Here is a 144,179-nt window from a genome sequence, read left to right as displayed (position 1 = left end):
TATGAAGTTGACGACAAGGCTTACCTTCGGGTTACCCCTTTGAAGGGTACCCATCATTTCGGTATCAAGGGCAAGTTGGCTCCTCGTTACATTGGTCCCTTTTGCATTCTCGCTAAACGAGGAGAGGTTGCCTACCAGTTGGAACTACCCCCACATCTTTCTCGAGTACATGATGTCTTCCACGTCTCTCAACTCAGGCGTTGCTTCTCGGATCCCATCCGCAGAGTGGACCACGAAACGCTTGATCTCCAAGATAATCTCACTTATCGAGAGTACCTCATCCGCATTCTGGATCAACCAGAGCGTGTCACTCGACGTCATAACATCAAGTTTCTCAAGGTACAGTGGTCTCATCATTCCGAGAGAGAATCTACCTGGGAGCGTGAAGATTGTCTTCGACTTGTGTACCCCGCTTTCTTTCCGCCAACTCCTGAATCTCGGGACAAGATTCTTCCAAGTGGGGGCTAGTTGTCACATCCCTAGTTCTGGTATGACCTAGGCTAGCCCTTCATGTTTGCATCATGCTTAAATTCCATTTAAATTTGAAATGGGGATTTGTGAAACCTCAGAATCATTTCTGAAAATGACCCAAGTAAAAATTGCTCCAAAAGGGTCCAAAAAAATGCTCATGTTGCTCTCTGAAAATATTGGACAGAGATAAAAATCAAACCAATATTTTAAAGAGCTCATAAGTAATTATTTTGGGCATTTGGAATTAATCCAGTATTTATTTGCGTTGGATAAATATTTTTATATATACAAAATATTGTCCAATAATTCTGAATTTTGGTGAGGGGCTTTGGATTAATTCCTTAGGTCCCTGCAAAATTTGACAGAATTAAAAAAATGGATTAGTATTATTACTAAGTCCAAACAAAATGCAGAAAATAGAAAACATTAATAAATAGAAAACTAGGGAGAGGGAGATACTTACCTGGCGCCTCTGGCCGGCCTGTTCCTGTTCAGGCCCAGCCCAACAGGGGTAGAGCCGTCTTCGTCCTCTTGCCCGTAGGCAGAGGGGAAGCGGTGCCCGACGCCGTGCACACCGGCACGCAGCTGCCTGCCTGGCTCCTTCTCCTCATGCTAGACGTCGCCACGCGCCCCCCAAGCTTCTCTCGCTCTCTCCGGTGCCATTCTCTCCTCCCCCTCGCTCCCTCTCTCGCGGCCGAAATCGCCGTCGCCGCCGTCCACAGCCACCGTGGCCTCGGCCACTACCGCACCTCCCCGACACGCTCCCCAGCTCCGCCGCGACCCCCTCTCCCTCCTCACCGAGCAAGCAACCCGGGCGAGCTCCGCTTTTTCCTCACCACCGTCTTCTTCATCACCGGCCGCCGGAGATCGCCGTCGCCATTCCGCCGCGTTGGACCTTCCCTGAGCCCGCTGACGCCTCCGCAGGATCCGTTGTGAGCCCCGCTGTCGAACATCCCTCTCCCCTGCTCTTCTGGCACCCTCTAGCCCCGTTTGCCACCATGGCCGTAGCACCTCGCCGCCGTCCATGGCGCCACCATGGCCAGAGGCCGAGCCATCCACTCCCGCGCGCGTCACCATGCTCCTGGTGACGCCAGGAGGCCGTAGAGGCCCTCCGCAGCCTCTGCCGTGCCCTGCAGCCACTTTCCGCCTGGAGCCGTGCTCCGGCCGCCGCCGCGAGCTCCGCTCTGGCAAGCTCCGGCCACCCCGCGTCCTCCCGTCGCCTCCCCTAGATGCGCGAGAGCCCGGGCTACGCCCCGGTGCCCTTAGTCGCCGCCCCCGTGGCCTGAATCGCAGACACCGCCGCGTCTAGAGGTCGCCGACGACGACCTCGCCGGCCTGACGTGCGGGCCCGACCTGCCAGGTGATTAGCTTAAGGCTAATCACCGTTTAACTAATCCCTGACGCTGACAGTGGGCCCAGGCGCCCTAATCCTTTAATTAGATTAGTATAATAACCCCCTGTTAACTAACCGGTCACTGACGTGTGGACCCCACACGTCAGGTTTGACCTGGTCAGCTCCGTTGACCTGCTGACGTAGGCATGACGCCATGCTGACGCTGTTATTCATTTTCTGGTTTAAAATTAAATCAGGAAATTCCAGAATATATTCAAAACTTCAAAAATTCATAGAAATTCAACCGTAGCTCAAATTGAAATAATTTATATATGAAAAATGATCAAAAAAATTCAATCTATCCATTTGTACCATTTTCATGCATGACAAACCAACTTATACTTTCTGTATAGGTGAAAACATATAAATGGCATTTATAAAGATTTAATTTAGAGTTGCATTTGAACCTTTTGTTCAAATGGACCTCTTCCAAATAGAATGCTAAATGCATTAGCTCAAAGCACATCACATACTCATGCCATGATCATGCATCATATTGTTTCATATGCTTGTGTTTGATTATCGACACCATTCCTTCTCGATAGGTCCTGCTCCGGAGACCGATCCAGAGTACCTATCTGAGGAGCAGTGCCTTCCTTGTTGATCTACCAGGCAAGCAACCCCCCTTGTTCATTCCGATACAATCCTACTCGCTCGCTCCTGCTCTTATTTATTGCATTAGGACAACAACGATTCAACTGCTACTTTATGCTGCAGTAGTTGAACCCATTCCTCTGCATGACCTATCATTGCCACAGTAAATAGTTAAAACCCACTAGCATGTGTAGGAGTTGCTTGGGCCATGTTGTCTTCTTGCCATGCCATGCCTGCTATTGCTTAGAGTATGTCAGGTCTGATTCATTGGGAATGAATTAGAGTACAGTGCTATGTTTTGATGTTGAGAGTTAAGCGTGTGAACACGATTTGGTAAAGGTAGCGGTGAGAGGCCATGTAGGAGTACATGGTGGGTTGTCTCACTAGAACCGTCCCTAAGAACTGAGTTCTGTGTATGTTGTCCAAGGACTAGCTACTACCACACATTGGGTTCTGGTAACTTGACCCCTCTCGACTTATTAGCCAACTTGATCTCTATCCAGGAGTTGCAAATAATTTCTGGTGTTTATAGGTAGTGCTATTTTTCTACCGAGTGGCACCCGGCAGGGTGGACTTGGGAAAGACTAGGCACACATGGCCCGGTGTACCGAGTGGCCCCGGATGGTGGGCTCGGGAACCCTGTACACATCGTTTGGGGCCATGAGCGAAACCCCGGCCGGATTTCCTTGCGGATGGAACCCGAATAGGCGATAAACCTGGACTAGAGTCTTGTTTGGTTAGTCAGGTCATGGCCGACACCCTCGCCAGGCTTCCGCTTGAAGGTTGCCGAGATACATGACGTGTATATGGTGATAAGTGGTGAGAGCATGTGTGAAGAAGTACACCCCTGCAGGGTTATCATGATCTATTCGAATAGTCGTGTCCTCGGTTATGGACTTCTTGGATGCTTACGTGGTACATACACAACTTTAAGTGGGTACTCTAAAATGCTCAAGACAAGTGTGAGTGCTATGGATGGCCTTCTCGTAAGGAGACGAGGATGAATCCATAGTAGTGTATTGATGTGGTGATTAGTGGACTCGTGTGCGCTGCCTCATCTCAAAGAAGTTTCTTGTTGTCGTAGAACAGGATAGCCACTGAGTCAAAGCTGACTTTCTGCAACTAAACCCCACATTACCTTCTTGATACAAATGCATGTATGATAGGATCTGATGTAAGTCTTGCTGAGAACCTTTGTACTCACGTTTGCTTTATTTATGTTTTGCAGGTGAGACATCTGTCTCACTAGTAGTGCCGCTTGGACTTCGACGAGTAGCTTGTTACCTCAGCTACGATCTCATACCCTTGGGAGGGACTTGTAGATAGTCACGCTTCTTAGCCTTTTTCTTTTGTAGTTGTCTGTACTCAGACATGTAATGCTTCCGTTGCTTGTATGCTCTGAATGATGGGTCATGTGACCCCTGTTTGTATTAATGCTATGTGGCTCTTCTGAGCCTTTATCTATATGAGTTTGCGTTATGTTATGATGCCATGTTGTACAGCACATACTTGCATGTTATGCGTACGTGTGACGTGTATTGCTATGTGTGGGATCCGACAATCTAGTTGTTTATCCTTGGCAGCCTCTCTTATGGGGAAATGTAGTCTAGTGCTTCCTTGAGCCATAGTAGTCCGCTATAGCCCGGTTCACCGGAGTCCTGCTAGGCCAGCACTACTGCTCAAAACACTTGACTGGTCGGCATGTGTTCCACTTCGTTCCTATGTTTGTCCCTTCGGCGAAATGTCACGCGGTGACTTCCGGATTCCTGTTAGCCCAGTGCTACAGCCCGGATTCATACGCTGTTGACCGACATGCTCGATGTGATTCATGTATGCCTGTCCCCATAGGTTAGTACCACTTTGGGTTCACGACTAGCCATGTCGGCCTGGGCTCTCCGTCATATGGATGCTAGCGATACTATCATATATGTGAGCCAAAAGGCGCAAACGGTCCCGGGCCATGGTAAGGCGACACCCGTGGGAATACCGTGCGTGAGGCCGCAAAGTGATATGAGGTGTTACATGCTAGATCGGTGTGACTTGGAATCGGGGTCCCGACAGGGTCCGAGCTGACAGCAGGGGGAACGTTTTTTTCGCGAAATACGGTGGCCCATCGGGTGGCTCCCAGCAGTCAGGGGCAAACGCTTTTTCATGATATACTGGTGGGCGTCCGGTGGGTCCCTGTTGTGAGGTGGAGGAATAATTATTTTCCACGTAATAAGGAGGCACTTCCTTGCAGCTGCCATGGACCCAGCTGTCAGCCTCTCCGCGTACAGTATTCTTCCGATGGAATTCGGTCGTTGACCACATTGACCACGCCGCGCCGACAGCACCACGGCGGTGGACGACGGCGAGGCCTAGGAAGGGGACGACGCGGAGCCGGGGAAGACGCGGCAGTGGATGCCCACGCGGAGAGGAGTATGAGGGTTCACTGGTTCGGCTGCGCTGCCGTCGCCGCAGAATAATAGGGGGTGAGTGGAGTGGAGGGATGGCCTGGCCGGCGGTGGGAGTAGTATGGGGGCAGTGAGGCCTCCGCAGCAGCACAGCCGGCCACGGGAGGCAGGAGCAGGCGGCACGACCGGCGCTGCTTTGGGCGGCTGTAGCAAGAAGACCAGAGGTTGAAGAAGCACAACGGCCGTTGGATGGACATCGTACGGTCAGTCGAGCTAGAATCGTGCATATTGACTAAGTTGACAAAGCCCTTTGTCCCCGTCAACTTAGTAGGCCCACTATACTGGGTCCCAGCTAGCAGGGGGAGTATTCATTTTTTGTGCGTAATAAGGAGGCACTTCCTTGCGTGCGAACATATAGCTGGTGGGTCCGAGCTGTCAGCGGCGGTAACATTTTTTTCGTGAAATACAGAGGCCGTTTCGGTGGGTCCCAGATGTCAGGTGGAGGAAATCATTATTTTGCGCGTAATAAGGAGGCATTTCCTTGCGTGCAGCCGTGCACCCAGCTGTCGGCCTCTCCACGTACAGTCCACTTCAGATGCATGTCGGTCGTTGACCATGCTGACCATGCCACGCAGAGAGCACTAGGGCGGTGGACGACGGCGAGGCCTAGGAAGGGAACGACACGGAGGCAGGGAAGACTTGGCCATTGTTTTTGTTTCCCACGCAGAGGGGAGTACGACTGTACGAGGGTTTATTGGTTCGTCTGCCGTCGCCGGAGAATAACAGCAGGTGTGGGTGAGTAGAGGGATGGCTAGGCCAGCGATGGGAGTACGGTCGGCCGGTGAGGCCTGCGCGGCAGCACAGCCAGCCGCGGGGAGGAGGGAGCAGGCAGTCCCATCGGCGCTTGTTTGAGCGGCTAGAGCAGGAAGAGCAGAGATTGAAGAAGCACGACGGCCGTTGGATGGACATCCAACATTATACATGCCATCTGTGGAAAACAGCATACAACCCATCTGCCATTATTTCAAATAATTTACAGCCCATTTGCTAATTCTTACGGGTTTTTTGGAGCACATATTATTTATATTAGTATTACAGCCCATATTGTGGCCACGGTTAAAAAATTATACGAAATTTTGCATATGTCGGTGGGGTCTGAACTATTTTTAATCCCGAAATTTCGAGTCACATTCATACTAATTTTAAAAATAAATATATATCAATATAAAATCCAATAAATTTTCCATGCATAAAAATCAATGCAATTTAAAATATCGAAATGAAAAAAAGATATTTGAAAATAATTGTCGGTTCGATGTGTTTTAAAAATGTATAGCCCATTTCTCATTACTGATAGGCCATTTTCTCGGCCAGCCGAATGAAGCTCTCCTCGTCTTGAAAGATTTGCAGCCCAGCAGGTCTGATAAAGCGACTTAGTTGACCAATCACAAAAGAACTAGGCTAGCCATTTTCAGAAAGGAAAAAGAACTACTGGGCTGGTCTGTGGTAAACATAAAAGAAAAGGCTGTCTAGATAGGCCAGAGTGTCCCGCACAGCCCAGTTGACACCGTGCTTCCGTCTCAAAAACAAATTAGATAAATGCCACTCCAATTATGGAGATTCAAAAAAATGCCACTGCAATTTCCAAACTTTGAAAAATGCCACTGATATTTTTGCAAACTTTGAAAAACGCCACTGCAGTTTGCAAACTTTGAAAAATGCTACTCCAGACTTCGAAAAATGCCACTAGAAATGGCATGAAATGGCATTTTTCAAAGTTTGGAAATTGCAGTGGCATTTCTCGGATACACCTGATTTGGAGTGGCATTTATCAAATTAACTCAAAACAAAAATAACTGGGCGAGCTACTGGGTCCCTGGTGTCAGCCGCTCGTTGTGCAATTCTCTCGTTTATTGACTACGTTGACAATGGCATGGGACCTAGATGCCTAGGAGGAGCCATTTTTTTATTGGCTTGAAATAAGGAGGCACTTGCTTGCGTACTGCCATGACCTTAGCGGGTCCCTGCTGTCATCCTCTCCACGTACAGTACCAGTTAGTCGTGCTTCAAAACTGATCGGCACGCCGTTAAAAAAATATAGGTCGATAACTAATGCGGCACCTCGGGCCAACGCGGCCAGATCGCATTTTGCACGAGAAATTACACACCATGTTTCATTGAAATGTGGTCCCATTCCAACATATCAGTGAGACGACGGCGAGTAGTAGGAGTATTTCCAAACGGACGTGTAGGCCGGGGCGCCTCTTCGTGAACCGTGGCAAACTCGCAACCGTCCACCGACTGTTCGCCTTTCCCTCTCGATTTGGAACTGCTGTCGCACACTCTTCCTCTCCCTCCTCCATTTTCCTTCAGCCCTTCACCCTTTCTTCTACCATTGTTCGATCGTCTTCTCCATGGAGGGAACAGGCCGGAAACGACCCCGTTATTCTTGCCCCGATCTGAAAGATGACGTGGTGGAGGAACTCATTGATCGGTGCGACGTCATAACCTCGGCTAGCATGGCAGGTTCGTTCAAGCCCATTCTCAACTCAACTAATAACATCATTACAAAGAACCCAAGAGTCAAGGAGCGGTTTGATCTCCCCTATCTTCTTCGCTTGACCCTGATGACTGGCGCCGACACGACGGAGGCCTCGCCCTGTGCCAGTTGATGCCACTTGATAATGATACATATGATGTTAAGATGCCATCACTTGAGGGCAAGGCTTGGGCGGGCACAAATGGAGATTGGGTTGTTTACATTGGGTCCAACTGCCAGTGGGAACTTGTGAATGTGTACACTCGTCACCGGGTTCCACTTCCAAAAATCTCAGCACACTGCCCAGAGGTTGAGAAAACCGGTAATGTACGCTCTTTCAAATACGATCATGGTGACTGTCTTCTACGGAAGATAGCAATTTGTCGAGTTCCCAACCGCTCTTGGAATTACAACAACTATGAAGTTGTTGCTATCTTCGACAAGCTTGTTGCCATCCTTAGTGGTTTGACTCGATGGACATTGCTCAAAAATCAGTTTCTGTGCATGAATGAGTATTGTGATGCAATTCAATACGAGGGCCTTGTGTTTGCTGCCACCACTCGTGGCACTCTTTTTGCATGGTATCCTCGTAGTTTCGGTACGTTTGTCTTCCACCGTAATTATAATTGTTTCATCCACATCCATGCGGGCTAGCAAGTTTCCCTTTACTAATTAACCTTCTTCTTGTGTTTCCAAGGTCATGTGAACATCCCACCACCTATACTTGAAAATCTTTATAACCAAGGGGGAGCTGCCGATGGTGATGATCACGAGCAGCGCCCATATACTCTGTGGCGCCTGGCAACTAATTCCGATGGATCACCTCTTCTTGTGTGTATACAGCCCACTGATGATGTTACTGCTAAGGAAGCAGGTGTCTCCCATGGTCGCACTCTCCGGACCTATTCCAACACCCGTTGCATGGTATTCAGGATGGATACTAGTGTGCTAGCACTAACTCCTTCTCCCTGGCACAGAATTGATAGTCTTGGAGAAAACTCTCTCTTCCTTGGACAAAACTATCCGATGATGGTGAAAGGCGATCCAACTGCTGTTGACACATTTATGAGAAGCAACTGTGTCTATACCTCGGACATTTGGGTGGTTCCCTACCCTGGTACTGATATAGTAGGCCGCTTCAGCCTGGATGATCAGTCCTGCGTTGGTCTCCAGATCGACAACGGATGGCCCGTCCCAGAGAATCACTTGTGGTTCAAAGCAAGCGTTTCCAACGCCGCGGAATGGTTGAGTTGAAGTTCATTTCATGGCTTATTATTTGTTGTGTGGTGAAAACTTTAGTATTTATAATGTATCCTCATTGTCGATGTGGGTTGATGACCTGTTGTATGTAATAAAATGATATGCCTGTGATAAACTTACTAAATTTATGAATGGCTTTCGAGTCGCTTCTCTGATTGAGTGGTGCGACGAGGCAAAAAAATATTTTCCGAATACATAATTGTACGTGCATTGCAACAGGTTATCGGATGAGGCCAATCAACAATAGTAGTACACTATTTGTACTAGCTTCACATGCTTCGCGCGTCGGGTGGGTGTTTTTACTGTAGCCATATGTTAATGTGTTCGTTGTATGTAACCAGCACCTCGAATCCTCAATACTAGTACTATATAGTAGGAGTAAGTAGTAGGAGTAGTAGGGTGACATGGGCCAGAACAAGCATTCACGTCCAGGAGTACGGCACATGCCACCACCACGACATCCATCTGACACCATATTATTTCTTGGAGTCCATGCTAGAGCAATCTCTTCAACCTGCTTCAGAAGGCGGCGCACATGTCCGCCACGACGCTGCTTCAGAAGGCGGCGCAGATGGGCGCCACCTCGTCGAGCTCCTCGTTCCTGCGTGGGATGGGCCTGGACATCTCATCGTCGTCGCTAGCGTTGACATCGTCAGGTCAGCATCAACAGCAGGAGCACCACCACCAGGAGCCCATGCAAATGCAGTTCCTGGAGGGGTCGCTATAGCAATGGCCGCTGCAGTTGAAGCCCGAGCCAGCTCCGATGATGCCGGCCGGGCTGGGCCTCGGGTTACCATACGACTCTACCGGCGGTCCGATGGGGTTGCCGGAGCTCATGATGGGCCAGTCATCACTGTTCAGCGCCAAGCCGGCCACGCTGGACTTCCTAGGGCTCAGGATTAGCCCCACCGGCGCAACGACGAGCAGGGGCCTCCCCGTGTTGATGCAGCCCATGGGCGGCGTGGTCGGCATGGCCCGGACCGGCAGCGGCGCGGCGGAGACGTTCGGCTCTGGCCCGAGCGCTCAGGGCAAGCCCTGGGAGAGGAACCCGTGCAGCTCGCCGATCCTGTGAAAGGACTGCTGGGCAGTATCAACACGTAGCACAACAACTATAAAATGCTGCTTGTGTCTAATTAGCAGCAGCTAGTCGTCAGTTCTTCGCCGTTCTTTTGTTTCTTAGGTTACAATCAAGTACATAAGTTACTTTTGTTCCTTTAGGCTTCAGCTTAGTATTCCTGCCCTGTCCTGCCCTGCCATGAAGCAAAGTTTCTTTTCAAGTTCATTCACAGATCAGTCGGTGTTTCCTGCAGTTAACTTGTAGCGACCAGACCTCAAATGGTCCAATCTCTATGCTCAGGTGCCATCCCTGGATCAGTAATGCTAACACCACACAGTACTTGAAGGATTTATAACAGAGTAGCAATCACACACTTATTACATCGAGTGTCAGAAAAGAGAACTTATTACAATAAATATGACTTAAGGCCATCTAATAACGATAACATCGGAAGGCTTGGAAGATAAGTGAGTCCATCAACTCCAACGGAATCACTGAGTATAGAACCACGACCTAAAAACACCTTAATCATCGTCTGAGAAGTCTGCAACATGAACATTGCAGCCCGAAACGGGTCAGCACATGGAATTTGCTGGCAATGTAACACATAGAGACAAATGAAAGCATAAGGCTATACTATATGCATATTTGGCTGGTGGAAAGCTCTATGGTTACAGTTTTGCGTAAAGCCAATTTTTCCCTACTACAAAGGAATAAATTTTATTTAACTATCATGGTAGTTGTTAAACATTGAGAATGGTTGACAGCATTCTCAATCCCATTTAGGCATCATCATTAAACAAAACCCAACAAAATTAATTTTAGAGTAACATGATGAGATTCACATGATAATCCAGGTACTAGATACTCAAGTTGTCCATAACCGGGGACACGGCTAACCATGATTAGTTTATACACTCTGCAAAGGTTTGCACACTTTTCCCCACAAGACTCGATCGCCTCCGTTTGATTTCTCGCACTACATGGTGTTTGAGAAATGGATGCCCGAGACATAGTCTTTCAGAAGCGCTAGCACCTTACGATCGGGTAGACCGTTACACCTACTTTCCCCTACATCTGCTAGTCTACCACTGTAAGAGTTCACACGACTTAGTCAACTATGCTAGAGCCCATAGTAGCTTGTGGCTACACACGGAAGTTTCTAGCATGAATAATCTCATGATCCCTGTGAGCCTGGGTGGCGGTCCAAAAGAAAAACAGGCAATCGCTAGAATACCCAGGTGCCTCAGTCCACCTAGATGTGTATTTAAGTTTCCACCTTAGATAAACCATTAATTTATCAAACTCACATCTGTCATGGATTTCACTCACCCAATCCACGTCTACTAGCATAGCATGGCATATTAAGCAAACGTAGAAGTAACTCCCAAAGGTTTGATAGTAAACAGGTAATAGGTACTACCTCAACTACTTCCCAAACCCACAATTTAATTAGATCCAGACCATGCAATGTGTGAGGATTGATCTAATGCAATAAAACTGGGTAGTAGGAGGTATGATCAAAGTGTTACTTGCCTTGCTGATAATCCGGGAAACCTAGCGATTCGAAGTAGCAAGCGGCGCACTCCGGGTACTCTATCACAAACAAACAAGCATACAATAAGTACTCAACTAATGCACTGGTAAAACTCGAATAAGCGATCTAACCAGAAAGTTCAACTTAAGAACTTCGGTTGGCAAAAAGAATCGAATCGAACGAAGCAACGAAAGACAAACGGCAAAAGAAACAGGCTTCATTTACTATTATGGATCTAGGGAAAATTTTACAGATGCAAAAACTTGTTTGAGTTGGTTAAACGGAAAGAGGGTTTCGGGACGAAACTCCAGGCGCTTGAATCGCCTGATTCCGATAAACGAGCGAAAAGTTATACTAGAACGAAAAACGGATCAGGAATCGCGATCAGAAAAATCGCAGATTTAATCTGAGAAAAAGAAAACGATGAACAAATTAACGAACGGACGTTCGTTAACTGGATCTAAACGAAGAATGTGTTTGTTAAAACGAATGAACGAGCGAACGCTCGCTAAATAAATACACCGGAAAACCGATCTATTTAACAAAACGGAACTAAAAAAACTAAACAAAACTGACGAAAAACTGATTGGTTGTCGAGAAAAACCGGTGGTGGCCAGGTCAACCTCCGGCGGCGGCGGATCCGGCGGGCGGCGGCTCCGGCGTCGGCGTCGGTGGTGGTGGCGGGTGGCGGCGGCGGCGGGCTAGGGCGGCGGGGTTGGCGGCGGCTAGGGTTTGGGGGTTCGGCTGGGCCTCCCCGGCTATATAAAGCCGGCCGGGCCAAGTGTCCAGGTCGGACACGGCCCGGTAGGTCGGTTGCATTTTTTCTAAATAGTTACGCTCAGAAAAAACAAAAGGAATACTAAACGGACTCCAAAAATCCCGAAATAAATTTTCCCCGGCTTCTAAAATCAAGCCGCACAGGATGAACATTTATTTGGGGCCTAAATGCAATTTTGAAAAACCGTGCATTTTTCCTAAATTCAAATAAAATAGTAAATAAAACCAAAATAAAATCTTATTTGATTTTTTATTAAATCCTCAATATTTCTTTATTTCGGGAAAGTCATTTTATTCCCTCTCTCATATTTTTTGTTATAGAAATAATTGAAGATAAAATAAATAAAATCAAATGATCCTATTTTCAAAATTTGAGAAAACTCAAATATGAAAATAACGAAATCCCCAACTCTCTCCGAGGGTCCTTGAGTTGCGTAGAATTTCTAGGATCAACCAAAAATGCAATAAAATATGATATGCAATGATGATCTAGTGTATAACATTCCAAATTGAAAATTTGGGATGTTACAAACCTACCCCCCTTAAGATGAATCTCACCCTCGAGATTCGGGTTGGCTAGAAAATAGGTGAGGGTGTTCCTTTAGCAATTCTTCCTCTCGCTCCCAGGTGGCTTCATCCTCCGTGTGGTGGCTCCACTGAACTTTGCAGAACTTTATAACCTTGCTGCGGGTGACTCGGCTGGCATACTCAAGTATCTTGACTGGTTTCTCCTCCTCGGTCAAATCACTATCCAACTGAATCACTTCCAGCGGCACTGTATCTCTCAGCGGTATATCATCCATCTCTGCGTGGTACTTCTTCATCTGGGAAACGTGGAACACGTCATGAACTCCTGACAATCCTTCGGGCAACTCCAGCTTGTAGGCTACTTCTCCCATACGTTCCAAAACTTTGTATGGTCCTACAAAACGTGGCGCTAACTTTCCCTTAACTCCAAAGTGCTTAACTCCTCGAAGTGGAGATACTCGAAGATAAACTCGGTCTCCGACTTCGTAAACTGTCTCCTTGCGTTTAGAATCTGCATAGCTCTTCTGCTTGGATTGGGCTACCTTGAGCTTATTGCGAATCAATTGCACGTTCTGTTCAGAATCCTTAATCAGATCCGGTCCAAACAACTGGCGGTCTCCAACTTCATCCCACGACAATGGGGTCCTGCACCTCCTTCCGTACAAGGCTTCGAAAGGGGCCATCTTCAAACTAGATTGATAACTGTTGTTATAAGAGAACTCTGCATTTGGAAAATTCTCGTCCCAACTAGATCCGTAATCTAGCGCACAAGCTCTCAGCATATCCTCCAAAATCTGATTGACTCTCTCGGTCTGTCCATCTGTCTGCGAATGGAAAGCTATACTGAACTCTAGCCTGGTACCCAAAGTTTCATGCAACTGATTCCAGAACTTTGAGGTAAACTGGGTTCCTCTATCTGATACAATGCTCCTTGGAACTCCATGCAGACATACGATTCTGGTCATGTATATCTTGGCCAACTTTGCACTGGTATAGATAGTCTTCACTGGGATGAAATGAGTTACCTTTGTCAAACGATCGACTACAACCCAAATCGAGTCATAGCCTGACTGAGTTCTGGGTAAACCCGTAATAAAATCCATGCCTAACTTATCCCACTTCCATTCGGGTATCGACAATGGCTGTAGCAATCCTGCTGGCTTCTGATGCTCTGCCTTTACTCTCTAACATACATCACAAACTACTACATACTCCGCAATATCCTTCTTCATTCCGGTACACCAGAAAGTATCCTTCAAATCCAAATACATCTTGGTATTTCCTGGGTGAATCGAGTATGGTGAGTCATTGGCCTCTTACAGAATTAACTTCCTGATCTCCGGGTCATTAGGCACATAAACACGATCTTCAAACCATAAGGTATCGTGCTCATCTTCACGAAATCCTTTAGCTTTTCCTTTGCTCATTTTCTCCTTAATAGAAGCGATCTCCTTGTCAGTCTTCTGGGCTTCTCTGATCTTATCCATCAAAGTCGACTGAATCTCCAACGCTGCTACATAGCCTTCTCGGGACTATCTCCAAACATAGCTCACAAAGATTTTCGGCGAACTCCCTTGGTAAATCTCCCGTCATTAGTGTGTTGACATGGCTCTTATGACTCAACGCGTCAGCTACTATGTTAGCCTTTCCGGGATGATAATGCAGTCTCATATCATAATCCTTGATGAGCTCCAACCATCTCCTTTGCCTGAGATTCAACTCCTTCTATGTGAAAATATACTTCAAACTCTTGTGATCTGTGTACACCTCACAATGATTTCCAATGAGAAAGTGTCTCCAAGTCCTCAATGCATGCACTACGGCTGCTAACTCCAAATCATGTGTAGCACAATTCAACTCATGGGGCTTAAGCTGTCGTGAGGCATATGAAACAACTCTTCCTTCCTGCATAAGCACTGCTCCAAGTCCTCGACGTGAAGCGTCGCAATACACCTCATAATCCTTGGTCTGATCCGGCAAAATCAACACAAGTGATGTAACCAAACGTTTCTTCAGCTCCTGGAAACTGGCCTCACATTCCTCAATCCATATGAACTTGGTATCCTTCTTCAACAGCTCTGTCATAGGCTTCGCGATCTTCGAGAAATTTTCAATGAACCTCCGGTAGTATCCTGCGAGTCCAAGAAAACTCCGGATTTCTCCAACTGTTGTTGGGGCTTCCCAATTTTTCACAGTGTCAACCTTAGTGGGATCTACTGCTATACCTTCTCCGGATATATCGTGTCCGAGAAATCCAACTTCCTTCAACCAAAACTCACATTTGCTAAACTTGGCATATAACTGATGTTCTCTGAGCTTACCAAGTACCAAACGCAAATGCTCCTTATGCTCCTCTTCATTCTTTGAGTAAACCAGGATACCATCGATGAACACTACGACGAACTTATCAAAAAACTCCATAAACACTTTGTTCATCTTGTTCATAAAATATGCAGGTGCGTTAGTCAGACCAAATGACATAACGGTATACTCGTACAGCCCATACCTGGTGGTAAAAGCCGTCTTAGGTATATCCTATTCTCGAATCTTCAACTGGTGGTATCCTGATCGCAGATCGATCTTGGAAAATACCTTAGCTCCTTGCAATCGATCAAATAGATCATTGATCATCGGTAGTGGGTACTTGTTCTTGATGGTTACTTCATTCAATCCTCGATAATCAACAACCATCCTTAATGATCCATCCTTATTCTCCACTAGAAGTACTGGTGATCCCCAAGGCGAAGAACTTGGGCGAATATATCCTTTATCCAGTAATTCCTTAATTTGCTTCTTAATCTCCACCAAATCCTTTGTGGGCATCCTATGTGGTCTTTTAGATATTGGTCCTGTGCCTAGCAAAAGCTCAATCGAAAACTCAATATCTCTATCTGGTGGCATGCCTGGCAACTCTTCTGGAAATACATCAGGGAAATCCTTCACTACTGGTACTTCCTCCTACACAACTCCTATTAGACAATTTACTTGAGTCCTCTTCGGCACATGCCGGGATACATACTTGATCCTTCTCCCTTCTGGGGTGGTAAGCAAAATCGTCTTACTGGCGCAATCGATGTTTCCTCCATACATCGGCAGCCAATCCATACCCAGAATTACATCGAAACCTTGTAATTCCAAAATGATCAAATCCGAGGGAAACACATGCCTACCTATACTCAGTGGCACTTGAAAACATCCCTGGCTAGCCATATACTCCACTCCTGGTGAGCTTACTAACATAGGTGTTCTAAGAACTTTGGTGGGCAGGTTATACTTATCCACAAATCCCCGTGATATGTATGAATGCGATGCACCAGTATCGAAAAGAACGAGTGCAGTAAATGACTTAACCAAAAACTTACCGATTACTGCATCCGGCTGCTCTTCAACCTCCTCCATGTTAACGTGGTTCACCTGTCCCCTATTGAAAGGGTTCGGCTTCTTCCCAGAGCTTCCATTGCCATTTCCATTCTGGGATTCAGGACATTCATTGGCATAATGTCCGGTCTTCTGGCACTTAAAGCAAGTGACTTGGCTCAGGTCTCTCTTGGCTGGGGTTGATGGGTTGGTGCGGTTCTGGCCGTTGCTTCCTCCATTCCCATTACCATTCTTGGTGCCATTGTGATTGTGCGAGCTACCTCCTCCATGGGTATGCTGAAAATGTCCTCCTGGTCTAGGGGTAAAACGTGCCTTCTGCTGAGCTCCTGAATTGTACTTCCCTTGTCCATACTCCCTCTTGCGATTCTCAATCTGCTGCTGCTTCCCTTCAATCATAAGAGCACGATCTACCAACTCCTGGTAGTTGTTGAAGGTTGCTACCATCAACTGCATGCTCAACTCATCATTCAGTCCTTCTAGAAACTTCTCCTGCTTAGCTGCATCCGTAGCTACGTCATCTGGGGCATAACGTGCTAACTTACTAAAGTCCTCCATATACTGGCCAACTGTCCTTCCTCCTTGGCGCAAGTTGCGAAACTCTCGCTTCTTCATGGCCATAGCTCCTGCTGAAACATGGGCAGTACGGAAAACATGCCGAAACTGGTCCCACGTGACAGTGTCGACAGGGAAAGTGGTTGTGAAATTCTCCCACCATGATGTTGCGGGTCCTTCAAGCTGATGTGCGGCAAACTTCACCTTTTCCGCATTTGTGCATCCTGCGGTGGTCAACTCCCTTGCTGTCTTGCGAAGCCAATCATCTGCTACTGTTGGCTCGGTGCTACTGGAAAACACCGGCGGATTCAGCCTAAGAAAACGGGCTAAGTGATCATTAGGTGGTGGTGGTGGTGGTGGGTTGTTGTTGTTGTTCCCTTGATTCTGATTCTGGACTAGCAACTACATCAATGTGTTCTGCTGCTGGATCAACTGAGTGAGCTCCGGTGGGAAGGTAAATCCAGGGTCACGTCTCGGAGGCATCTGAGGGTCTAAAAAAGATGAGATTTAAGAATAGAGGGGGGTCTAGAGAGAAAACACTACCCATATGCACATGAGGCAAAAGCAAACAATTCACTCCATTCAATCAATCAAACAGGGCATACAATCGATCTAACTGTCGCAACAGTGCTCGGACTACTATACTTACATGGTGGACTACTACTACTGATGGGGTGGTCTACTAGAAATATTCTTCGGTTGCAAACTCCATGATATCTGCTCCTGCTTCATCAACATAGTCATCATCGCTATCATCTGGATCCGAGTTGGTGTCGTCGATGATGATGTAGTCTTATGGGCGGATCTCCTTGGGTTCTTCGTCTTCTTCTACTGGTGTAGGGCCTCCCATAAATATTCCAATCTTCTTGATCAGATCGTCATTCTTCTCCACTAATACTTTGATTTCCTCTTCATAATCTTCACGTGTAGCCTTGAGTTCTTCCTCCAGTTCCTTGATTCTTGTCCTTGCCTTCTTCAGATCTATCATGTCGGCGCACATCTGGTTCTCCTGAAGTCGAATGTGCTGGTTTAACTCCTGGATAAAAGCTGCAATTGATCTATCCTTCCTGGTGCTGATCATCTCCCAGTGCTCGTCTCGGAGCCCACAAATCTGGTAGATAGTATCCTTGAGATCATTGCGGTAAACTTCTCCAATGCGTCCCATGGCGATGTGAGCTGCCATGCTCTTTCCTAGACTCCAAGTTGGTGCATCAAAAGAAAACTCTATGGGTTCAGTGACTGGCATGAACGTCCTTCCTGGAACTTGATCTTGAATCATCCAGCGCTCTTCTTCAGGTAAAGTGGCGTTGTAGGTTCCGATGAAGCTTGGTACTCCTATGTTCAGGTATCTAGTGACTTCCTTCAAGTGACGTCCAAAGGGTGTATCTTCATCCGGTTGCGTGAACTTGTTCCTTGCATCCGCCATCCTAAAAGAGCAGAAAATATGAGAAGTCAGAATGAGAAGAGAGTGAGTAGTGATCTAGGGCTTTAGCTTAGTGGTCGTGTTCTACAGTCAGCGTGTGCTCTGATACCATCTTGTAGCGACCAAACCTCAAACGGTCCAATCTCTGTGCTCAGGTGTCATCAATGGATCAGTAATGCTGACACCACACAGTACTTGAAGGATTTATAACAGAGTAGCAATCACACACTTATTACATCGAGTGTCTCAAAAGAGAACTTATTATAATAAATATGGCTTAAGGCCATCTAATAATGATAACAGTGGAAGGCTTGGAAGATAAGTGAGTCCATCAACTCCAACGGCATCACTGAGTATAGAACCACGACCTAAAAACACCTTAATCGTCATTTGAAAAGTCTGCAACATGAACGTTGCAGCCCAAAACGGGTCAGCACATGGAATATGCTGGCAATGTAACACATAGAGAGCAATGGAAGAATAAGGCTATACTATATGCATATTTGGCTGGTGGAAAGCTCTATGGTTACAGTTTTGCGTAAAGCCAATTTTTCCTACTACAAAGGAATAAATTTTATTTAACTACCATGGTAGTTGTTAAAGATTGAGAATGGTTGACAGCATTCTCAATCCCATTTAAGCATCATCATTAAATAAAACCCAACAAAATTAATTTTAGAGTAACATGATGAGATTCACATGATAATCCAGGTACTAGATACTCAAGTTGTCCATAACCGGGGACACGGCTAACCATGATTAGTTTATACACTCTGCAAAGGTTTGCGCATTTTTCCCCACAAGACTCGATCGCCTCCGTTTGATTTCTCGCACTACATGGTGTTTGAGAAACAGATGACTAAGACATAGTCTTTCAGAAGCGCTAGCACCTTACGATCGGGTAGACCGTTACACCTACTTTCCCCTACATTTGGTAGTCTACCACTGTAAGAGTTCGCAGGACTTAGTCAACTATGCTAGAGCCCATAGTAGCTTGTGGCTGCACACGGAAGTTTCTAGCATGAATAATCTCATGATCCCTTTGAGCCTGGGTGGCAGTCTAGAAGAAAAACAGGCAATCGCTGGAATACCCAGGTGCCTCAATCCACCCAGATGTGTATTTAAGTTGCCACCTTAGATAAACCATTAATTTATCAAACTCACATCTGTCATGGATTTCACTCACCCAATCCACGTCTACTAACATAGCATGGCATATTAAGAAAACGTAGAAGTAACTCCCAAAGGTTTGATAGTAAACAGGTAATAGGTACTACCTCAACTACTTCCCAAACCCACAATTTAATTAGATCCTAACCATGCAATGTGTGAGGATTGATCTAATGCAATAAAACTGGGTAGTAGGAGGTATGATCAAAGTGTTACTTGCCTTGCTGATGATCCGGGAAACCTAGCGATTCGAGGTAGCAAGCGGCGCACTCCGGCTACTCTATCGCAAACAAACAAGCATACAATAAGTACTCGACTAATGCATAGGTAAAACTTGAATAAGAGATCTAACCAGAAAGTTCAACTTAAGAACTCCGGTTGGCAAAAGGAATCGAATCGAACGAAGCAACGAAAGACAAACGGCAAAAGAAACAGGCTTCATTTACTATTCTGGATCTAGGGCAAATTTTACAGATGCAAAAACTTGTTTGAGTTGGTTACACGGAAAGAGGGTTTCGAGACAAAACTCCAGGCGCTTGAATCGCCTGATTCCGATAAACGAGCGAAAAGTTATACTAGAACAAAAAACGGATCAGGAATCCCGATTTGAAAAATCATGGATTTAATCCGAGATAAAGAAAATGATGAACAGATTAACGAACATACGTTCGTTAACTGGATCTAAACGAAGAATGCGTTCGTTAAAACGAACGAACGAGCGAACGCTCGCTAAATAAATAAACCAGCAAACCAATCTATTTTAAAAAACGAAACTAAAAAAACCCGAACAAAACCGACGAAAAACCGATCGGTTGTCGAGAAAAACCAGTGGCAGCGTGGTCAACCTCCGGCGGCGCGGCGGGTGGCGGCGGCGGCGGGCTAGGGCGGCGGGGTTGGCGGCGGCTAGGGTTTGGGGGTCCGGCTGGGCCTCCCCGGCTATATAAAGCTGGCCGGGCCAAGTGTCCAGGTCGGACACGAGGCGGTAGGTCAGTTGCGTTTTTTTTAAATAGTTACGCTCAGAAAAAAAACAAAAGGAATACTAAACGGACTCGAAAAATCCCGAAATAAATTTTCCCCGGCTTCTAAAATCAAGCCGCACATGATGAACATTTATTTGGGGCCTAAATGCAATTTTGAAAAACGCACATTTTTCCTAAATTAAAATAAAATAGCAAATAAAACCAAAATAAAATCTTATTTGATTTTTTATTAAATCCTCAATATTTCTTTATTTTGGGAAAGTCATTTTATTCCCTCTCTCATATTTTTTGTAGTAGAAATAGTTGAAGATAAAATAAATAAAATTAAATGATCCTATTTTCAAAATTTGAGAAAACTCAAATATGAAAATAACGAAATCCCCAACTCTCTCCGAGGGTCCTTGAGTTGCGTAGAATTTCTAGGATCAGCCAGATTCAATAAAATATGATATGCAATGATGATCTAGTGTATAACATTCCAAATTGAAAATTTGAGATGTTACGTAACTGCACCTTAACATTCAGTACTGTGGGTTAATTAGAGAAGACGACAGTGTGTTTCCTACAAAAGTGTGGACGAAGACCGGTCAAGCCACCTGGCTGCCACTTGTTAAGCTGTGATAGGCTGGGGACTAAATCATCACATCTAGTGCAAGTTGGGGTATGATGTAGTTACATTTTGCAAGTTTGGGACTAAATCATCACATTCCATGCAAGTTAGGGTACTTGGGGTGCTTTTACCTCTAACTTCAGCCATCGCGCGGCGGGCGAGGTAGGGGTTTGCCGATAGTCGGTTTCCTTAACTGCGGTCCCACTTGTAAGGCCAACTCCAACGCACGACCCCAAACGAACCTCCGTTTTGCATGAACTCCAACGATAATTTTGACTAGAAAATCAAGACCAAAGAAAACAAGAACCACAAGAATGCATTTTACTACTCTTGTAAGTTGGATTAGTGCCTTCTCGATGCATTCATTGTTGATCTGCGGATGCTCAATTTTGCGTGCTTCTTTACTTTGCTTCCTCGCATCTAGTCTCATGTCTAGCCTCTATTCTAGTAGGAGTATCAACAAGTGCACAAATCTCATCCGAGAGCAGAACCGAAGATTTGGTCGGGTTCTTCCTCCTTTTGCCGACACGTGGGACATCCAGCATCCAGGTCGTGTCATGAAAGAAAATAGAGTGGTAGTTGAAGCCACGAGATGTGCATCTTGGGTTAAACTTTAAAAGAATCTTACTACTCTTGAGTAACTCCAAAAGCAGCCACCGAAGATCTTTATTGGATTTGTTTTTCATCACCAGCACGTCGAGGTGAAAGATGTGCAGGTTCAGTGGGTCCTCTTGCGTTTTCACTGACATGTGGGGCCGCATGTGAGCAAACAGACGATGGGCTCCGCGCGTCCGCTAGCTGGCTGAGAAGAGAGATAGAGGAGGGCTGAGCACGGACTGCAGGAAATTTGTTCTACGTACCTCGATATAGGCTCGATATAGTGGGGTGGCATGGGCCATAACTAGCATTAACGTCTAGCAGTGCAGCACGCGCCACCCACACGAGTCCCATCCGACACCAATTTTCTTGGAGTCCGTGCTACAACCATCTCTTCTCCCACCTGTTTTCTCAACCATCGCACGGTGGGCGGGGTGGGGGTTTGCCGATAGTCGGTTTGCTCAACTACGGTCCCACTTGTAAGTGAAAATACAACACCGCACGCATTCCCGCTTGAGCGGCGTGTTGGACCAACTGTGTGGGGGTGCAACGCGAACACGACAGGCTTTTCCTTTTGAACTTGTAACTTGTAAAATTTGGTTCTGCTCCATGGCGCGACCGATAGATAGAAAATAACGATTTTTCCTACAGTAATGAGAAGTTTGGTTCTGGCGCAGTTCATGCATGGAGTACGTACGAAAATTATGAAGTTGATGTAAAAGGTAAGATCATTACTGTAGTATCATATACTACTACATGGATTTGACGGAAAGATAAAAATACATACGGATCCATCAACGTTCAACGACATCCTCACGCCCTAGTGCGCCGGGTCACCAACAGACGTGTGAGGAGCAGCGGCGTTGGCGGCGAGCTCAATGTGCTTCTGAACAGTGCCGTCCAAGGTTGCCCTGCACTCCAAGAAGGCCAGCGTCCTATCGTCCTCCTCTTGCATGTAGTAGTCCTTGTGGACGATTTGCGCGTAGACGTGGGTGATTATGTCGATGGTGTCTTGCTGCGCCAGGCGCTGCGTGGTGAGCGCGACCTCGCGGTGGACATTTCCGGTGCGATGGCGGGCAGTCGCAGGGCCACCAGTGCATCGAAGAGATTGTTACCATAGTTGCCGTTGAGGGTGGCAGGCATCGCAGAGCCTGGGTGCGTCGGCTGGAGGCTTACGTCAAAGTCGTCCGCAAGCTTCTTGACGACGGTGAACTTGTCAAGGAAACCAACGAGGACCTCGTTGAACAAGGAGACGAAGCTGTCGTCCAAGCGGCCCCTCGCCCTGGCGGCCTCAAGCAATACTACCTGGAGACGTTCCTCAGTGCCGGGCCGCAGGCCGGCGTCGTGGACCATCTGGCATAGCCGGCTGATGCTCGCGCTCATCGCCTCCATGGGTCTAGCGTAGCTTCTAGTCAACTGATCTTGAGATTCGAGTGATCACTCAGCCCTTGGTTAGCGTGCGTAGGTGTGTAGGATTTTGTACTACTCCTCGGCCCTCTACTGCACCTGTCTTTGGCTGTATGATAGGTGGGCCAGCCACCCCCTGGGGCCACGTGTCATTCACCTAAAGGCAGTTGTCGTAAGTCAATGAAGCTACGTCCCCCTTCATGCCGGTGCAGTATAGTCATCTCACCAGACCTCTAGTTGGGGCCAAACAAGAGAAGTTTGATGTTTACTGGTTTATTGGTCCCCTTTGCATTTTGCGCCAAGGTTTGACCTTTGATTTAACTAATAAAATGTTAATGCATGTAAACAAAAATGTTGTGTAAGTCACCTTACGAAAACCAAATAATCCCAAAATACTTAGGCACGGTGCATTAACTCCCTCCTTGCTTCTTATTTCGTGACATATCAACCAATGTGAGATGTGGGCTGTGCATGCTTTCAACGACTTGAGACTACCAAACATGACATGCAATGTTTAGTTCATTGCATGTAATCCTATTAGTACTCTAGTTAGGAGTAGCAAAAAAACATTAAGTTCTCTCGCCGATAGGAATAAAACACCATGGATTTATTTACAGAGGGAGTAGTACATTTTTGGTGACATGCATTACTAGATATTGCTAGTCAAATAATAAAATCCAGATGGACGTGGTAGTACTCCTAAATCCATACGGTGGTGCTACTAGTACTAGTAGTAGTACTACCAATGTAGTAGTAGGAGTACTAGCACTGTACTACCCGTTGGTCAAATTATTATGTGCTGCTCCTCACAGTGAAGTGACAAGACCATGTGCCAGAGATGACACCTGAGTATAGGCGTCGTGTTCAGCATACCATAGTCAGCCTCACCATCTGCAGTCACTATCATCATGGCTGTTGAGCTAGCCTGCTTACAACTAGCCCTGTTCGACATAATTTCCCGTGCATTGATGCCCGTGCATTGCACGGAACACCAAGATTGGGGGTGGACAGCTCCGGCAGCGGCCATCGCGCCAGATTTTTCCATGGACTTCTACTCCTAGATGTGGTGGGGAGGAGATGAGGCTGATTGCGAGAGACAAGGAGTTGTTTGTAAATAGGGAACAAGTGCGGGCATCTTTTTGCAAAAATGGAGAAGCTTGGTTTATATACGTCAGATCTAGATCCGACGGCTATTGGTGAAAGATGGGAGGCACAACATCATCACCAACTCAGGACCTGTTTGATTCGTAGGATTTTGAAAACGCAGGAATAGGACACGGCAATATTACAAGTTTCAAACTGATATTACAAATGTTAGGAGTAATGCTGCACCTACGAAGAGGGAATTACTATGAAGTTTACGTAAGAACTTTTGTTACTTTAGGTGGATGCAGCATTATCGTACAAACTAAAATCCATCGCCCTGACAAGTCACTAATGGGCAAATAAGTTTTTGAGTCTCTGTCCACTTGATGTTTCAAAAACAAATTCAGCTTCTGCGGAGAAATGAGCTCCACCGTGTACCCGCGCGGGTGTGGCCGGGCACGAAGCGTGAGTACGTGCATGGTGCACCTATTCTCTTCTTGTATACATACACCACCTATGTGGGGTTGTGTGAGAGAGATATAAACCTAGAGAGATATAGTGTGTGGGTTCTTGAGAGTTTTTTTGGGGGGGGGGTCAATCAAAAAATTTAACATATGCAATGTGTGTGAAACAGAGTCCTGGATATAACATATATATAGAGGGGGCGATCCACGAGAAGAGAGTGGAGGTATCATCGGCTTGAGGTGTCCATAGAATCGAAGAGAGGGATGATGTGTGTGTGTGTGCGCGCGCGATTGATAAAGAGTGCCATCGAATTTTTGTGTGCCCGCGTCAAAGATATAGAGTGGCTGGCCTACTGGAACGTGAGGTGGGACATGTGCAGTTTGTCTCTGTGTCATGGATACCTACCTGAAGCGCTCGACTATCGGTGTGTGGTGGGGGAAGAGGGAGGCCCAATTAACTATAGAGGTACAATGGCTGGTATATGTGTGGAGGAGGAGAGAGGCCTACCTCATGTATTAAGGAGATCGATCTGCCTCATGTATTAAGGGAGATCGATCGGCATCCATGCATATGTGCAGGAGATGAATAAGGTTGGGAGAGAGACAGAGCTAGAGTGTTGGAGGGGGTGGTAGTGGAGTTGCTTCTAACAAATGGTGGGATAGGCTTGCTAGACAAACGGAGGGCACGCCTGCAATATCAATAAGAGAGGAGATGGCTGCTTGTTGTCTGTGCACGTGCGTGTGAGAGACGGGTCAGGAGGCATGCACGAATGATGAGGGGGGACGATGTGGCTGTGGTAAGCAGATGTAACTACATAGGAAGATCAATTGCCCTTTGTAAGAGAAAGGAGAGACATAACTTGTGAGGTACGTCGATCGATGGGGGGGTAGTTAAAGTCAATCTAGGTATATGTTGGGAGATCGATCAGTATACATGCATGTGTGTGTTAGAAGCAAATGAGGCATGAGGAGAAGGATAGAGAGAGAGGGATGCATGTAGGAGGTGGTACGAGAGGCATACTATATCGAGGGGGAGGAGTGTGCGAGTACGAGAATGATGAAAAGAGTGGTGGGAGTGAGGCATGGATGGTGACAAGAGAAGAGGAGAAGCTTGTGTTTGTGCTAGGCACACTTGGCTAGAGAGGCATATCGATCGATGTGTGCCGTAAAGAAGGAGCTGGGGGGCCTACACACACCGTGGGTGAACGACCTAAAGTGAAAAGACGAATTTGCGCGATGGAGCTAGAGAATGCTGAGGGAGGGTGAGAGGGATGCGGGCGTGTGCATGCACAAGAGAAAGTTAGCGCTAGCTACAAACATAAGAGGGTTGTATGGGTGTAAAAGACGAATAGAGATCATATATACTTCATTATAAAAAGCGAATTCGAATATTTGAAGAATTTATCATAGTGTTTCAAACCGATGGATGTGTGAATATATATAACGGTGATACACATGGTGTGGTTATGAACATGGTATACTACATTTAATATATTTTATGTCTACTCTTATAAAAAATGGAGTTGTTGATGATGGTGTGCCTACCATCCTGCATTATAGGCCGTCTGATTTATATCTGGCGGATAGCAAGGAAACTATGATGGTTGAAGTTGGCAACAATCATGATTGTAGATTCTTATTGAAATAGAGAAACGAATTCAAATTTAGTTCGAATTGCAGCGGTAGTATAGACATTTGGAATGCACTAAAATGTTCGTATGAGTAGGTTACATGCATTATACAGCAAGCGAAAACATTTAATCGGACATAACATGGATTCATACTCCCTCCTTCCATCTATATAGGGCGTAATGAGATTTTTAAGACCGCCTTTGACTATTGACAAGATTAATAGTACATGACATGCACAACGTGAAAATTATATCATTGAAAGAACCTTTCACAGACAAATTTAACGGTGTGCTTTGTGTAAGTTGCATGTCATATATCATTGCTCGAATATTTGGTCAAAGTTAGCATCGAAAAACCCATTAGGCCCTATATAGATGGAAGGAGGGAGTAGCTTTGAATAGCATTTGTATAGTAAAACGGGGCAAGACTCTCTCTTTGTGTGGTGTGAATAGTTTTATTTTTTTCGTTTTCTTTTTAGTTGAGGGAAGTGTGAATTGATTTGGTACGTACAAGTACAATCTTACTACACATTAGGCTTGTCCCTAAAATTCAACCCGCGTCTTGTTATATCCCGAAAATTCAGATATCGTGCTCCCAAAACTGGCGCCTTCACAACCCGCGCCTTGCTATCCCGAAATTACAATGCGCGCGAAAACTCCATCGAGCTACCAAATCCCGACACGCGAAATCCCCCTTCTAACCCTGAGCTGAAAGGGCCGCTAGTTCAAATCGGTGGGGGGTACTTTTGTAACACACCCTACATTTTGGACAAGCGTGTTCCTAAGTCATGCTTCACCCCCTCCCATCACCCACTTTACGTCATTCGAAATCCCAGGCCGCCATAACCTCTTCGCTCCAGCCGCGAAACCCCACCCTCCTCCATCCGCCACGTCACCACTGCCCAGCCGGAGCCTCTTCCCCGACGACGTCGTCCACCGCAATAGCTCGACGTCCCTCGTCCACCTCCCCGGATGAGGATCCGTCGTCCATCTCGTCGTCCCGCCGGTTCAGCCGCCCCGTTCTCCACCTCCAAGGATCTGCTCCGATGATCGCCTCGTCTATCGCGGCTGCTCCATCCCCACAACGCTGCCTTAACCTACTCCACCGGAACCGCAGCATCCTCACCGACTCCTCGGACGAAGTCGAGGCCTACTCGGCGCCACCAAAGAGGTTGTACACTCATTGCATCGCACCTTCTCCTTAAATCGACCTCCCAGCGCCGATGGTGCTGCATCCCGCACCCCCATGGAGCAGCTACCTTGAAGCTGGCGTCGCGGGCGACATCTCCACGGCGGCTCTCCCCCAGTGCGAGGCCCCTTCGGCGGCGGCGTCCATACCAGCCGGATCTGCTGATGCTGCTCCGGATCTCGCTCGATCGCTCGCTCGCCCAGTTGCTGCTGCTGCTCTCCCCCTCACCCATGCTGCTGCTCTGCTCGGATTAAGCCACACTTCAGTCGATTGAATCGACTTTTGGGTCAGTTGATTTTCAGGGGTTGGGGGGGCTCGCCGGAGTTAAGGAAGAACCACCCGCAGCGGGGACGGGGGCTTGCCGGAGAGGTACCCCACTATCTATCTTAGGGTTCAGGGTGGGGGGGGGGCTAGAGGGTTGGCGGCTTAGGGGGGTGCAAGTTGAAGATGAACTGCAGGCCCTCCCTAAACTACATCTCAAGTGCCTCTCTGCTACCATTGCATTCAGTTTCGATAGTAGCATTCATATTCCACAGTAAATTTCAGTTTCGACAGTTAAGTTCAGAGTCAACAGTTTTTACCTTATCTGTTGTAGTCAGGTGGTTTTTGGTGATGTTAATTTCACATTCATTTTACATCATCTATTGGAGATGTTATTAGAATCCCACTTGAGATTGACGATGTCTGTCTTGTGCTGCTTCAGCCTTGACGTCTTACAGCTCACCGGAGCTGCTCCAACGACAGAATGATCCATCACAACAGAGCAGTGCCCTGGACGCCGTTTATAGATTCCTCAGATCTTCCTCCACACCTCTGACAGCCACCTCGGCCTCAACTGCTTCAGCGACCAACCAATGATGTTGAGGTCGACACGGCTACGGCAAAGTGGTTGTACACTTGTTGCATCACTTATTACTATACATTCACGTCGATCCATTAGGGCTATTTTGCTTCAACGGCAAAACATCGATCCACTGGTTGTTACCATCACTCTAAATTTCTGCATGCTCTCCTTACATAATCTCACCATATTTTTTTCGTATGCATGTCAGATATTGTAGAGAAAAAGAGAAGAGTTTTGCGCGGCAATACAATGTCATGCAGACATCACTCCATGGTGGGTTCAATGGCAAACCCTCCCCACCCCTCTCCAGATTGTAATCCAGAGGAAGATATCTGTTCTGAGGCGGATTCGGACGCTGCTGACCACTCCTATTTACCCCCAAGGTGTTTGCTCTACCTTGGCATGATGATGTTAGTCATATCATGCATATGTTGCCTTGCAGTGCCTACTTTTGTCATCATATATGTCATCTGCTTAGTTTAGACATGTTCTGTAATGTCACATGTTTAGTTTCTATATCATATATGGGAATTATGCAGTCCCATGTCTTTTAGCCAGCCATAATATATGTGAAATGTGCAATGCCATCCTGTTTAACTAGGCATCATATATTTGAATGATATCTTGCCCATCCTTTTCTTCATTACATTTCCATTTGTCGACAATGTTTGTACATTAAACTACTCTTCCTGTGAATTAGCCATTTGGGTGGGAGATGGAAAAATCTAGAGTGAAAACAAGGCCTTCAGAGCAGACAGTGCTACCTGTCGAAGCAGATCTCTTGTTGGGTCCCGATAGCTCCTCAGAGATGGATTCAGAGACAGATGACCAGTCCTATTCCCCCACTGAGGTGTATGCACTAACTTGGCACGGTTATACTGCTCATATCATGCATACGGTGTCTTGCATTGCATGGTTTAGACATCATATACACAATATTCAACACCATGTTCTTAGTTCAGACATCATATCGAATGCCCTCTGTTTAGCATATAAATCACATGTGTGAATTAAATGATGCGATCCTGTTTACTTAGATAACATGTAGGTGAATTATGTCATGCGATCCTGTTTAGTTATTCATCATATCTTTGAATTATGTTATGCTATGCTATCCAGTTTAGATAGACATCATATATGTGAAATTATGTCATGCTATCCATTTTAGTTAAACAATATACATGTCAACTATTTCATGCCCTCTTTTTTCCACACTATCTATTGCATCTGTCTTTCATACAATGTCCGTACATTCAACTATGTTTCCTGTTTATCAGCCATTTTAATTGGAGCGGGTGATGCCAGTATCTAGTGGACTAAAAACACGGTCTTCAAATAAAACAGTGCTACCTCTTGGTGGAGATAGCACCCCAGTTGTACATGCACAAGAATCAGCCCTACCACACATAACCCAAACTCTCGCAGATTGTACCCCTACTACGATGGACAGAGAACCAACTTCACCCAATCTAACCCCAACCCCAGCCGATAGTAACCCAGTTCTTGTTGACACAACACCATCTCCACCATAGAGCTCCCAAACAAGAGCAGTTAGTAAGGCAGCTCCAGTGCCCAAAGGGCCAGTACTATCACGGCGAACCCCAACTCCACTAGTTAGTACACCTATTCCTGTGGAGGAAGCACAACCAGCTAGTCATAGTTTAGCATCTATCGCATTTGATGTTGTTAAATCGTATGTGCATATCTTCCCATCTTGGAAATATTATACTGAAGATGAAGGAAAATGCCAGTTGCAGGATTTTGTCCAGGAGTTATGTGTAAGTAATGTTATTCATGGCAATTACTTTGCTTCGTCCCATACATCCTACCTCCATGATGGTTATAATACAACAAATTTTCCCATTTTTCTCTATAGAGAAGGACCGATTTGGAAACTCGGGATGAGGTAACCTGTGCTAATACCTCTGCTATCTTCAAGAATGCTTGGTGGCAGTATCGAAATTACCTGAAGAAAACATACTTCACCGGCAAAGAAACTCATCAAATTCCCTTACGTTCTCCTGAGACACATTTACTGGACGATGACTGGGAACGCCTTGTTCTGTACTGGTCCCGAACCAAGAATGTAGTAAGGTTTATGAGCTCATTTTCTATTTTTAAGTATTATATTCTTGCGTCTTACTATACTCTGTTCATGTAGAACAAGTGCCTAAACCTGAAGAACAACTGTTCTGATTTAAGATTCCATTGCTACCATAGGACATAGATATATGTTTGTTTGATGCTTTTATTATGTACTAGTACTTGGCAATAGAAGACTTGGTAGTTTAATCCTGTCCACCTTACTAATGAACCGGTTCACCGAAATGAGTTTCATATACTAGTACATGCTAAACTTGTGATGTGTCTGCTTGTTTCTTCTTTTAGAATGCTGACAGAATATTGGGGAAGAGTGCCTTATTTACACCGGTAAGGGAATGAATGCAGATAAGGTTCAGGATAGTGACACATCCTGTCTTGGTTTAGTGTTGGAGTTACTGGCCACTACCGCTTGCACAAGCTATTCAAACTCACTGTCTGAATCAGTTCGGTTTCTTGAGTCTCAACTACAAGCTGAAAGACATTGATCAGTTGTGCTGCGACAAGAAGCGGAAGGACTGTGGAAGTCCCTGGAGCATTCAGATGCATACTTTCTGGTGCAACAGCAAGCGTTGGAGGATTTTAGCGCCAAACAGGGCAAAGCTAATCAGCTTGCTAAGCTTATTGCCAGCATGGTGGATACCCAGGATAATGTTTCTTGAGCTCCTCTGAAGTTGTTTCAGTTATTCTCTTGTTTTGCTGACGCGTTTATTTGCACTGGTGGCCAATTTTGACGGCCAGTGTATATGATATGCTGCTTTGTTCCCTATATTTGCACTGGTGGCAAACTTTGATGCACAGTGGATGTAATATGTGTAATAGCCATGATAGCCTAGCGTTAGTTGCTTGCTTATTTATTTCCTTGTTGTCTTGTTTATTTGTTTGCTTGTAGTCATTGCAGTTCTTTTTCCGCGGTTAACTAGTGGATGCAATAACCTATTTTTTAAAACTAGGCCATAATAACCATGGGCTAATATTTACTGTAGTGACACTGGGCCTCCTACGGGCCGTAGAAACAGTGGGCCTTCTACGGGCCGTAGAAATAGTAGGCCTTCTATGGGCCGTAGAAACAATGGGCCTTCTACGGGCCGTATCATCAATGGGCCTTATACGGGCCATATGATCGATTGGCCAAACATGGGCCAATAACAGGCCGCATTATGGCCGTAAACGGGCTAGAGTTGGAATCGTCCGTTCATGGGCCGACCGTAACGGGCCATTGTTAATAGGCCGTATTTGATGACGCTATGAAAACGGCCCAACGTATTAATGGACCACAAACTTGCCGACTGTAACCACGGGCTGAATTTGGCCCACAAGCAGAAAATGACAGTAACGGGTCGTAAGTAAACGAATGCTGGAAATGAGCCCAAGAATAAATGGGCTCTGAGAAGGCCAAAAGATAACATGGGCTGGAAACGGCCCAACGAAATAATGGGCTGTTAATGGGTATAAAGTGATACACTGTTCATTACGGGCCAGTTTCACCACAGGCCGTTAATGGGTGTAAAGTGATACACTGTTCATTACGGGCCAGTTTCACCATGGGTCGTTAATAGGCCAAGAGTTACATAGGGCCTCATATGGGCCGAAAGACGTCATGGGCCATACATGGGCCAGAAGTGAAAACGGGCTGGAATCATATTGGATGGTCCAGATGACGCTACTAGGCCTAATTCAAATAGGGCGTAATGGGCCTTGGGTTAGTGGGCTGTAAATGGGCTATATGCGAACAAGCCGTTAACAAGCTTTACATGGGCCGGCCCGCCACCTTTTGACCAAGTCAAACGGGCCGGCCTTTTCACAAGAATGGGCCTTTGTTGGGCCGTGCCACGTGTCGACGTATCATAGGCGCCTATCTGACCCACTGACGAGCTGACACGTGTTTTGTCCAGCCAATAAGAATTTTACACGTGGAAATTTCCCATTGGTCGGGGCTGTTAACGGGTTATCGGATCCAAAACCCGACCCGATAGCTTAACGGCGTTCCGTTACGGTGGATGCCATGTGTCGGTCACCCTTGACGAAAGCACTTCTGTGACGCGCGATTTATCGTCATGGAAGTGGACACTTCCGTGATGATAATTTTGGTAATATCATGGAACACTTCTACGACAGCACAGGTATGACTATCTTGATTGTGTCATAAATTTGTATGTACATGCATGACAAAAAACGTGACCAACTGTGACAAACATGTATCATCACGGAAGTGTATTTTTTTGTAGTGCTGGTTGTTGCCTGCTGAAGAGCGGGTGGACGAGCAGCCAACGGACATGGTTGCTGCGGCCAGAGCTTCTGATGCTAGGCAGAGTAAGTAGAGAAGAGGAGAAGCAAACGTTGGATATGTCAGTTTCATTACTTGTAGAGTAGCATAGCACCATATATAGTCATATTCTAGGTTTGGATTCGAACCAGCTACAGGAGCACGTCTTTCTTTTTTCTAAAACTCGGCAACGTCTCTTACTAGTACACTAGCTTGTTCTATACGCCTTCCCAAGTCTTTGATTTTCTTTCTATATATAAAAAAGTATGCTACTTGGTGTCCGCTTAGTCAACAAACGATTGTGCCAACCTTGACTGTTGGATTGACATTCAACGTCTGTCGCGTTTCTTCAGTCTCTTCTTCCTCGAGCCGCGAAAGCCAAACCAGCGCCGGCAGGACCGCCTGCTCCTGCCTCCCACGGCTGGCTCTGATCTTCCCCGGCTCCTGTTCATTCCCGTCCGAGGCCTCACCATCGTCCTCCGCCTTGGTTCGCTCGCAGTTATTTTGTTTTTTCGGGACGGAGAAGGGTATCAACTGGGTTGTGCAGGACCCGTGGCCCGTCTAGCCCAGGCTTTTATTTCATATGTTTAGCACATGACCAGCCCAGTTTGTTTTTTCCTTTCTGAAAATGGCTAGCCAGCTATTTTGTTTTTTGCACAATAACCAACGTAGGCCTACTTTCTTTTCTACGCCCTGCTGGGCTGGAAATCTTTCAAGACGAGGAGGGATGCATTTTGCCTAGAAAATGGGCTATACGTAATAAGAAATGGGCCATATGTACTAATAAATGGGCTGTAACATGAAAAAATACAGCAAACAGGCAATTAGTTCCAAAATACTGTTTTCTTTTGGATTTTGATATTTTAAATTTCATTGTTTTTGTGCGGGTAAAATTTCATTGAATTTAAATTAAGGTATATTTAGATTTAAAATTAATTCGAATCTGTCTAGAAATTTCGGGATGTATGCTGTTTGGGACAGATTTGGAGGCTGACTTGTGGGTCTACTAGGTTGACGTGTACTTTGGCTTTGTCAACTTAGTCCACAAATGATTCTAGCAGCAGTGACCGTTGGATGTTAATCCAACGGCCGTGCTGCTTCTTCAATATCTGATCTTCTTGCTCCAGCCGCCCAAACCAGCTCCGGTGGGACTGCCTGCTCCCGCCTCCCGTGGCCGGCTGTGCTGCCGCACAGGCCGTGCTACCTCTTGAGCTTGCGTTGGATTTCCCCGAAGAGGAAAGGATGATGCAGCAGAGTAGCGTAAGTATTTCCCTCAGTTTTTGAGAACCAAGGTATCAATCCAGTAGGAGGCCATGCTCAAGTCCTTCGTACCTGCACAAAACGATATCTACTCGCAACCAATGCGATTAGGGGTTGTCAATCCCTTCACGGTCACTTACGAGAGTGAGATATGATAGATATAATATTTTTGGTATTTTTGGTATAAAGATGCAAAGTGAAAAGTAAAAGGCAAAGTAAAAAAGCAAAGCCAGATTAAAATGATGGAGATTGATATAATGAGAATAGACCCGGGGGCCATACGTTTCACTAGTGGCTTCTCTCAAGAGCATAAGTATTCTACGATGGGTGAACAAATTACTGTTGAGCAATTGACAGAATTGAGCATAGTTATGAGAATATCTAGGCATGATCATGTATATAGGCATCACGTCCGTGACAAGTAGACCGAAACGATTCTGCATCTACTACTATTACTCCACTCATCGACCGCTATCCAGCATGCATCTAGAGTATTAAGTTAAAAACAGAGTAACGCTTTAAGTAAGATGACATGATTTAGAGAGATAAATTCATGCAATATGAAATAAACCCCATCTTTTTATCCTCGATGGCAACGATGCAATACGTGCCTTGCTGCCCCTTCTGTCACTGGGAAAGGACACCGCAAGATTGAACCCAAAGCTAAGCACTTCTCCCATGGCAAGAAAAACCAATCTAGTAGGCCAAACTAAACTGATAATTCGAAGAGACTTGCAAAGATAACTAATCATACATAAAAGAATTCAAAGAAGATTCAAATATTATTCATAGATAGACTTGATCATAAACCCACAATTCATCGGTCTCAACAAACACACCGCAAAAAAGAAGAAGATTACATCGAATAGATCTCCACGAGAGAGGGGGAGAACTTTGTATTGAGATCCAAAAGGATAGAAGAAGCCATCTAGCTAATAACTATGGACCCGAAGGTCTGAGGTAAACTACTCACACTTCATTGGAGAGGCTATGATGATGTAGAAGCCCTCCGTGATGACGACCCTCTCCGGCGGAGCTCCGAAACAGGCCCCAAGATGGGATCTCGTGGATACAGAAAGTTGCGGCGATGGAGTTAGGTTTTCGGCTCCGTATCTGTTCGTTTGGGGGTACGTAGGTATATATAGGAGGAAGAAGTACGTCAGTGGAGCTTCGGTGGGCCCACGAGGGTGGGGGCGCGCCTGGGGGTATAGGGCGCGCCCCCTACCTCGTGCCCACCTTGAAGCTTCCTTGGCGTATGGTCCAAGTCTCCTGGGTCATATTCGGGAAGAAAATCATGTTCCAGAAAGGTTTATTCTGTTTGGACTCTGTTTGATATTCCGTTTCTTCGAAACACCGAAATACGCAAAGAACAACAATTCTGGGCTGGGCCTCCGGTTAATAGATTAGTCCCAAAAATAATATAAAAGTGGAAAATAAATCCCAATATAGTCCAAAACAGTAGATCATATAGCATGGAGCAATAAAAAATTATAGATACGTTGGAGACGTATCAGGACGCACCGCCTGTCAGGACCCCGATTCCAAGTCACATCAATCTAGCCGGTAACACCTCATATCACTTTGCGACCTCACGCACGGTATTCCCACGGGTGTCGCCTTATCATGGCGCGGGACCGTTTGCGCCTTTTGGCTCACGTATATGATAGTGTCGCTAGCATCCATATGACACAGAACCCGGGCCGACATGACTAGTCGTGAACCCAAAGTGGCACTAACTTACGGAGACAGGCATACATGAATCAACATCGAGCATGTCAGTAAGTAGTGTGCGAATCCGGGCTGTAGCACTGGTCTAACAGGACTCCGGGAACCCGGGCTGTAGCAGGCTAGGCAGGACTCCGGATGTCACCGCGTGACATTTCCCCGAAGGGACAGACACAGGAACGAAGTGAAACACATGCCGGCCAGTCAAGTGTTCCGGAGCAGTAGTGCGGGCCTAGCAGGACTCCGGTAAACCGGGCTGTAGCGGACTACTATGGCTCATGGAAGCACAAGACTACATTTCCCCATAAGAGAGGCTACCAAGGATAAACAACTAGGTTGTCGGATCCCACACATACCAAGCATTTTAATCATACACACAATATGCTCGATATGTGTAAATCCAACATGGCATCACAATAAAACTCTATGACTCAAAGTATTTATTCATTAGGCTCCGAGGAGCGAGATATTACAAACATGGGTCTCATGACCCAACATACAGAGCATACAAGCAACAAGCACATGCGGAAGCTTAACTTGTCTGAGTACAGACAACTACAAATGAAGAAGGCTCAGAAGCCTGACTATCTACAAGACCCTCCCAAGGGTACAAGATCATAGCTGAGGTAACAAGATAAATGTCGAAGTCCACGTGGAACTACTAGAGAGACTGAAGTCTCTTTGAAAAAAACATAAATTAAGCAAACGTGAGTACAAATGTACCCAGGAAGACTTACATCAGAACTAACTACATATGCATCGGTATCAACAAAGGGGGTGGTGGAGTTTAACTGCAGCCTGCCAGCTTTGACTCAGTGGCTAACCTGAGCTACGACTGCAAGTAACTCTTTTGAGGTGGTGCACACGAGTCCACAAATTCACCATACCAATACACCACTATGGATCCGCTCCCGTCTCCCTGCGAGAACGCCATCCATAGCACTCACGCTTATCTTGCGAGTTTTAGAGTATCCACTTTCACTTGTCTATGAACTATGCAACGGGTCCAAGTTTCCATATCCGAGGAATCCGGCTATTCGAATAGATAATGATAACCCTGCAGGGGTATACTTCTTCACACACACTCTCGCCACTTATCGCCCTGTACACGTCATGTACCTCGGCAACCTTCAAGAGGAAGCCGGGCGAGGGTGTCAGCCACGACCTGACTAACCACACAAGTCTCTCATCCAGGTTTATCACCTATTCGGGTTCCATCCGCAAGGAGATCTGGTCGGGGTGTCGCTCACGGCCCCAAACGATGTGTGCAGGGTTCCCATCCCACCATCCGGGTGCCACTTGGTACACCGTGCCACTGTGCCTAGTCTGTCCCAAGCCCACCTGTACCGGGTGCCACTTGGTAGACTACTAACACTACCTACAAACACCAGAAACTAGTTGCAACTCCTGGACAGAGATCGAGTTGATTAATAAGCCGAGAGGGGCCGAGTTACCGGAACCCAATGTGTGCTATTAACTGTTCTTGGATCACAAACTCAGAACTCAGTTCCTGAGAACGGCTGCAATGATACAACCCACCATGTACTCCTACATGGCCTCTCACCGCTCCCTTTACCAAATCGTGTTCACACACTTAGCTCTCAACGGTAGGACATGTTCACCACGTTCTAATTCATTCCCTATGAATTAGACCTGACTCAACTCTAAGCAGTAGCAGGCATGACAACAAGCATGAATGAGTAGGCACATCAGGGCCCAAACAATTCCAACTCATGCTAGTGGGTTTCATCTATTTACTGTGGCAATGACAGGTCATGCAGAGGAAAGGGGTTCAGCTATCGCAGCATGTAACAGTTGAAACGTTGTTGTCCTAATGCAGTAAAAGAGAGCAGGAGTGAGAGAGTGGGATTGTTCATCGGTGTCATCGATCAAATCGTCGGAACGTCGTCTACTGAGAGGGGACAAACACCGGCAATAGAGAGGAAACACAATCAATGCAATGCAACAATATGATGCATGAATGTGACATGGCAATAATGTTATGATTTTCACTAATGCATCTAGCAACAATTTAAATGAAGTCCGTATGGGCTAAGGGTTCATATGCGAACTCCATACTTATCATTTAAAATGCCATTATCATGTTTTCACTTATATAGTGGGTATAAGTTGGTTGATCATTCATGAAAGTAGCATAAATGGATGGATTGGATTTTTCTGATAATTTTTCATATATAAAACTTTTCATTTGGAGTTACGGTTTAATTTCTATGAATTTTTGAAGTTTCGACAATTTTCTGGAATTTTCAGACATTTCTAAAATAGAAATAATCCAGAAAAGGGTTTATTGCATCAGCGCTGCGTCATGCCTGCGTCAGCAAGTCAACAACGCTGACCAGGGTCAAATCTGACTAGTGGGGCCCACCTGTTATTCACTCAGGGGGTGATTTACTGGGTGATTAGCACCTAAGCTAATCCTGCCACACCAGCATCGCCGGATTAAGCGTCGGCGACCTCACAGTGCGGTGGTGACTCATCGGGGTGGTACTAGGGGAAGCGGCTGGGCGCGCTGAGGGCACCAGGAGGGAGCCCTTGCTCGCCCGCATCCAGGGGGCATGCAGCTGGGCGGAAGGAGGCCGGGGTTGACAGCGGCAACCACTTGGGCGGCGGCCGGAGCTACGGCGTCGAGCGGGACGGGCTACAGAGCATGATAGGAGACGCGATTGGTGGCGTTGGGAAGCTGACGGCCGGCTGAGCACGTACCAGTGCTCGAACGTGAGCGAAACTCGCTCTAGCCACGGCGGCTTCATGGCCAGCGGGCGGAAGCTCTCGGCTCCGACGGAAAACGAGCTAGTGGAGAGGAACAGAGGGGGAGAGCATGGGGGAAGGAGCAGGAGCTCACAAGGAAGACGGAGAACGGCTCAGCGGGATTGGGGACGTCCTCGATGGCGCGAATCGACCGGCAGTGATCCACGGGTCCGAGGAGGAAGAAGATGACATCGCCGACGATGTAGAGATTCCCCGGTTGCTTGGCTCGGTGATGACGATGAGTACGCCGAGGCGGTTCTCCTGGACGAATCCGCGAGGCCAGGGAGGTGTTGTGGCGATGAGCTTCACGGAGGTGTGGCCAAGGCTGCTTCGGTCGTGAGCGAGAGAGAGCGAGGGATCAAGAGGGAGAGTGAGCGAGGGGTTCAGCAGGATCCAGGAGGCCACGGGGAGTGCGTATGCGTCGTTGTGCTGGAGAGGGAGGGCCAGGCAGGCAGCTGCGTGCCGGCGCGCGCGAGCGCCGTGCGTTGCTTCCCTTCTGCCTTCTGGCGAGAGGAGGAAGACAACTGGCAGGGGAGGTGGGCTGCTGGGCTGCACAGCAACGGCCGGCTAGGTGGGCTGCAGGTAAGTGGCCCAGGTACTCTCTCTCTCTCTCTCTTTTGCTTTCCTATTTATTTAGTTTCTTGTTATTTCATTTAGTTCATTTGCCACTGTTTTGAATTCAAACAAAATTCAAACGAGTGCCAAACTTCCTCTGAATTTATTTATGTTGCTTCATGGACTTTTCCAAGGCACATAAACTATTTCAGAAGCATTTGAAATATATTCTAGTTATATGAATATAAGTTCAAATTCAAATAGCTATTGATTTAAATTCAAAGTCCCTAAAATAATTCCTTAAAAATGTTCCTAAATTTTGGTTTGATATATAGCTCTTGCCAAAATTCTCAAACATTGCAAAAGGACATCTTGGAAACAAAGAATGAAATTTCCAGGGTTCTTTGCCCTTCTTTTATTTAAGTTTTTTGAGGCTTCCACTTTCCTCAATTCCAAGTTTCAGAAATTTAGACATGTTGCATGAGTGCTCTATGATGCAACTAATACAAGCAATAATCTCGGGCTGTGTCAACTCACCCCCACTAAACAAGAATCTCGTCCCGAGATTCAAGGCGCGAGGTAAGAAGACAGCGGGGACACAAAGCTAACATGATCTTCTCGACCCAACTGCCCTTCTCGGAGATGTTGATCTGCTACATCATATTCATTATGACATCCTTTCCTTCGAGAACTTCATCCAACATGGCGACAAGAGAGCAAGACAACCTCACAAGAATGGATCGCCGATCTTAATGAACACAAGATCAACTCACGGAATGAGGCGTAGAAACATCCCTTGAGCTGTGATGCAAAACACACATCAGAGATGATGGATGAGAAACATATGACAAAGGTTCAAATTGGTAGGCAACAATTCGATGCTTAAATAGATGGTGAGGGGGGTTTCAAAGTAGCGAGGAGTTAAGTTGCCCACGATACCATAACGGGACACCTCGGGGAAGGTGACTCGTAGAATTATTCCCTTAAGTGGCAAAAAGAATTACTTTTGATACAGAGATCATTGAAACTTTCTATACCAGCCTAAGGAAGATCACAAGTGATCATTTGAATAAATTCAAAAGAATGGCATACTCAGTTTGGAGAGGAAACAAGAGTTATAGGACAACTCGGCAACAGAAGGCACATCCAATTGATACCGAGGATATAACCCAATGACTGAGCGTGCTCTCAAGAACTTGAGCATTTCCGTATTCATCAAGGTTTTACCAACATCCATGCCGAGGATCCTGGCAACACATCATACTACCATGATGAACGGTGATGGAGGATGCAGATGCAATGAGGACATCACTTTCTCAGATTTTTCCTTAGCAATGCCAAAGAAGCAAATCTGGATGATTGACCGAGAGACATTTAGCACTCCGCTTCTAATGTTCTCCGTGATGTACTAGGTACCACAGTCAATGCTTAAATGCATCAACATGGCCATCAAGTAAAGGTCGGACTTCGGGAGCACAAAAATCCATAAGGAACAACTTGTGGAATAAGTCATACGAAATCCTCATGGAGAAGATGGTAGAATTGCTCATTCAAGATACTACATTAATAGATCTTCTGGCTAGGTGTGTCGGCCAGAACATGAACCTCGTCGGAACCTACATCATAGATCTTGGAAATGTTCTAGCCATCATATCTGCGTGAGATTCAAATCTGGCTGGTAACATGATTTTTCAGACAACATGTCTAGAAAAGAAAGGTTGCAACACAAGTCGACGAGATAATGTTGCGAGACTCTCGGGAGATGAACTACGATAGCAAGCTCCAAAACATGAGCTGGTCCTGCTACACACATGTGAACATGTTGTCCAAGACAAGCATGACCACAGAGTAGTCTTAAAATAAAACACTACCAAAGTTCAGGTGAGGAACCATCATCGAGGATATCGAAGTCCTTACACAAGTCCGTATTAGCTCTTAGGAAGGAACTTCTTCTCCTTGAACAAATCAATCAGTGGCTTGGTGTGCTAGGGAATACATATGGAGTGGAGGTAATTAATCTACCAAACCATAGAATACTTCGCACGTATGCATGACTGATTTGGGATGATTCCAGAGGAAACAAAACAAACCTTTCTCAAATTCATGGTAGCAACTTACACCTAATGCACGTGAACTTGGAGAAAGTCACTTCTTTCACCAAAACATATACCTCATGAGCGGAACATGAAGGCAATGCTTACAAAGTTTCCAACACTAGCTCAACGTTCAACGTGAATCATGGGAGAGACAAAATGCTGCCGATGGGCTCAACAACAACTCATCGGAATTTCCATATCACTGGACTTCCACCATCATGTGAACACGGTGATAGCATTGGTCAGACCCAAAAGATATAATGGTGTATGCTCGAGGGATCAACCACGAGTAAGACAACATTATGAATATCGTTGGTTCTAACTTGATTTGACGATAGCCCACACGCAATCAAGGTTTGGACAAGACGATAGATTCAACAACCGATCATGAGGAACAATCGTTGAAGATATCATCTTTCTTCAACACACACACACACACACAAAAGATATCCCTTAACACGAACTAAGTCAGACAAGCTTTTATCTTCCAACTTTCCAAGTTGTTGTTTAGCTTAACCAACTAGCTCAGGGGTATCCAACACAGATTCTTGGAGCGGGGGTGGTTACAAGGAACCAACTTGATCACGAACTCAATATAGCAGTCCGGTGACAACCTGGTAACACTTCCGAGAAGACATTCAAAAATCACAAACCACCGATATGTTACTAAGCTCGAGAACAATCTTGTTTTTCAAGGCAAGACGATATGATCAAAAGAGCGAGGGATTGACACAATCATAACTCATTGATCGAAGAGTGCACCTGAAATAAGGACTAGGCAGAAAGATCAATCTTAGGATGATGATTCAATAACCAGCACGCTAAGGATGAGAGTATTGTTCATTAACTACCAAGCAACGGAGTTGCTAGGAGTATTGATTTCGCACATCACAATACACTTGTCGGCATTCCGGTTACAATAACACGGAACCGAGGAAGGAACAATGATGGCAAGAAGTATTACTGCGTCAAGAATTCATAAGAGGTGGTGCAATTCTCATGACACTCCTGACATAAAGATGGTAACACTCCAAGGTAGAGCAGAGCAAAAGCTGGATTGGCATTTTGATCTGCGGAATACAATTGTTTTGACCCAATCCTAGATATGGATGAGGTTCTGGAGTTTGTTTCTCCTAGTCGTTCTGGAATAGGATGGCTTGATGGACCACAAGAATAATAAGCATCGATAACATAGACGCACAATTAGTCCTGACTATCAATTGATAGACAGAGGGCCAGAAAATAACTAAAGAGGGACAACTCAAAGGAAGATATAACTTTCTAAGTTGTGGGTGCATAGATCAGTATGCCGAGCAAAGTTCAACATAATTCTTCCGGATAACCCATGCAGAAAAGGAAGGACTGGTAGAGTCACAATATGAATGGAGTACTCCTCAAGAGAACCCTGGTTGTGATCTTTTGGTTCAAAAGAACTTCTGCCATGATGGTTGATGGTATTGGAAGAATGAGATACCATGGACCTCGAGGACTATCGCAACGGTTACTAATATCTTAAGGAAACTAGCAAATACTAACAACATGAAGTAAGTAGGGTGGATCTCGGGTTCAGAAACCCGGAAGTAGAATACCTACTAACTAATAACATCACGGGATGCTTTCGAGAATGATGGCCAAAATCATCACACTGGGAATATAAAGCATGGCTAGATTATGGGTGGTTCTCTAAGATGCCTAGGGTCATAATAATGGCTCCAACATATATGTCGAGGCAATAAAGTACCTCAACTCACCGGTTAGTGTGGTTGAACTGGCCCAAAGGGACATCAGGAACAAAAAGAAGGAATTTGCAAATGCATCAGACTATTTAGAAACCGGGGATGACTCGGACAACATAACGGCTGTAAATTCTCAAAAAGATTTGAGACATCCGGCAAAATGCTGGTATAACCACTCAACATCACAATATCAAGGTCCGAGACCCACTGACGATACACAGAAGTAGTAGGAACTGAACTGAGGCCTGAAACCATCAATCCTATAAGTCTATGGATTAGAAACTCGTCATCCTGATAGATAGATTAGAAGGCCTAGTTCTTAATCCCCGTAGAAAGGAAGAGGATGACAAAAATCAGAAGGTCATGAGGATAAGGAGTAAAAAGAGCCTTACGTTCCCTCCCACAATCAATTCCCTTATATAACTAAAGCATTTCTAGACTTGACTTCGACCAGTTTGGCATGGTAATCCTACAGGAAGTTGGGCTCTGATACCAAAGCTGTCAGGACCCCAATTCCAAGTCACATCGATCTAGCCGGTAACACCTCATATCACTTTGCGGCCTCACGCACGGAATTCCCACGGGTGTCGCCTTACCATGGCCCGGGACCGTTTGCGCCTTTTGGCTCACGTATATGATAGTGTCGCTAGCATCCATATGACAGAGAACCCGGCCGACATGACTAGTCGTGAACCCAAAGTGGAACTAACTTACGGGGACAGGCATACATGAATCAACATCGAGCATGTCAGTCAGCAGCGTGCGAATCCGGGCTGTAGCACTGGGCTAACAGGACTCCGGGAACCCGGGCTGTAGCAGGCTAGGCAGGACCCCGGATGTCACCGCGTGACATTTCCCCGAAGGGACAGACATAGGAACGAAGTGGAACACATGCCGACCAGTCAAGTGTTTTGAGCAGTAGTGCTGGCCTAGCAGGACTCTGGTGAACCGGGCTGTAGCGGACTACTATGGCTCATGGAAGCACAAGACTACATTTCCCCATAAGAGAGGCTACCAAGGATAAACAACTAGGTTGTCGGATCCCACACATACCAAGCATTTCAATCATACACACAATATGCTCGATATGTGTAAATACAACATGGCATCACAACAAAACTCTACGACTCAAAGTATTTATTCATTAGGCTCCGAGGAGAGAGATATTACAAACATGGGTCTCATGACCCAACATACAGAGCATACAAGCAACAAGCACATGCGGAAGCTTAACTTGTCTGAGTACAGACAACTACAAATGAAGAAGGCTCAGAAGCCTGACTATCTACAAGACCCTCCCAAGGGTACAAGATCGTAGCTGATGTAACAAGCTAAATGTCGAAGTCCACGTGGAACTACTAGCGAGACTAAAGTCTCTCTGAAAAAAACATAAATTAAGAAAACGTGAGTACAAATGTACCCAGCAAGACTTACATCAGAACTAACTACATATGCATCGGTATCAACAAAGGGGGTGGTGGAGTTTAACTGCAGCCTGCCAGCTTTGACTCAGTGGCTAACCTGAACTACGACTGCAAGTAACTCTTTTGAGGTGGTGCACACGAGTCCACAAATTCACCATACCAATACACCACTATGGATCCGCTCCCGTCTCCCTGCGAGAACGCCATCCATAGCACTCACGCTTATCTTGCGAGTTTTAGAGTATCCACTTTCACTTGTCTATGAACTATGCAAGGGGTCCAAGTTTCCATATCCGAGGAATCCGGCTATTCGAATAGATAATGATAACCCTGCAGGGGTGTACTTCTTCACACACGCTCTCGCCACTTATCGCCCTGTACACGTCATGTACCTTGGCAACCTTCAAGCGGAAGCCGGGCGAGGGTGTCGGCCACGACCTGACTAACCACACAAGTCTCTCGTCTAGGTTTATCGCCTATTCGGGTTCCATTCGCAAGGAGATCCGGCCAGGGTGTCGCTCACGACCCTAAACGATGTGTGCAGGGTTCCCAAGCCCACCATCCGGGTGCCACTTCGTACACCGTGCCACTGTGCCTAGTCTGTCCCAAGCCCACCTGTACCAGGTGCCACTTGGTAGACTACTAACACTACCTACAAACACCAGAAACTAGTTGCAACTCCTGGACAGAGATCGAGTTGATTAATAAGCCGAGAGGGGCCGAGTTACCGGAACCCAATGTGTGCTATTAACTGTTCGTGGATCAGAAACTCAGAACTTAGTTCCTGAGAACGGCTGCAATGATACAACCCACCATGTACTCCTACATGGCCTCTCACCGCTCCCTTTACCAAATCGTGTTCACACACTTAGCTCTCAACGGTAGGACATGTTCACCACGTTCTAATTCATTCCCGATGAATCAGACCTGACTCAACTCTAAGCAGTAGCAGGCATGACAACAAGCATGAATGAGTAGGCACATCAGGGCTCAAACAATTCCTACTCATGCTAGTGGGTTTCATCTATTTACTGTGGCAATGACAGGTCATGCAGAGGAAAGGGGTTCAGCTACCGCAGCATGTAACAGTTGAAACGTTGTTGTCCTAACGCAATAAAAGAGAGCAGGAGCGAGAGAGTGGGATTTTATCGGAATGACCAAGGGGGTTTTGCTTGCCTGGCACTTCTGAAGATAGTATAGTTCTTCATCGGTGTCATCGATCAAATTGTCGGAACGTCGTCTACTGAGAGGGGACAAACACCGGCAACAGGGAGGAAACACTATCAATGCAATGCAACAATATGATGCATGAATGTGACATGGCAATAATGTTATGATTTGCACTAATGCATCTAGCAACAATTTAAATGAAGTCCATATGGACCAAGGGTTCATATGCAAACTCCATACTTAGAATTTAAAATGCCATTATCATGTTTTCACTTATATAGTGGGTATAAGTTAGTTGATCATGCCTGAAAGTGGCATAAATGGATAGATTGGATTTTTCTGATAATTTTTCATATATAAAACTTTTTATTTGGAGTTACAGTTTAATTTCTATGAATTTTTGAAGTTTTGAATATTTTCTCGAATTTTCAGATATTTCTAAAATAGAAATAATCCAGAAAAGGGTTTATTGTGTCAGCACTGCGTCATGCCTGCGCCAGCAAGTCAATAGCGCTGACCAGGGTCAAATCTGATTGGTGGGGCCCACCTGTCATTGACTCGGGGGGTGATTTACTGGGTGATTAGCACCTAAGCTAATCCTGCCACGTCAGCATCGCTGGATTAAGCGCCGGCGACATCACAGTGCGGCGGCTGGGTGCGCTGAGGGCACCAGGAGGGAGCCCTCGCTCGCCCGCATCCAGGCGGCATGCAACTGGGCGCAAGGAGGCCGGGGTTATCGGCGGCGACCACTTGGGCGGTGGCCGGAGCTACGGCGTCGAGCGGGGCGGGCTACAGAGCACAACAAGAGACGCGATTGGTGGCGTTGGGCAGCTAACGGCCGGCTGAGCACGTACCAGTGCTCGGACGCGAGCGAGACGCACTCTAGCCACGGCGGCTTCATGGCCGGCAGGCGGAAGCTCTCGGCTCTGGCGGAAAACGAGCTAGTGGAGAGGAACTGAGGGGGAGAGCATGCGGGGAGGAGCAGGAGCTCACAAGGAAGACGGAGAATAGCTCAGCGGGCTTGGGGACGTCCTCGATGGCGCGAGTCGGCCAGCGGTGATCCACGGGTCCGAGGAGGAAGAAGATGACATCGTCGGCGATGTAGAGATTCCCCGGTTGCTTGGCTCGGTGATGATGATGAGTACGCCGAGGCGGTTCTCCTGGACGAATCCGCGAGGCCAGGGAGGTGTTGTGGCGATGAGCTTCATGGAGGTGTGGCCAAGGCTGCTTCGGTCGTGAGCGAGAGAGAGCGAGGGATCAAGAGGGAGAGTGAGCGAGGGGTTCAGCAGGATCCAGGAGGCCACGGGGAGTGCGTATGCGTCGTTGCGCTGGAGAGGGAGGGCCAGGCAGGCAGCTGCGTGCCGGCGCGCGCGAGCGCCGTGCGTTGCTTCCCTTCTGCCTTCTGGCGAGAGGAGGAAGACAACTGGCAGGGGAGGTGGGCTGCTGGGCTGCACAGCAATGGCCGGCTAGGTGGGCTGCAGGTAAGTGGCCCAGGTACTCTCTCTCTCTCTCTTTTGCTTTCCTATTTATTTAGTTTCTTGTTATTTCATTTAGTTCATTTGCCATTGTTTTGAATTCAAACAAAATTCAAACGAGTGCCAAACTTCCTCTGAATTTATTTATGTTGCTTCATGGACTTTTCCATGGCACATAAACTATTTCAGAAGCATTTGAAATATATTCTAGTTATATGAATATAAGTTCAAATTCAAATAGCTATTGATTTAAATTCAAAGTCCCAAAAATAATTCCTCAAAAATGTTCCTAAATTTTGGTTTGATATATAGCTCTTGCCAAAATTCTCAAACATTGCAAAAGGACATCTTGGAAACAAAGAATGAGATTTCCAGGGTTCTTTGCCCTTCTTTTATTTATGTTTTTTGAGGCTTCCACTTTCCTCAATTCCAAGTTTCAAAAATTTAGACATGATGCATGAGTGCTCTATGTTGCAACTAATACAAGCAATAATCTAGGGCTGTGAAACCGCCCCACCCTACTTCATTGCTGGCCAGGCCATTCCTCTACTCACCCACACCTCCTGTTATTTTCCAGCAACGGCAGCCGGACCAGCAAACCCTCGTACTCCCCACCGCGTGGGCAACCATTGCCGAGTCTTCCCCGGCTCCGTGTCGTTCCCTTCCTAGGCCTCACCGTCGTCCAACGCCATGGTGCTCTCGGCGCGCCCTGGTCAACGTGGTCAACGAACGACATCCATCGATCATGGACTGTACGAGCAAAATAATGATTCCTCCAGCTAACAGCTGGGACCCACCGGAAGGGCCTCCGTATTTCGCGAAATAAATGTTCCCCCCCGCTGACATGTCGGACCCACCGGCTATATCTTCACACGCAAGGAAGTGCCTCCTTATTACGCACAAAAAATGAATACCTCCTACTAGCTGGGACCCACCATTGTGGGAGGCTGACTTGTGGGCCTACTAAGTTGACGGGGACGGAGGGCTTTGTCAACTTAGTCAATATGAATGATTCTAGCTCTAGTGACCGTACGATGTCCATCCAACGGCCGTAGTGCTTCTTCAACCTCTGGTCTTCTTGCTCCAGCCGCCCAAAGCAGCACCGGTGGTGCCGCATGCTCCTGCCTCCCATGGCCGGCTGTGCTGCCGCGGAGGCCTCACCGCCCCTACTATTCCCACCGCTGGCCAGGCCCTGCGGCGACAGTAATTTCACACCGCAGCCGAACCAGTGAACCCTCGTACTCCTCTCCGCGTGGGCTTCCACTGCCCCGTCTTCCCCGACTCTGCGTTGTCCCCTTCCTAGGCCTCGTCGTCGTCCACCGCCGTGGTGCTCTCCGCATGGCGTGGTGAACGTGGTCAAGGAATGACTTCAATCGAAAGAGTACTGTACATGGAGATGCTGACAGCTGGGTCCACGGCCACAACCCAGTTTTTTTTGTGATTTGCCAAGTAAGTCGCTTTGTCAAGCCTATTGGGCTGCAAATCTTTCATGACGAGGAGAGCTTTCATTCGGCTGGCCGAGAAAATGGTCCATCAGTAATGAGAAATGGGCTGTATATTTTTAAAACACATCAAACCGGCAACTAGCTTCAAATATCTTTTTTTCATTTAGAGATTTTAAATTACATTAATTTTTATGCGTGGAGAATTTGTTGGATTTTATATTGATATACATTTATTTTTAAAATCAGTTTGAATGTGAGTCGAAATTTCGGGATTAAAAACAGTTCGAGCCGCACCGAAATATGCAAAATTTCATTTAATTTTTTAACTGTGGCCACAATATGTGCTGTAATGCTAACAAAAAGAATATGGGCTCCAAAAAAACCTTAAGAATTAGCAAATGGGCTGTAAATTATTAGAAATAATGGCAGATGGGTTGTATGCTGTTTTCCATAGATTTGAGGCTTTCCTAAAAAAAGGTTAACGCACAAGCAGTGACTGTTGGATGTCCATCGAACGGCCGTCGTGCTTCTTCAGTCTCTGCTCTTCCTACTCCAGCCGCTCAAACAAGCGTCAGCGGGACTGCCTGCTCCTTCCCGCGGCCCGCTGTGCTGCTGCGCAGGCCTCACCGCCCCACTGTACTCCCATCGCTGGCCTAGCCATCCCTCTACTCACCCACAGTTGCTGTTATTCTTTGGCGACGGCAGACGAACCAGTAAACCCTCGTACAGTCATACTCCTCTCCGCGTGGGAAACAACTATCGAGTCTTCCCTGCCTCCGTGTCGTTCCCTTCTAGGCCTCGCTGTCGTCCACCGCCCTGGTGCTCTCGGCGCGGCCTGGTCAACGTGGTCAACGACCGACATGCATCTGAAGTGGACTGTACGTGGAGAGGCCGACAGCTGGGTCCACGGCCGCACGCAAGGAAATGCCTCCTTATTACGTGCAAAATAATGATTCCTCCACCTGACATCAGGGACCCACCGAAAGGGCCTCTGTATTTCGTGAAAAAAACTTTACCGCCGCTGACAGCTCGGACCCACCAGCTATATCTTCGCACGCAAGGAAGTGCCTCCTTATTACGCACAAAAAAATGAATACTCCCCCTGTTAGCTGGGACCCAGTATAGTGGCAGGCTAACTTGTGGGCCTACTAAGTTGACGGGGATGGAGGGCTTTGTCAACTTAGTGAATATGCACGATTCTAGCTCCAGTGACCGTACGATGTCCATCCAACTGCCGTAGTGCTTCTTCAACCTCTGGTCTTCTTGCTCCAGCCGACCAAACCAGCGCCGGTCGTGCCTCGTGCTCCTGCCTCCCGTGGCCGGCTGCGATGCGGTGGAGGCCTCACCGCCCCCTACTACTCCCACCGCTGGCCAGGCCATCCCTCTACTCACCCACACCCCCTGTTATTCTGTGGCGATGGTAGCCTCACACCGCAGCGAACCAGTGAACCCTCGTACTCCTCTACGCGTGGGCATCCACTGCCGCGTCTTCCCCGGCTCCTCGTTGTCCCCTTCCTAGGCCTCGCCGTCGTCCACCGCCCTGCTGCTCTCGGCGCGGCGTGGTCAACGTGGTCAAGGAACGACTTCCATCGGACGTGGATTGTACGTGGAGAGGCTGACAGCTGGGTCCATGGCCATAGCAAGGAAGTGCCTCCTTATTACATGCAAAATAATTATTCCTCCACCTGACAGCGGGGACCCACCGGACAGGCCACCATATTTCACGAAAAAACGTGTGCCCCTGACTACTGGGACCCACCAGCTACATCTTCGCACGCAAGGAAGTGCGTCCGAAAAAAAACGATTCACCCCCCTGACTGCTGGGACCCAACAGCTACATCTTCATAGGCAAGGAAGTGCCTGACAGTCGGGACCCACCTGGTCGAAGCGTACGTAGCGTTGTCATTCTGGTCGCGAACGTGTACGTACATATATACTGGTGGATGTAGAGGCGCGAACGTGTCGTAGTAGAGGCGCGTACGTGTCGTAGTAGAGGCGCGCACGTAGCATGTACACGTACATACATCGGCCAGGGTGCAAGAAAGAAAATACAACCACGTATGTGTAGATACGGGCGGGGTCTCGAACGCCTACTCACGCATACGTACGACTAGGGCTCGTGTACATGGCTGGGTCGGAACGGAGAAACAGCGTCGTCGTCGTGTTCATGGGGGAGGCAACGGAATGCGTCGTGTTCATGGGGAGGCAACGGAATGCGTAGTGTTCATGGGGAGGCAACGGAACGCGTGGGAGCCAACTGGCTGGGTCGGAACGGAATGTGTGGTCGTGTTCATCGGGAGGGCTTGGATGGAACAGGCGATGGAAACGAGTCCTGGCGTACCGCACAACGGAGGAAATGGACCTCCTACGTTCGGAATGGGGTCCTGTTGATCGGCAGGGGTCTGGCGTACCGCAAAACGGAGGAAACAGACCTCCTATGGTCGAAACGGGGGTCCTGTTGATCGGGAGGGGTGTGGCGTGCCGCAAAACGGACGAAACAGACTTGTGTTGGAGCGCTACGGTCGAAACGGGGGTCCTGTTCATCGGGAGGGGTGTGGCATACCGGAAAACGGGACTCCACGGGATACTGTTCGTCTCCACCGTCGACCTCCTCCAGCCTCCACGGGCTACCGTCGACCTCCTCCAACCTCCACGGGCTACTGTTCATCCAGCCTCCATCGCACGCTACTCCACCGGCTACTGTTCAACCACCCTACCACGGGCACCCCTCCACCGTCTACTGTTCATCCAGCCCTCCACAGCACGGGGTCCTGTTCAACCACCCCTCCACGGGCACCCCTTCACCGTCTACTGTTCATCCAGCCCTCCACCACACCACGGGGTCCTGTTCATCCAGAGGCAACACCACCGCTCATTGTTCATCCAACCCCCCCCCCCCGCAACGCTCACTGTTCATCCCAGAGGCAGCATCGATCGGCTTCAGTTAGCAGCAGTAGCAAAGGAATCGCTCGATCGGGTTCAGTTAACAGCCATCGATCGATCGCTCGGGTTGAGTAACGTGTAGCCTGTAGTGCAATCGCTCGGGTTCAGTTAGAGCCCAACGCCTCGCTCGGGTTCAGTTGGAGCCAACGCCTCGCACACATGCGCGTACGTGTATGAGAGAAACGCGCATCGATCGGCCCCCGACCTCCCATCGTAACCGGGAACTCCCCGAAATTTTCCTCACCCTCGCTTCTACCATGGTTTTTTCCGTCATGGACGGCCCAAAGAATGTCATGCAGCTGCGTCTCCGGCCCGCCCAGGACGAAAAGCCCATTTTATGTCATGATTTTTTGTCATAGAAGTAGGAGCCCACCACATCTATGATGATACCGCGTTTTGTCACAATTATCGTCATAGAAGTGTCATATGTATGACAGAAATTTTTATCGTTCGGCCCAAAATGTCACGGATGTGTCTTTTTTTGTAGTGTATGAAAGAATTATGAATGGTGTCTTTGCCACAAATACGATGTCAACTACATGATCATGCAAAGCAATACGACAATGATGAAGCGTGTCATAATAAACAGAACGGTGGAAAGTTGCGTGGCAATATATCTCGGAATGGCTATGGAAGTGCCATAATAGGTAAGTATGGTGGCTGTTTTGAGGAAGGTAAATGGTGGGTTTATGGTATCGGCAAAAGTTGCGCGGTACTAGAGAGGCTCGCAATGGTGGAAGGGTGAGAGTTCGTATAATCCATGGACTCAACATTAGTCATAAAGAACTCACATACTTATTGCAAAAATCTATTAGTTATCGAAACAAAGTACTACGTGCATGCCCCTAGGGGGATAGATTGGTAGGAAAAGACCATCGCTTGTCCCCGACCGCCTCTCATAAGGAAGACAATCAATAAATAAATCATGCTCTGACTTCATCACATAACGGTTCACCATACGTGCATGCTACGGGAATCACAAACTTTAACACAAGTATCTCTCAGATTCACAACTACTCAACTAGGATGACTCTAATATCACCATCTTCATATCTCAAAACAATCGTCAAGTATCAAACTTCTCATAGTATTCAATGCACTTTATATGAAAGTTTTTATTATTCCCATCTTGGATGCCCATCATATTAGGACTAGATTCATAACCAAAGCAAACTACCATGTTGTTCCAAAGACTCTCAAAATAATATAAGTGAAGCACAAGAGTTCATCTCTTTCTTGAAAATAAAACCACCGCCATGCTCTAAAAGGATATAAGCAAAGCACTAGAGCAAACGACAAACTACTTGAAAAGATATAAGTGAAGATCAACGAGTAGTCGAATAATTATGCAACTATGTGAAGACTCTATAACATTTAAGAATTTAAGATCTTGGTATATTATTCAAGCAGCAAGCAAAACAAAAGAAAATAAAATGATGCTCCAAGCAAAACACATATCATGTGGTGAATAAAAATATAGCTCCAAGTAAAGTTATCGATGAACGAAGATGAAAGAGGAGATGCCATCCGGGGCATCCCCATGCTTAGGCTCTTGGTTGTCCTTGAATATTACCTTGGGGTGCCTTGGGAATCCTCAAGCTTAGGCTCTTGCCACTCCTTATTCCGTAGTCCATCGAATCTTTACCCAAAACTTGAAACCTTCACAACACAAAACTCAACAGAAAATCTCATGAGCTCCGTTAGTATAAGAAAATAAATAACCACTTAGTTACTGTTGTGAACTCATTCTAAATTCATATTGGTGTAATATATATTGTGTTCCAACTTCTCTATGGTTCATACCCTCCGATACTACTCATAGATTCATCAAAATAAGCAAACAACACAATGAAAACAGAATCTGTCAAAAACAGAACAGTCTGTAGTAATATGTATCATTCGAATACTTCTGTCACTCAAAAAATTCTGAAATAAATTGGTGGACCTGAGGAATTTGTCTATTAATCCTCTGCAAAAAGAATCAACCTAAACTCACTCTCCAGTAAAAAAATGGAAGCTAATCTCGTGGGCGCAAATGTTTATGTGTTTTTACAACAAGATCGCAAAGACCTCAGCCAAGTCTTCCCAAAGGTTCTACTTGACACAAACACTAATTAAAACATAAAACCACATATAAAAAAAGGCTAGATGAATTATTTATTACTAAACAGGAGCAAAAGGCAAGGAACAAAAATAAAATTGGGTTGCCTCCCAACAAGCGCTATCGTTTAACACCCCTAGCTAGGCATGATTATTTCAATGATGCTCACATAAAAGATAAGAATTGAAACATAAAGAGAGCATCATGAAGAATATGACTGGCACATTTAAGTCTAACCCACTTCCTATGCATTGGGATTTTGTGAGCAAACAATTTATTGGAACAAGAATCAACTTGTATAGGAGGGTAAAGCAAGCAAAACTTTAAATCTTTAAGCACACAGAGAGGAAACTTGATATTATTGCAATTCCTACAAGCATACATGCCTCCCTCATAATAATTTTCAGTAGCATCATGAATGAATTCAACAATATAACCATCACATAAAGCATTATCTTCATGATGCATAAGCATATAAATTTTATTACTCTCCACATAAGCAAATTTCTTCTCATGTATAGTAGTGGGAGAAAACTCAACAAAATAACTATCATGTGAAGCATAATCCAATTGAAAATTAAAATCATGATGACAAGTTTCATGGATATCATTATTATTTATAGCATACAAGTCATCACAATAATCATCATATATAGCAACTTTGTTCTCATAATCAATTGCAACCTCTTCCGAAATAGTGGATTCATCACTAAATAAAGTCATGACCTCTCCAAATCCACTTTCATAATTATCACAATAAGATTCAACACCCTCCAAAATAGTGGGATCATTACTTCCTAAAGTTGACACTCTTCCAAACCCACTTTCATCAATATAATCATCATAAATAGGAGGCATGCTATCATCAAAATAAATTTGCTCATCAAAACTTGGGGGACAAAAAATATCATCTTCATCAAACATAGCATCCCCAAGCTTGTGGCTTTGTATATCATTAGCATCATGGATATTCAAAAAATTCATATTAAAAACATTGCAATCATGCTCATCATCCAAAGATTTAGTGCCAAATTTTTTAATACATTCTTCTTCTAACACTTTGGCACAATTATCGAAATCCTTATTTTCACGAAAGACATTAAAAAGATGAAGCATATGAGGCAACCTTAATTCCCTTTTTTTGTAGTTTTCTTTTATAGACTAATATAGTGATAAAACAAGAAACTAAAAGATTTGATTGCAAGATCTAAAGATATACCTTCGAGCACTAACCTCCCCGGCAATGGCGCCAGAAAAGAGCTTGATGTCTACTACACAACCTTCTTCTTGTAGACGTTATTGGGCCTCCAAGTGCAAAGGTTTGTAGGACAATAGAAAATTTCCCTCAAGTGGATGACCTAAGGTTTATAAATCCATGGGAGGCATAGGATGAAGATGGTCTCTCTCAAACAACCTTGTAACCAAATAGCAAAGAGTCCCTTGTGTCCCCAACAAACCCAATACAATGGTAAATTGTATAGGTGCACTAGTTCGGCGAAGAGATGGTGATACAAGTGCAATATGGATAGTAGATAAAGGTTTTTGTAATCTAAAGATATAAAAACAGCAAAGTAACTAATGATAAAAGTGAGCACAAACGGTATCGCAATGCTAGGAAACAAGGCCTAGGGTTCATACTTTCACTAGTGCAAGTTCTCTCAACAATAATAACATAATTGGATCATATAACTATCCCTCAACATGCAACAAAGAGTCAGTCGAAAGTCACTAATATCGGAGAACAAACGAAGAGATTATTGTAGGGTACGAAACCACCTCAAAGTTATCCTTTCTGATCGATCTATTCAAGCGTCCGTAGTAAAATAACACGAAGCTATTCTTTCCATTCGATATATCCTAGAGTTCATACTAGAATAACACCTTAAGACACAAATCAACCAAAACCCTAATGTCACCTAGATACACCAATGTCAACTCAAGTATCCATCGGTATGATTATACGATATGCATCACACAATCTCAGACTCATCTATTCAACCAACACAAAGAACATCAAAGAGTGCCCCAAAGTTTCTACCGGAGAGTCAAGACGAAAACGTGTGCCAACACCTATGCATAAGTTCACGAGGTCACGGAACTCGCAGGTTGATCACCAAAACATACATCAAGTGGATCACGTGATATCCCATTGTCACCACAGATAAGCACATGCAAGACATACATAAAGTGTTCTCAAATCCTTAAAGACTCAATCCGATAAGATAACTTCAAAGGGAACACTCAATCCATTACAAGAGAATAGAGGGGGAGAAACATCATAAGATCCAACTATAATAGCAAAGCTCGCGATACATCAATGTCGTGCCAAATGAAGAACACGAGAGAGAGAGAGAGAGATCAAACACATAGCTACTGGTACATACCCTCAGCCCCGAGGGAGAACTACTCCCTCCTCATCATGGAGAGCGTTGGATGATGAAGATGGCCACCGGAGAGGGACTCCCCCCTCCGGAAAGGTGCTGGAATGGGTCTAGATTGGTTTTCAGTGGCTTCAGAGGCTTGCGGCGGTGGAACTCTCGATCTAGGTTTATTTCTGGGGGTTTGGGTACATATAAGAGGTTTTGGCGTCGGGAACAAGTCAGGAGGGTCCCCGAGGCGGCCACGAGATAGGGGGCGCGCCCAGGAGGGTAGGGCATGCCCCCATCCTCGTGGTGGCCTCGGGACTCTTCTGCCCATCTCCGATACTCCCTGGGCTTCTTCTGGTCCAAAAATGATCTCCGTGAAATTTCAGGTCAATTGGACTCTGTTTGGTTTTCCTTTTCTGCGATACTAAAAAATAAGGAAAAAACAGAAACTAGCACTAGGCTCTAGCTTAATAGGTTAGTCCCAAAAATCATATAAAATAGCATATAAGTGCATATAAAACATCCAAGGTTGATAATATAATAGCATGGGACAATCAAAAATTATAGATATGTGATGTCTAGTACACAACCTTCTTCTTGTAGAGGTTGTTGGGCCTCCAAGTGCAGAGGTTTGTAGGACATTAGCAAATTTCCCTCAAGTGGATGACATAAGGTTTATAAATCCGTGGGAGGTGCAGGATGAAGATGGTCTCTCTCAAGCAACCCTGCAACCAAATAACAAAGAGTCTCTTGTGTCCCCAACACACCCAATACAATGGTAAATTGTATAGGTGCACTAGTTCGGCGAAGAGATGGTGATACAAGTGCAATATGGATAGTAGATAAAGGTTTTTCGAATATGAAAATATAAAAACAGCAAGGTAACTAATGATAAAAGTGAGCACAAACGGTATTGCAATGCTAGGAAACAAGGCCTAGGGTTCATACTTTCACTAGTGCAAGTTCTCTCAACAATAATAACACAATTGGATCACATAACTATCCCTCAACAAGCAACAAAGAGTCACTGCAATGTCACTAATAGCGGAGAACAAACGAAGAGATTATTGTGGGGTACGAAACCACCTCAAAGTTATCCTTTCTGATCGATCTATTCAAGAGTCCGTAGTAAAATAACATGAAGCTATTCTTTCCGTTCAATCTATCATAGAGTTCGTACTAGAATAGCACCTTAAGACACAAATCAACCAAAACCCTACTGTCACCTAGAAACTCCAATGTCACCTCAAGTATCCGTGGGTATGATTATACGATATGCATCACATAATCTCAGATTCATCTATTCAACCAACACCAGAACTTCAAAGAGTGCCCCAGAGTTTCTACCGGAGAGTCAAGACGAAAACATGTGCCAACCCCTATACATAAGTTCATGAGGTCACGGAACTCGCAAGTTGATCACCAAAACATACATCAAGTGGATCACATGATATCCCATTGTCACCACAGATAAGCACGTGCAAGACATACATCAAGTGTTCTCAAATCCTTGGAGACTCAATCCGATAAGACAACTTCAAAGGGAAAACTCAATTCATCACAAGAGAGTAGAGGGGGAGAAACATCATAAGATCCAAATATAATAGCAAAGCTCGCGATACATCAAGATCGTGCCGACTCAAGAACACGAAGAGAGAGATCAAACACATATCTACTGGTACATACCCTCAGCCCCGAGGGTCTCCGGGCTGTCCACGAGGCAGGGGGCACGCCCAGGGGGGTGGGCGTGCCCCCACCCTCCTGGGCAGCCTGGCACTCTTCTGGCCCAACTCTTTTACTTCGTGTCCTTCTTCTGGTCCAAAAACAAGTTTTTTGAAGTTTTAGGTCAATTGGACTCCGTTTGGTTTTCCTTTTCTGTAATACTCAAAAACAAGGAAAAAACAAAAACTGGCACTGGCTCTAGGTTAATAGGTTTGTCCCGAAAATCTTCTAAAATAACATATAAATGCATATAAAACATCCTAGATGGATAATATAATAGCATGGAACAATCAAAAATTATAGATACGTTGGAGACGTATCACACACCCACTTAGTTTATTTTGTTGAGCTTTCATATATTTATAGCTCTAGTGCATCCGTTGGATGGCAATCCCTACTCCTTGCATTGATATCAATTGATGGGCATCTCCTTAGCCCGTTGATTAGCCACGTCAATGTGAGACTTTCTCCCTTTTTGTCTTCTCAGACAACCTCCATCATCATATTCTATTCAACCCATAGTGCTATGTCCATGGCTCGCGCTCATATATTGCGTGAAAGTTGAAAAAGTTTGAAAAGACTAAAGTATGAAACAATTTCTTGGCTTGTAATCGGGGTTGTGCATGATGGGAGCATTTTGTGTGACGAAAATGAAGCATGGCCAAACTATATGATTTTGTAGGGACAAGCTTTCTTTGGCTATGTTATTTTGATAAGACATGATTGCTTGGTTAGCATTGCTTGAAGTATTATTAGTTTTTATGTCAATACTAAACTTCCGTCTAGAGTCTTTCGGATCATAACATTCATGCCGCAATAAAGAGAAATACATTGAAAATTATGTTAGGTAGCATCCACATCAAAAATTCTGTTTTTATCATTTACCTACTCGAGGACGAGCAGGAATTAAGCTTGGGGATGCTTGATACAAAAATCATATAAAATAGCATATAAAACATCCAAGATTGATAATATAATAGCATGGAACAATCAAAAATCATACAAAATAGCATATAAAACATCCAAGGTTGATAATAGGTTAGTCCCAAAAATCATATCAACTAGCATATAAAACATCCAAGGTTGATAATATAATAGCATTGAACAATCAAAAATTATAGATACGTTGGAGATGTATCAAGCATCCCCAAACTTAATTCCTGCTCGTCCTCGAGTAGGTAAATGATAAAAACAGAATTTTTGATGTGGAATGCTACCTAACATATTTATTCGTGTAATTCTCTTTATTGTGGCAAGAATATTCAGATCCATAAGATTCAAGACAAAAGTTTAATATTGACATAAAAATAATAATACTTCAAGCATACTAACAAAGTAATAATGTCTTCTCAAAATAACATGGCCAAAGAAAGCTATCACTACAAAATCATATAGTCTGGCTATGCTCTATCTTGATCACACAAAATATTTAAATCATGCACAACCCCGATGACAAGCCAAGCAATTGTTTCATACTTTTGATGTTCTCAAACTTTTCCAATTTTCACGCAATACATGAGCGTGAGCCATGGACATAGCACTATAGGTGGAATAGAATGGTGGTTGTGGAGAAGACAAAAAGGAGAAGATAGTCTCACATCAACTAGGCGTATCACGGGCTATGGAGATGCCCATCAATAGATATCAATGTGAGTGAGTAGGGATTGCCATGCAATGGATGCACTAGAGGTATAAGTGTATGAAAGCTCAAAAAGAAACTAAGTGGGTGTGCATCGCTCACAAAGACCTTGGGCATTTGGAGGAAGCCCATCATTGGAATATACAAGCCAAGTTCTACAATGAAAGATTCCCACTAGTATATGAAAGTGACAACATAGGAGACTCTCTATCATGAAGATCATGGTGCTACTTTGAAGCACAAGTGTGGTAAAAGGATAGTAGCATTGCCCCTTCTCTCTTTTTCTCTCACTTTTTTGGGCCTTCTCTTTTTTTATGGCCTCTTTTTTTCGTCCGGAGTCTCATCCCGACTTGTGGGGGAATCATAGTGTCCATCATCCTTTCCTCACATGGGACAATGCTCTAAGAATGATGATCATCACACTTACTTACAACTCATGAATTCCAACTCGATACTTAGAACAAAATACGACTCTATATGAATGCCTTCGGGGGTGTACCGGGATGTGCAATGACTCATGAGTGACATGTATGAAAGAATTATGAACGGTGGCTTTGCCACAAATACGATGTCAACTACATGATCATGCAAAGAAATATGACAATGATGGAGCGTGTCATAATAAACGGAACGGTGGAAAGTTGCATGGCAATATATCTCGGAATGGCTATGGAAATGCCATAATAGGTAGGTATGGTGGCTGTTTTGCGGAAGATAAATGGTGGGTTTATGGTACCGACGAAAGTTGCGCGGTACTAGAGAGGCTAGCAATAGTGGAAGGGTGAGAGTTCGTATAATCAATGGACTCAACATTAGTCATAAAGAACTCACATACTTATTGCAAAAATCTATTAGTTATCAAAACAAAGTACTACGCGCATGCTCCTAGGGGGATAGATTGGTAGGAAAAGACCATCGCTCGTCCCCGACCACCACTCATAAGGTAAACAATCAATAAATAAATCATGCTCCGACTTCATCACATAACGGTTCACCATACGTGCATGATACGAGAATCACAAACTTTAACACAAGTATTTCTCAAATTCACAAGTACTCAACTAGCACAACTCTAATATTACCACATTTATATCTCAAAACTATTATCAAGTACTCCCTCCATTCCTAAATATTTGTCTTTCTAGACATTTCAAATGACTACTACATACGGATGTATGTAGACATATTTTAGAGTGTAGATTCACTCATTTTGCTCCGTATGTAGTCACTTGTTGAAATGACTAGAAAGACAAGTATTTAGGAACGGAGGGAGTATCAAACTTCTCATAGTATTCAATTCACTTTATGTGAAAGTTTTTATTATACCCATCTTGGATGCCAATGATATTAGGACTAGTTTCATAACCAAAGAAAATTACCATGCTGGTATAAAAGACACTAAAAATAATATAAGTGAAGCATGAGAGTTCATCTATTTCTTCAAAATAAAACCACCGTCGTGCTCTAAAAGGGTATAAGTGAAGCACTAGATCAAATGACAAACTACTCCGAAAGATGTAAGTGAAGATCAATGAGTAGTCGAATAATTATGAAACTATGTGAAGACTCTCTAACATTTAAGAATTTTAGATATTGGTATTTTATTCAAACAGAAAGCAAAACAAAATAAAGTAAAATTATGCTCCAAGCAAAACACATATCATGTGGTGAATAAAAATATAGCTCCAAGTAAAGTTACCGATGAACGAAGACGAAAGAGGGGATGCCATCCGGGGCATCCCCAAGATTAGGCTCTTGGTTGTCCTTGAATATTACCTTGGGGTGACTTGGGCATCCCCAATCTTAGGCTCTTTCCACTCCTTATTCCATAGTCCATCGAATCTTTACCCAAAACTTGAAAACTTCACAACACAAAACTCAACAGAAAACTTGCAAGCTCCGTTAGTATAAGAAAATAAATCACCACTTAGGTACTATTGTTAACTCATTCTAAATTCATATTGGTGTAATATATACTGTATTCCAACTTATCTATGGCTCATACCCTCCGATACTACTCATAGATTCATCAAAATAAGAAAACAACACATAGAAAACTGAATCTGTCAAAAACAGAACAATCTGTAGTAATCTGGATCAAACGTATACTTCTGGAACCCCAAAAATTCTAAAATAAATTTATGTACGTGAGGAATTTATATATTAGTCATCTTCAAAAAGAATCAACCTAATCACACTCTCCAGTAAAACATGGCAGCAAATCTCGTGAGCGCTAAAGTTTCTGTTTTTTACAGCAAGATCGCAAAGACTTCACCCAAGTCTTTCCAAAGGTTCTACTTGGCACAAACACTAATTAAAACATAAAACCACATCTAAACAGAGGCTGGATGAATTATTTATTAGTAAACAGGAGCAAAAATCAAGGGACAGAAATAAAATTGGGTTGCCTCCCAACAAGCGCTATCGTTTAACGCCCCTAGCTAGGCATGATGATTTCAATGATGCTCACATAAAAGATAAGAATTGAAACATAAAGAGAGCATCATAAAGAATATGACTAGCACATTTAAGTCTAACCCACTTCCTATGCATAGGGATTTTGTGAGAAAACAACTTGTGGGAACCATAATCAACTAGCATAGGAGGGCAAAACAAGCATAACTTCAAAACTTTAAGCACATAGAGAGGAAACTTGATATTATTGCAATTCCTACAAGCATATGTTCCTCCCTCATAGTAATTTTCAGTATAATCATGAATGAATTCAACAATATAACCAGCACCTAAAGCATTATTTCCATGATCTACAAGCATAGAAATTTTATTACTCTCCACATAAGCAAAATTCTTCTCATTCGGAATAGTGGGAGTATCATAAGAGACTCGAATACTATAAATTGTTTCCACATTAAAAGAGTAATGTTCAGATAAAGGGTAATCATAATCATGACAAGTTTTATAAATATAATCATCACTACTTTTTATAGCATAAGTGTCATCACAATAATCATCATAGGTAGCAACTTTGTTCTCATCATAACCAATTGAAACCTCTTCCAAGATAGTGGAATCATTACTAAAAAAGTCATGACCTCTCCAAATCCACTTTCATAATTATCAAAATAAGATTCAACATCCTCCAAAATAGTGGGATCATTACTTCCTGAAGTTGACACTCTTCCAAACCCACTTTCATCAATATAATCATCATAAGTAGGAGGCATGCTATCATCATTATAAATTTGCATATCAAAACTTGGGAGACTAAAAATATCATCTTCATTAAATGTAGCATCCCCAAGCTTTGGACAAACATTAATTGCAGAAAATATATTCTCAAAAACATCATCTTCATCAAACATAGCATCCCCAAGATTGGGCCTTTTCATATCATAAGCATAATCACTCTCATCATTAATAGTATGGATAGCACCAATAGTATAGCAATTACCATCATCACAATGAGTTATAGGAGCAACATCATTTGGGAGGGATACATTTTCACCTTTTCTCCTCCGTCTTTTCTTTTTCTTCTTCACATCATGTGTGGGTTTAATCCTCTTTTCGGAGCTCCTTATTAATGAGATTGGTTGAATAGGAGGCTCCTCCTCGTCACCTGATTCATCATAAGAAATAATAGGAGAATATTGGGAAGTCTCTTCCCTTTCATTAGTATTCTCTTCATCTTCTATTTGTTTTCTTGTCTTTATGTAATTGGCAATATAAGGATTTTCAATGCAATTCACCGCACAATACATAAAAATTTCATCTGGATCAAAATCAAGAAATCTGTCAAGATTAAATTCTGGAATACCCTTAGTTATACATTTCATTTCTTCATACCTCAAAAGAAGACTAAGCTCTTTATGATGCTCAAGGGTAATCTAGTTATCACAATTTTTGGACACGATTTGATCATGAAACAAATAGCATTGGAGCTTTAAATGACCATGTTCATTGCAAAGTTCACAAGGGTGGCGATAAATATTGAATCTTTCAGCACAATCATCTATCCTTTCTTGCAACCATCTAGTTTCCAAATACTTATGCCTCTTGCAAAATCTATCTTCCCTATTTAGTGTGTGCTTGCAATCTCTATGTATTCCACAAAAGTTGACATGCTTATAAGAGACATTTTCATCATGACTAGTGCAATCATCATTAGTAACATGGATATTCAAGGAATTCAGACTAACAACATTGGAATCATGCTCATCATTCAAAGATTTAGTGCCAAACATTCTAATGCATCCTTCTTCTAACACTTTGGCACAATTATCGGAATCCTTATTTTCATGAAAGGTATTAAAAATATGAAGCATATGAGGTACCCTCAATTCCATTTTTTGTAGTTTTCTTTTATAAAATAAACTAGTGATAAAACAAGAAAGAAAAAGATCTGATTACAAGATCTAAAGATATACCTTCAAGCGCTAACCTCCCCAGCAATGGCGCCAGAAAAGAGCTTGATGTCTACTACACAACCTTCTTCTTGTAGACGTTGTTGGGCCTCCAAGTGCAGAGGTTTGTAGGACAGTACCAAATTTCCCTCAAGTGGATGACCTAAGGTTTATCAATCTGCGGGAGGCGTAGGATGAAGATGGTCTCTCTCAAGCAACCCTGTAACCAAATAACAAAGAGTCTCTTGTGTCCCCAACACACCCAATAAATGGTAAATTGTATAGGTGTACTAGTTCGGCGAAGAGATGGTGATACAAGTTCAATATGGATAGTAGATAAAGGCTTTTGTAATCTGAAAATATAAAAACAGCTAGGCGACTAATGATAAAAGTGAGCACAAACGGTATTGCAATGCTAGTAAACAAGGCCTAGGGTTCATACTTTCACCAGTGCAAGTTCTCTCAACAATAATAACATAATTGGATCATATAACTATCCCTCAACATGCAACAAAGAGTCACCCCAAAGTCACTAATAGCGGAGAACAAATGAAGAGATTATTGTAGGGTACGAAACCACCTCAAAGTTATCCTTTCTGATCGATCTATTCAAGAGTCCGTAGTAAAATAACACGAAGCTTTTCTTTCCGTTCAATCTATCATAGAGTTCGTACTAGAATAACACCTTAAGAGACAAATCAACCAAAACCCTAATGTCACCTAGATACTCCAATGTCACCTCAAGTATCCGTGGGTATGATTATATGATATGCATCACATAATCTTAGATTCATCTATTCAACCAACACAAGTACTTCAAAGAGTGCCCCAAAGTTTCTACCGGAGAGTCAAGACGAAAACATGTGCCAACCCCTATCCATAAGTTCACGAGGTCACAGAACTCGCAAGTTGATCACCAAACCATACATCAAGTGGATCACATGATATCCCATTATCACCACAGATAAGCACGTGGAAGACATACATCAAGTGTTCTCAAATCCTTGAAGACTCAATACGATAAGACAACTTCAAAGGGAAAACTCAATTCATCACAAGAGAGTAGAGGGGGAGAAACATCATAAGATCCAAATATAATAGCAAAGCTCGTGATACATCAAGATCGTGCCGACTCAAGAACACAAGAGAGAGAGAGAGAGAGATCAAACACATAGCTACTGGTACATACCCTCAGCCCCGTGAACTACTCCCTCCTCGTCATGGAGAGTGCCGGGATGACGAAGATGGCCACCGGAGAGGGATTCCCCCCTCCGGCAGGGTGCCGGAACGGGTCTAGATTTTTTTTCGGTGGCTACGGAGGCTTCTGGCGGCGGAACTCCTGATCTAGGTTTCTTTCTGGAAGTTTTGGGTTATATAAGAGGTGTTGGAGTCGGGAACAAGGCTGGGGGGTCTCCGGGCTGTCCACGAGGCAGGGCGCACGCCCAGGGGGGTGGGCATGCCCCCCACCCTCGTGGGCAGCCTGGCACTCTTCTGGCCCAACTCTTTTACTTCGTGTCCTTCTTCTAGTCCAAAAACAAGTTTCGTGAAGTTTTAGGTCAATTGGACTCCGTTCGGTTTTCCTTTTCTGCGATACTCAAAAACAAGGAAAAAACAGAAACTGGCACTGGCTCTAGGTTAATAGGTTCGTCCCGAAAATCTTCTAAAATAACATATAAATGCATATAAAACATCCTAGATGGATAATATAATAGCATGGAACAATCAAAAATTATAGATACGTTGGAGACGTATCACACACCCACTTAGTTTATTTTGTTGAGCTTTCATATATTTATAGCTCTAGTGCATCCGTTGCATGGCAATCCCTACTCCTTGCATTGATATCAATTGATGGGAATCTCCTTAGCCCGTTGATTAGCCGCGTCAATGTGAGACTTTCTCCCTTTTTGTCTTCTCAGACAACCTCCATCATCATATTCTATTCAACCCATAGTACTATGTCCATGGCTCGCGCTCATATATTGCGTGAAAGTTGAAAAAGTTTGAAAAGACTAAAGTATGAAACAATTTCTTGGCTTGTAATTGGGGTTGTGCATGATGGGAGCATTTTGTGTGACGAAAATGAAGCATGGCCAAACTATATGATTTTGTAGGGATAAGCTTTCTTTGGCTATGTTATTTTGATAAGACATGATTGCTTGGTTAGCATTGCTTGAAGTATTATTAGTTTTTATGTCAATATTAAACTTCCGTCTAGAGTCTTTCGGATCATAACATTCATGCCGCAATAAAGAGAAATACATTGAAAATTATGTTAGGTAACATTCCACATCAAAAATTCTGTTTTTATCATTTACCTACTCGAGGACGAGCAGGAATTAAGCTTGGGGATGCTTGATACGTCTTTAACGTATCTATAACTTTTGATAGTTCCATGCTATTATATTATCTGTTTTGGATGTTTATGGGCTTTATTATGCACTTTTATATTATTTTTGGGACTAACCTATTAACCAAAGGCCCAGTGCAAATTGCTATTTTTTTTTCCTATTTCAGTGTTTCACAGAAAACGAATATCAAACGGAATCCAAACAGAATGAAACCTTCGCAAGGATCTTTTTTGGAACAAACGCAATCTAGGAGACTTGTAGTGGACGTCAAGGAAGCAACGAGGCGGCCACGAGGTAGGGCGGTGCGCCCAGGGGGGCCAGACGCGCCCCAACACTCGTGGGGCTCTCACAGCTCCACCGACCTACTTCTTTCGCCTATATATACTCTTATACCCTGAAAACATCAGGGGAGCCACGAAACCACTTTTCCACCGGCGCAACCTTTTGTACCCATGAGATCCCATCTGGGGACCTTTTCCGGCGATCTGCCGGAGGGGGATTCACTACTAGAAAAATGGCTATAGCTAATATGGACACTAATGGCGCACCATGTATGTGGTGCGCCACTGCTATATAGCAGTGGCGTACTAGATATAGGTGCACCATTAATGGCCATATTACTAATGGCGCACCTGGTATGTGGTGCGCCATTACTAGTTTTGTCCTGGCCCCACACCCCTCCCCAGACTTACCAGTGGCGCACCAGGGGATAGTGCGCCATTACTAGTTTTAACTAGTAATGGCGCACCACACCCTCGGTGCGCCACTACTAACAATTGTTTTTTTTCAAAACTAGCAATGGCGCACCACGCACCAGGTGCGCCATTAGTAACCCTGGTTACCAATGGCGCATTCTTAGGAGGTGCGCCATTGGTAACCTGAGAGCAGCTAGATATTTTTGGCAGCCACCTACCACACTCACTTTCCCCACTTCATTCTCTCCACCTCTACCAAGCTTGGTCTCGGTTGCCTCCTCCTCCTCACCTCATTTGCACCATAGATTCACCCAAATTAAGTGGCTAAATTTCCTTTTTTTGATAGGTAAGTAAGGGGAAAGCTTTCTTTATGTTCTAGATCTAGTTTTTTTCTCCCTCCAACAACGTACACACTTTTTATGGCCTAGATCTACGTATGTTTGTGGTGTTGCATATGTTTGTGTTTGCAGGTACCGGTTTTTGAAATGCGATAGTTGACGATATTTTGCCGGAATGTTGATTCATTTCCGTTTCGGCTAGACTTTGGCACTATGCATTCTTTTTGGTCCTATTTTTAGGCAAAGTCATGCCAAATTTTTTTTGGGTTCTAAAATATCGTTTTGCTCTACCCCGCAGGCGACCATGGTCTGCACGATGACCGAAGGCATCATGAATAGGTTTTTGAGCTCCGCGAAGGCCGAGATGCTTCAAAAGAATGAGACGGAGATAAGATGTCCGTGTCGAAGATGCAAGCTGAAGAGCCTTATGGACCCGGATTCCAAACAGGTGCGGGACCACCTGCTCGTGCGTGGTTTCATGGATGGCTATCGGTGGCAAGGTGATGAAGATGATTATGAAGTCGTCCATGGGGCCGGGCAAGAAATAAGGAAGGGCAGCAAGACAATAGCGGCGAGGGCGGGCGAGAAGACGAAGAATCTCCAGGACATGATCACGAAGTACATGCAGGACACAGTCATCATGTAAAAGATGCCGGACATGATGATGAGGAAGATCAAGACGAAGGGCATGATCATGAAGAGGAAGATGCCGGAGCAGACGACGATGGACCATCAATGGGCTGGGTGCAGGACCCTCGTATTCAAGAGCTGCTTCTCAAGTAGACGGGTAACGCAAGAGCTGCCGCCCGAGAGAAAGCCAAGCTAGATCAACTGGAGATAGACGCGGTTACTCCATTGTATGAAGGATGCAGGCCCGAGGATACCTGCCTAAAAGTAACGCTCATGGCTCTGGACATGAATGTAAAACACAAAATGACCGACGCATGCTTCGACGATAACATGTCATTCGGGCATGAACGTCTTCCCAAGGGGAACAAGTGCCCGACCAGTTTCGAGCAGGCGAAGAAAATCATGTGTCCTCTGGATTTACCGCACGTGAAATACCAAGTGTGCATGAATGATTGCATCATTTATTGGGACGAGCATGCAGAGTCTACCATATGTCCGGTGTGCGGTGTCACTCGATACAAGAACATGAAGAAAGCTCCTCGAAAAGTGGTGTGGTACTTTCCGATCACTCCTCGTCTGCAATGGTATTTCGCGGACCCTAAGCTAGCAAAGCTCCTGCGTTGGCACACGGATAGGGAGGAGAAGAAGCGAGAAGATGACGGAAATGATCCGGAGATAAATAAAAAAGACAAGATGCTGAGTGACCCTAAGGATGCGAGCCAGTGGCAAGCGTTGAAATTCGAACACCCAGAATTTGGGGACGATCCAAGGAACAGTGTGCTGGGCGCGATCACCGATGGAGTCAATCCGTTTGGCAGCCAGAGAAGCACACATAGAACCTAGCATGTGTTCGTGTGGATGTACAACCTTCCCCCCTGGTTGTGCATGAAGAGGAAGTACATTCACATCAGTATGCTAATTGAAGGGCCGAAACAACCAGGGAACGACATCAATCTGTATCTGGGGCTGCTGAAAGAGGAGCTAGACACACTGTGGAAAACACCAACCAATACGTGGGACGCCGTAGAGAAAGGATATTTTTCTATGAGAGCCGCACTGCTCACGACGGTGCACGACTATCTCGGTTACGGATATGTCGGGGGCAGGTGGTCCACGGATTTTGTGCATGCGTTAGGTGCATGGATGACACAATGTATCGCCGGCTAGATAGAGACCTAGGGTCTTCGAAAACCGTGTTCATGGGACATCGAAGGTGGCTTTGCGATGATGACTCATGGAGAAAACGCAAAGATCTGTTCGATGGTGAAACCGAACCCCGAAGATGCCCGCATAAGAGGAGCGGCGAGGAAATAGACGAGCTGTTGAAAAATTGGAAAGAGTGCCCACCGTCGGGAAAGAAGAGAAAGGCGCCAGAGCCACTGCTGAAGGTATGGAAAATGAGGTCTATTTTCTTGGACTTGTCGTACGGGAAGATCCTCCGTGTGCCTCACAGCCTTAATGTCATGCATATCACGAAGAACGTGTGCGAGAGTCTGTTTGGTACCCTGCTCAACATGCCAGAGAGGACCAAAGATGGGCCGAAAGCAAGGGCAGACTTGCAATCAATGGGCACCAGGGAGGAGCTTCATGCAAACCGCCCTAATGATGATGATGATGAGGCGAAGGACACATAAAGTCGTCGCAAAGGCAAAAAGGCCAAGAAGATCGAATATGACTGTCCTCCCGTGTGCTTCACTCTAAGTTAGGAGGAGATCGAGTAGTTTTTTACCTGCCTCATAGGAGTAAAACTTCCTTACGGTTACGGGGGGAAGATAAGCAGATACCTAGACTCAGCGAAGCAGAAGTTCAACGGGATGAAGTCTCACGACTGTCACGTGCTGATGACGCAGATACTTCCAGTTGCAATCCGTGGGATCATGGACGCGCACGTCCGTGAAATGCTATTTGGCCTATGCAACTTTTTCGATGTCATCTCTCGGAAATCGGTTGGCGTGAGGCAACTCAGAAGGCTACAGGAAGAGATCGTGGTGATACTATGCGAGCTTGAGATGTACTTCCCGCCCGCATTCTTCGATGTTATGGTGCATCTGTTGGTCCATATCGTGGAGGATATCATCCAACTCGGGCCGACGTTCCTGCACAACATGATGCCGTTCGAAAGGATGAATGGTGTCATCAAAGGATACGTTCACAACAGGGCACGTCCAGATGGAAGCATAGCCAAGGGCTTTCTGACCGAAGAGTGCATCTCCTTCTACATGAATTATATAGGCATCGAGAACCCCATTGGTCTGCCCGTCAACAGGCACCTCGGTAGGCTCACTGGATGGGGTCACCGTGAGGGTCGCCGTGAAATGCATGTCTACTTCAAGGGTCGACTCGCCGACTTTGAAAGAGCAAACCTAGTCGTGCTACAACACATAGACGTGGTCGATCCTTGGGTGGTAGAGCACAAAACCTTCATTGAGAAGATGTACAATGACCAGGCCAACAGAGGACGGACGGAGATATAATCAAAGAGCACAACTCATGTTTCACACGTTGGTTCAAGGACAAGCTTCTGTCGTACCCTTTACATGAGGATTCTTTCGCGGAAGAAAAACTCATATTCGCCTTGTCACAGGGCGTCGAGCACAACCTGATGACCTATGAGGCGTACGATATCAATGGCTACACATTCTAAACCGAGGAAAAGGACATGAAGAGCGATTATCAGAACTCCAGGGTAACGATGGAATCCTATGCCGGTAACAACAAGGACAGATACTACGGAAGGATCGAGGAGATTTGGGAGCTGAGCTGCGCTGGAGAGAAGGTCCCGATGTTCCGTGTCAGATGGGCCAAGAGTGTCCTAAAATAATACTGGTATTTCACCACCATGGTTATACCCGAAGCCAAATCCAAGACCGCGGGCGCAAACGTCACCGTGAAAAATGAGCCATGGGCACTGGCTTCCCAAGTAGACCAATGCGTCTTCATTACCGACCCGTCAAAGACCAGTCGTGTTGTCGTGAGGAGAGGCAAAAGGAACATCATCGGAATGGATGGAGTCGCCAATGAGCAAGACTTCGACAAGTACGGTGACCCGAAGATGGAAGATGACGACGACGATGAAGTACCATACACCACAAGAAGAAGCAGGACCACCCTACCTAAAGGACGTCCGTTCAAGAGAAGAGCTCCATTTGTGAAAAAGAAGGGCAAGAAGATTGTGAAAAGATAGCTAAGATCGAATCACGATGTGTCGGCCACGTGCGTGTGTGTCAGTGCAAGCTCAATTATTACATGCAACTAGATTATTACATGTATAACTTGATTTCAACCATGTCATCTAATTCTAAATCTTTGCACAATGGTTTAAATTGTAGTCTTCATTTCTCGATTGTATTTCGACATATGGAAATGAAATTTCTTCTGTTCTAGTCCTCTATCTAGTAACCTATTTTGTTCAAAATAGTGGGGATTAATGTTTTCTATACTTAACTTCCTTTTGTAACTTCTCCATCACCAAGTTGAAGTATCGACCACCTTCTTCTTCGATTTAGAATTTTTGTTCTTCTCCCTCTTGTTTTGTTGCAAATCATCATTTAGAGGAACCTTGGGCTTCTTTGTGTTTTCTTCTGGTAGTTTAATTGTTTTTATTTATGTTTATTCTGGTAAAGTAAAAAAAAGTTAGTAATGGCGTACCAGGAAAAGGTGCGCCATTGATATCACGGTGTTTATGGCGCACCCCTAGAAGGTGCGCCATTAATATACCAATTTTTTTATGTTTATTCTGGTATTTTATTTTCCAGTGTTCCTTTTCCTGCTTAAATTTGCAAACATTTTTTGAAAATGTGAACATTTTTCTAACTCACAAAAAGTATTGAATTTGTTAATATTTTTTGAACTCATGAATATTTTTAAATTTCATGGGCACTTTTTGAATTCATGAATATTTTTTCATATTCATAAATGTTTTACCTATTCACAAATGTTTTGCATTGCAAGTATTTGAAAATTACTAATAACTACTTATATCGTAACATTTTAAAATTTATGGTCATTTTCTAAAAAAATATTAGATGCAACTAAAAATCCAAAAAAAATAGTAATGGCGCACCAGGAGAAGGTGCGCCATTGCTATCACGGTGTTTATGGCGCACCCCTAAATGGTGCGCCATTGGTATACCAACTTTTATGGCGCACCCCTAAAAGGTGCGCTATTGCTAACCCTCCCCCACTAAAGTAACCCCATCCACTCCAACTTGCTCCCCTCTCCCTCTGGCCTCTCTCCCTCCCTCGCCAGATCCACCCGCCCGATCGCCTCCATCGCCGTTCGTCGCCCACCACCGCGGCGACCACCTTCCCCCGTGCTCCTCCGTGGCGACCACCTTCCCCCGTTCGTTGCCGTTCGTCGCCCACCATCGCGGCAACCACCTTCCCCCAGTGAGCTCTGCCTCCTCTCCCCTCTTCCTTCTCTACCTCTTCCGCCGCCGTCGCCTCCTCTCCCGACTCATATCTCTGGTGCTCTCCTCCGGCTCAGATCAGAGACCGCTAGGGCATAGTCGGCAAGGGAGCAGCGGTCATCTCCAACCCTTCTTGCTTCCCCTCGGAGGAGCAGTCCAAGAGGGGGCTTCGCCGGCGAGTCGTGGGCCTCATCGCCAACGGTGACCTCGGGCTCCTCTCGGCGGTTATTAAAGGTAAATTTCTTACCTTTGGACTGCTTCTTCAAACACTACACATCTAGCTGGAAAGTATTAGAAGAACGGAGGTGCAGACAAAATTTAATGATAAGGATAAGGCACATCTAGCTGATTGTTTCTTCAAACACTACACATCGACCAACCAGCGATCACACTTAGCCCATTTAGCTGTTTGGTGGACGGAGTTGAATTTTGTCCACTCGTCAAATTCTCTGCTTAACATCAAACAGAAGCATCCCTTGATACCGTTTTTCTGTTGTTGGCTTGTTGCACATACACTGATTTCTCAAATAGTCAGTGATAGAATGTGGGCAATTTGATGTGGTCAATTTGTTGCATGTTAGAATATGATTTTAAAAGAATTTTCCGACGATGACTTCTGCTGGGTAATGTGCATCTTCGTGTGCTCTCCATTTTAAGTTGCAAAATAGGACAAGTTCTTCAAATAATTAGACATCCTATGGTATGAGCTGCATGGCTGGATGATTGGATTTGCATTTAGTAACATTTTTTAGTCATGGTTGTCATACAAATTGTACTCGTATCTTATTTTCCATTATAGATGAAATTGTGCATCACGACTTCTGTATATATCCCAGATTTTAGTATAAGTTTCTTATGTCTTGTGTCATGTGGGATCTACTGTTTTGAAGGCGATTATAAGTGCATGGTTAGTTACTGTCATGTGGGATCTACTGAATTGTTAGTTACTATTGTCAATGGTGTGATTAACCCTCTGAAAAAAGCATGTCCTTTACTGCTACTGCCCAACAGTGACTGTGTCTCTGCATTGCTGTAGAGGCGACTCTGAATATGTTCTACATACATGCAAGTATGGACTGTTATTGTGTTCCCGGCCTGCTGCTTGAGCCGTCGCTGCTTTGCTGTTGCTGCCGCTACCTGTTGCTGTGGTTTGCAGGGAAAAATACCCCTTTCTCCTGAAATGTTGATTAATTTCCGTTTCGGTTGAGAATGGGGCACTCCTAGGTCAAGAAAATTAGCAAAGGTCATGCCCAATTTTCTTGACCTAGAAGGTGACCGATTCTCAACCAAAACAAAAATTAATCAGCATGAATGGCTTTTACCTGGGAGCATTGTTCAGCATTGCTTATATCTGCGCATATGGTCTATTTGTTATTACTGCAGCACCATGTATTTTTCTGATGATGGCAGTTTGGTGCTTGTCTGTAGTCAAATAGGAGTAAAGGATCACAACTTTGTATGTTATGTGTAATCACCTGTAAACTTTGACAGTTGTTATAAATTAAAGAAAATAAGTAACCGAGGCTTGCAATCCTCAACCAAATGCAAGTACTTGGCTGAACTTCAACACTAGGCATGCATGATTTCCACAACTTACAGCTAAGCAAGCAGCTAGCATTTCCCTTTGCTTTTGGCACTTGAGGTTGTTCAAGTAAAAGAAGAAAGAAATGTTGAACTAAAGGTACTAGTGGGGTGCCTAATGATCACCCAACCATTTCAAAGACTTCTTTCAATGTGCAATCTGTTTTAAACGCCCGACTACCACAAAGGTGTACACCACACATGTATGCAAATGCAAGCATGGCACCTTCCATTAGTGAAATACCACAATCTATGGCAAGCACATTGTTTTCATGGAGGTTTAAGCGAGAAAAAGTATGAACCCCAAATTAGTTCTCAAATAAAAGCAGGAACCTTATGGAACGTAGCATGAACCCCACTCACCCACTCAACTTTTAGGTTAGAGTGATCGATACAGTATAATCCAGTGAAAGACCTAAGGAGACTATTCTAGTGACCTCACACACATTCAGCTTAAGAACACAGCAACACTGTTGCATTATTCCACTGGTACTTGCTAAAGCTAGTATGAATGTGTGACCCTCCAGCTTTAGCAATAGTGCACTTAGTAGGATAGAAATAGTGCACTTGGAACAATCTTTTGGGTAAAGGGGAGTTTATAACCTGTAATGTGAAAATATATAGGATAGAAGAATGGATACTACCCTGATTTCATCCAATAACTCTAGTAGCCTTTTTTCCTATTTAGAGCGAACGTGTGATGTCTACTACACAACCTTCTTCTTGTAAACGTTGTTGGGCCTCAAAGTGCAGAGGTTTGTAGGACAGTAGCAAATTTCCCTCAAGTGGATGACCTAAGGTTTATCAATCTGTAGGAGGCGTAGGATGAAGATGGTCTCTCTCAAGCAACCCCGCAACCAAATAACAAAGAGTCTCTTGTGTCCCCAACACACCCAATACAAGGGTAAATTTTATAGGTGCACTAGTTTGGCGAAGAGATGATGATACAAGTGGTATATGGATGGTAGATAATAGTTTTTGCAATCTTACAATATAAAAATAGCAAGGTAAATGATGATAAAAGTGAGTATAAACGGTATTGCAATGCTAGGAAACAAGGCCTAGGGTTCATACTTTCACTAGTGCAAGTCCTCTCAACAATAATAACATAATTGGATCACATAACTATCCCTCAACATGCAACAAAGAGTCACTCCAAAGTCACTAATAGCGGAGAACAAACGAAGAGATTATGGTAGAGTACGAAACCACCTCAAAGTTATTCTTTGCAATCAATCCATTGAGCTATTCCTATAAGTGTCACAAACAGCCCGAGAGTTCGTACTAGAATAACACCTTCAGACACAAATCAACCAAAACCCTATTGTCACCTAGATACTCCAATGTCACCTCAAGTATCCGTGGGTATGATTATACGATATGCATCACACAATCTTAGATTCATCTATTCAACCAACACATAGAACCTCAAAGAGTGCCCCAAAGTTTCTACCGGAGAATCACGACGAAAACATGTGCCGACCCCTATGCATAGGTTCATGGGCGGAACCCGCAAGTTGATCACCAAAACATACATCAAGTGAATCGCCTGATATCCCATTGTCACCACAGATACACACGGCAAGACATACATCAAGTGTTCTCAAATCTTTAAAGACTCAATCCGATAAGATAACTTCAGAGGGCAAACTCAATCCATTACAAGAGAGTAGAGGGGGAGAAACATCATAAGATCCAACTATAATAGCAAAGATCGCGATACATCAAGAGCATACCACCTCAATAACACGAGAGAGAGAGAGAGAGATTAAACACATAGCTACTGGTACATACCCTCAGCCCCGAGGGAGAACTACTCCCTCCTCATCATGGAGAGCACCGGGATGATGAAGATGGCCAACGGAGAGGGATTCCCCCTCCGGCAGTGTGCCAGAACGGGTCTAGATTGGTTTTCGGTGGCTACGGAGGCTTCTGGCGGCGGAACTCCCGATCTATTGTGCTCCCTGATTGTTTTAGGGTATATGGATATATATAAGCGAAATAAATATGTCAGGGGAGCCACGAGGGGCCCACGAGGGTGGAGGGCGCGCCCAGGGGGGTGGGCGCGCCCCCCTGCCTCGTGGCTTCCTCGTTGCTTCCCTTACGTACACCCCAAGTCTTCTGGACTGCTTCCGTTCCAAAAATAAGTTCCGTGAAGTTTCAGGTCAATTGGACTCCGTTTGATTTTCCTTTTCTGCGATACTCTAAAACAAGGAAAAAACAAAAACTGGCTCTGGGCTCTCGGTTAATAGGTTAGTACCAAAAATAATATAAAAGTGCATATAAAACATCCAAGGTTGATAATATAATAGCATAGAACAATCAAAAATTATAGATACGTTGGAGACATATCAGCATCCCCAAGCTTAATTCCTGCTCGTCCTCGAGTAGGTAAATAATAAAAACAGAATTTTCGATGTGGAATGCTACCTAACATATTTCTTTATGTAATTCTCTATTGTGGCAAGATATTCAGATCCATAATATTCAAGACAAAATTTTAATATTGACATAAAAATAATAATACTTCAAGCATACTAACTAAGCAATCATGTCTTCTCAAAATAACATGGCCAAAGAAAGTTCATCCCTACAAAATCATATAGTTTAGTCATGCTCCATTTTCGTCACACAAGAATTCTCTCATCATTCACAACCCCGATGACAAGCCAAGCAATTGTTTCATACTCTAGTAATCTCAAACCTATAAACTTTCACGCAATATACGAGCGCGAGCCATGGACATAGCACTATGGGTGGAATAGAATATGACGATGGGGGTTATGTGGAGAAGACAAAAAAGGAGAAAGTCTCACATCAACGAGGCTAATCAATGGGCTATGGAGATGCCCATCGATTGATGTTAATGCAAGGAGTAGGAATTGCCATGCAACAGATGCACTAGAGCTATAAATGTATGAAAGCTCAACAAAAGAAACTAAGTGGGTGTGCATCCAACTTTCTTGCTCTCGTAGACCTAGGGCACTTGAGGAGGCCCATTGTTGGAATATACAAGCCAAGTTCTATAATGAAAAATTCCGACTAGTATATGAAAGTGACAAAACAAAAGATTCTCTATCATGAAGATTATGGTGTTACTTTGAAGCACAAGTGTGGCAAAGGATAGTAGCATTGTCCCTTCTCTCTTTTTCTCTCTCTCTCTCTCTTTGTGGCCTTCTCTTCTTTTTTTCTTTTTTTAATTGCTCACTTGGGACAATGCTCTAGAAAATGATGATCATCACACTTCTATTTATTTACAACTCAATGATTACAACTTGATGCTAGAACAAAAGATGACTCTATATGAATGCCTCCGGCGGTGTACCGGGATATGCAATGAACAAAGAGTGACATGTATGAAAGAATTATGAACGGTGACTTTGCCACAAATACGATGTCAACTACATGATCATGCTAAGCAATATGACAATGATGAATGTGTCATGATAAACAGAAAGGTGGAAAGTTGCATGGCAATATATCTCAGAATGGCTATGGAAATGCCATAATAGGTAGGTATGGTGGTTGTTTTGAGGAAGATATAAGGAGGTTTATGTGTGAAAGAGCGTATCATATCACGGGGTTAGGATGCACCCGCGAAGTTTGCACCAACTCTTAATGTGAGAAAAGGCAATGCACGGTACCGAAGAGGCTAGCAGTGATGGAAGGGTGAGAGTGTGTATAATCCATGGAATCAACGTTAGTCAAAAAGAACTCACATACTTATTGCAAAAAATCTACAATTCATCAAAAACCAAGCATTACGCGCATTCTCCTAGGGGGATATATTGGTAGGAAAGGACCATCGCTCGTCCCTGACCGCCACTGATAAGGAGGACAATCAAAGAACACCTCATATTTCAAATTTGTTAGATAACGGTTACCATACGTGCATGCTACGGGACTTGCAAACTTCAACACAAGCATTTCTCAAATTCACAACTACTCAACTAGCACGACTTTGATATTATTACCTCCATATCTCAAAACAATCATCAAGAATCAAACTTCTCTTAGTATTCAAAACACTCATAAGATTTTTTTACTAATCTTGAATACCTAGCATATTAGGATTATTTAAGAAAATTACCATGCTATTTAAGACTCTAAAAATAATCTAAGTGAATCATGAGAGTTCATCTATTTCTTCAAAATAAAACTACCACCATGCTCAAAAAGATATAAGTGAAGTACTAGAGCTAACAACAAACTACTCCGAAAGTTATAAGTGAAGATCAATGAGTAGTTGAATAATTATGCAACTATGTGAAGACTCTCTAACATTTTATAATTTCAGATATTGGTATTCTATTCAAACAGCAAGCAAAACAAAAGAAAATAAAATGACGCTCCAAGCAAAACACATATCACGTGGCGAATAAAAATATAGCTCCAAGTAAAGTTACCGATGAACGAAGACAAAAGAGGGGATGCCATCCGGGGCATCCCCAAGCTTAGGCTCTTGGTTATTCTTGAATATTACCTTGGGGTGCCTTGGGAATCCCCAAGCATAAGCTCTTACCACTCCTTATTCCATAGTCCATCGAATCTTTACCCAAAACTTGAAAACTTCACAACACAAAACTTAATAGAAAACTCGTAAGCCCCGTTAGTATAAGAAAGAAAATCACCATCATAAGGTACTGTAATGAACTCATTATAAATTCATATTGGTGTAATATATATTGTATTCCAACTTCTCTATGGTTCATACCCTCCGATACTACTCATAGATTCATCAAAATAAGCAAACAACACAGTGAAAACAAAATCTGTCAAAAACAGAACAGTCTGTAGTAATCTGTAGGTTTCGACCACTTCTGTAACTCATGCAATTCTCAAATAAATTGGTGGACCCGAGGAATTTATCTATTAATCATCTGCAAAAATAATTAACTAAATATTACTCTCAAATAAAAAATGGCAGAAAATCTCGTCAGCGCTAAAGTTTCTGTTTTTTTACAACAAGATCTCAAAGACTTTCCCCAAGTCTTCCCAAAGGTTCTACTTGGCACAAACACTAATTAAAAGCACAAAACCACATCTAAACAGAGGCTAGATGAATTTTTTTATTACTAAACAGGAACAAAAAGCAAGGGACTAAAATAAAATTGGGTTGCCTCCCAACAAGCGCTATCGTTTAACGCCTCTAGCTAGGCATGATGATTTCAATGATGCTGACATGAAAGATAAGAATTGAAAGATAAAGAGAGCATCATGAAGAATATGACTAGCACATTTAAGCCTAACCCACTTCCTGTGCATAGGGATTTTGTGAGCAAACAACTTGTGGGAACAAGAATCAACTTGCATGGGAAGGTAAAAACAAGCATAACTTCTAAACTTTAAGCACATAGAGAGGAAACTTGATATTATTGCAATTCCTACAAGCATAAGTTCCTCCCTCATAAGAATTTTCAGTAGCATCATGAATGAATTCAACAATATAACCAGCACCTAAAGCATTCTTTTCATGATCTACAAGCATAGGATTTTTATTACTCTCCACATAAGAAAAATTCTTCTAATTTAGAATAGTGGGAGTATCATAAAAGACTCGAATACTATAAATTGTTTCCACATTAAAAGAGTAATGTTCAGAAAAAGGGTAATCATAATCGTGACAAGTTTTATAAATATAATCATCACTACTTTTATAGCATATGTATCATCACAACAATTATCATAAGTAGCAACTTTGTTCTCATCATAATCGATTGAAACCTCTTCCAAGCTAGTGGAATCATTACTAAATAAAGTCATGACCTCTCCAAATCCACTTTCATAATTATCATAAGTAGGAGGCATGCTATCATCATAATAAATTTGCATATCAAAACTTGGGAGACTACAAATATCATCTTCATTAATCATAGCTTCCCCAAGCTTGGGACTAACATAGCATCCCCAAGCTTGGTACTTTTCATATCATAAGCATAATCACCCTCATCATTAATAGTATGGATACCACCAATAGTATAGCAATTATCATATTCTTCCAAGCAAGTGCCAAAAAGATTTTCAAGATCATAAGAAGTATCATTATCTTCCCAATCATAATCATCACAACAAGAAATAGGCATAACAAGATCATCATTAAGTGCATCATCTTCCACCATTATTTTTTATTTATTTTCATGAGGCACAACAATATTGGGAGCAACATTATTTGGGAGACATATCTTTTTACCTCTCTTCCTTTTTCTTTTCTTCTTCTTAACCTCATGTGTGGGTTCAATCCTCTTTTTGGAGCTCCTTATTAATGAGATTGGTTTAATAGAAGGCTCCTCCTCGTTACCTGATTCATCATAAGAAATAATAGGAGAATATTGGGAAGTCTCTTCCCTTTTGTTAGTATTCTCTTCATCCTCTATTTGTTTTCTTTTCTTTATGTAATTGGCAATATGAGGATTTTCAATGCAATTCACCGCACAATACATATAAATTTCCTCTAGATCAAAACCAAGAAGTTTATAACGGGCAAATTCTGGAAGATGCTTAGTTATACGTTTCATTTCTTTGTAACCCATAGGCAAACTGAGTTCATTATAATGTGCAAGGGAAATCAAGTCATCACAATTTTTGGACACGATTAGATCATGAAACAATTTGCATTGGATAGCTTAATGACCCTGTTCAGTGCAAAGTCCACAAGTACGGCCAAGAAAATTTAAATTTTCAGCACAATCATCTAGCCTTTCTTGCAACAGTTTAGTTTCTAAGTACTTATGCCTCTTGCAATATCTATCTTCCCTATATGGTGTGTACTTACAAACCCAATGCACTCCAAAAAAATTGACATATTATAGAAGACATTTTCATCATAACTAGTGCAATCATCATTAGTACCAAGGATATTCAATGAGTTCATACTAACAACATTCCAATCATGCTCATCATTCAATGATTTACTGCCAAACATTTTAATGCATTCTTCTTCTAACACTTCGGCACAATTTTCCTTTCCATCATACTCACAAAAGATATTAAAAAGATGAAGTGTATGAGGTAAACTTAATTCCATTTTTTTGTAATTTTCTTTTATAAACTAAACTAGTGATAAAACAAGAAACTAAAAGACTCGATTGCAAGATGTAAAGATATACCTTCAAGCGCTAACATCCCCGGCAACGGCGCCAGAAAAGAGCTTGATGTCTACTACAGAACCTTCTTCTTGTAGACGTTGTTGGGCCTCCAAGTGCAGAGGTTTGTAGGACAGTAGCAAATTTCCCTCAAGTGGATGACCTAAGGTTTATCAATCCGTAGGAGGCATAGGATTAAGATGGTCTCTCTCAAGCAACCCTGCAACCAAATAACAAAGAGTCTTTTGTGTCCCAACACACCCAATACAATGGTAAATTGTATAGGTGCACTAGTTCGGCGAAGAGATGATGATACAAGTGGTACATGGATGGTAGATAATAGTTTTTGTAATCTGAAAATATAAAAACAGCAAGGTAACTAATGATAAAAGTGAGCGTAAACGGTATTGCAATGCTAGGAAAAAAGGCCTAGGGTTCATACTTTCACTAGTGCAAGTCCTATAAACAATAATAACATAATTGGATCACATAACTATCCCTCAACATGCAACAAAGAGTCACTCCAAATTCACTAATAGCGGAGAACAGACGAAGAGATCATGGTAGGGTACGAAACCACCTCAAAGTTATTCTTTCCAATCTATCCGTTGGGCTATTCATATAAGTGTCACAAACAACCCTAGAGTTCGTACTAGAATAACACCTTAAGACACAAATCAACCAAAATCCTAATGTCACCTAGATACTCCAATGTCACCTCAAGTATCCGTGGGTATGATTATACGATATACATCACACAATCTCAGATTCATCTATTCAACCAACACATAGAACCTCAAAGAGTGCGCCAAAGTTTCTACCAGAGAATCACGACGAAAATGTGTGCCAACCCCTATGCATAGGTTCATGGGCGGAACCCGCAAGTTGATCACCAAAATATACATCAAGTGAATCACGTGATATCCCATTGTCACCACAGATATGCACGACAAGACATATATCAAGTGTTCTCAAATCTTTAAAGACTTAATCCGATAAGATAACTTCAAAGGGCAAACTCAATCCATTACAAGAGAGTAGAGGGGGAGAAACATCATAAGATCCAACTATAATAGCAAAGCTCGCGATACATCAAGATCGTACCACCTCAAGAACACGAGAGAGAGAGAGAGATCAAACACATAGCTACTGGTACATGCCCTCAGCCCCGAAGGAGAACTACTCCCTCCTCGTTATGGAGAGCACCTGGGTGATGAAGATGGCTATCGGAGAGGGATTCCCCCTCCGGAAGGGTGCCGGAACAGGTCTAGATTGGTTTTCGGTGGCTATGGAGGCTGCTGGCGGCGGAACTCCCGATCTATTGTGCTCCCTGATCGTTTTAGGGTATTTGGATATATATAGGCGGAAGAAATATGTTAGGGGAGCCACGAGGGGCCCACGAGGGTGGAGGGCGCGCCCAGGGGGGTGGGCGCGCCCCCTGCCTCGTGGCTTCCTCGTTGCTTCCCTTACGTACACCCCAAGTCTTCTGGATTGCTCCCGTTCCAAAAATAAGTTCCGTGAAGTTTCAGGTTAATTGGACTCCCTTTGATTTTCCTTTTCTACGATACTCTAAAACAATGAAAAAACAGAAACTGGCACTGGCACTGGGCTCTGGGTTAATAGGTTAGTCCCAAAAATAATATAAAAGTGCATATAAGTGCATATAAAACATCCAAGTTTGATAATATAATAGCATGGAACAATCAAAAATTATAGATACGTTGGAGACGTATTAGCATCCCCAAGCTTAATTCATGCTCGTCCTCAAGTAGATAAATGATAAAAACAGAATTTTTTATGTGGAATGCTACCTAACATATTTCTTTATGTAATTCTCTATTGTGGCAAGAATATCCAGATCCATAAGATTCAAGACAAAAGTTTAATATTGACATAAAAATATAATACTTCAAGCATACTAACTAAGCAATAATGTCTTCTCAAAATAACATGGCCAAAGAAAGTTCATCCTTACAAAATCATATAGTTTAGTCATGCTCCATTTTCGTCACACAAGAATGCTCTCATCATGCACAACCCCGATGACAAGCCAAGCAGTTGTTTCATACTTTAGTAATCTCAAACCTATAAACTTTCACGCAATATACGAGCGCGAGCCATGGACATAGCACTATGGGTGGAATAGAATATGATGATGGGGGTTATGTGGGGAAGACAAAAAAGGAGAATGTCTCACATCAATGAGGCTAATCAATGGGCTATGGAGATGCCCATCGATTGATGTTAATGCAAGGAGTAGGGATTGCCATGCAACGGATGCACTAGAGCTATAAATGTATGAAATGTCAACAAAAGAAACTAAGTGGGTGTGCATCCAACTTGCTTGCTCACGTAGACCTAGGACACTTGAGGAGGCCCATTGTTGGAATATACAAGCCGAGTTCTATAACGAAAAATTCCCACTAGTATATTGAAGTGACAAAACAAAAGACTCTCTATCATGAAGATTATGGTGCTACTTTGAAGCACAAGTGTGGCAAAGGATAGTAGCATTGTCCCTTCTCTCTTTTTCTCTCTCTCTCTTTGTGGCCTTCTCTTCTTTTTTTCTTTTTTTAATTTCTCACTTGGGACAATGCTCTAGAAAATGATGATCATCACACTTCTATTTATTTACAACTCAATGATTACAACTCGATGCTAGAACAAAAGATGACTCTATATGAATGCCTCCGGTGGTGTACCGGGATATGCAATGAACCAAGAGTGACATGTATGAACGAATTATGAATGGTGGCTTTGCCACAAATACTATGTCAACTACATGATCATGCTAAGCAATATGACAATGATGAATGTGTCATGATAAACGGAATGGTGGAAAGTTGCATGGCAATATATCTCGGAATGGCTATGGAAATGCCATAATAGGTAGGTATGGTGGTTGTTTTGAGGAAGATATAAGGAGGTTTATGTGTGAAAGAGCATATCATATCACGGGGTTTGGATGCACCAGCGAAGTTTGCGCCAACTCTCAATGTGAGAAAGGGCAATGCATGATACCGAAGAGGCTAGCAATGATGGAAGGGTGAGAGTGTGTATAATCCATGGACTCAACATTAGTCATAAAGAACTCACATACTTATTGCAAAAAAGCTACAAGTCATCAAAAACCAAGCATTACGCGCATTCTCCTAGGGGGATATATTGGTAGGAAAAGACCATTGCTCGTCCCCGACCGCCACTGATAAGGAGGACAACCAAAGAACACCTCATGTTTCAAATTTGTTACATAACGTTTACCATACGTGCATGCTACGGGACTTGCAAACTTCAGCACAAGCATTTCTCAAATTCACAACTACTCAACTAGCACGACTTTGATATTATTACCTCCATATCTCAAAACAATCATTAAGCATCAAACTTCTCTTAGTATTCAAAATACTCATAAGAATTTTTTTACTAATCTTGAATACCTAGCATATTAGGATTATTTAAGCAAATTACCAAGCTATTTAAGACTCTCAAAATAATCTAAGTGAAGCATGAGAGTTCATCTATTTCTTCAAAATAAAACTACCACCATGCTCTAAAAGATATAAGTGAAGTACTAGAGCTAACAACAAACTACTCCGAAAGTTATAAGTGAAGATCAATGAGATTGGTTGAATAGAAGGCTCCTCCTCGTTACCTGATTCATCATAAGAAATAATAGGAGAATATTGGGAAGTCTCTTCCCTTCGTTAGTATTCTCTTCATCCTCTATTTGTTTTCTTTTCTTTATGTAATTGGCAATATGAGGATTTTCAATGCAATTCACCGCACAATACATATAAATTTCCTCTTGATCAAAACCAAGAAGTTTATAGCAGGCAAATTCTGGAAGATGCTTAGTTATACGTTTCATTTCTTCGTAACCCATAGGCAAACTAAGTTCATTATAATTTGTAAGGGAAATCAAGTCATCACAATTTTTGGACACGATTAGATCATGAAACAATTTGCATCGGATAGCTAAATGAATCTGTTCATTGCAAAGTCCACAAGTACGGCCAAGAAAATTTAAATTTTCAGCACAATCATCTAGCCTTCTTGCAACAATTTAGTTTCTAAGTACTTATGCCTCTTGCAATATCTATCTTCCCTATTTGGTGTGTACTTACAAACCCAATGCACTCCGCAAAAATTGACATGTTTATAGGAGACATTTTCATCATAACTAGTGCAATCATCATTAGTACCATGGATATTCAATGAGTTCATAATAACAACATTAGAATCATGCTCATCATTCAAAGATTTAGTGAACATTTGAATGCATTCTTCTTCTAACACTTTGGCACAATTTTCCTATCCATCATACTCACGAAAGATATTAAAAAGATGAAGCGTATGAGGTGAACTTAATTCCATTTTTTTGTAATTTTCTTTTATAAACTAAACTAGTGATAAAACAAGAAACTAAAAGACTCGATTGCAAGATGTAAAGATATACCTTCAAGCGCTAACCTCCCCGGCAACGGCGCCAGAAAAGAGCTTGATGTCTACTACACAACCTTCTTCTTGTAGACGTTGTTGGGCCTCCAAGTGCAGAGGTTTGTAGGACAGTAGAAAATTTCCCCAAGTGGATGACCTAAGGTTTATCAATCCGTAGGAGGCATAGGATGAAGATGGTCTCTCTCAAGCAACCCTACAACCAAATAACGAAGAGTCTCTTGTGTCTCCAACACACCCAATACAATGGTAAATTGTATAGGTGCGCTAGTTCGGCGAAGAGATGATGATACAAGTGGTATATGGATGGTAGATAATAGTTTTTGTAATCTGAAAATATAAAAACAGCAAGGTAACTAATGATAAAAGTGAGCATAAACGGTATTGCAATGCTAGGAAAAAAGGCCTAGGGTTCATACTTTCACTAGTGCAAGTCCTCTAAACAATAATAACATAATTGGATCACATAACTATCCCTCAACATGCAACAAAGAGTCACTCCAAAGTCACTAATAGCGGAGAACATACGAAGAGATTATGGTAGGGTACGAAAGCACCTCAAAGTTATTCTTTCCAATCAATCCATTGGGCTATTCATATTAGTGTCACAAACAACCCTAGAGTTCATACTAGAATAACACCTTAAGACACAAATCAACCAAAATCCTAATGTCACCTAGATACTCCAATGTCACCTCAAGTATCCGTGGGTATGATTATACGATATACATCACACAAAATCTCAGATTCATCTATTCAACCAACACATAGAACCTCAAAGAGTGCCCCAAAGTTTCTACTGGAGAATCACGACAAAAACGTGTGCCAACCCCTATGCATAGGTTCATGGGCGGAACCCGCAAGTTGATCACCAAAACATACATCAAGTGAATCACGTGATATCCCATTGTCACCACAGATACGCACGGCAAGACATACATCAAGTGTTCTCAAATCTTTAAAGACTCAATCCGATAAGATAACTTCAAAGGGGAAACTCAATCCATTACAAGAGAGTAGAGGGGGAGAAACATCATAAGATCCGACTATAATAGCAAAGCTCGTGATACATCAAGATCGTACCACCTCAAGAACATGAGAGAGAGAGAGAGAGATCAAACACATAGCTACTGGTACATACCCTAAGCCCCGAGGGAGAACTACTCCCTCCTTGTTATGGAGAGCACCGGGATAATGAAGATGGCCACCGAAGAGGGATTCCCCCTCCGGCAGGGTGCCGGAATGGGTCTAGATTGGTTTTCGGTGGCTACGGAGGCTTCTAGCGGTGGAACTCCCGATCTATTGTGCTCCCTGATCGTTTTAGGGTATATGTATATATATATGGAAAAAATACGTCAGGGGAGCCACGAGGGGCCCATGAGGGTGGAGGGCGCGCCCCCTGCCTCGTGGCATCCTCTTTGCTTCCCTTACGTACACCCCAAGTCTTCTGGATTGCTTCCGTTCCAAAAATAAGTTCCGTGAAGTTTCAGGTCAATTGGACTCTGTTTGATTTTCCTTTTCTGTGATACTCTAAAACAAGGAAAAATAGAAACTGGCACTTGGCTCTGGGTTAATAGGTTAGTCCCCAAAATAATATAAAAGTGCATATAAATGCATATAAAACATCCAAGCTTGATAATATAATAGCATGGAACAATCAAAAATTATATATACGTTGGAGACGTATCAAGATGGCCGACAACGACGAGGCCAGCGGTTCGGGCAAGCAATTCTGGGAGCTGTCCCAGGAGATGGAGGAAGAACCTCACCGCTATGAGGACGCCGCGGAAGACACTGATCTCGACTACACAACCCTTAGTGGCGTCGGAGATGACACCACTGATGGTGTCGCCGGGGATGCCACCACTGATGATGGCAGCGAACGCACAGATGGAGCCAACCGAAGAGGCAACGGAAGGACCGGCGCCTGAACGTGCTCGGCACCGTCAAGGAGGAATTTACTCAAGTGTCCTCCAGTGGGAAACCAACGACGCCCAAAGAATTAGTTAGTGGGTACACGGGACAACTCGGGTGCATTCTCCGGAGCACCGTCTCTATCAACACCGAGAACCTAAGGCATCGTGATCGAGGGAATTTGCGCAACCTCCACTTCACGAAGCTGCACGAACGATACAAGTTCCTCGGTGATTTTGCAAACACACGCCTCTCAGGAAATAAAGTGAACAGTGCCGCCCTCACGAAGATGAGCACGGCCCTGGCTACTTGGAGAGCCGCGGTGAAGATAAGGATTCTAAGTGGTGATAGTTATGAGAAGATCAAGGAGACATATCCTTCGATCAGCGAAGCTGACTACCTGGAGTTCAAGACCAAGTGCAAGAGCAACGCATCCGCGGAATCAAGTCAGTGGGGGAAAGATATGCGGGACTTGAACTTAGGGGTCCACAAACTCGGTCCCGACGGTTACAGAGTGGCGGAACCTATATGGGACAAGGAGGACGCGGAGCGTGCCGAGCAAGGCCTGCCGCCCCTCTTCGATAAATACTGTGACAAGCAGACCAGGAACTATGTCAGGGCCCGGTACAAGGTGGACCTGGTAACAAAGGAGCTTACCACGGATCCGAAGACCAAGGCTCTTGAGCTTGTTCTGGTAAGGAATACACCCCCGCGTAATTAGCTCCATATGGTTGCATTCTAATTAATGAAGCCAAATTTCTAAATGGTTCGCGTTCCTTCCGCGGGAAACTAAAAGCAGTAGCGCGTGGTCGTCCCAGAGCTCCCTGTCTGGCCGTTGGGACACCACTTTAAATAGGGTGTTGAACATAATGAAACACAAGGATAAGTTCAGTAAGCCGTCGTCAGCTGGTCGTGTGGCCGGCAAAGGCTTGTCCACGAAATGGTCGAAATACTATACTTCTGGGCGAAAGGAGACCAACTTGGAAAGCCAGGAGCGCGAGGTTCAAGAACTCAAGGCACAAGTGGTGCGGATTCCGGAGATAGTCGAAGAGCAAGTTCGAGACCAAGTGGGAACGACGATCACCGCCATTATGCCTACCTTGCTTGAGGGGCTGCGGGGGTGGATTGCGGGCGGCCAACAGGGGCCGCCCCCGATTCCCAGCTTCACGGGCAGCAACTCGCACAACGCGCCGGCGCCATTGGTGTCTCCGGCGGCGGTGCCGACATTGGAGCTTAATGCACCCAGGTGTGGTAAGAATATGCCGGCCGGCACCTCGGCAGCAAGCGGCCCCTCCGTCACTTGCACGCCCGCCATTGGCAGTGCCTCGACATTAGCCGAGCTCGACGCCATCACGGTAACTAAGCCTCGGCCGATGACTTTATGTCCTTGCCTTTGACTAGGCATCTCTGACGCCCTACATGTTTTCGCAGGGCGTCGCCAACGTTCCATGCATTGTCGTGCACTTCGTGGACGGCGAGTTGATTGATGTCGCCAAGTCTAGAATCGTTGAACCGGGCAACCCCGTGTTCCATGGTAATCCGATGCCACCCACCGTGTATAGGGTTCAACTGGTTCAGGTGCTGCGGGGCTGCGACGACTTGTTACCTCCGTATCGACCCCCTAGGGCCGAAGAAGATGATGTGATGACCCTCAGCGCCTGCTTAGGCTAGTCCATGCTTTGGCCTAAGAGCTAGATTCGTTTGGGGGCGGGGGACAGCACCCCACAAAATACACCGCCAGTCGTGCCGGCGCCAAGCTATGGCAAGACCGCCGCAACGTTACCGCCGTCAGCTGATCCAGACATGCATATGGCACAGGATCCAAACAATGACGGCCGTACATTTACCAACGTCGATAAGTACTTCAATGAACATGGGTACGGTGACGAATTCTTGGGGCCTTCTTCTCAAGAACACAACCCTATAAAAGACAATCACGATCTAGCTGGTACCGCGGAGAAACCCAATTGCAACAGGCGTCGTCTGGCGTTCAGTTCTCAGGAGATGCCTCCAGCTGCCACCTTCACCGAGACTCAAATAGCCGAGGTGTGAAATATTATCAGCCCCAACACACTCAAGAAGGTGGTCTCTGAGCACAAGTCGATCCCATTACAGCAGAAGAAGCAGAAGGGACGGAAAGGAAAGAATAACAAGGGTGCGAGCCAGCCGACACCGAGTACGATTCGTGCTCAGGACGGGCCACCAGTACCTAAGGATATCTCGAGGAGGGTGCATGTGGTGGGTAGGCCGATGCTACCGACTAATCTGCTCAATGCTGTAACCGGTGCTATGCGGAGTCTTCATGACAGTGTTCTTTCTATGGAGTTGTGGCATATCTCCGAGAATGATGTGGCATACCCCATTTTCGTGGCCAAGGTGCCAGAGGGCAAGGGCTTTGTCGATAGCACCATCGGGCATATGATCGTTTTGCGGTTTGATGACATCTTCGCTATGTTTAACCTTCATCCGCTGCACTACACCTTCATTCGGCTATTTTCGCTCAGTATGGAGATGTGGATCATTAGAGACAAGACCCCGGACATCGTGATAGTCGACCCCTTCTACATGCATGCAAATATCTTGGGCAGCGCTGGGGTCCGGCAAGTCACGAGTTCATACCTCGAAGGCGTCATTCCGGCGAACCCAGATAAGGATAACTTCCTCGTGCCTTTCTTTTCCGAGTAAGTCATCCCCTCACCGCCCCGTAACATATGATTTCTTAGATTTTGATCGTTCTTTTTTTCTAACATTCCGTGGTTTGTGTAGTGACACACATTGCAGACTCATCCTCTTAAGCCCGAAATATTCCATGGCCACGTATTTCGACTCGGACCGTCAGTCAAAGAAAGACTACACAAATATGAAGAAAGTTCTTGTTGATGCCCTCCCCGGCTACGCCAAATCTGGAGGCACCTTCAGGAGGCCAATTTGTAGGTACGGCAAGCACGTGTTCACCCACGTAATGATGTTCCCCTGCATCAAGCAGCCACCTGGCAGTCAGAAGGATGCCTACTACACCCTCCATCACATGCGGGCGATCGTACGGGACCATAATCAACTTCTACTACCAAATAATCTCAAAGATTAGGCCACACGCTTGTCGGCAATCCAGGACGGGGACATCAGACAAGAATTATTTCTTCCAGTCGGAGTTTGCGGAAATCATCTATCAAGATGTCCTTCGTACCTCGGGGCAGTTCTACCTCAAATATCAACCGTCCAATAGTGAAATAGAAACAACACTACAAATGCAGGCTGACAACGATCGCGATTTCATGACCATCATGAAAGATGGTGGCTTCATCCACGCTCCGGTCCCTGAGTCGAGTCGAAAGTATTGATGCTATGTAGTTCTGAAATATCGATTAGCTCATGCTATAATTAAACTTTAATGAACTTGTATGTCTCTTTAGTTTGGACAGTCGTTCAACTTATATGTAATCGATGCTATTTATTAGTAGGAATATGAATCGTGCTATTAATGTGTTGCTTTTCTCTTCCGATCCTTTTGTTGCATACTTATATATTGCTTATATATTATCTTTGAATTGCTACTAACGTTTTGTTTGTCTAGTGCATAGAGATGTCGTCGTATGTCATGTACAAGGGTAAGGTTCCCGGAGTCTACGACGACTGGGAGGAGTGTCGGAGATAGGTTCACCGTTTCAGCGGTAACAATTACAAAGGGTACACCACTAGGGCGGAGGCGGAAGCTAGATACGCGCGCTATCTAGAGGGAGAGAGGAGGGAGCTGAGGAGGAACCGGATGAAGACCAGTTTCTATGTGATGCTCATCGTGACCGCAGCTCTCTTCTATGTGATGGTAGTTTAGATGATCGATATCGACTTTGTAATGTGACGGCAAACTCTGCTAATATCATGAACTTTGCTAATGTCTCGAGACCTAAACTTGGCTAATGTTTGAACTTTGTTCGCTATTTTGAATTTGGAGACTAATATGATGAATTCTATTGTGTGATGTTTATATTCTATGATGTCACGTATTTTGTAACCTGTGCAAATACCAGAAAAGCAAAAAATAATAATTCCTAATATTCATAGTAGTGGCGCACCGTATTGAGAATTAGTGGCGCACCAAGATAAATACCAGTGGCGCATTATCGGGCATAGTAATGGCACACTTGGGGCATAGATGAAGGCAAATATGGCCCCCAGTAGTGGCGCATCATATTGAGCATTAGTGGCGCACCAAGGCAAAATACTAGTGGCACATTGTGGGGCATAGTAATGGCGCACTTGGGGGCATACGTGAAGGTTTATATGGCCCCTAGGAGGCATAGTAATGGCGCACTGTTGGACATAGTAATGGCGCACTATGTGGTGTGCCACTATTATATGGGATACTAATGGCGCACCACAGGTGCGCCGTTACTATTTGTTACTAGTGGCGTGTTAATAGTGGCGCACCTATAGTGCGCCATTAATAGCAAAAACGGGTGCGCCTCTAGCAGCCTTTTTCTAGTAGTGATTCGATCACGGAGGGCTTCTACATCAACACCATAGCCTCTCCGATGATGTGTGAGTAGTTTACGACAGACCTTCGGGTCCATGGTTATTAGCTAGATGGCTTATTCTCTCTCTTTGGATCTCAATACAAAGTTCTCCTTGATGTTCTTGGATATGTATTTGATGTAATTCTTTTTGCGGTGTGTTTGTTGAGATCTGATGAATTGTGGGTTTATGATTAGGATTATCTATGAACAATATTTGATTCTTCTCTGAATTCTTATATGCTTGATTTGATATCTTTGCAAGTCTCTTTGAATTATCAGTTTGGTTTGGCCTAGTAGATTGATCTTTCTTGCAATGGGAGAAGTGCTTAGCTTTAGGCTCAATCTTGCGGTGCTCGATCCCAGTGACAGAAAGGGAACCGACACGTATTTATTGTTGCCATCAAGGACAAAAAGATGGGGTTTATATCATATTGCTTGAGTTTATCCCTCTACATCATGTCATCTTGCCTAATGCGTTACTCTGTTCTTATGAACTTAATACTCTAGATGCATGCTGGATAGCGGTCGATGTTGTAACATCCCAAATTTTCAATTTGGAATGTTATACACTAGATCATCATGCATAACATATTTTCTTGCATTTTGGTCGATCCTAGAAATTTCACGCAACTCAAGGACCTCCGGAGAGAGTTGGGGATTTCGTTATTTTCATATTTGAGAGTTTCTCAAATTTTGAAAAGAGGATCGTTTGATTTATTTGTTTTATCTTCAATAAATTTTCCGGTGTCAAAATATGAGAGAGGGAATAATATGACTTTCCCAAAATTTAGGAAAATGAAGATTTAATAAATAGATCAATTTTTGTTTGCCGGAGTTTTATTTGCATTTTATTTGGATAGGGAAAAAAATGCGCGTTTTTGAAAATTGCATTTTAGGTCCGGAGAAAAGTTCATTTTGTTCGGCTCATTTTTAGGAGTCGGGGAAAATTTACTTTAGATTTTTCGGAGTTCGTTTAGATCTCTTTTTGTTTTTTTTTGCGCGTGGAAACTATTTAAAAAAAACAAAAAAAACTGGAGCAGGCCGTCCAGGCCAAGGCCCAGCCGGGCCGAAGGCCACCGCGCCCCAGGCCACCGCGCGCCTAGCGCCAGGCGCCAGGGAGCCGGCCGCCGCCGCCTCTCTCCTGTACCGAATCCTAGTAGGACTTTTGTCCTACTTCCGTATATTCCTTTTCTATTTCTAGATCTTTTCCTTTCCTGTTTTCTATTCCTATTCCTAGTCTAATTACTTGCCCTCTACCCCAAGTAAACCCCTCCCCTCCCCAATATAAATACCCAAGCACCCCCCCCCTCTAAACATCAAATCAAAGCCCCTCTCCTCCACACCGCACCTTGCCACCCCACGCCGCACCGCCGCATCACCCCACGCCACGCCGCCGCACCACCCCACGCCGCGCCGCCGCATCACCCGCGCCGCCGCCGCACCTTGCCGCCGCCGCCCCACGCCCACGCCGCCGGAGCCCCTCACCGGAGACCTCGCCGAGGTTGCCCCGCGTCTCTTTTTCTCGGATCGTTTTCTTCTAAACCGTTCCGGTTTTCTAGATCGGTTTTTCGTTCGGTTTTTCTTCTCCAAAACCCTAGATCGGATTCATTTTCTTCTCCGATTTAGTTGTCTTTGGACCGTTCGCCGGACCGTTCGTCCTAACGAACGTGATCACCGGATTTTTTTCTAAGTTAACGACGTCCGTTCGTTTAACCGTTCTTCTTTTTCTTTTCGTCGGATTTACTGCGCATCGCGATCTCAGATCCGATCTTCTTTCTAGTTTTTATTTTCGCTCGTTTATCGGAATCAGGTGATTCAAGCGCCTGGAGTTTCGTCTCGAAACCGCCGTTCCGTCTAATCAACTTGAACAAGCTTTTGCCCCGATAAAAAAAATTGACCTAGTTTCAACTTGCTAGAACCGAGTTGTTTTCTTCCACCGTTTGTTTTCCGTTTCTTTGTTCGGTTCGTTCTCTTGTTCGAGTTTTACCTGTGCATTAGATGAGTACTTATTGTATGCTTGTTGTTTGTCTGCGATAGATTACCCGGATTGTGCCGCTTGTTACTTCGAAACCTTAGGACTCGCGGATCATCAGCAAGGCAAGTAACACTTTGATCATACCTTTTCTACAACCCATGTTTTATTGCATTAGATCAATCCTCTCACATTGCATGATTAGGATCTAATTAAATTGTGGGATGGGAAGTAGATGAGGTAGTACCTATTACCTGTATTACTATGAAACCTTTGGGAGTTACTTCTACGTTTGCTTATTATTATGCCATGCTATGCTAGTAGACGTGGATTGGGTGAGTGATATCCATGACAGATGTGAGTTGATAATTTTAATGGTTTATCTAAGGTGGCAACTTAAACACACATCTGGGTGGATTGAGGCACCTGATGTCTATCAGGACTTGCCTGTTTTTTTTGGACCGCCACCCAGGCTCAAAGGGATCATAAGATCTTTCATGCTAGAAACTTCCGTGTGCAGCCACAAGCCATTATGGGCTCTGGCATAGTTGACTAAGTTGTGCGAACTCTTACGGGGTGGACTAGCAGATGTAGGGGTTGTAGGTGGTACGGTCTACCCCACATGTAAGGTGCTAGCGCTTCTGAAAGACTGTGTCTCGGTCATCTGTCTTCTCAAACACCATGTAGTGCGAGAAACCAAACGGAGGCGATCGAGTCTTGTGGGGAAACGTGCGCAAACCTCTGCAGAGTGTACAAACTAATCATGATTAGCCGTGTCCCCGGTTATGGACAACTTGAGTATCTAGTACTTGAATATCATTGTGAATCTCAACATGTTACTTCTAATTGATGTTGTTGGGTTTTAATTGTATTTTTAATTGGGATTGAGAATGCTGTCAACCATTCTCAATGTTTCACAACCACCATGATAGTTAAATAAATTTATTCCTTTGCAGTAGGGAAAAATTGGCTTTACGCAAAACTGTAACCATAGAGCTTTCCACCAGCCATATGTGCATATAGTATAGTTGTTTCATTCCATTACTCTCTCTATGTGTTACTTTGCCAGCATATTCCATGTGCTGACCCGTTTTCGGGCTGCAACGTTAATGTTGCAGACTTTTCAGACGACGATTGAGGTGCGTTTAGGTCATGGCCCTATACTCAGTGATGCCGCTGGAGTTGATGGACCCATTTATCTTCCAAGTCTTCCGCTGTTATATTTATTAGATGGCCTTCAGCCATATTTATTGAAATAAGTTCTTTTTGAGCCATCGATGTAATAAGTGTGTGATTGCAACTCTGCTATAAAACCTCGATGTATTGTGTGGTGTCAGCATTACTGATCCAGGGATGACACCGTAGCACAGTAGACGTGATCCATTCGGGTCAGGTCGCTACAGAGATGGTATCAGAGCACACGCTGACTGTAGGACACGACCACTAAGTTAAAGCCATAGATCACTATTCTCTCCTCATTTTCTAACTCCTCATCTTTTCTACTCTATTAGGATGACGAACGTGAAGATTAAGTACGCTCAACCGGATGAAGGCACACCATTTGGATTTCACCTGAAGGAAGTCACCAAGTACCTGAACATTGGATTACCAAGCTTCACGGGAACCTTCAACGCCACTCTGCCTGAAGAGGAGCGCTGGAAGATTCAAGCTCACGTTCCGGGAAGGACATTCGCGCCAATCACGAAACCCATAGATAGTGTTTTCAATGCACCAACCTGGAGTCTGGGAAAGAGCATGGCAGCCCATATCACCATAGGACGCATTGGAGAAGTTTATCAAGAAGACCTCAAGGACACTATCTACCAGATTTGCGGACGCCGGGATGAACAATGGGAGTTAGTCAGCACCAAGAAGGATAGATCCATTGCAGCATTCATCCAGGAGTTAAACCAGCACATTCGACGCCATGAGAACCAGGTGTGCAATGATATGATGGAGTTGAAGAATGCAAAGGCAAGGATCATTGAGCTAGAAGGAGAACTGAAGTCTACACGCAAGGACTACATGGACGAGATCGTAGCTCTAGCAAGGCACAATAACGATCTTAAGCAGGAGATTGAAGAACTCAAGAGGAAGTTAGCATCCCAGGAGGAAGACGAGTACGTCGCATGTCCGGACAACTACATCATCATCGACGACACCGATTCGGATCCAAGTGAACCCGACTTTGAAGACGAAGCTGGAGCAGATATCATGGAGTCTTCCACTGGTTCAAATTTCTAGATGACCACCAGATGGTAGTAGTATTTCCCCATGTAAACATTATAGTCAAGCATTTTTGCGATAGTTTTAGACCGTTTGTAAGCCCTTGTTTGATTGATTGAAGTGATTTTGTGTGCATTTGCCTCATGTGCATATGGGTAGTGTTTTCTCTTTAGACCCCACTATTCTTAATTCTCGTCTTTTCTAAACCCTCAGATGCCTCCAAGACGTGACAATGGATTTCCACCGGAGATCACTCAGTTGATCCAGCAGCAAAATCAATTGATGCAGATGTTAGTTCAGAACCAGCAGAACAACAACAACAACAACCCACCACCACCACCACCTGTTGACCACTTAGCCCATTTTCTTAGGCTGAATCCGCCGGTGTTTTCTAGTAGCACCGAGCCGATAGTAGCAGACGATTGGCTCCGCAAGATAGGAAGGGAGTTGACCACTGCAGGATGCACGGATGGTGAGAAAGTGAAGTTTGCCGCTCACCAGCTAGACGGACCCGCGGCAGCATGGTGGGAGAATTTCACAGCCACTTACCCAGTTGACACTGTCACATGGGATCAGTTTCAGCAAGCTTTCCACACTGCCCATGTTTCAGCAGGAGCTATGGCCATAAAGAAGCGTGAGTTTCGCAACTTACGCCAAGGAGGAAGGACAGTTGGCCAGTATGTGGAGGAGTTTAGTAAGCTAGCCCGTTATGCCCCAGATGACGTTGCTACGGATGCAGCTAAGCAGGAGAAGTTTCCGGAAGGACTGAATGATGAACTAAGCATGAAGTTGATGGTAGCAAGTTTCAACAACTATCAGGAGTTGGTAGATCGTGCCATTATGATAGAAGGGAAGCAACAGCAGATGGAGAACCGTAAGCAGAAGTATGGACAGGGGAAGTATAACTCTGGAGCCAAGCAGAAGCCCCGTTTTACCCCTAAACCGGGATTTCAGTTTCAGCATACCCATGGAGGAGGTAGCACGCACAACCATAATGGCCACAAGAATGGTAATGAGAATGGAGGAAGCAATGGACAGAACCGCACCATCCCATCGACCCCAACCAAGAGAGATCTGAGTAATGTCACTTGTTTCAAGTGTTCGAAGACCGGACATTATGCCAATGAATGTCCTGAAGGCCAGAATGGAAATGGCAATGGAAGCTCTAGGAAGAAGCCGAACCCTTTCAATAGGGGACAGGTGAACCACGTTAATGTGGAGGAGGTTGAAGATCAGCCCGATGCAGTAATCGGTAAGTTTTTGGTGAAGTCATTTACTGCACTCGTTCTTTTTGACACTGGTGCATCGCATTCATACATATCAAGGGGATTTGTGGATAAGTATAACCTGCCAACCCAAGCCCTTAGGTCACCCATGTTAGTAAGCTCACCAGGAGCGGAGTTTAAGGCTAGACGATGGTGTGATCGGTTACCATTAAGGATTGGTAACTATGTGTTTCCCTCAGACCTAATAGTTTTGGAATCTCAAGGATTGGATGTGATATTAGGCATGGATTGGTTATCAAAGTATGAAGGGAATATTGAGTGTGCTAGTAAGTCAATTTTGCTTACTACACCAGAAGGGAGAAGGATCAAGTATGTATCCCGGCATGTACCAAAAAGGACACAAGTGAATTGCCTAACAGGAGTTGTGCAAGAAGAAGTACCAGTGGTAAAGGATTTTCCTGATGTATTTCCTGAGGAATTGCCAGGCATGCCACCGGATAGAGACATTGAGTTTTTGATTGAGTTATTGCCAGGTACAGGCCCAATATCGAAGCGACCATATAGGATGCCAGCAAAGGATTTGGTGGAAATTAAGAATCAGATTAAGGAGTTATTGGATAAAGGTTACATTCGCCCAAGTTCTTCACCTTGGGGATCACCCGTACTTCTAGTGGAAAAGAAGGATGGATCATTAAGGATGGTTGTTGATTATCGTGGATTGAATGAAGTAACCATCAAGAACAAGTACCCACTGCCAATGATCAACGATCTGTTTGATCGATTGCAAGGATCTAAAGTGTTTTCCAAGATCGATTTGCGATCAGGGTACCATCAATTGAAGATTCGAGAGCAGGACATACCTAAGACAGCATTTACCACGAGATACGGATTGTATGAGTATACCGTTATGTCATTTGGATTGACTAACGCACCTGCCTATTTTATGAACCTGATGAACAAGGTATTTATGGAGTTTTTGGATAAGTTCGCCGTAGTGTTCATTGATGACATCCTGGTTTATTCAAAGAATGAAGAGGAGCATAAGGAACATTTGCGTTTGGTTTTGGAGAAACTAAGGGAACATCAGTTATATGCCAAATTTAGCAAATGTGAGTTTTGGTTGAAGGAAGTTGGATTCCTCGGACATGTTATATCCGGAGAAGGTATAGCAGTTGACCCCATAAAGGTTGAGACCGTAACCGAATGGGAAGCACCAACAATAGTTGGAGAGATCCGGAGTTTTCTTGGACTCACAGGATACTACCGGAGATTCATTGAGAATTTTTCAAAGATTGCGAAGCCTATGATGGAGTTGTTGAAGAAGGATACTAAGTTCAAATGGACTGAGGAGTGTGAGGCTAGTTTTCAGGAGTTGAAGAAACGATTGGTTACCTCACCAGTGTTGATATTGCCAGATCAGACCAAGGATTATGAGGTGTATTGCGACGCTTCACGTCGAGGACTTGGAGCAGTGCTTATGCAGGAAGGGAGAGTTGTTTGGTATGCTTCCCGACAACTGAAGCCTCATGAGTTGAATTATGCCACGCAAGATTTGGAGTTAGCAGCCGTAGTGCATGCATTTAAGACGTGGAGACATTTCCTCATTGGAAATCATTGTGAGGTGTACACGGATCATAAGAGTTTGAAGTACATTTTTACGCAGAAGGAGTTGAACCTCAGAGAAAGGAGATGGTTGGAGCTCATCAAGGATTATGACATGAGATTGCATTACCATCCCGGAAAGGCTAATGTAGTAGCTGACGCATTGAGCCGTAAGAGCCATGTCAATACGATAATGACGGGAGGTATACCCAAGGAGTTAGCAGAAAACCTTCGTGAACTAAGTTTAGAGATAGTTCCGAGAGGCTATGTAGCGGCATTGGAGATTAAGTCAACATTGATGGATAAAATCAGAGAAGCTCAGAAATGTGACAAAGAGATTGCTGCTATAAAGGAGAAACTTAGCAAAGGAAAAGCAAAGGGATTTCGTGAGGATGAGCACGATACCCTATGGTTTGAGGACCGTGTTTATGTGCCCAATGACCCAGAGATCAGGAAGTTGATTTTGCAGGAGGCACATGATTCACCATATTCGATTCACCCGGGGAATACCAAGATGTATTTGGATTTGAAGGAAACATTCTGGTGGACCGGAATGAAGAAGGATATTGCAGCATATGTAGCAGTTTGTGACGTATGTCAGAGAGTAAAGGCGGAGCATCAGAAGCCAGCAGGATTATTACAACCATTGCCGATACCCGAATGGAAGTGGGATAAGATAGGCATGGATTTTATCACGGGACTAGCCAGGACGAAAGCAGGGTATGACTCGATATGGGTAGTAGTTGATCGTTTGACGAAGGTAGCACATTTCATTCCAGTTAAGACCACTTACACCAGTGCTAAGTTGGCAAAGATATACATGACTAGAATCGTTTGTTTGCATGGAGTTCCGAGGAGTATCGTATCAGATAGAGGAACCCAATTTACCTCAAAGTTTTGGAATCAGTTGCATGAAACTTTGGGAACCAGACTAGAGTTCAGCACAACTTTTCATCCGCAGATAGATGGACAGACCGAGAGAGTCAATCAGATTTTGGAAGATATGCTGAGAGCTTGTGCACTAGATTATGGATCTAGTTGGGATGAGAACTTGCCGTATGCGGAGTTTTCTTATAACAACAGTTATCAAACCAGTTTGAAGATGGAACCTCTCGAAGCTTTGTACGGAAGGAGGTGCAGGACACCGTTGTCATCGATAGCAGATTCATAACAGCGTGCCACACCACTTGCCTATCTGGCCTCCCCTGGCAAGCACGACATGGTGGATCTCTTCATGGGAGCCGTCCGCATCAAGCCGACCTCCCCATTTCTCCCCTCGCCCTTCCTATCGCTCACCCTCACCATGGCCGAGCGTTGCTGTCGTCGTTGCTTGTCGCGGGCGAAGGCACCTCCTCCACCTCACCCGAGGACTGTGTCAAGAAGCTCCGCCCCAATGCGCTCATCCTCCCCATTGAAGAACGCAAGTTGGGAGGCCCTGCTTCATCATCACTGCGGTTGTCTTCTACCTCGAGCAACCAAGATCGCTGTCGACGATTGGCTCCGTCTAGATCGCCCATGCTCTTTGTTTCCTCTCTCCCCATAGGCTTTTGCTTGCTCTAGCCACGCCAACCACTGAAGCTGAGAGCTTCTTGCCACTGGCCATGTCAACGTCGTGGATATAGCCACTGTAGCTCCCACCAGAGCGCACCATCGTGCTCAGAATGCACTCATGAACACATAACAACCGTTAGCTCCCCCAGAGATTCACCATGGTATTGATTCCATCGATGCCCGAGCTCCGGCCGCCGCAGCCGAGCTCGCTGCCATCGTCCCCGGCCAACTCAGGCCTGGCCCCGACCACCACTCACATGGACGAGTCTCCACAACCCGTAGATGCCCTCGGGCATCCATTTGGACGCCGGAGGAGCGAACCCAAGTCCCCCGCCAAGTTTCCCGTCACGGGCGTCGAGCCGCCGACGTGTTCGACCCTTTTGACCAGGGGTTTGACCTCCCCTGGGTCTATGACAGGTGGGGCCAGCCCCTTACTAATCTTAGATTAGGTTTTTAGTTAGCACTAATTAACAGACACTAACATGCGGGTCCCACTAGTCAATTTGACCTGGACCGCCCCAGTTGAGCTCCTGATGTCACATTGATGTCATCCTGACACAATAAAGCAATTTCTAGATTTTGTTTAATTAGCAAAGAAATTTTATAAAATGCTTTTAACGTCAAAAAAATCATATAAAATCAACCATAGCTCAAATGGAAATAATTTATATATGAACAATTATAAAAAAAATATGAAGAAACTGTTTGTGGCATTTTCATGCATGTTTTAACAACTTAAAGCTGTTGTATATAACAATTTGAATAAATGGCATTTGAAACGTCTCTTATGGAGTCTGAATTTGAATTTTGTGTTCAAATCAATGTCATTTAAATTGTTGCTAGTTGCATTAGCCCAAATCACAACATGTTTCCATGTCATGATCATGCATCATATTATTGCATTTCCGTGAAATGAATGTTGTTCCCTTGTTTGCCACTGTTTGTTCCCTATCGGTAGACGTTGTTCCGACGTTGAGATCGATGTCATTGATGAAGACACAATGTTGTCTTCAAAAGTGCCAGGCAAGCAAACCCCCCTATGATCATTCCGATACAATCCCCCTCACTCGCTCCTACTCTCTTTTATTGCATTAGGACAACAATGATTCAACTGTTACATGTTGCAGTAGTTGAACCCATTCCTCTGCATGACCTGTATTTGCCACAGTAAATAGTTAAAACCTTCTAGGATGAGTAGGAATTGCCCGAGCCATGTTGTGACTACTCATCCATGTTTACTTGTTATGCTTGATATTGCTTAGAGTTGTGTCAGGTCTGATTCATCCGGGAATGAATCGTAATGTTGTGATCATGTTCTGATGTTGAGAGCTAAGTGTGGAACACGATTCGGTAAAGGTAGCGATGGGTGGCCATGTTGGTGTACATGGTGGGTTGTCTCATTGAGACCGTCCTTAAGAGCTAAGTTATGTGCATGTTATCCAAGAACATCTACTACCACACATTGGGATACTTAATTGACCCTCTTGCTTATTTATCACCTCGATCTTTATCCAGGAGTTGCAACTAGTTTTTGGTGTATGGTAGGCAGGTGTTGTGACTTTAAGTGTAGGACCATCTGGTGAGGTCACTGGTGCGCGTCGGTCCTAAACAAACAATTTTTACTCATTTCCATGATGGCCTTCAGAACCGTCGCCAAGTGAGTGTGTGCGATAGGGGGTCCTTCCCACACGACCCAGAAACCGTCGGGGATATGGAACAGTGATCCAGAGGCCTTCCAAAATGTAATTGTGTGTGATGCATCACACATTAAATTCTTTCGCACGTGTGGTATCGGTGATTAAGCGTTTCTAATGATGCAGTGAAACCATACGGTCTGTCGTAACGAACCGTTTGGGAAACAATATGTAAGGCACACGGGCCAGCATATGATCTGTGGGTGATTTGTGCCCTATCGCACACGGGTTTTCTGTGTAACCCGTCTGCCATGCTAGACTCCATCGCACACGTTTTCCAACAATTACCGCCCGCGATAATGTCCTATCACAAATGGTTCAGGAGCCCCTTCGCACACATACAAGTGCTGCAGACCGTTTGTGATTTGTTAGGTATCACCGACGGTTGTTGCAAGAGTGATGTGTGCTTTTCGTTTGGGATCCCACACGTTTCCTGAAAAAATACGACTGGGATTGTATTTTGTATTGGGCACGGTTTACTCCCAGTTCTCGTGTGCGATAACGCGATATCACAAACGGTTCAAGAGAACCTACGCACACGTAGTAGCGCTGCAAATCGTTTGTGATCTGCTGTGTATCACCGACGGTTCCTCTACGATTGACGTATGCTTTCCGATGTGGGTCGCACACACTCATTTAGTTGAACCGTGTGCGGAGCAATTCCAGGTTAAAACAAAAATATCCCATTTTGAATCGGCACGCCAAAAGAAAATTCACCAGAATATTCAATTGCACAAATAAAAAATAGCCCATTTTGTATCGGCACGCAAAAAGCAAATTCGCCACAATATTCAATTGAACAAATAGTGTCCACAGGAAGAACATTCATCACATTTCGCAACAAATGCAATTGAACATATGGTAGCTAAATTCCAATGATTTGTCCACACATATATGCATTACATAATTAATCATAGTGTACGAAATAGGAAGACCTCATCTGATGGAAAATAATGGATCCATGCGTTATATGTTTAGCGGCTAACTCTTATTCAATGTTTCAGGAGAAGGCATGCTGAAATCTTCATTATCACCAGTGGGATTGATGTAGTGATCCAGGAAGAAGTCGCTAATAAATCTCCGAACCATCAGCAATTCACCAGCCGGGAGCGGTTCAGGGGTCCTCGGTTTTAAGATCCGATGCAGTATTTTTAAGATCAGAATGTGCCATATGAGTGGAGTAGAAGATATTAATGAAGATAGACTTACTGGTACTAATTCGCGAGGATCGTCACAACTATCAGCAGATTTGCAGATGGAGATCATGTGTCTGCAAACATAGTATCCACAAAGGTTGGTCCCTGCTTCTTGCTGAGGACACTGAAAGTTTTTGTACAAAATTAGTTATGTATTTGTCCTATTAGGAACAACCTAACCGGTGTTAGATGTATTATTTTTTCTTTGGACAAAATAGAAAGAGGTTTATTTAGAAGCTTGAACATTTGACTAGCATAAGGAAAGGCATTTGCAGACTGTTAGATAAATTTTCTGAAAATAACGGATTTCAGTGTGTTACCGGAGAAACGATCTCGTGCTGCAGTGGTAGTTCCCTCTTGATCAAGTTCCCTGGTTTAGTTTTCAGCAATGCGAGCACACTACAAATGATGATGAATTTTGACAATATCAATTACTGAACCAGACATGAATGCAAATTATTTTCAACATCATAGAATTCAATACCTATCCATGAATTGCTAAAGATGCGTCAGATCTTGTGCATTCGTTGACTCTTTGAGAGAATTGATGTAGTAAACTGTGTTCTTGTTTGGAAAAGTGAATGCCAATATCCAGTGATTGCTACATATTAAGAAAGCCATGAACTTACGAATGATGTCGAAATCTGAAAGACAATCAGTGTATGCGTGGTTGTTTACTTAACTTACCATTCATGATATGGCCAGTGAAATGATTCTACATGGGACGTGTTTTCGAAGATACGGACGACCGTGTTAACGGCCCAATCCCGTCGGTCCTTTTCATGTAATGTTGTGCCATTTGCTAATGCAGGATCTATGAAACACACATTCTCACTTTGTCTTCTCTGTGCATTCAATCCCCTGAGAGGAATAAAATGCAGTTAGCTGTTTATCATTTACAGCCTTGTATGGAGAAGTTGATCAGAGTTTGTTAAGTACTTACAAAAGCACGCATCTAACAAGAGTGGCATCGAGCATGTTGAAGTTGAAGAAGATATGCAAGTCCTCGAAACTCACAATGATGGAACCAACATCGTGTTAGAAATGATCTCTGTTGTAGTGGACTAGCAAATGGTGATGACCTTCTGACATTTGATCCATGCAATATTCATGTAACTCGCGGCAATTGGAGCTGCACTCATCAAAGTATTAGCTAACAAGAAATGGCTGGCCATGGATGTAGTTGCGTGCTTCAAGTACATATGCTTTTCTTTTAGCAAGCAACAATTCTACTTCTTCATCATCCATGGCGTCAGAAATAATATTACTCCCGGATTCGAACAAGCTGCTGTTAATTTGGTTCTGGGCGATGAGTGCTTTAAGTAAGAGGCAATCGTTCTCTTTCCTCTTCACTTTCTTGCTGTGCTTCCTCGTGGTCATGGGTGTAGGCTTTTTGGCCACTTCCTTCTTGGTACTTGAAGCATTTCTGGCATAGCATCTGGTTTCCTGCACGGTAGACTACCGAGCAGACGGAGAAGCTTGGACGGACTTCTTAGAAGACTGTTTATCTATGCCGGACCACTGAGTTGGCGGTGCTGCAGCGACAGACTACTGGGCTGTAGGAGCAAAGGCATCGGACTGCTGACCATGCGTTGAAGCTATGTCGGGTTTCTGCGCAGGTGGTGCCAACTTGTCGGTGTGCTAAGGAGGCCGTGCCAACGCGTTGTTTTGCTGAGCAGGAAGTGCTGATGCATTGGTATGCTGATCACGCGCGTGCGGACCGACGGACTGATGAGCAGTCGGTTCTGGACCTATAGACTACTTAGCGGGCAGTTCCGAAGCATTAGACTGCATAGCAGTCGGTTCCACCAGGTTGGTCTGCTGAGCATGTGCTGCAGCTGAGTCTCCCCCCGCTGCTTCAACGGCCGGCATCTGAACCGGTGGTGCGTCATCAGTAGTTGTAGGCCTTGCCACTGGCTGCTTTGGGGCGGAGGATGACATGGCTTGTATGCCACAAAGTCGGTCCGGCTGATCACAGGTTGATGCATCATCCCACGAGAGCTGCTCTGGCAAGGAGAGCGTCACCGGTTGAGGGGCGACAGTGGTTTCTCTTGGCGGGGCTTCAGGAATCTCATAGATGAACTCTATTTCCTTTCATGGCCACTGGATGGGATGTAACAGTGTTTCTCCCAAGGTCCTTTGCTCATCAAAGTCTCCTAGGACATTCTTCAAGGCAAAATCATTGAATCCAGTCTTTACTTCAGTCACGTAGCACTTCACACAGCCCGGCTTCAATGGCGCATTGTCCAAGAAGAGGCCATCTTCCAAGAAGGGTGGGCAAACCCAGGCTATTGCACATTTTAATGTACCTTCATAATGTGTAAGAACTCCCTTCAGTCTATCTTTCATTCCAGATAGATCAGATATAGCATCATCACGAGCAGCTACAGTCTTAGTGTCGCTGGAGTCAGCTGATGCACATCTACTCTTGTGCAGTGTTGTCGCACAATAAGCAGCATCATCCATGCCCGCCTCCCCTCCCATCTGCTGGCTATCTTTCAGTGTTAGAGTCTTTTGCATCATCATCATTGACTCCTCAACATCCTTTCGAACAGCCGGATAAATCTCCTTCTTCAACTTTTCAAACAATGCATTCTGCTTCATTTGACTCCTCGCTTTTTTCATGTTGAGCATCTCTTCTTTCTGAGTGTGAAAGCCCTCTTGTGCGGGACATTAACACCTATACCCCTTGCACGACTAGGGGGCTCTTTTGTGTCCAGAGCAATGGACAGAATGTCACATGGCCCCGAGTTCTTGTAGAACCTTCCAGGGATCTTGGAAGCCTCTACCATCACTTCATACAGTTTGGCGTCACGTGCGTTTTCAAAGTAATAAGTTCCGTCATCACGCCTCTTTGCACGTGCCCGCAAGTAGTCTATGGCCGTTCTCCCTTGATTTCACTAAAGGCTGGACTCCCACCCGCCGCTACTGCTTCTTTGTCCTCCTGTTCCCATATGAGTTTCATGCCGTAGTATCCTGCCACACCCATATGGTGGGGGTGTATGTTCTTCTTCTAAGTTCTGATTGCTTGAAACTCTTTGCAGCAAACTCTGGAGTTGCCCTGACCCTTTTGAATTCTACCTAGTCTGCCTTTGTAATTTGGGGGTATGTGGGGATTGGGTCCTTGCCTTCATTCAAGTACGTCTTGTACATCGCGCGCTTCTAGTTTCTCCAAGCATCCCTAGCCTTCTTCAGTGCAGCGTGTTCCACCTGCAATCTCCACTGCTCTGGAACGTTGAAGTGATCCATGATCTCCCGGACTATCCTTCGCCGTGTTCCTATGTCAGCCTTCCGAAACCCCGACAGATTAATGTTGAGCATTGCCCTGCCAACAAATCAACACACACTCCTGAACCTCGTGCGTGCTTTATCTGGTTTAGTTGGAGCCCAGGACTTTAAATCAATATCGGCTACTTCATATATACCTTTAGGCTCGTGTGTGGGCTTCCTTGGAGCGTTCCTTCATGTCCTGGCCGGAAGGGTAATTGCTGCAGCTCTATCCCGTTCAAGACTACTTGATCCCTCACAATCTGCTTAAGACCTAGGGTTGTCCGAATCAGATGAAGATACATGGCCTGAATGAGTGATGTCACTGCTACTTGGCATCTACAGAGAACACATGCGAAACTCGGGAAAGGAGGATAAACATAAAACTAACAACTTGGTATCAAGCTATCTAAACATGCCATGAAATAATTTACAAAATGTATGGCTAATTTGTTAAGTTTGTGTGAGTCAGGCGCCTGCGATCTATAAATAGGCAGTAACTTATTGGAACAAATACAGCTTATATGTAGTAAGGAAGGTAGATAATGAACATATATACGCTCTCCGTTATTTTATAGCCAATTTGGGAACATACGGAACGAAATTGGAAGAGGGATTGCGAGGAAATATGCCTCACCGCGATGGAGAGCAGTAACTAACAGGCTTCTTAATGCAAACCCGGCCGGACCACAGGAGAGGCGAGGGTGGCTGGCGAGCAAACGAAGACGGCGAGGCACGGGCCGCCACATGTTGGGAATGGCAGTGGAGGTAGGCTTGACGCCAAAGAGAGGGCACATGGCCGGGGTGAGCACGGCGGCGCTGGAGAGGGTTCTGCTGTGGATCTGGGGGAGGGGAGCTGGCAAAGGATATTGGGTGGACTAGTTGAGTTTAACGCGGGCGAACGGTGGGGGGTGTTGGCGGCCCAGGCGAAAATGGTGAAAAATATCCCCGGTCGCCGCGCGCGCGGAAAGGCCTATGCAAACGGTTGCCTCTAAGTGCTCATGTGCACAAACAGAATAATTTCGTTTGAAATGAAGACGTACTAATTTTGAAATGAAGACGTGAGTTCATCGTTTCTCATCTAAATTTTTCGCACGTAGACCAATCACAATTGTACCACGGGTTTGATTTGCTGGCGCATTTCAGGTCTCGTGTGCTATATGTAAGACATTTTTTGAAATTTACTGTGCATGTTTGCATATAAATCAATTCCTAGCCGGACTGCATTTCCTGTCGAAAGGGATGAGGATTGTCGTTCGATCTGGGAGCATCCAACGGTGCAAACGTACGACCCGTGGGGTTTGGGTTCTGGCCAATCAGAACACACGACTCAGATCGCACGTGCAGTGAGGGGGGGCATCGGCCACGGTTTGGTAGGCACACGGCTTTGGTGTGTGAATCATGTGCTATTTGAAAACATTTTTTGGGAGGGGCTATTTGAAAACTTGTACATGTGTTGTCGAAAGGGATGAGGATCGCCGTTCAATCAAGGAGAATCCAACGGTGCAGACGTACGATCCGTGGGGTTTGGGTTCTGGCCAATCAGAACGCACGACTAAGATCGTGTGCGTGGCAGAGGGGTGGGGGTGCATCGGCCACGGTTTGGTGGACACACGACTTTCGTGAGTGAACCGTGTGCTCTTTGAAAACATGTACATTACCTAACATCATATTTTCGTTCGAACGAAAACATGAGTTCATCGTTTCAACTCCAATTTTTTTCCACGGTAAGAAATCATGAGTATAGTGGAGAGTGTCTTATACTAGTATCATGAATATACAGTACATATGATACTACCTTTAATTAATTATAGAGCATAGTATAATACATAGAGTATAGTATATCATATATATATATATCATATTTATTGCCATGCATGACACAAATTAGCATCGCATTTAACATGATACGGTATCTAGCAACTATATGTTACTCTAACCCTCTTTATATATATTTAATTATTTATATATACTTGCTGCCTGCCCCTATGAAGTAGCTCGACTAGTATGTAATCAAGATCCTAGTAATGATAGGGAGGCTAAAGATGTGAACATGCATTTGGTTCTGACATCATGAACTCTACCATAACAGTAACGAGTTTCTCACTATTCACTAATATAAGATGTTTTAGATATTTAAATGTAGAATACATCCCTACTGAATTGAGTGAAATGACACATTATAATGTGTCTATATACATCTAATTACAAAAAAGTTGAAAGATCTTATAGTAGTGAGTGGAGGGAGTATTAATCAGTGGCCTAGTGACTGGGTTACAGGTGAGGAACCCTACGCAAGCACAATGTCAGACAAATAGGATGTCCTGGTAACTGTAATACAGTGACTTACCATAACTGGTTGTACAGGCTCAGCGCTAGTCCTCCTTCTCTTGCAAGGCTCCTTCTTAACATCTTGTACTTGGAAATCCTAAATCTTTGCTTCATTGTACCCCCTCCGCAAGGTGACACAAACTAGTTACTGGTCTCCTTACATGGACGATAAATATGCATACTTTCCAGTCTCTAAACAACACCAAAGAATGATTTTATAACAAAACGACACCACATAATGAAACATTGCATATCTCTTGCACGCACTCAAATGAGCATTTACTGTGTTTGCACTATGTAAAAACTAGGCATACCTTCGAACTAGACCTCCAGGTACTCTTGGAGAGCCTAGTTTAGTTTACAGGTAAACCTTTATGTCACCTATGAGTTATACAAGCCCCCACTACAACAGCCCCTAGTGTTTAAATCGTTGACAAGCTTTGTTAGGTCAAGAACAACAAGTAATTAAAGCAAACAGTTCTAGTATGGCTGGCTGATACAAACAAGCAATCGAACACATGTGTGAGCAAATCTTGCACAACACTAAATTACATATCAAAAAACAAGCACAGAAGGAGGCTCAAAGACCATCACTTGACTGACCAGATTTAGGAGGCATTTAAACATCATGTGTAATGTATGAATTAACATAAACATTGCATATTTCAGATTCTATAATTCATACATGTATTAGGTTATGCCATGTATGATGCCTAAATCTACACTATAGCAGGCAGGGGTGATTCATCATTGCACGCATAGCTGAATCGCAGGTTAAGGGCCAGTTCCATTCCACCTCTTGAGAGTTTATTATCAAATAATCCATAAAAGACGTAAAGAACTCATTTTTTAGTTATGGGCAGGGGCTCAACTTATTTCCACCACCAATTCCTTCACAATGAGAAAAAGCTTAGGGGGGCGGGGGTTCCCGTGGAAGCTCACTTGAAATTGAAGGGAAGGGGAATAACGAAATGACTCTGTTCTGTGCCTGTATTACACTCAGAATGTCAGTGCTCATGCCTGCGTAACAACTAACCCCCAAGTAAAAGCATACACACAAGCGTTCATTGCCCTACCCACTCGCATCTCATCTCCACTTTCTCTCTACATCGATCCCCTGCCTGCAACGCTATGGTTCATCAAGCGAGCCTCCGCCATAGGTCCCTTCTGGCCTGCTCCTTGATGATGCTCTTTCCAGCTAGGCTACATGGCCAGCGGGTAGGGCCGCATCTCCCTGGTTGCTCCTCCCTCCGGCGCCGCCCCTCACTCTCATCGTCTCTAGCAGCTGCTCCGCCATGGTCCGTCCAACACTCAACTCTGGCGGTCACCGCACAACTACGGCCGATGCCCCACTCCGGCAGAAGGCACCTCATTCTGCCTCCCCTCCTCTTAGGCCGTGGCCTTGAGGTGCTATTGCGAGATGAGCTCATCCAACGAGTTGAGGATCTCTGGTATTTTGCTAAATTTTCTTTCTGCTCTGCTATATAATGAATTGCTATGAGCTACTTCTGCTAATGATATATGATGAATTGGTATGAGCTGTTGTTGTTGTATGCTGAATTGCTATGAGCTGCTGCCGCTATATGATTGTTTGCTATGAGCTGCTGCTGCTATATGATGAATTGGTATAAGTTGTTGCTGCTATATGATGAATTGCTATTAGCTGCTGCTGCTATACATGAATTGTGACGAGTTGCAGCTGCTGTTGTATGATAAATTGCTATGAGATGCTTCTGCTATGTGATACTTTCAGGTGGTGCTGCCATATGATAATAACCGGCCACTTGGACCATGGAATTTTGATAAATCATGGTTCTTCATTTAAATTTAAGCAATGGGTTCTCCATTTAAATTTAGGAAAGGGTCTCTGTTACATTGACCAAAATAGATTGTGCTAAGTAGATGGTATCTTCATATTTGCATTTTGAACAAATAATGGTGGTCTATTTTCCTGTCATATTAATTACTGCAATGGGTTCAATATGTGATGTTTGCAAGTCAAATTAATTTCTATATGGGCAGCAAAATGACAAAATAAAATGCAATCATAGCACAAATAAGCTGAAAAAGCAGGCAATGAAAAGCACTAGTTGGCTTATTATCTGGAGCTTATATTCAAAGGAGCTTATTTTCTTAGGATAACTCCAAATAAATGTCCCTAAGAACCCTGGCCAACAACATTGACATACAAATAACATGTCATGATGATTGCAATGGAGTGGCCTATCATACCACGTTGTATAGGCTCACCGCTACCCCTCCTTTTTTTGTGATATTCCATGAAAATGCCACATACATCTTGTACTAAGATATCTTGTACTTTTTCACTGCAGCACCCCATTTGCAAGTTAACACAACTAATTAGAGATATCTCTACATGATAATACATTGCATATCCCTTGCCCATATTCAAACCACCATTTAACGATTGTGTACATCAACATAAACTAGCCATGACTTTGTGTACTAGACTTGTAGACACTCTAAGGGAGCCTAATTTAGTGCACTGGAATTCCCTCTTGCCACCTATGATTTTGTGTAATATATGATGTCTAAATCTCTAATTTAGAAGGTAGTGGTGGAAATCATTGGTTGCACAAAGGGATTACTGGTCAGAAATCCTAGCAAAGCACACTCGTAGGCACACAACAATACAAGAGAGACACACTTAAAAGATCATAGCAATGCCTCAGTACAGGATCTTGGTTGGCCAAGGTGTTAGATCTAGAAGAAACATCGTCCTTGTGGCTCTTGCCAGCTCCATAACATATAACAGCGACCTGTTAGTATATTTGAAGTACATCTGGCACGTGATGCTGGACGGGTTTAAAGGTGACAGTACCTCGGCCGCGGCGGGTGCTTGTCATCACGCCAGACGGGGTCATCAAGTCAGAAACGTCAAGAGTGGTGACTCCACGCTAGCTGTCAGGGTCCGGTAAGGAGATCTAGGACCGTGGAGGAGGGTGTTTGTGTAGCGACTCTAGTAGGGTGGACTACGGTGTGGACAAAGTGGATCTGAGGCCATGGACGAGGGCGTTGGTGAAGCTACCCCAGTGGTTCTGTTGAGGATGGTGTCGACGATGCGGATCTGTAGTCATTGAAGAGGGCGTCAAAAGCTGCTACGAGGGTGTCGACGAAGTGGATCTGAGGCCGTGGACTTGGGCGTTGGCAAAGCGGCTCCTGTAAGGTTGAGAATGATATTGGCAAAGCTGCTCCGGTAGGGTTGAGGATGGTGTCGGTGAAGTAGCTCCGGTAGTGTTGAGGACGGTGTCGACGAAGAGGATCAGAGGTCGTCGACGGGGGCATCGATGGGGCGGCTCCGGGGGTGTGGATGAAGCGGACAAGGTCGACAGTCAATGGGCTGTGGTATAGTGGTGGATGAGCGGTCTACTATTTCTAGGGGAGGTGGGAGAGGCAGATGCGACCACAGAAGCACATCCGTCATGGTGGATGACACCGACAGTGAATGGGCACTGGTAAGCCGGTGGATGAGCAGTCTGGGGTTTCGAGAGGGAAGGGGTAGAATGGTCGATGAAGTACAGACGGCGTGATGTAAGATGCTTTGGTGCTGTGGACTAGTCATTTTTGCGAGAGGGGGGAGGAAATGGGGGTGTTGTGTGGTGGGGGGAACCGGAAGTAACCAAAGCAACCCCAACCTATTATGTTAATGAGGGTCGTATTGTTATCCGTGCACCAAGGACAAAAGGGGAATTTCGCATGCTACAGACTTGGTCGCGGAAATTTTAAAAGCAGGCGGGACATTTTGCCTCCCAGGGGATCGTTCGTATCTAGTTTCAACTAATTTTGGACAGTGCTAGAGGGAAGGTCATGCGACACTGTGTACACGGGGCACACATCAGTAGTTGATGTCGCTTGAACTACGTCGGTATTTCCCCAAAGAGGAAGGGATGATGCAGCACAGCTATGGTAGGTATTTCCCTCACTTATGAAACCAAGGTATCAATCTAGTAGGAGAACCAAGCAACACTATGTAAACGGTACCTGCACACAAAGAACAAATACTTGCAACCCGACACGTATGAGGGGTTGTCAATCCCTCTTTCGGGTAACGGTGCCAGAAATTGTCAAGTTGACGGGATAAAATTTGTGATAGATTGGATAAATAGATCTCGAATATGCAAAATAAAAGATGAAATAAAAAGTGTAGCAAAGAATTTTTGGGTTTTTAGAATAATAGATATGAAAATAAATGCAAATAACAATAGATCTCAAAGGCAAATAATAGATCGGAAAGCAAATATGATAAAGAATAGACCCAGTGGCTGTAGATTTCACTAGTGGCTTCTCTCAAGAAATAACACATGGTGGGTAAACAAATTACTGTTGGGCAATTGATAAAAAATTGAATAGTTATGACGATATCCAGACAATGATCAATATATAGGCATCACGTCCAAGATTAGTTGACCGACTCCTGCCTGCATCTACAACTATTACTCCACACATAGACCGCTATCCAGCATGCATCTAGTGTATTAAGTTCATGCAGAAACGGAATAATGTAATAAGAATGATGACATGATGTAGACGAGATCTATTCATGTAGAAATAGCCCCCATCTTGTTATCCTTAATAGCAATGATACATGCGTGTCTCGCTGCCCCTTCTGTCACTGGGAAAGAACACTTCACAATCGAATCCAGCACAAAGCACCTCTTCCCATGGCAAGAAAAATCGATCTAGCCAGCCTAACTAAACCAAAGATTCGAAGAAGAAATATGAGGCTACAAATAATCAAGCATATGAGAGATCGAAAAAAGACTCAAATAATATTCATGGATATAGATCTAATCATAAACTCAAACTTCATGGGATGCCAACAAACACACCACAAAAAGAGTTACATTAAATAGATCTCCAAGAGGCCATTGTATTGAGAATGAAAAGAGAGATAGGAAGCCATCTAGCTACTGCCTACGGACCCGTAGGTCTATGGTGAACTAGTCACACATCATCGAAGAGGCATCAATGAGGATGATGAACCCCTCTGTGATGGTGTCTAGATTGGATCTCATGGTTCTGGAACTAGCGACGGCTGGAATTGTGTTTCGTCGACTCCCCTAGGTTTTCTGGAATATTTGGGGATTTATAGGGCGAAGAGGTGGCGCGGGAGGCCACCAAGGGGGGCACAACCCCCAGGTCACGCCTGGGCCTCCTAGCACGCACGGGTGGGTTGTGCCCACCTCGGGCCTCCCCTCTAGTACTTCTTTGGCCCCCTGGTGGTCTTCTGGTGCAAAAACATTCTCCAAAAGGCTTTGCTGCATTCGGACTCCATTTAATATTGATTTTATACGATGTAAAAAACAAGCAAAAAATAGCAACTGGCACTGGGCACTATGTCAATAGGTTAGTCCCAAAAAATGATATAAAGTTACCATAAAATGATTGTAAAACATCCAAGAATGATAATATAACAGCATGGAACAATAAAAAATTATAGATACATTGGAGACGTATCAGCATCCCAAGCTTAATTCCTGCCCGTCCTCAAGTAGGTAAATGATAAAAAGGAATTTTTGATGTGGAATGCTGCCTAACATGTTCATCACATATTCTTTTATTTTGTAGCATGGACATTTGGACTTTTATATGGGTTAAAGCAATAGTCAAGTTTTGACATGAATATTTCAATACTCAAGCATATCAACAAGCAACCATGTCTTTTAAAATATCAACACTAAAGAAAGCTATCCGTAGCCCATCATGCTCAATCATTGATTCATTCATGAAATACACTCGCATATTAGCTCCATCCAATGCTCAAGTATGATCACAGTGCTCCCCAGTTGGTGCTTTATAAGAGAAGATGTAGAATCAAATAAAAATAAAAATTGCACAAAGTAAATAGAAAGGCCCTTCGCAGGGGGGAGTAGGGATTTGTAGAGGTGCCAGAGCTCAAAGCTTAATTTGAGAGATATTTTTTTGAGAGGCATACTTTTCCCGTCAACGAAAATGACTGAGTAATTCCCAACACTTTCCATGCTAGGTATATCATAGGCGGTTCCCAAACAGAAAATATAGTTTATTCCTTTTTCCACCATTCTTTCACAATCCATGGCTAGTCGTATCCACGGCTGCCTTCCATACCGACACTTTCCAAGGAATTCATTATTTGACAACATAAAGTAAATTTATTTTTCATTTTGGGACTGGGCATCCCTATTACCACCGTACTCTCGTGCAATGATAAGTGAATAAACACTCATCTTGAGAATAACACATCTAGCATGGAAAATATTGGCCACCCCCTGCCGCTTCATGAGCGGTACGAGCACACAAAAAGGAAATTCATTTTGAAATTTAGAGATGGCACATACAAATTTGCTTAGAACGGCATGGAAATACTGCATATAGGTAGGTATGGTGGACTCATATGGAAAAATTGGGTTTAAAGATTTCTGATGCACAAGTAGTATTTCTACTTAGTACAAGTGGAGGCTAGCAAATAGATTGAGAAGCAACCAACCAAGAAAGGAAAAATCACATAAGCGAGCATTAAGCATAACTAACACCGAATAATGCACCATAAGTAGGATGTAATTTCATTGCATAACTATTGACTTTCGTGCTTGCATAGGGAATCACAAACCTTAACACCAATATTCTTACTAAATCATAACTACTCACCAACATGACTCACTTATCACTATCATCATATCTCAAAACTATTACAAAGAATCAAGTTTAATTTATCCAATGATCTTCATGAAAGTTTTTATTATATCCGTCTTGAATATCTATCACTTTGGGATTAGTTTCATATGTTCCTTTTGATAAGCTCAATCAAATTTAAGTGAACAACATGAGCATAAAATTTTCGTCTCTCAAAATAATATAAGTGAAGCATGAGAGAATTTCATACAAAATTTACTAACTCTCAAATAAGTCTAAGTGAACCTGTCGGATTCAGGGCTCTGCTGACCCAAGAAAGGTTCGAACTCTGGCGCGTGTGCGAAGAACTCAACCTCTCCAGCCAGCCAGTTCACCGCCCCCACGGCGTAGCTTGATGAACAAGAAAGAAAGGGACACGATAGTTTACCCAGCTTCGGGCCACCTTGCGGTGTAAGACCCTACTCCTGCTTTGGGGTGGATTAGCCTCACAGGGGGCTGATGATGAACTAGTATAGGGGAAGAACAACTTTAGGAGTCATGTTGTTGTGTGGATGTGAGCTAGTGAGGGTTTGGGTTGGATCCTCGACCCCGGATCCCCTCCTATGGTGGTGGCTAAGCTATATTTATAGTGGCCTCGGTCCTCTTCCTCCAAAACGAAGGCGGGAAGGGATCACACAGTGGCCAATTTTGAAGGGGGCATACATCTTATCCTACCGAAAGGTGGTCTTTGCCTGTAAAGCTTCTGCTCGACGCCATGGTGGGCTCGGTGATGACATCTGTTCTGTTGTTCTGGCGGTCTTGGTCTCGTTGCATGGGTACGGAAACCTTTGGCCGATTCCTCGGGACTCCACGCCTGCACTTGCCTCCTTAGCACCAAAGAGGAAACTTGCTGCTCTACGCCTGCTGGCGCCCGCCTGGCCTTGGTCATTATGGCTTGCGCCACCTTTACGTCATGAGGTGGGCGCCTGCATAGGAATCTCCGCTCCTTGGGAGGTAGCCTGAGGAGGCCGCTCCCTCCGGAGGTCTTGGCAACGTCCGCCTCGTGAGGCTTGGCCCCTCGCGAGGGTCTTGTCTTGCCAGTGCTGAAGATGGGCTATACCAGGCCATCGATGGAGCCATGCTATCGGTGTCAAAACCAGCGGATCTCGGGTAGGGGGTCCCGAACTGTGCGTCTAAGGCGGATGGTAACAGGAGGCAGGGGACATGATGTTTACCCAGGTTCGGGCCCTCTTGATGGAGGTAATACCCTACGTCCTGCTTGATTGTTCTTGATGATATGAGTATTACAAGAGTTGATCTACCACGAGATCAAAGAGGCAAAACCCTAGAAGCTAGCCAAGGGTATGATTGTATGTTGTCCTACGGACTAAAACCCTCTGGATTATATAGACACCAGACGGGGCTAGGGTTACACAAGGTCGGTTACAAAGGAGGAGATATACATATCTGTATTGCCTAGCTTGCCTTCCACGCCAAGTAGAGTCCCATCCGGACATGGGACGAAGTCTTCAATCTTGTATATTCCTAGTCCAACAGTCCGGCCAAAGGATATAGTCCAGCTGTCCGGAGACCCCCTAATCCAGGACTCCCTCAGTAGCCCCTGAACCAGGCTTCAATGACGATGAGTCTGGCGTGCAGTGTTGTCTTCGGCATTGCAAGGCGGGTTCCTCCTCTGAATACACCATGGAAGAGTTTAAATATGAGGATAGTGTCCGACCCTGCAAAATAAGTTCCACATACCACCGTAGAGAGAATAATATTTCCACAAATCTAATCTACTGACACGTTTTGACAGCATGACATCACACCATGGCCCGGTTATTATTCAAACCGCTTTTCTCAACCAGCTCCGCACATATCGCGAGGTGGTTTTCTTGATACATCTTGTCAAAGTAGAGATTGTGTTCCCCTTATCACGGGATTCTCATCAATACGGACATGGGTAACCCAACCGCGCCATCAATTACGGCGCCTGGGGAATAAGCAGTTTTGCCAGGCAAGTGGGGAGACACATCGCCTCCTCCGCCCTTATAAAGGGACAAAGATTTACTTTCTTCACCCACGCCTTCTCCCTTCTCGCTTACCCATTCCCGCACACTCGATCTCTAGCGCCCAAGCTCGCGTTCTTCTTCTCAAACCACTCCAATCATGTCCGGAGCAGGAGGCAAGTGGATGGTCTCCTCCGCCACGGAGGAGAACATCAAAAAGTAACAGGAAGCTGGATACTTGGCCGCGAATATCGCGCACCGGCTGCCAAATGCGGGGCAGATCGTCCCCATGGTCGAACCCCATGAGAGGGTAGTTTTTCTTACCCATTTCGTCCGTGGACTGGGATTTCGTCTCCACCCGTTTGTCCGTGGGCTCATGTTCTACTATGGGCTGGATTTTCATGATCTGGCCCCCAATTTCATCCTCAACATCTCGGCGTTTATCATCGTGTGCGAGGCCTTCCTCCGCATCAGGCCCCACTTCGGCCTATGGTTGAAAACCTTCAATGTCAAACCGAAGGTGGTGGGTGGCCAACAAGCAGAGTGCGGAGGCGCCATGGTGGGTAAGATGCCTAATGTCACCTGGCTCGAGGGCACCTACGTGGATACCATAAAGGGGTGGCAATCGGGGTGGTTCTACATCACCGAGCCACGCGACTCCAACTGGGTGGCGGCCCCCAAATTTCGATCCGGAATCCCCATGCGGCTCACCTCCTGGAAAAAGAAGGGCCTGTCCTGGGGTTCTTCGATAGAGCTGACCGGACTCTAGACCTGCATCCAGAACATGATAAACAAGAAAATCAAGCTCGTCAACGTGTTCCAGGTTATGCTCTTCCGCCGGATCCTTCCGTTTCAACGACGCGCATTTGTTTTGTGGGAGTTTGACTCGGCGAAGCACCAGACACTGCGAGAGCGCTACGACATGACGCGCGAGGACGTCTGGAGGGTGCTGTTCAAGGGCGCCGAGATGCTCCCTCCCTCACCGAGGACCGCGAACTTAGCGCAAAGCGCCGCGCCCATCTGGTAGGCTTTTATATATCCCAGGGTATTTATTTGCCCCGGTTTAGTTATGTGCTGGATCTAAGCTTTCATGTCATTAACAGGACTGGATAGAGACAGCGGAGCAGCTTGATTGCCCAGCCCCCCTGCCCGAAGATCCTGCAGACGCTCTTCTAACGAAGATGCTGACTCCGGCACCTTACGAGGTGCCAGAAAAGAAGGCCAAGAAGAAGGCCACGGGCACCCGAAAGGGTCCCTGCGCAAGGTTATATCGGACTCATCATCCGATGACTCCGACGCGCACTCCTCCCACAGAAACGAGGAGGAGGAGAAAAGCCCCCCCCCCAGCCGGGGGAGACAAGAAAAGGAAGGCCGACCCATCTGGGGAGGCCGAAGGGTCCAAGAAGGGAAAGACCCTCCCTCTGGACTGTGCCACGACGGCCGCCGATAGCGGCGACGAGTGGCTACACAGGGACAAGCCCCTGGCGAAGTCGTAAATGTCTGGACACCATAGTACTTCATGGTATGTTCTATTGTACTGCCTTTCCTCATGCCGAACATGATTATGCAGTCCGTCTCGAGCTCATCTCGACGTACCCTCGTCGAGCGGCTCTTTGGACTCGTCGGATATGAACAGCGGTTCTCCTCTGAGTGCTTCCACCCCTCACCCTACGGACAACGCCGAGGTGTTGTCCCAAAAGGCACCGAGCCAAGGGGAGGTGATCCTGGGGGCGCCTCATGGCGACCTCCCAGACCCTGGGTACCAAGGGAGCGAGGCTCCTACGGGCTTCGAGTTCGGGCCCCAGCCGGACACTGCGCCGGAACCTTCGATGGTTCCGGACTCTGGCAGGCGGTCCCCCATTAAGGGGGGCCAACCATCCATGCCGGTGTCCTCTGTCCAACAAGAGGCACCGGACAACTGGCTAGAAGCGCTTCACAGCGCTTCCATCGGTGTAGAGCACCGCACTATCATGAGTGTGGTGGTCGAGAAGGTTCAGTCCGCCAAAAACGGACTGACCAAAGCTTGCGCCAGCCTCCTGACAGGCTTTGAGGTAAGCATTCAAAATATAAGAAAATATTACCGCATAGATAGTAGCCCCTGATGCTCTGTTCAGCGTTCGTGAAGAAAAGTCGAATAGAGTATCAAATGATAACTCAGGAGTCTAATTAGAGTATGTCTATGTGTATGTGTAGGCTTCACTGCTGGCCGCTGCCACACGCACTACGGAGGTCTCTGCGCAGAAGCAGGACCTGAAGCGGTCCGAGGACGAGCTCGGCCTTACCAAGAGGCAGCTCGAAGAGAGCAAAGGTAAGATATACCCCTGTCTATATAGTTAAAAAGAAGTTCGGGTGTAAAGTAATAGGATCATCATGAATTTGTCAGGGGCCACAACCGAGGTGGAGACCCTGAGGAAGGCGTTGTCTGAGGCCGAAGACAAAGCGGCCAAAGAGCGCATTGAATACGAGAACCAAGAAGCCCAAGTTGGCGAGGTGGAGCAAGAGCTTGAGGCTCTTGCCAAAAAGCACGAGTCCTTGGAGCTTGACTCTAAGATGCGAGAGTCCGATCTCGCACACGCGCTTGAAAGCGTCTGGAGCGCCAAGGCCGAAACCCACAAGGCCCTCCCAGAGATTGACGCGGTGAAGAAGATAGCAGCGGGTAAGGCATTCAATATGCAAATCAAGCATGTGAAGGAGACTTTCCTTTTTCTTACCCGAGTTCGGAGCTCTCCAAGAGCGTTTGCAGATCTTCCCCGTAGTGTACTGGATGCCACGGTGTTTTACCGGGCTGAGGAGGGGAGCTCAACGGAGAAGTTGTTCTGGTCTCAGTATACTGGGACCGAACACCCCGTGCCCTTGAGCGACCAGCTGAAGCAGTTGGTCGAGCTTCACAAGGTGGCCGAACAGGCCATGAGGGGCCTTATAGTCTGGATGTGGCCTGGCGAGCCCCTTTCCGACAGCTACTTCAGTCTGGTGAGGCGGCTTGTGGAAGCCTGCCCACGGCTTGAAGTCATCAAGCGGTAAGTCTGCATCGAGGGTGCACGCAGGGCTTTTGCCCGGGCAAAGGTGCACTGGGCGAAGCTGGACGCTGTGAAGCTAGTGAAGGAGGGGCCGCCGGAGGGCAAGGAGCATCGCCGCCCCAAGAATTACTATGAAAGTGTCCTGAAGGGTTCCCGCTTAGTGGCAGATGAGTGTGCCAAGGATGTAATTTTTGAATGAACATGCCCATGTGATCCAGTAATATGAAACGAGTTCTTTTGCACCATGCGACACTTTCTTAATTTAAAACATTACCTTCTGTGTGGCCGTTTATAAAATCTAAGAGTTGGCCAGTCGTCGGCTTCTACCCCCATGTAACTAGTACTGGGGTGTTCGGGGTAAATCTGAACACTCTTTGCCCCAATTTTGGGTTCTTCAAGGGAGGTGTTCAGCGCAACGAACCAGGCAATCGGACTATAATGCTTTATCACTCTCACTTAGCCATAGAATTCTATGATTTTAATTTTTTGGCGAAGCCCCTGGTATTCGGAGGGCCGAATTTGGGGCGCTATACACGCCGAAGCCGGACAAGGCCGACTCCTCGCCCGAAGCGGAAAAAGACTTTAGGGACTTGAGACCTCTCGAACAGCGACCAGTCTCTCGCCTTATCATGACAGTCACTTTTTGGCTTTCTCTACTGAGGTGCTCGTCTGGATGAACCCGGACACTATCGCAGTAGTTCTCCTACCGCTACCTTAGCCGATATAGCGGAACGTAAGGTACCAAAGCATGGGAGCCGGGCGACCCAACATTTGACCAAAGACATGATTCGGAGCTGATGCATATAATGCTATAAGTTCGGGGTGCCGCACTATCGAAAGTGTTCGGACTTCTTGCGCCGTATTGTGGGGTAAACGAGAGCCCCTGGCGTACTAACCGTACCCGAACATGCGGGTGCGGATTGTCATAAATGGACATATAAGAGAAAGAGAAAAACATAAATAATGCAATGACAGATTAATGATATGCATTGTTATTTGAATAATACGTCGAAGTGTACTGGTACAAGTAGTGCAATAAGCATAAAGTAGGACAATTCGAAATGTCCTATCCCAGGGCAAGCTACGCATAAATAGTGAAAAGCGGGTATATCAAGTATTACTAGAGACCACCTGGCGGTTCCCGTGTTCATCTTAGCTTCTTGCCGCCTTGGTTGTTGTTTCCGGAATGTGTTCGGCAATCGTACTGCCGGAAAGGGCTTCTGAAGAGTTAGGCCCTGAAAGAGAAAAGGAATGTCAAAGGTATACATCCGCTAGTGTGGTTAAGCCACAATGGGGGCGTGTCCTGATTGTGCCCCTGCCTGTGTCCATGGTATTTTCAATGCGTAGTTATGTACGTGCGTCACGGATTTTGTCGCTTCACTGGGACTGGGACGGGGGCCGGATTTCTAGGCGATCTCTGATCGTGCCAGGCGATCTTGTTGCGGCTTGTTCCGGGCTCGCTTGAAGGTGTCCGGGGGCTGTGACGCCGAATGAGTGGTCTGCCTGAACATGTTGCTTTGTGTCTCTGCTACAAGGGCCGCAGTGTGCTCTTCCGTACGGAGCGAGCGTTCTGTGTTTCCATTTACTGTTATGACCCCGCGAGGTCCTGGCATCTTGAGCTTGAGGTACGCGTAATGCGGCACTGCAATGAATTTTGCAAATGTTGTCCATTCGAGCAGTGCATGATAGCCACTGCGAAACGGGACGATGTCGGAGATTAAATCTTCGCTTCGGAAGTTATCCGGTGATCCGAAGACCACTTCCAGTGTGATTGAGCCTATGCAATGGGTCTCCACACCTGGGATGATGCCTTTAAAGGTGGTTTTGCTGGGTTTAATCCTCGAGGGATCGATACCCATTTTTCGCACTGCATCGTGAGAAAGCAGGTTCAGGCTGCTGCCGCCGTCCATAAGGTCTCGAGTGAGGTGAAATCCGTCAATGATGGGGTCTGGGACCAGTGCGGAAGATCCGCCATGAAGGATGCTAGTGGGGTGGTCCCTGTGATCGATGGTGATCGGACAAGCAGACCATGGGTTGAACTTTGGGGCGACGGGCTCCATCGCGTAGACGTCCCTTAGTGCACGCTTTCGCTCCCTCTTAGGAATGTGGGTTGCGTATATCATGTTCACTGCCTTCACTTGAGGGGGAAACCCCTTCTGTCCTCCTGTGTTCGGCGGCCGGGGCTCCTCCTCGTCATCGCTATGCATCCCCTTGTCCTTGTACTCGGCATTTAACTTGTCGGCCTGCTTGAACACCCAGCATTCTCTTTTGGCGTGATTGGCTGGTTTGTCAGGGGTGCCGTGGATTTGACACGAGCGATCCAGTATGCGATCCAGACTGGACGGAGCCGGAGTATTTCTTTTAAATGGCTTTTTCCGCTGACCGGATCTAGAGCCTCTGAATCCGGCATTAACTGACGTTTCTTCGGTGTTATTGCCGTTATTGCGGCGCTTTGGTCTATTACGACGCTGCCTACCGTTAGCATGTTTGGTATCCGAGGTATCCGGATTCCTCGATGTGTTGTTGCTGAGAGCCTGCCAGCTATCCTTGCCCGCGCAAAAGCGGGTCATGAGTGTCGTGAGGGCTGCCATAGATTTCGGCTTCTCCTGGCCGAGGTGGCGGGTGAGCCACTCGTTGTGGATGTTATGCTTGAATGCCGCTAGGGCCTCTGCATCCGGACAGCCTACAATTTGATTTTTCTTAGTCAGGAACCCTGTCCAGAATTGTGTGGCCAATTCCCCTGGCTACTGGGTTATGTGGCTCAAGTCATCAGCATCCGGTGGCCGCACATAAGTGCCCTGGAAGTTGTCAAGAAATGCATCTTCCAGATCCTCCCAACTGCCGACGGAATCTGCTGCAAGCTATTCAGCCAATGCCGAGCTGGTCCTTTGAGTTTTAGTGGGAGGTGCTTGATGGCATGTAGATCATCACCGCGAGCCATGTGGATGTGAAGGAGGAAATCCTCAATCCATACAGCGGGATCTGTTGTGCCATCGTATGATTTGATATTTACGGGTTTGAAACCCTACGGGAATTCATGATTCATAACTTCATCAGTGAAGCATAGGGGGTGTGCGGCACCTCTGTGCCGGGCTATATCCCGACGTAGTTCGTATGAGTTTTGTCCGCTGTATTCGGCCCGGCCGGATTTACTCTTGGTGTATCCGACGCGACGATCATCGTCTCATGTGGGCGCACGTGCCTGTGTCCCATATATTGACCTTGCGATTTTTGCCTTACTGTCCAAGATGTCTCGTAGGTCCTCTATGTTGCCCCGGGCCTTAGTATTTTTGACTAAGTGGCGACGGGGTGCGGTCTGAACTTTAGGCTGAAACGCCTCTCTGGCTCAGCAGCGTAGTGGCCAGTCAGCCGCATCGTACATTGGTGAATGAGGTTTCAATGCTTCCTCCTCTAGGTGAGGTAGCAACCTGCACTTTGGGTAACTCTTGGACGGGCACTCGAGTTCATGCTCCTCGGCCGCAAGGACTTCGGTCCAGCTGTCTGCTAGCAAGTCTTGATCAGCTTGAAGTTGTTGTTCTTTTTTCTTCAGGCTATTTGCCGTGGCCATAAGCCGGCGCTTGAAGCGCTCTTGCTCGACGGGGTCCTCAGGCACGATAAACTCATCGTCGCCAAGGCTCGCCTCATCTTCGGAGAGAGGCATGTAATTGTCCTCCTCCGGTTCTCCATCTGCTGCCTACTCTAGAGGGCTAGCTTGTTTGTCCTCTAGCTCTACACCGTGCTTGTCGGATTTCGGGTTCCGGCAGACCCTTGAGGTTCGAACACTGGGGTGCATGTGGAGATTTCGCCTTCTACCTACCTGCGCCCCACCGCCACGCTAAGATATAATATATGGAAAGAACAACACAAGAGACACGGAGTTTATACTGGTTCGGGCCACTGTTGTGGTGTAATACCCTACTCCAGTGTGTGGTGTGGTGGATTGCCTCTTGGGCTGATGATGATGAGCAATACAAGGAAGAACAGCCTCGCGAGGGTCTGTTCTTGGCTGGGGCGATGAACTGCTGGGAGGAGTTCAATCACCCTTCTCTCTCTGTGTGTCTGTGTGATGCTACTCGATCCGATCCCAGCTTGTTTCTGGGTTGGCCGATTCTAGATCCCCTCTACCCTGGGGGTGGCTAGTCCTATTTATAGGCAAAGGCCCTGGGCCTCTTCCCAAATATTGAGCGGGAAGGGCGCCAACAATTGGCCATTTTGAAGGGGAACATCTGGCACACTTATCCTGACTAAAGTTGGTCCTCGCCTGCCAAAGGCTCTGGCGGTGACGCTGGCTTGGGCTCCACAATGACTTCCTCCCTGCCGTTGGGCTGGTCTTGGTCTCGTTGCACCGAAATGGGTGCCTTTGCTTGATGCTCTCGCCTGCGCTTGCTCCCTTTGCACCAAAGAGGAAAGGAGGACACTTCGCGGGCTGGCGCCCGCCTGGCACCCTTGGTCGTCATGGCTTGCGTCACGGGCACCTCGTGAGGTACCCTGCCTTGATCTCTCCGCCTCCTCGCGAGCCAGCCTGATGAGGCCATGCCTAAGGAAGCTCCGTGTCGTCCGCCTTGCGAGGCTTGACCCCTCGCGAGAGTCTTGGGTCTGTGTTGATGAAGATGGGCCGTGCTGGGCCCCTCCTCGAGCCACGCCGCAGGCCGCAGGCAGGCAAGTCTAGGGACCCCCGTTCCCAGAACGCCGACAGTAGCCCCCGAGCCCAAGGCGCGCCCGGACTTGGCCGTGCAGGTTGGCGAAAGGGCAAGAGCGAAGCACTGCGGACCCTAACAGCCTGCGGCCTTGGGCGCCGCGTGGCGGTTGATTGGACGTGGGCGGCTCCACTCCCCCACGGCGCCTCGGCAACTGCACAGATTGGACAAGTCCCTGCATGCAAAGTGGGTCATGATTACCTGCGATCGTGGGGGCCGACGGTTGGCCCTCGCCGGCTATAAGTATGGATCGGTGCGCGCCCTTCCAGTTCATCCCCCCTTGCTTCTCCTTCTTCTTCATGGCCCTGTCGAGGAGGTTCTCGGCCGCAGAGAAGGGGAAGGCTCGCCAGGTTGAGCATGCCTCCCCCCCGCCCAAGCGCGGCCGAGGGCGCCCTCGCAAACATCCTGTGGCCACCATGGCAGCTCCCAGTGGCCGTGGAGACGATTTCCAGCACGGTGATGGGCGGACTGCTGCGGCCGGGGGGCGCGCTTCGGTCGCGCGTTCCCCTAGGCCGCGCTTTCGCGCTGCAGAGGTGCTGCCGGAGTTCGTTGTGTGGTCGGCGGAGCCGACTAGCACCCGGCTTCAACTTCCTCGCTTCCTCCTCGGCGAGCTCCCGGCCGGCGCCCCGGGCGGCCTCTGGCTTCAGGCAGACGGCTACTGCAGCCGGGCCTCATGGGCTTCACTGGAGGTCTCCACAGCCGGGTGCCTGGCCTTGACCCGCGGTCGGCAGACGTTTGCCCGCGCGCGTGGCCTGAGCCGTCGGTGCACCCTGCACTTCAAGTTTGACGGCGATGCCACCCTCTATGTGAGGGTGTTTGGGGAAGATGGTCGCCGCGTAGGGTGCTGCCCTGAGGACGACGACCGTGGCCGGGAACCCAGCCCCGGCGATGATGGAGAGGACAGCGCTCGCGTGATTGGCGGCGCTCAGGGTTCCTCAAGCTTCACCGGTTCTTCTTCAGGCGGCGACTCTTCTAGTGGTGGCCGCGGTCAGCCTCCACGCCGTCGTACCTACTTGGGAGGTGGTAGCGTGTCTGCCCGCCGTCGCGCCTCGGTGAAGCACGAGAGGGAGTCTGCCTGAGCCCCGGAGGCAGCTCGAGTCTTCCCTGCAGGCCGGTGTGAGGCGAGCTGCGCCTGATTTGTTCTTTCTTTTCCTTTTTCCTGCGTAAAAAGACAGTAGAGTGGAGCCCCGCGGGGGTGTGTTTGGGTTATTGTTGTTAATCATCGCTTTGCTTCCGTTATCGTGCCTTCCGGCTACGTGCCCGCGCGTGGATAGTTCCCGGCCCCAGCCGTGGGGGGCGACCGACCCAGGCCCTATGTTCGTGTCGCGGTGCCCATGGGGCACGAACTGGAGGGGTGCTCCTGTAATGGACCCAGGTCGCGAAACCTTTGAACGACTAGGACAGGAACATTCGGGAGGGTGCTCGGCTACCCCCCTCGCGAGGCCTTGCATAAGAGAAATCGAGGCAGGAGAGTGAAAAGTCGAAGAACCACAAGCCAAAGATGGCAACAGCTTCAATAAAACCTCGAATGAGAATGAAGAAGCCAACTGCGGAAAGCAAATGAAAAAGCCGTGTCCGGCACCTAATCTAGTCTTCGAGGTCTTCTCACCAGCGCGGAGCTAAGTGCTGCCACTGGGTGTGGGAGGGAGCCCCAGGGCCTGAGGCCGGCGCTCCTGAGACTCCGGGCGTGTACAGCCCCAACTCATTATTACGTGAGAGTGTCATGGGCGGCGAGCTTCACAGCCGTTGGCCTTCTTCACAGGCTCCGGGCCTTTCTTGGGGGAAGCAGGCTTCACGGGAATTTGCCCTCTTCACAGGCTCCGGGCCCTTTCCAAAACGCGACAGCTTCACAGGCATTCGCCTTCTTCACAGGCTCTGGGCCTTTTCCAAAACGCGACAGCTTCACAGGCATTCGCCTTATTCACAGGCTCTGGGCCTTTTCCAAAACGCGACAGCTTCACAGGCATTCGCCTTCTTCACAGGCTCTAGGCCTTTTCCAAAACGCGACAGCTTCATAGGCATTCGCCTTCTTCACAGGCTCTGGGCCTTTTCCAAAAAGGATAATCTTCACAGGCATTCGCCTTCTTCACAGGCTCTGGGCCTTTTTAGGGGTAGAACCTCCGGAGGTGCTGGATGTTCCATGCGTTCTGGACCGGCACCCCCTCCTGAGTCTCCAAGCGCGCGGAGCCAGGCCTGGAAACATGAACAACCTTGAACGGGCCCTCCCACATGGGAGAGAGCTTGTACAGTCCCTCCCTGGAGAGAACTTGCCTGAGCACGAGGTCTCCTACCTCGAGAGTTCTGGGGCGGATGTTGCGGCAGTGATATCGTCGCAGTGCTTGTTGGTACCTCGCCGCTCGCAGCGCGGCTTCTCGGCGACGTTCCTCCCCCAGCACGAGGTCCATCCCCCGCATGGCGTCCTGCTGTGCCTCGTCGAACGCCAGGACCCGCGCGGAGCGATGTCTGACCTCGTGAGGGAGGACCGCCTCGGCTCCGTAGACCAGGAAGAACGGGGTCTCTCCAGTCGGCTTGGTCATGGTTGTGCGGATGGACCACAACACGAACTGAAGCCCGTCGTACCCACCTCTGCCGCAGGCCTCCAGCTTCTTCTTGAACATCCTGGTCTTGAGGCCCCTCAGGACCTCTGCGTTGGCTCGCTCAGCCTGGCCGTTGCTTCGGGGGTGCGCCACCGAAGCGTAGCATATCTGCGTTCCAAGGTTATCATAGTATGTTTTGAAGAGGTTACTGGTGAACTGCGAACCGTTGTCTGTGATGATGCGGTTCGGCACCCCGAACCGGCTCATGATGCCCCTGATGAACTTGACCGCGGAACCCGCGGGGATGGTGCGGATGGCCTCTACTTCAGCCCACTTGGTGAACTTGTCCACGACGACATAGAGGTAGCGATAGCCCCCTGGCGCCCGAGGAAACAGGCCCAGGATGTCCAGCCCCCAAACTGCGAATGGCCACGAAAGGGGTATAGTCTGCAGGCCTCCTGCCGGCTGATGGATCTGCTTTGCGTGGAACTGGCAGGCCTCACAAGGTTTCACCAGTTCGACAACGTCATTGAGTGCGGTGGGCCAATAAAACCCACTGTGGAACGCCTTGCCGACGAGGGTCCGTGATGATGAATGATGTCCACAGTCTCCGTCGTGTATATCTTCCAGCAGTTCCTTTCCTTGCTCCCTGGAGATGCAGTGCAGGGATACATCGTTTGGTCACTTCCGGTAGAGCTCTCCATCCTTGATGCAGTATGACGTGGCCTGCCATGCGACATGCTCCGCTTCCTCCTCCTTCTCCGGCAGGGTCCCTTGTGTTAAGTAACTCCGGAGCTCCGTGATCCAGCACCCCTCCAGAGGTTCCATCGTCAGGAGCAAGCGTGCTCCTGAGGCCGGGCCACAGACCGGGGCTCCTGAGGCAGGTGGCTGGGGGAGCTCCTCCCGAGGCTGAGCCGTGTTTGACAATGATGGCAGGGCTGAGGGCTTGAAGAGCCGCTCCTCGAAGACGCCAGGCTCCTGAGGTAACCGCCTGGACGCCCGTTTGGCAATGTCGTCGGCCTCCTGATTGGTGCCACGGGGCACATGCTGCAACTCCAACCCACATAACTGCTTCTCCATCCTACGGACCTCCGCAAGGTAGGCTTCCATGTGCTCATCTTTCGGCTCATACACCTTGTTGGAGAAATTGACAAGGAGTTGCGAATCGCCCTTGATGGTGAGGCGTTTCACCCTCAGGGCAGCTGCGGCCTTCAAGCCCACTATTAAACCTTCATACTCCACTATGTTGTTGGAGACCTTTTCACCTTGCTGGAAACAGAGCTGTACAGCGTAGTAGAGCTTGTCCTGAGTGGGCGATATAAGCTCCGCCCCAGCCCCAGCGCCATGCCTGGAGAACGCCCCATCGAAGTACATGACCCAGCCTTCTGGCACCTCGCTTCCCGGGGAGAGGGACCGATCCTCGTCGGCCTTGAGGCCTGGTGCCTCTGTCCATCCTGCCAGAAAATCCGCTAATGCTGCTCCCTTGATGACTCTGGTCGTGCTGAATTCGAGCTGAAATTCTTGCAGTTCTATGTTCCACTCAGCGACCCTTCCAGCTGAGTTAGGGCTCCTGAGCACTCTCTCCAGGGGGTATGACGAGATGACCTTGATGGGGTGACCCTGAAAATAGTGCCGCAGCTTGCGCGAGGCCACCAGTAGCGTGAGGAGGAGCTTGTGAGGCATGGGGTACCGTGCCCTCACGTCCCGCAACACCGTGCTGACGAAGTACACTGGGTGCTCAACGAGGTTGGGTGCGTCAGTGCTGGTGGCGCCCTCCGGAGACCATGGCGCCTCCTGAGGCGATGAGGCCTCCTGAGGCTGGCCATCTGGGAGAGGGGCCTCTTCCGCCTCCGGTGCACTCCTCTGCGGCGGCTGGTCCTCCTCAGCCGCGGTGGCAGTTTCTGTGGGCCTTCCTTGTTCCTGTTTTGCCTTGTCCCGGGCTGCTGCTGTGGTTTTGATTCGACGCTCCTCCCTAACCGCCACCAGGGCTACGCTGGCGGAGTAGGGAGTGGCGGCGAGGTAAAGCACCAGGGGCTCTTGAGGGCGCGGAGCCACCATGACCGGAGGGCTGGTCAGGTATCTCTTGAGATCCTGGAACGCCTTGTCGGCCTCTTCAGTCCATTCAAAGGGCCCCTTTTTCTTCATTAGCTTGAAGAAGGGCAGCGCTCGCTCCCCCAACTTGGAGATGAAGCGCCCTAGCGCGGTCACACACCCAGTGAGCTTCTGCATTTCTCTGAGGGTCTTTGGCGGGCTCATATCCTCGACCGCCTTGACCTTTTCCGGGTTAGCCTCGATGCCTCGGTGGGACACGAGGAAACCCAAGAGCTTGCCCGAGGGGACTCCAAACACATACTTCTCTGGGTTGAGCCGCAGGTTCACTGCGTTAAGGCTCGCGAAGGTTTCCTCCAGGTCTTGTATCAGGGTCCTGGCCTCCCGAGACTTCACCACAATGTCATTGACGTAAGCCTCAACATTCTTCCCGAGCTGCGGGCCCAAGGTGATGTGCATCAGCCGCTGAAAGGTCGCCCCTGCGTTACGCAGCCCGAAAGGCATGCATGTGTAGCAGTACACCCCACACGGGGTTAGGAAGGCTGTCTTTTCGACGTCTTCTACCGCCATCTTGATCTGGTGATACCCAGAGAAGGCATCCAAGAAGCATAGCAGGTCGCATTCTGCGGTGGAATCGACGATCTGGTCGATGCGGGGGAGCGGGAACGGATCTTGCGGGCATGCCTTGTTGAGGTTGGTGAAGTCGACACACATGCACTCCTTCCCTCCCTTCTTTGGCACAACGATAGGGTTGGCCAACCAATCCGGGTATCGGACCTCGCGAATGACCCCAGCGGCTTCTAGTTTGCAGGTCTCTCCGGGTTGTTGCTTGATGCGGCGCATGTCGCTCACGGCGGGTGGCCGGTCACGAGTACCTTGGAAGTTGGCGATGAAGCGGGTGCACGTCTCGTCCCAGGAGGAGATCGTGCCTGGAGCCAGGTTCAGGAGCCAGGTGCGGGCCCCGTCCTTGAGCGCCATGGGAAACCAGTTCGCCATGACCTTCTCGTCTCCGTTGGCAGCTTCGATGCCCAGCTCATAGAGCTGGAGGAACTCCGCAGGGTCGGCCGTGCCGTCGTAACGAGGAGGCGGGTCTGGCTTGAACTTGCCGGGCCACGCGACGCTGCGTAGCTCGGTGGTGAAGGCACGGCAGCCTGCTGTGGCCACGGAAGGCCTTGGGTGACGGAGAGCTTGGTCTTGCATGTTCCCACGTGCTGCAGCTGGGAGCAACGCGGGGTCTTGACGTGCGGGAGCAGGAGCATGGTCGCGACGTGCTGGAGCAGGGAGCGCCCGGGCAGCTTCTTGCAGGCGAGGGACTTCTTGGCAGCTCTGCTCTTGCCGCGCTGGCACCTGACGGAGCGGGTTCCCCCCAGGGGCCACGTGCCTTGGAGCCATGGCGCCTTCTTGAGGAGGAGGCGGCTGGGGCGCCCCGGAGCTTCGTCGCCCGCGCGGGGCGGGGTGCGGTGCAGCGGAACGGACGGCGCAGGCGAGCCCCCTTCGGCGCGGACGATCTCGGCGACGCGGTCGAGCCATTCTTCATAGACGTCGTCGACGGGACAGTAGCGCAGGAGCTCGTTTGACGCGATGAGCGCAGCTCGAGCCTCCATGGGTGCGCGGATCGCGTGGGACGAAGAACCAGCTGGGGTGAGCGAGGGAGTAGCGGTGCGGCCGTATTGCCGCATGGACGGATGCTGAGACGACGCTTGCTGCTCGTTCCCCGCCGGGCCGGTGGCGGCGTTGACGGCAGGTGACGGGGAACGGCGAGGAGGCCCGCTGACAGGAGCCATCTGGGCAACGCGGGAAGCGAGAGCGGCCCGGCGCTCGGCGTGGGCCCGACGAGCGTCAGACATGGACGTGATGGTCGGAGGAGAACGGGGCGGTGGAAGACGAATTCCGGCGCCCCCCTACCTGGCGCGCCAAATGTCGGATTTCGGGTTCCGGCAGACCCTTGAGGTTCGAACACTGGGGTGCGCACGGAGATTTCGCCTTCTGCCTACCTGCGCCCCACCGCCACGCTAAGATCTAAGCAATGGAAAGAACAGCACAAGAGACACGGAGTTTATACTGGTTCGGGCCACCGGAGTGTGTGGTGTGGTGGATTGCCTCTTGGGCTGATGATGATGAGCAATACAAGGAAGAACAGCCTCGGGAGGGTCTGTTCTTGGCTAGGGTGATGAACTGCTGGGAGGAGTTCAATCACCCTTCTCTCTCTGTGTGTGTGTGTGATGCTACTCGATCCGATCCCAGCTTGTTTCTGGGTTGGCCGATTCTAGATCCCCTCTACCTTGGGGGTGGCTAGTCCTATTTATAGGCAAAGGCCCTGGGCCTCTTCCCAAATATTGAGCGGGAAGGGCGCCAACAATTGGCCATTTTGAAGGGGAACATCTGGCACACTTATCCTAACTAAAGTTGGTCCTCGCCTGCCAAAGGCTCTGGCGGTGACGCTGGCTTGGGCTCCACAATGACTTCCTCCCTGCCGTTGGGCTGGTCTTGGTCTCATTGCACCGAAACGGGTGCCTTTGCTTGATGCTCTCGCCTGCGCTTGCTCCCTTTGCACCAAAGAGGAAAGGAGGACACTGCGCGGGCTGGCGCCCGCCTGGCACCCTTGGTCGTCATGGCTTGCGTCACGGGCACCTCGTGAGGTACCCCGCCTTGATCTCTCCGCCTCCTCGCAAGCCAGCCTGATGAGGCCGTGCCTGAGGAAGCTCCGTGTCGTCCGCCCCGCGAGGCTTGACCCCTCGCGAGGGTCTTGGGTCTGTGTTGATGAAGATGGGCCGTGCTGGGGCCCTCCTCGAGCCACGCCACAGGCCGTAGGCAGGCAAGTCTAGGGACCCCCGTTCCCAGAACGCCGACAGTGCTGCAGGGGATTGTTGTTGTCTTCGACGCTATCTGGAGTGTTATTATCTCCTGTGCCGGTATCACTGCTCTTGCTGTGGCGGGACTTAGAGCGGCGCTGCTGACGTCGGCGCTTGGGTTGCTTCTTGGAGGGGTCATCCTCTACTGTCTTGTCACCATTGCCTTCTTTGGGGGTGTCCACCATGTATATATCATATGATGAGGTGGCGGTCCAGCGCCCTGAGGGCAGTAGTTCCTGCTCGTCTCCGGCTTCGTCGTCCATACCGTCGAAGTCTTCGGAGTCGAAGTCGAGCATGTCGGTTAAGTCATCAACAGTGGCTACTAAGTGGGTGGTGGGTGGGCCGCGAATTTCTTCGTTGTCCGCATCCCATTCTAGCCGGACATATTTCGGCCAAGGTTCTTCCGACAGGGAGAGAGACCTTAATGAGTTTAGCACATCTCCGAAAGGTGAGTGCTGAAAGATATCCGCGGAGGTGAACTCCATGATCGGCGCCAAGTAGGACTCGACGGGCACGGATGTGAGCGGCTCGGAGTCCGTGGCCGGAGATGAATCCTGTGGTTCGGCGACACGACTCTCATAAGGGGTGAAGTCAGTATCCGGCTCTATCGCCACAGAGAGTGTGGCCTCCATGGCGGGGTCCATCCCTCCGCTCTCGGATGGCGCGACTTGCTCTGGATTGATGGACGGAGTAGTTGCGGATGCGATCTCCCGAACATTGTCTGACGGCCAAGTTACGTCATGCTCGTTGCGACTGTGCGGCGCATCCGACATGGGTTCGGATTCGTCAAAGATCAAGTCTCCGTGGATGTCGGCCGTGTAGTTCAAGTTTCCAAATCTGACCTGATGGCCAGCGGCGTAGCTTTCGATCTGCTCCAGATGTCCAAGAGAGTTGGCCCGCAGTGCGAAGCCGCCAATTACAAAGATCTGTCCGGGGAGGAAAGCCTCACCCTGGACCGCATCACTAGCGATGATCGAAGGAACCATCAAGCCTCATGGTGACGACATAGTAGAACTCTCAATGAAAGCACCAATGTTGGTGTCAAAACCGGAGGATCTCGGGTAGGGGTCCCAAACTGTGCGTCTAAGGCGGATGGTAACAGGAGGCAGGGGACACGATGTTTCCCAGGTTCGGGCCCTCTTGATGGAGGTAATACCCTACGTCCTGCTTGATTGTTCTTGATGATATGAGTATTACAAGAGTCGATCTACCACGAGATCAAAGAGGCTAAAACCCTAGAAGCTAGCCTATGGTATGATTCTATGTTGTCCTATGGACTAAAACCCTCCGGTTTATATAGACACCGGAGGGGCCTAGGGTTACACAAGGTAGGTTACAAAGGAGGAGATATACATATCCGTATTGCCTAGCTTGCCTTCCATGCCAAGTAGAGTCCTATCCAGACACGGGACGAAGTCTTCAATCTTGTGTCTTCATAGTCCAACAGTTTGGCCAAAGGATATAGTCCGGCTGTCCGGAGACCCCCTAATCCAGGACTCCCTCACATGCCGTGGGCCGCAGGTAGGTAAGTCTGGGTACCCTGGTTCCTAGAACACCGACAGTAGCCCCCGGGCCCAAGACGAGCTCGGACTTGGCTTCGTGGCGAAGCCAACAGGCAAGGGTGAAGCACCACGGGCCCGAATCGCCTGCGGACCGATTCGACGGATGGCGCTTTATGGGACGTGGGCGTCTCCACTTTCCCATGCTGCCTCCGCAACCGTCCGGGTTGACAAAAGACTGGCCCCTGCTGCCGAGCCTTCATTGCCTCCTCTTCATCTTGCTCTAGATCCCCTTTTCTCCCCACCGAGAGCGTCTCCGGATCTGCCGAATCTTCCCCCGAGCTCTTCGTTGATGGCGACCAAGAAGGTGAAGATTGCCACTCCGGCTGTGCACTCTTCCTCCTCCCCCGCGCCGGACCTCAATACATCTTCCATCACTGAGGCGAGGCACCTTGCCGCCGTGCTCCCACTGACGGCGAGCAATGACAATGAGGGGAGGGAGACGGTGCTTCGGGTCGGCTCCACCGAGCGGGAAACCTTGGCGGGGACATTCTCTCCCTTCTTCCTCCACAGCTTCTTTGCGGGGCTCGTCCCGCCCTTCTCCAAGTTCTTCCTCGACGTCCTCGACCATTACGACGTTCACGCTCTGCACCTCCAGCCCAACTCCATTCTTCTCCTGTCGATCTTCGCCTTCTACTATGAGGCGTTCATGGGCGTGGTGTCCTCTGTTGCGCTGCTCCGCCACTTCTTCTTCCTTCGGATGCATGACCCGACCCAGCACTCCGGCTGTGTCTCCTTCGCCGCGGCCCACAGCGGCAATGCACCCATGAGGGCTGGTAAGAAGGTGGAGGACTTTCGGCATAAGTGGATCTTCATGGATGCCAAGGGCCTCCTTGCTCGGCTGGAGCTGCCGACCGAGATGCCGGAGAAGCTGGACCAGTGGGCTCATGAGAAGCTCACCGACCCCCGGGCAGCACCGGTCCTTAGGCCGATGCAAGCAGACATGGGGTCCATGGCGCTGACGGGTGCATGCTCGTTAGGGAGTTCCTGACGCAACGCCTAGCCCCGCTCAAAGCACACTCGCGCTCCATGTGTGATTTCAAGGACGTAAAGGATGACATTCGGCTGTGCCCAGGGGGCTTGATAGACGAGGAGCTTAGCAACGCCGTCTGTACCTTGCTCGAGAAGGACCCGGGCAGCCTCTCGGCGGCCTACCTCCCATTGTACCGCCGTGGCAACCAGTACTAGAAAAATGCTTATAGATAGTAGCATAATAGTAGTGCTTTTTATAACAAAGCGCTGCTACTACTTATCAGTAGCGCTCTTTATAAAAAGCGCTACTACTATGCACTTACCCATAGCGTTGTTTTAATAAAAATGCTACTGCTACAATTGCTAGGTCGTTGCCGGCAGGCCGGGCATAGTAGTAGCGCTTTTATGTATGAAGCGCTACTACTATTGGACGTAGCAGTAGCGCTTTCTACATATAAGCACTACTCCTACGGGATCCTTATCTAGCCCAACGTCCCGCGCTCGACCTCTCTCTCACTCCCCCGACCCTCACAATCACTCGCGCGCCTCTCCGCCGCCGCCGTCGCCGCCGCCCTCCGCCGGGCACCGTCGTCCCCCACGCTGGAGCTCTCCCGCCGGCCGCCCTCGCCCACGTCGGTTGAGCTCCCCCGCCGGCCACCCTCCCTCGCGCCGGCCTCCTCCCCCGCGGGCCTTCCTGTGCCGGCCTCCTCCCGCACCGGCTTCCTCCCCCGCCAGCCTCCTCCACCACCGTGAGGTACTCCTCCTCCCTCCTCCCTCTAGGTTAATTAACTTAGGTGCATTTAGTTCATTAGGTTAACTAAGTTGAACTAAGTGAAGTAGCTAGGTTAATTAGGTTTACTAACTAGCTAAGTTAATTAGATGTTTGGTTAACTAGTTTGGTAACTAAGTAGATGTTAATTTGGTTAGGGCAGTTGTGGTACTATTAATTAGATGTTTTTTAGTTAGGGAAGTAGGTTAGGTAACTAATTAAGTAGATGTTAATTTAGGGAACTGGTGTTTAGTTTATAGAAAAAAATTCAATATTGTTTTTTACTGTTTTTAGTAAGTGTTTAATAGAATTAGTTAAAAAAAATAGTAGAACTAGTTTATTTTTAGTAAGTACTAGTTTATTTATTTATAGTAAGTGCTTAGTTGAGCTAGCTGAATTAATAAAACTAGTTTATTTTTAGTAAGAATTTAGGTATATGAGATTTGATTATCTAATTAAAATTTTACTACAGAACTAGTTTATTTTTAGTAAGAAAATTAATAGAACTAGTTTATTTTTTAGTTAAACCAATCATTCCCGCATCGACGTCGACGATGCCTATCCCGCATCCTCGTCGTTGACCTGGCGGAGGAGGCCTGCTTGATCAGAGGGGCCATGTCCGATACTGGGCTCCGCCGGGCTGGTACTGGGAGGTGCTACCTTCCGGGGGGCACAGCTTGGTGAGGAGCCAACCCATCGTTGAGCCGAACCTTCTTTGGTGGCGATTGCGTGGGCCAGTGATGGTGCGGAGGCTTGAGGACGCCATGGAGGTGGTATGTCACCGTGTCAGCGAGGAGGACGAGCACGTCCGTCGCTACATGGTTGCATTGGAGGGCAGGTTCTCCAATACCTGGCAGGTTCTTCAGGGATCTCACTGGAGCTATGATCCTGTGATAGTTCATTCTCTTTGGGTGTCCACCGCCCGTGCCGATACCCGTCATTCGCTATAGTTTTAGCTGTATTAGTGATGTTACATGTATGATACTATTCAAGGTGTATTAGTGATAATATTTGACGAACAGACAAAAGAGATGACTTAGTTTTTCTTATTGAATGCATGCTAATTTGAATACTAATTTATTTTATGATTTGATTTTGCTTATTGAATGCTCATATCGGAAAACTACTCCTACTTTGAATGTTAATATTGATAGCTTATAGGGTTTTTGTTTTTGCAGAAATCAAGGAGCCCCTCCATCATCACCGCTGTCGTCCCCGTCACCAACCCCCTTCGACCTCGAGGTGAGACCCCCTCCGTCACCGATCCCCTCCATCGTCCCCATCAAGTTTGAATGCTCATATGATGTAGATATAAACATGTATATCTTGTGTTGCTGCAATAGGATATGTGCTTGCCCAAGTGGCCGGCCATGTTTGCAAGTTACACCTCCTATAGTGGCCTATGTTTTTTCGGAGTGTTGATTAATTTCCGTTCCGTCAAATTTCAGGCGCTCGATATGTCCTTTTTTAGCAAAGGTCATGCCGGATTTTTCGTGAATTTTGGCATGACTTGTGCTAGAATATGTAGGAAATATTGAGTGGCCTGGATTTTCTAGAAAAATAATTAAACGACATTTCGGGTTGACTTTAAGTCTGTCGAGGCTCCATCACCGAAGGTCAAAAAATCAGTGAGGGAGTGTATCCACCATATATGAGAGAGGATGAAGAAACCTGACTATTGTCGTGAGGGTCGTTTCTCCTTCTTCTCTAGGTGCTAGACCTTTGTTATGCACTAGGGGAAGGAGTAACAACCATCACCGACGGTCACAAATGTCAGAGATGAATCAGTGAGTGAGAGTCTCCACCACATATGAGAGGACGAAAAATCCTGACTATTGTCATGGGGATCGCTTCTCCTTCATTCCCATGTGCTAGACATTTTGGTGTAATGCACTCGGGAACGAAAGGAGGAGCGACCATCACCAACGGTCGAATGGATACACCACGCAAGCTAAGAGTTCTCAAGAAAAAGACTCGACAGACCGATAGTCAACCCGTGATGAATAATAATGATCTAATTCAATATTTTTAGTACATATATTGAATTGTACAAGTTTAATCTTTGAATTATGAACGTAGGAAATGTCGTCATCGGAGGATGAAAGTCTTCCGGGGGAGTGCAACTGGTGCAACAACGACCAAGGTCTGTGCGATAGGCCTCACCTGGACAAAGATCAGCACTTCAGCATTAAGCTCCAAGAGACCTTCGATGTTGAAATGGTACGCAACGACGACAAGTGTTTTTTCGTAATTAAGCATGACTCCAACTATTTCAACGTGTAATTTTCATCTTTTACAATTCGAGTAGCTTATCCCATGCCATGCAAGACGCTATGTCTTGGAGAGGATGGATTTTCAGGACCATGAAAATTTCGAAACAAAGAAAATTCACCTAAGGACCCATCATGGTATGTCTTTTGAAGTAAATCTGTATAATTCTGAGAGCATAACCCATTTTGGTTGCAAAAATTGGGAAGCACTTTGCAAGATGTATGGTTTTTATGAGGGTATGCTTGTCACCATGGATCTTGGTGATCCTGACATCGACCAAGACAATATGGACATTTGGGTCCTTGTTGATACGCTTCCAATTCTACCACTATGTGAGTTTTTCAAACATAGTTATTAACTAATTTATATTGTTTATTTCAAAATAATTGACACCTTATTTCCATTGAAAGCTCATTTTCATTCTTCAAACAATGTGCGGAACATGGTAGACAGAACCTACTACACCGATGGCTTTGAGTTAACTTATGAGGAGAAAAATCATATGGTCGCATTTTGTACTGATCTTGAGAATTACAATATCTATTACAAAACTCCTCCACATTATGGTCAATATGTGCCACTAGTGCACGTGTTAAACTATGGTAACATCCATGGAGATGCCATGGTAATATTTTTTACTATTACGACATCCGTGCAGCTTTTGCATAAATTCTTTTAAAACTTAACTACACTAGTCGTCAACCCGTGCATTCGCATGGGCTAGAACATTTTTAATGAATTGATTAGGTTTTTGTGACATTTATTAAATTGCGAATGCACTGATCAGTATAAAATGTAGAAGAACTTCATATATATGCCTTTGAAGTATGTAATTATGCTTGTGGATTCTTTGTGGTACATTTAGTTCAATAGATACTTGGTTGGATGATATATTTTTGCTTTGTAACTATATGTTTTTGTTGTCTTATATCCCCGGTGTCTTCTAATCCTATATGTTGTCTTCCAATTCTTTTTGTAATTTATTTTTTCTTCTCATTCATTTTTCAATCATTACACACAAATGTTTATCGCTTTTTCTCTGCCAATTGAGTTGTTAGTCTTTGGTACTGCTAACTGTCACATCGGAATGTGTAGTTCTTTTGATATAGGTTATTTGAAGCATGGACTATTTTCATCATATTGTATAGAAGAATCATTTTGTAAGCAATACTCATCTAAGGTTATTGCTTTGTCTATGACAACTGAGTTGTTATAATCTATATTTGGTATTACACATAATCGATACGGACATGCCATTCTGTAGCACATGGTCTTGCATTTTGTACACTATTGTAATGTATTGTTTGGTCTTGGGTCACTCTTGCCTAATAATATATTGTTCAAGTAGTTCTTGTTCTTTCTCTTGACTAAGGTGTTATGGAAATTCTTTTTTTTATTTTGTACTTTTGAAGTACGAGTATATATACAATGTGAGGATTATATCTAACAGATGTTACGTAAAAAACAATTATAGCAATACATCAAGGAGCTAATGTATTTTCCCCATATATAAACTCGCGAATCATCATGCCTGGTTAAAATTGAGGAAGTAATCATGTTTTGTATTCAAGTAGGCAAATGAGTAGATGATATTGCTGTTTTTTCTTACTTCTAGCTTACACCAGAATGCCTAATATTATCATTTCCAAGTTTGCTAGGGTTCACCAATGGATTGTGGGTCAACATTCACCAACCTTTCTTCCTCTCTCCCTCCCAAATAATATATCCAACTTCATAAAAAGGGTGAAAAAGGATCGTACTCTATACGAAACCGGCAACAGAGTAGGCCATAGCTTCAGGAGTTAAGCTAGTCGCCGAAGGAGTTCAATGTACTAACAACATGAAGCAGCATGGGCGCACCACAGACAGAAGTTAGGCATGATGGATGATATACTTGAGGACTTTTGTGCGTTAGCACATAATAATTATATACATTGGAACCTTTTGCCACATAGATTGAAATATATTTTTCTCAATGCACACTTGCAGGACCCACTAAAGCCAAAAAGAAGTAACACCAAAGCATGGAAATTAGATGTACATAGAAAGCATAAGTTTTTCCAACTTTTTTTCCACATTGGATGCGTTGCTAACTAATTTTAAATGAGCATATAAATGAACTATGCAAGAGAACGGAAAATCCAATCACCCTGCTGTCAAGCTGTTGACTTCCATCAATTCACATTCCATGTGTACTCTGGAACATCACTTAGCCTGGTATGTCCCAGGAGCATGTTGCACCAACTAAGCATGCGACGCTGAGAGAAACCACTATTCTCGTCGTCTGAGCTATGATGTTTATTTTTGTTTCTTCTTTCTCTGTACATGAATCTTAAAGAAAATAAGCTCATGAAGGAAAGGCTGACTCATCCTTTTCAAGATTATATGGGAGTACGGAATTTATGAAACCTTGTTTCTGTGTCAATCCATGTCTCATATTTGCAGTCGGTGGTAGCCAGCATGTAATCCCTAGCCAATAGTGCCTCTTTCTCTGTCCTAGGATGGCGTTCACATGTTTTCTGAAGTAGCATTATCAACAGGTAATAATAGTCCACAACATATATAAGATATTGTCATGCAAATTGTACCCAACGAAAATCTCCATGAGCTTACAAAATAGAGACTAAAGCTTCGTCAAGATAGTTTGAGGATCTGGCTAACAATGTAGAAAATTTGGAGTTTCTGAAAACAAAAAATAGTGGTAGCTTAACTACCGCAAACAAAACAGAGACTGGGCAGCAACCTCTTTGTCAGGTATTATGATTTCATGGAATAATAAGTTTAAGAATTTCTAAGAGTTTTCTTACAGATTGTACCCTGTTTGTAAGGAAGTACCGTGTCACCTGTGATAAGTGTATCACCGTTTCATTTATATCAGTCTTTGACCTCCTCAATTCTCAAGCAGAAGGAATGTGTAAGAGAGAGACAAAGATAAATCATTCTCCTATATAGTGATTCTGGCCAAAACATAATTCAAAAGGATTCTATTAGATTGGGCGAGGTTCAACAACCTGAAACTGTTGTGTATAGGCCAGTGAGCCTCTGTAGTTTATAAACAACAGTGTGCAGTCAGAGAAATTCTTGAAGTATTCTACAAAGCCAAGCTACCATTTTAGTTGTGACCATCCAAAAGTACTATGAACGACATGTGTTTTTTAACTCGTTATGAAATATTCAAGCAACATAAACGCGTGAGGAGTTTGGTTCATATTACCAAATAGTGAAAAGCAAGATACATGAATCAAGTAGTATTTAGGACAAACGAAAAATATGATAATAAGGAAAATACATTCTGGGGAGAATTTTAAGTTTTCACACTAAAAACAAAAAATATTGGTAGCTTCACTATTGAAAAAAAATAGAGACTAGGCACTACCACCAATGGCCCTTTCTATTTTTAAGACTGAGCTCAACAACCTCTTTTTTAGGTATTATGATATCATGGACTAATAACTTACAGCTTGTACCCTATTTGTAAAGAAGTACCATGTCACCGTCTGATAAGTATGTCATTATTCCGATCTATATCAATGTTTGGCCTCCTCAATTCTCATGCAGAAGGAATGCGTAAGAAAGAGGCGAAGATAATCATACTCCTATATGTAATTTTGGCCAAAACATATATTAGATTAGGCGAGGTTCAACAACCTGAAAGAGTTGTGTATAGGACGTTGAGCCTCTATAGTTTATAAACAACAGTGGGCAGTCAGAGAAATTCTTGAAGTAGTCTAAACATCCAAGCTATCATTTTAGCTGTGAACATCGAACGACATGTGGTTTTGCTTCTAACTCGGTCTGAAATATTCAGGCAACATAAACATGTGAGGAGTCATATTACAAATAGTGGAAAGCAAGAAACATAAATCAAGTAGTATTTAGGACAAACAAAAAAAATAACAAAGAACATACGTGTTGGGGAAAGTCTGGAGTTTTCACACTGAAAACAAAAAATAGTGGTAGCTTCACTACTAAAAACAAAATAGAGACTTGGCAGTACCACCCATGGCTGTGCTCAGCAACCTCTTTGTCAAGTGTGACGATATCATGGACTAATAAGTTTAACACATTCTAAGAGCTTTCTTACAGTTTGTACCCTATTTGTAAAGAAGTACCATGTCACTGTCTGATAAGTGTGTCACCGTTTTGATTTCTGTCAGTGTTTGACCTCCTCGATTCTCATGCAGAATGAATGCGCAAGGAGACGAGAGATAAATCATACTCCTATATAGTAATTCTAGCCAAAACATAATTCAAAAAGATTCTATTATATTAGGCGAGATTCAACAACCTGAAAGAGTTGTGTATAGGCGAGTGAGCCTCTATTGTGGCCAGTCAGAGAAATTCTTTTAGTAGTCTATAGAGCCAAGCGATGATGTACTATGAACGACATGTTGTATTACTTCTAACTCGGTCTAAAATATTCAAGCAACATAAACACGTGAAGAGTTTGGTTTATATTATAAACAGTGGAAAGCAAGAAATGAATCAAGTAGCCCATGTGACCCACATTAATTGCCGCTGATGTACCAAGTCAACGATAATTAATACAGATCGATGGGAGTAGAATTTAGGACAAACGGGAAATGCAACAATAAAGAAAATACAAATTACTTGCTAATTCATAGCCCTGGGAACCTCACCTTGCTGATCCCTCTCACTCTGTGGTATCCATCAAGCCCACGCCACATCTTTTGAAACACTGATCCAACTATAGTTTGACGCGCCGAGGAAAACCATGGACTTAGAGTGTGGTTTGAAGATAGAGGAGAGGAGTCTTGCTGAGATTGCTTACATGAGTGAATATAAGATGCACATTGTGTTAAAAAAGAGATGAGGAATATCAAGAACACTGCTTTATTTTTTACCAGCATACATAAACCCCCGATTTCAACTTTAATTTGCAGAAAATAATAATGTAATTTGGTGGCAACGAAAATATAAATTCAAATAGATAGAAACCTATCAAGAGGGAAATCAATTCCTTACCTATAGAAGTTAGGACTCATGTCAAACTTTTCATGACAGAAGCAACTCAATTGGCCATATTGGAATTGGTTGTGGAAAAAACCAATTTAAATCAAACTTCTCATCTCCATACAATGTTATGCTACTGTGTAAGTTTCATCAAAAAAAATTTGTTCTACACTTGTGAAGACTGTATAAATATTGTTCGATGAAGTAGATCTATAGGCATGCATGAATATTATTCTAAGCATAATGGGGCAACAAAAATCTACTAATTTATTTTAGAGCGGATTTATAATTATGCAGAACCCACTAATAAACATGAAAATCACTGTGAGGGCACTCTGAAAGTGTATATGAAAATTCTTTAGCATATTTCTATAATTGGCAACTATGTTATCTGAACATTATAACTGCAAAGGAAGGATCACACATATTATTAAAACAAATGATATTATGGATTCCATGGTTACAAATAGAGAAAAAAATATGAATGTTTTGTATTAAAAAGATCACCTATTTAGATCCATTACCAAATACAACAAACAAACCATACACAGAAACATGTGTGACTCAATAATCCATACATGAAGCTATTTCTTTTGCAGAACCAACAATATTTAAATGTTACAAATCTACCAAGAAAATATTATACACTCTATAAGATATGATTCTTAATCCTGGACGGAAGAATTGTTTGCTAAACATCCAGATAATCTGAGAGTTAGCACACACTGGAAGAAAAACGTATAATCTCCAAATATTTCCATAGAAAAATGTACAGCTTCCATCAAACGCGCCCAAGTTCCATGAGAGAACTTTAGAGAAGAAAATTACGTTGTCGGGCAGCCACGCAACACGGCAGAATTTGCTACGCGGAGTGCGATCTTCTCCGGCTACTTCCGCGCCACGACGGCCAGACGTGTGGAGGGGACAATAGGACACCATTGTTGTCACTTATATGCATCACCACAGGAAAGGAGAGCACCATGTGTTGAAGCAACTTTAGATGCGACGTTCGATTGGAGAGGAACAGGAGATGGGAACAAATCGATGAACGATACACAGTACACCTCACTCGCGTTCCCTCGACCAACTGCGTCTCCACCACGCAGCCGGAAGCCGCATGCTACTCAAAGAGAGAGGACCAAGGAGAGAGATGGATCAAGGTGGTGGTGGAGGCGGCAGTGGGATGCGACAGAGTGTGGATGCGGTGGGCGGCGGCGGCGGATGGGGCAGGGAGCAATGACAATGGTTGGGGCACAGGGCGGCGGCGCGATCCATGGCGATGGGCAGGAAGGTGGGGGTCGGGAGAATAGGGATAAGGAAAGATGGCTTCTGTTTTGTGAAAAATAGGACCGTGGGCCTTTAGAGTTCTTTTTTTCTGGCCGAATTAAGAACATAATTAAGTTCAAAATATATACACGAATTAATCTGCACCGTAATAATTTGGTCCCACCAGATTAACGGCTCGTAAAATCTAATTAATGTAGGAATTATTAGGGAGTCTAGAATTAGTATAGGTATAGACAAATAGATAGATAGATTGCTAACTACGAAGTTATTACTATGTTTTTCAACAGAAAATCCCAAAGGATTGTGTGCCTCATCTGATGTATCAGAATGGTCGCCTTGATGTTTTGAACCTACAGCCAGGTCATCCTACGAATCACACCTGTCCATATTGGATTTCTAAAACCAGTGAAGACATGAAAATCAAAGAATGGAAAATTGTATCGACAGTCGTAAGGAGGTACTTCAAAGCAACATTGTGCGAAAGACTAGAATTGGAGACAGGATAAT

The sequence above is a fragment of the Triticum urartu genome, chromosome 1A (assembly GCF_056163025.1).
Source record: "Triticum urartu cultivar PI428250 chromosome 1A, HENAU_Tu73, whole genome shotgun sequence".
In the NCBI taxonomy this organism is placed as follows: Eukaryota; Viridiplantae; Streptophyta; class Magnoliopsida; order Poales; family Poaceae; genus Triticum; species Triticum urartu.
This window is presented reverse-complemented; position numbering follows the sequence as displayed.